Source organism: Sorex fumeus, unplaced genomic scaffold (assembly GCF_029834395.1).
Source record: "Sorex fumeus unplaced genomic scaffold, SorFum_2.1 ptg000030l, whole genome shotgun sequence".
NCBI lineage: Eukaryota > Metazoa > Chordata > Mammalia > Eulipotyphla > Soricidae > Sorex > Sorex fumeus.
In genome coordinates, this window is record NW_026606087.1 from 20,557,955 (window position 1) to 20,702,133 (window position 144,179).

Genomic DNA, 144,179 nt, shown 5'->3' on the forward strand with positions numbered 1-144,179 from the left:
TTAAAATTCCCTTGGCAGTCTTCAAGGAAATAAAATAAACACCACTAAAATTTTCATGAAAACAGAACTCCCTAAATAACCAAAGGAATTTTGAAAAAGAATTGGGAGAGATTATGTTTCTTGACTTTAAACTCTATCATATAAAGCTATAGTACTCAAAACACTGTGGTACTCAGGTACTCAGCTAGAAGCAGATTCTTTAGACCAGTGGAACAGAAGTGAGATTCTAGAAGTAAATCATATTCTATTAATGTAAAGCAGTTTATCAATCTTCTTCTAACTGTAGCCCCCTTTCAACCTTGTTTCCTTCTCGTGGTCTGTCAGTTGTATTGACTAGCCCACTAGACTCATGCTGTGATCTCTCCCCACCAAACTACAAGATTTTTCACCTGTGGCTCCCCTGAAATATTATTCTGGGGACTCATGGGTGTCCATATGGCCTCAGCTTGAAAAATACGTAAAGGAAGAAAGTCCAGAGAAACAAAGTGGATCAGACTTTATTAGAATCTGGGAAGGAAGGTGGATGGGATGTTACAGCATTGGATACAAAATGTTACTTCAGGTTGGTGAAAATTTTTGAAAATGCATAGTGGTGATTAATTGTACAACACTGTACATATGAATAATGCCAATTAATGGTACGTTTTATTTTATTTTGGTTTTTGGGCCATACCTAGTGATGCTCAGGGGTTACTCGTGGCTCCGCACTTAGGAACTACACCTGGTGGTGCTCAAAGGACCATATGGGATGCTAGGGATTGAACTCAAATTGCAACATGCAAGGAAAACATTTATTAGGGAAATGAAAATCAAAATGACAATAAGAGAGCACCTGAAACAAATGAGTCTGGCCTATATAGAAAAAGGCCTGGAGGGGCCAGAGATGTAGAACATGGTAAGGTGCATGAGGCTGCCTGTGTTTGATCCTCAGCACTCCGTATAGTCCCTGAGACCCACCAGGAGTGAATCCTGAGCACAGAGCCAGGAGTAGGTCCTGAACACTGCCAGGTGTGGCCCAAAATCAGAAACAAAAACATTAAAAAAAGATCTGGGAACAACCAATGTTAACAGGAATCGGTGAAGAAGGAATCCTCATTCACTTCATGGGGATATAATCTGGCTCAGTCTACAGGATAAACAGTAGAGACTTCTCAAAAAATTGAAAATAGAACTACCATATGTTCTAGTAATTCCACTCCTTGGCATCTCTCCCAAGAACACAAAATCACTTAACTGAAAAATTATGCACACCTATGTTCATCAGCCAAGACCTGGAAACAACTTTAAGTTCCCAACAACAGAGGAATGGATAAAGACACTGTGGTGATGGAGAGAGAATACAGCGGTTAGGGCACTTGCCTTGCACATGGCTGACCCTAGTATAGCTGGCAGTGCTTACACTCCCCAGAGTACTGCCAGGAGCCCAGAGTACAACTGGATGTGGCCCAGCCCTCTTCCTCAAATAAGACTCTACAAATAAGTATCTTTTGTGCGGAGGTAGGTATGCCTATGTCGTAAGAGTAGGATGAGCTGCTATTTTTTGTGTGTGTGGGATCATACAAAGCAGTTCTTTTGGTATGCTCAATGGTCCTTACCTGCTATGCTGATGGAGCATGCAGTGCTGGGGATTGAACCCTGGAATTGATTTCTCAGGTCCTGGATAAGGTTCTCTAGGGTCGACTCATTCTTACAGAAGAAAATGCAATTTTGGAAACACTGGGGAATATGTAGTAAAAGCAGCATGGTTAAGGCAACTTGGCTGTCGAGGACAAAATAGTTAGGAGGAAAGGGAGGTGTGTGGTAGATTATAGGCAGTTAATGACAGAGCATCAAGTTTATTTAAGATCTTGTTAGAAATACTGGATCTTGGGTCCAACCAGACCTATGCAAACCAAATTTGAATTTTAGTTACATCTTCAGCTGGTTCCTATTAAAGTTTAAGAGTCACTACAGGCCTAGGGCTGACTCAGGAACCAAGCTGTTGAAGTTTAAGTCTTGGCTTTACTTAGAATGTGTGACTTTGGTCAAACCCCTTAGCTCCATTCTATGCTTCATTTTCCTAATTTATAATTTGGGCTACTACTTCATAAGTAATTCTTTGCACTATGTGAAATGCTCAGAGTAAGCCTGAGGATCTCTCTTGATTCATGCTACTTTTTATGGTTAGGCTTGTTTTATAAGCAGCTCGTCCTTTCCATTTTTTAATTACCTTTTCATTTATGGTTGTGATAAGGACAAAAGCTGGAAGACCTGGGCTTATAGAGCCGAGCTCTCTTTAATATGCAGGTTTGTGAAATCGGTTGAATTCTTGAATGTTTTTCTCACTGGCAATAAGGGAGACTATCTGCCTCACTGCTTTGCTGTGAGACATCAGAAAAAGTATGTTGAACTAAAGAGCAATTAAAAATTTCTTCTGTAAAGGTTGGAGAGATAGTAGGGATAAAGGGAGCATATCTTTGAGACCCAGGTTTGAATCTTTGACACCGCATATGAGCCCTGAGCATGGAGCCAGGAATAGCTCCGAGCACCTCCAACATTTCATCTACCATGCAAAATTTCTTAATTCGTTAGAATACAGGCAATACCCTTAGTGGGAAAGAAATGGAAGAAAACACATTGGAAGATCAGGGTGGGAGTGCCTGGAGATTATGTACTCCTTTTACAATTTACTGTAGATGTGGGTTTGAGTTTTAATAATAATTTCCCTGTACCTCAAAGTGTTTTTCAGCTAATGGGCAAACAGTATAGGAAATTTTAATGCTGCTATTTTCTTTTTTAATACTATAGCTCCACTGAATAGAACGTAGAGTTTCACATATTTGTATAGTGTACCACACTTCAAAAATCCCTTAAGTTGTGTATCACAACATTCACTTTTCTAGGGTACTATTAACCTCTTCTCTCTCTCTGTTTTTGGGTGACATTGGTGGTGCTCAGGTCTTACTCCTGGTGAGGCTGGGGTGCCAAGGATCAAACCCAAATTGGCCACATGCAAGGATGTACATCCTGTACTCTCCTTTCCACCCTCATATTAACCTCTTTACGCAATTTTAATACCAAAAAGTTCCCCTCTGAAACGTTCATAAGCATATGAAAAGATGCTCATCATCATTACCATGGAAATAAAAATTAAAACTACAAAGAGGTGGGGGCTGGAGAGATAGCACAGTGGGTAGGGTGTTTGCCTCGCATGCGGCCCACCCGAGTTCGATTCCCAGCATCCCATATGGTCCCTTGAGCACCGCCAGGAGTAATTCCTGAGTGCATGAGCCAGGAGTAACCCCTGTGCATCGCCAGGTGTGACCTGAAAAGCAAAAAAATAAATAAATAAATAACTACAAAGAGGTACCACCTGCAATGGCTCACATCAAAAACTAAAAACCAAAACAAACAAACAAAAAGAAAATCAACAACACACAAAAAACAAAACAAAAATCAAAGTTGAGAGGGTGCTGAGAAAAGGATCCCTCAGATAACTGTGGGAGGATTTCAAATGGGAGCAGCTGTTTTGGAAAAAGCTAGACAAAGCTACCACAGGACCCCCAAAACACCCACTTCAAGGAAGAATATGAAAACACGAACACAAAAATGTTAGGTCATCACCAATGTCTACTGCAGTATTTTAGGCAATATTTAAAATACGAAAACAAGGAAGTACTCCTTAACAGATGACTAGATAAAGGTTGAAAAACATGCCGACAAGATTCTAGTCAGCAACATAAATAAATTAAAAATTTTTTGTTATGGGTCTCATCAGTCTGGTAAACATGACTTCCAAGGTGGCTCCATCTCAGAGGGCGGTAGGGCTGTCTCTGAAAGAGAGAAGCCTGAAGAGGATCACTATGGCAGAGCACAATCTACAGAACAGCTGGCAGCCTTGAAGGAACACCATGAAGAGGTGCCTGTTCATGAGAGGGAAATTGAGTGTCTGCAGAAAGAAACAAGACCCACCCCTTAAAGCCACACAATGACGATGAAGGTGAGGTGCACAGTTCCCTGTAGAATGGCTGCAAATCACTGCCCCCTTTCTGTGTAGAAGTTCTGATTTAACTTCTCATATAGATGTGTGCTACTGATAAACTAATAAATCAGCACCAGCGAGGAAAAAAAAAATCTACGAAGCCAAATGGAAGGAGCACAAAGGGGATTATACGAAGTCAGAGGTCAAAGTATTTTTGGGAGACTTCACTCACATGCGTCATTTGAAGAAAGACAGAAAACAAATAGATGAATGAAAAGCCAAAAAAACCGAGTAGCCAAGGCGACGTGAAGGGAAATGGCTGGGGAGCGGAGAGCAAAGGTGAGTAATGACAAAAGGGGCAAAAACGTGCCAGAGTCACAAAATTAATATGCAGCAAAATTAAAGGCAGGACTCAAATTCAAGGGCAGACATCTAACTCGCAATATTCGCCTCGGGTGTGGGAGGCCCTGGAGGTTTTCCGCAAAAACAAACAAAACACACACACACACACCCGCGAAAACAAAACAAAAAAAAAAAACACTCCCCCCACCCCGATAAAAAACAAGAGCCAAGAACAAGACAAATAAAAAATACAGGATTCCAACTGTTTCTCTCCGTTGTCCTCATTCGGAAGCCCTACCCCGTGCTAGCCAAAGTCCTTGTGAGAGAGGGACACAAGAACACAACGTGGTTCCGTCTTCTACGCGGGAGACGTAGGGCCGTGTGGCCTCGGCTTGAAATTAAAAAAAAAAAATCAATTCTACGATGCGTGTAATCGAATTCAAAGGGATCGAGGACTTGCGGGTCCTCCTGAAACGGACACTGATGACTTGCGTGTCCTCCTGAAACGGACACTGATGACTTGCGTGTCCTCCTGAAACGGACACTGATGACTTGCGGGTCCTCCTGAAACGGACACTGATGACTTGCGGGTCCCCCTGAAACGGACACTGATGACTTGCGGGTCCTCCAAAACAAAACCCCCCTCCTTCTGACTGGAATGATCTCAACCAGGTTTCATTTCCCAAGAACGTTATCAGGGAAGGCGCTGAAGCTTGCTCCAGCCGTCCACCAACAAACCCCAGACCCGGCGCTTTTCTCCTCAGCCAAAGCGTCCGGGGTCCACACCGAACAAAGGCGGCGGCGGCGACGGCGTCGTGAGGGGGTGTGGGGGGGAGAGGCAGCGCGTCGCGCGAGCTCTCGCTACAAACCCTCCCGCCCCACCCCCCAAACCTGCCTGACAGGCGCGCTGAGAGATCAGCTCTCGTTCCCGCGTTACCACGTGGAGACCCCACGTCAAGGACCCCCGCCCCCCGCCCCCCGCGAGCCCTTTCTCTACTTGCAACACCCCGCTCGGGCGACCGAGGCGTCCACCAGGTCGGTCCGTCCTCCTTCCACAAGCCGTTGGAGGCGGCCGGGAGCCCTCGCACGGGTCTCGCTCGTTCCCGAGACCCTGAGGAATCGACCCGATGCTTCCTCAGCTCTTCCAACGCCCCTCAGGCAGGCGCCGCGCTGCTTCTCCCACCGCCCCCGCCGGCACCGAGAGAAAAAGGTCGCCGCCGAGCCACCGCGCCAGCCGCCGGCCGCCATCTTGGCCCGTGACGCGCGGACGCGGACGCCGCGCGCCCGCGGGCCGCGCCGCCGATTGGCCGGTGGCGGGTGGGCGGGGCCGGGCGCGCGCCGCCGATTGGCCGGTGGCGGGTGGGCGGGGCCGGGCGCGCGCAGCCGATTGGCCGGAGGTCGACAGCCAGGCGAGGCGCGCGAAGCCCGAGAAGGAGGGTTTGCCGGCGGCCCGGAAACTACCGTCCCAGCGTCCCTTGCGCGCGCGACGGCGGCGCCCGGAGAAAGCGGCCGCTGCCTCGGACCACAAGTCCCGGCGCGCCCCGCGACGCCTCGCCCCTCGCCTTTCCTTCCCGAACGCCGAGACACGGACGGGGGTGGGGGGACGATGGCGGCCGCGGGCTGCCCGCGGCCCGAAAGGCGGGAAAGGCGGACTACAGCTCCCGGCCGGCCGCGCGCGCCCGCGCCTGCGCCCTGCGCGCTGCCGCCATCTTGCCCCTTCTGAGGCACCGCAAACAAACCCAATTCCTGGTGTCCCCCTAGTCGTGGCGGAGGAGCCTTTTAGATGAGCCCCGAAAGGCCGGGCAGGTGGGTGACCCTCGGGCCGGCTGGCGGGGGGCGCTGGCAGTGGCGGGCGGGGCGAGGCGCTGCCCGGGGACGGGACGGGCGTCCCTCGGCGCCGCGGGAGCGGGGGCGCCCAGCCCCTTCCTCCGTTGTCTGCTAACGGGACCGTGGGGGGCTGCCCGGGGTGGGCCGAGCGCGGGACCCGGCGCACCCGGGTGTGCCGCTGTGGCGCTGTCCGCGCGCCGCCTCCTCTCGGTCTCCCCGCTGTCGGCGCCGCCGGGAGGGCGCGCGGGGCGGCGGGGCTGCGGGGCTGCGGGGCGGCTCTTGTTGTGGTGCGGCCGGCGAGCGTGCGCGCGGGGCGGGGGCGGGGCGGCCGGGTCCCCCCCGAGCGAGCGAGCGGGCGAGCGGGCGAGCGCCCGGGGCCGAGGGGCTCGGCCGGCGGGGACGCGGCGGGATGCTGTGACGTGGTGCGGGCTCGGCGGCGAGCGGGGCGGGGGGCGGGGACTGGCGTCGGACGGGCCGCCCGGCCGGCCGGAGCGGGGCGGCGCGGCGCGGCGTCCTGGGGCTCGGCCCCCTCTCCCCCGCTCCCCCCACCCCTTTCCTTTATGTCATTCTGCCGGCGCGCGCGGGCCGCCGCTCCTCCGGGCCGCCCGGCTGCAGGGACGCCGGCAAGGGGCGGGCTGGGGAGGGCGCGTCGGAGCCCGCCGCCCGCGCCCCGTTGCGGGATGCCCGCGCCCGGCTCGCGGCGGCGGCGGCGGCGGCGGCGCTCGGCTTCCGCCCCCGGGGCGCCCGCTGCTCCGCGCCCCGAGCCCTGGCGCGCGCTCCTCCATTCATTCCGCGCTCGGAGCGCATCCGGGCGGCCGCGGGGCCACGGGGGGCCGAGCAGGTATTGTGTCCCCTCGCTGGCCGCTGGCTGGCCGGCGCGGGTGGGTTGGGTGTCTCCCTCCCATCGCTGGCGCCGGGACGCCCTCTCTCCTTTTCCCCGAGGGGAGTCCCCGGCAGAGGGGCCCGGACGGAGGAGGGAAGTAGGACGGTTGCAGGACAGACCGGGCCGAGTTCCTCACTGGTGATGCTGTAGACTGGAGGAGAAAGTTCTCTGCTTTGGTCGTATTATTAACCCGCGTTAACTCATGTAAAGCTCGCTTTCCGTCGTTGATCTCATGTGACTCTTATTTTTTTTTTTTAATTTTTATTTTATTTTTTTTGGTTTTGGGGCCACACCTAGCTGGCAATGCCCAGGGGTTACTCCTGGCTCTGCACTCGGGAATCACTCCTGGTGGTGCTCGGGGGACCATATGGGGTGCCGGGGATCGAACCCAGGTCGGCCGCGTGCAAGGAAAACGCCCTACCCGCTGTGCTATCGCTCCAGCCCCTCATGTGACTCTTACGAGGGAAAGGCCACAAGAATTCAAGGAACACCCAGGGTCGCCCAGGTAGGAAGCAGCACCAATGTGTTCAACCCCCATCCGCCACTTTGCTAAGAACGTCACCTCTGGTGTTCTTCAGCCCTCCTCCTGAACTGGTAGTTCCTCTGTTTTTCGGATGTGTGAAACTTTGCGCCGACCAGTTTACCCCGAATCACACGTCCTACTGTAATTTGAAGACGGGAACTAGAACCTGAGCACCTGATTCCAAGTCTTGAGTTCTCTCTACTGTGCTCGCCTTGACTAGTCAGCTCCCAACTGGGAGCAGTTGCGAGAAGTTGGACGGATGGGGTGGTGAAGTGAGATGGGAGATGGTCTTATTAATGGACCGACTTGTCAGTGGGCGGGTCTCCGGGTGACTGGCCTTTCGAATGTCCATTGGTAATTTGATTTTCTGGTTTTGTTCTGGTAGGGAAGACAAGCTCTTTGGGGCTACCAAAACGAAGCAGCAATGCCTGTTGTGTGGCCAACCCTTTTGGATCTCAGCAGGGATGAATGCAAAAGGATTCTCCGAAAATTGGGTATGATTTTTATGTGATATCGTTTGCCTCTGTTCATTTTCTCTTTCGGTTGGCTCTTTGCATCGATACCGTTGCTCATGCTGACGTGGAAATTCTTTATAGATACACTTTCCTCTGTGTGTCACTGGTATTTCCCCAGTGCCTAACAGTAGGCTATGTTTAGTGTTTTATAAATAAACGGGTGTCTGAATAATAATAAGCAAGCCCGTGTTCTCCCTCGAACATGTATCTCTCTTACTTGTCTCTGTGTTTCATCGCTCGCCTGTTTCCACTCTGGAGAAGCCTGTGTTCTCTCTCAAACATGTACGTACTTCTCCCTTTCTCTCCTCTCACGTTTTTCTAAATAAGTTTCAATAAAAACTTTCTTGCTTCACACACAAAAATAATAGCAGCAGCTTGCTTGTGTGTGTTTTGGTCATACTGTGAGGTGCTCAGGACTTGCTCCTGTCTCTTCAAGGATGATTCCTGGTGGTTGGGGAACTGTATATAGCCACAAGCCAAGGGTGCAAGACGAGTACCCAGCCCTCCGTACTATCTCCTGGGCCCCTACTAAGAAGGGGTTCTGGGCGCTTCTGAGTTTTTCATATGCAGGATCTCTTTCAGTCCTTACCTCACTCAAACTGAAAAGAAAGAAGGGTTATTACTGGTTTTTTTTTTTTTTTTTTTTGGTCTACATTTTACAGATGACAGATCTGAAGCTTAGAACTCAGGGTAATGCCATGGTGTTAGAATTTCAACCCAGGAAATAGAACTCTAGTCTCATTTGACTCGATGAATTAATGAATACATTTGGGACCACACTCAGCGGTACTTGGGTGTACTGCTTCTCCTTGCAGGTACTGGAGGAAACGTGCTGGGGATCAGATGTGGGTCTCCCGCATGCAAAGAACTCTCAGTCGTTTGAGTTGCCTGTCCATTTCTTCTTTCCTCTCAACTCCCCTCTTCTCCCTTCCCTTCCCCTCCCCTCCTCCTCCCTTCCTCCAGCCTCACTTTAGTGTGCTTTAACTTTCATAAATAATTGCGTTGTATGTCTGAATTCTGAGTTAATAAAACCTATTCCAGTTTTGCTAGAATATATTTTGCTGTCAGCAATAAATTACCTTTCTGCTTGTTAGAAGTTATTTAGTGCTTCTTTCCCTCTAGGGCAGCCTTTCTCAACCTAGCAGTTAGGGAGTGGACTAAGCCCTAATGCTAAGGCCTACATTCTGTGTAATGAACTAACTTCTTAGGGATCTAGAATGTTACTATTTATGTAACTGTCCTTGAGGAAATTAACAAAAAGACTTACTTAAATTTTCTGGGCTGGGAAGATAGTATATATACTCTGCATCTGGGAGACCCAAGTTTGATCCCCGGAATCACTTGGTCCTGAGCATTGCCAGGCCCTGAGAGTTACTAGATATGTCCCCAACCCCCAACCCCTTCCTTTTAAAGTTTTTGTTTTCTGTGGTTCTATTGAGGACCCTTGGTTGAGAAATTTTGCCTTAGACTATAAGGTGCCAAAAAGGAGTCTGTTGCCTAATGTACAACCATATTCTCGAATTAGCTCATAGTAGGTCCTTTGTAAGTAAAAAAAATTGTTTGAAAAAGAATGTAAAATGTTTTGGCAAGATATATAAATCACTGCAGTACCTATAGTTGTTTTGTTTTGATTTTGGATCACGTCTGGCTGTGCTCAGGCCTTACTCTTGGTTCTTTGCTCAGGGATTGCTCCTGGCTGTGCACTGGATGTGTCACGTGCACAACAAGCACCTGTACCCCCTTCTATCTCTTTGACCCACCTCTATTTTTTTAATTATTTTTGTTTTGGAGGACCATACCCTGCAGTGCTAAGGGGTCAATCCTGCCTCTGAGTTCAGGGATCACTTCTCCTGGACTTGGGGGACTGTATGGGATACCAGTGATCAAAACTGGATCAGCTGCACGCAAGGCAAACACGTTACTTGCTGTACTAGCATCACTCTGGCCCCAGCGCCTCTGATTTTTAAAGGGGGAAGTATGGGCTTTGAATCCAGACAGACTTGGGTCTTTCTCTTACTAATATTGGTCTTACTAATATGTCAACTAAATAATTGACATATTATTTAAATTCACTGAATCATTAACACTTATAAATTAAGCATAACATTTGCCTCATCACTTTGTCATGTGGATTAACTTTATAAGAAGGCCTATCACATGGCCTGATATTTGAGTGTATAATGTTTCTAAGTAGTTGCTTTCAGATATTAATTTAGCTTTTCTTCAAAGGAAGTCTTGGGAATTCCTCTGTAAATCAGAAACTGAGGTGCCTAAGCTCAGCTTGCTAATAGCACTGCCTTTTGTTATTTTCCCTCCAAGCCACTGTGAGAATTTCTTATTTTATTTATTTATCTTCATATGGACATAATGTGTTTCCATAGTGTGGTCTTTAGATATCAGTTTGTGCTGAAGCAAACCAGACTTCTTAGATAAATAGATGATTCCGGGTTTGAGGTAATAAATTTATTAGATGGTGTGAAATATCTTGTCATCTCAAAAAGCAAAAAAGCCTCACAATAGATATAGGAATCAATTGAAAGACCCCATTCACCCAACACACACACACACACACACACACACACACACACACAGATTCTTTAAATCCAAAGATTATCTGAGCATCAAAAAAAAAAGTACAGTGGTAAGATTTTCTTATTTTAAACTGCTTAGTCTAGAGAGGGTTTCTTTTTGAATGTGTTGTTAATTTCTTTATTATTTTTTAAATAATTTGTCAAACTTATATCCAAATGTTACTAATAGTTTGAAAATGATCTTCTATATTACATGCAATTGCTGTAATTGGTAGCTTTAGTTAAAAATTAGGTTTATATTTATTTCATAACTGGTGTGATTGCAGAGGAACATACTGCATATACAATAGGTTTCTGATACAGTAGGTTTCTGATTTGGGGGGTTTTTGATCAAGAGATTATTTTTACATATAAAATAGTAATCTATTTTTGGTGACTTTTGGGCCATGCTGGATATGCACAGGGCTTCCTCTTGGCTCTGCACTCAGGAATCACTCCTGGTGGTGCTCAGGGACCATACGGGATGCTGGGGATCCCTGGGTGGGCTGCTTGCAAGGCAAACACCTTAACTGCTATACTATTGCTTCAGTCCCTAAAAAGTCACGATCACTATCCTCCCATTGATCATCTATTTGCTCCAGCGGGCCCAGTAACGTCTCCATCGTGAGACTTGTTGTTACTGTGTTTGGCATATCGAATACGTCACCAGGAGCTTGCCAGGCTCTGCCGTGCGGGCGAGATACTCTCGGTAGCTTGCTGGGCTCTCCGAGAGGGGCGGAGGAATTGAACTCCGGTCGGCCATGTTGGCTGTGTGCAAGGCAAACGCTCTACCTGCTGTGCTATCACTCCAGCCCACTTCTCGCATTCTTTCCCTAAAAAGTAATCTTTAATTTTAAGTTAATTCCTAATTTTACTCATAAATGTGTTGATAATCTTGCTGGGGAGATGATTTACAGTAGAAACCAGCCTTCTTAAGGGGTAATATAGTAAATGGCCCTTCACTTTGAAAGGTGTGCCTCAGTTTTGATTTGCAGAAAGACATCTTTCCCACCCACTGGTTTTATTGTCACAACAATGAAATCTTTACATTACTTTAGACTCTCTCTAGGCCCTAAGGAAGGTTAAAGAAGGTACTATATTTAAGAATTATCCTAAAATATTTGAAGAATTAGCTTTATCCCTTTAAAAAAAAAGGTTATCAGTCATATAAAAGTTAAACATCATTTAATGTAAGATACCAAACATTTAAAATAATCAGGACAGATAATTTTCCTATCATATACTAAACCATTATATAAATTGTGAATTATATTTGCTTTCCTCCTGTCTCTCCTAAACACTTTTTTGAAAAAAAATTCCTAAACTATAATCTAGCATTGGACTTTATGAACTGTAGTATAATTGAATGGCTGATTTAAATGAAATGGGTTAAGATCTTTATTAAAGTGGTTTGGTAAGTTTTGTTTTTAGCAGGGCTGGAGCGATAGCACAGCAGGTAGGGCGTTTTTCTTGCATGCGGATGACCCGGGTTTGATTCCCAGCATCCCATATGGTCTCCAAGCACTGCCAGGAGTAATTCCTGAGTGCATGAGCCAGGAGTAACCTCTGGGCATCACGAGGTGTGACCCAAAAAGCCAAGAAAAAACGTTTTGTTTTCTGCAGTGTTTGCATGTTTATTTCATTATTCTTATGTGTCATTAGAGTTAGTCCTAAAAACGAATGCCACCAAAAATAGTACCAGAGCTGGATAGTACGGGGCTTAAGCTGTATGTCTTGCATGGTCCTGGGTATCACATATTGTCGCTTAAGCACTGTACCAAGTAATCCTGGCGTATAGAGTCAGGAGTAATCCTTGAGCACAGCTGACCCGAAAACCAAAACCAAAAAACAAACAAAAAACCTAATGGGGACTGTGGAGATAGTTAGTTCAATGTGTCAAGTGCTTGCCTTATGGGACACTCAGTTTCGATCTTTGGTTTCCTGGTGCACTTCCAGGAGTAAATATAAAACCTGTCTTCTTTCCTTCTATCCCTGAATATATAGCTGGGATAAGTCCTGAGTTCTGCTGGGTTGGTCCAGCAACAACCCCATGAAACAAATTGCAAACAAAACTTAATGCCAGGGGCCAAAGAGTTAGTAGAAAGGTTAAGTCTTGTGCCTTACATCTGGCCATTCGCCTAGTTCTGTTCTTGGCACTATGTGGTCCCCTAAGCATTGCAGCCCTAGAGGTTCCCACCCCATCCCCAGTGCTATTGAATGCAGCCTTAGAGATACTTGAGTACTGCAGGCCTTGTTGATTGAAAATTGTTGGTGTGTGGGGTCACCCAGACAGACCTTCTGAGTAACATTTGGGAGGGCCTCCCAACCCCCAAACAAAAAGCCCCCAGAATTTAAGTTTGATATATGTCAGGCTCTAAGAATACTATCAGTATAGAAATCAAGTGTGATGGTGATTGGGAAATTAGTAAAGATTCTTTACTGTGAGTTAATTTCTGGAGATTGTGGTTCTGTGATAACTGTTTTGATTCTCAGCTTTGTAGGAGGTAACCTTTTTTAATGCATTATTTTGTAGTTCTACTTGGAATGGGACTTGATTATAAAATTTTATTAAAAAAAATTTTTTTTAGTGGGTTTGAGACCACACCCAACTGGGCTCAGTGGCAGCCTGGAATGAGACTTGAAATATCAAAATCCTTTGTCACATTTCTTTACTCAGTTTTACTATTTTTGGAAAGAGTCTTGGGCTCCATTAATTCATAGGCCAAGACCTTTTTTTTTTTTTCCCTTAAACCATTTCTGTGCCCTGACCATTTCTTTTTTTGGTATTCCCAATCTCCTAAACATCATATAAACTGCAAAACCTGACTTCTTTTCTTCTGTTTTCCTTTCCATAATCAATTACTGAGTCTGAACAGAGAAAAATATCTTAGGAACTAGAGGTTTTCTTAGTTTGGTTGCAAAGTACTTTTCCTTTTTTTTTTTTTTTTTTGTGGGGAAAGGATACCTTCCAAGCTCAGGACGGCCTAGGGGCCACTTCTGCAATTCTTGGTCAACGAGACCTGGCATTTCAGTGTTGGATCCCAAGCATTCAGCTCGGTACTATGTGGGCCCTGTGTGCTGGGACCGCCAGGGACACTCAGGTGGTGCTTGATGCCTCCAGGGTTGCACCCAATGATGCCTTGGAGACATGTAGTGCTGGGATTGAATCGGAATTGATTTCATGTAATACCTGTACCCTAATCTCTCTACCATCTCCCTAGCCACTATTTTTCCTTTTTATATATTTTTTTGGTTTGTGGGCCACATCTGGTGATATTCAGGGCTTACTCTTGGCTCTGCTTTCGGGGATCACTTCTTATGGGCTCCACAAACTTTATGGGGTGGAGGGAAATCAACCAGGGTCAGCCGCATTCAAGGCAGGCACCTTACCCACTTTACTATTTCTCCAGCCCCTATTTTTTTTTCATTTTTATTCTTCCCTGTATCCTTACATATATCCTTTATTGGAATTCAGTCATGTTGAAAATCAGCACTTTGTGTATATGATCACTCCAATGCCTTGTAGTTAATGTTTGGTTAATAGTTTGGTTTGAATTGGTATTGGTAATTGTTCAAGTTCAGGCATATGTTATTCCCGCAGTACAAAACTTTAAATTTCTTTTGGCCACACTCAGCAGTGCTCTGGCCTTATTCCTGGCTCTGCACTCAGGGATCACTTCTGATGGGCTTGGGGAACCATATGGGGTGCCAGGGATTGAATTTGGGATGGCCATATGCAAGGCAAACACCCTACCCGCTGTACTGTTGCTTCAGCACTCCTGTCTTCCTCCCAACCCCCAACTCCCATCCCCCAGTATAAAACTTTTAAAGAGGTCTTTGACTGTTTGATACTTCTAGGAAATATTATCTATTCTTTCACTTTATTTTCCTTCACATTTGCATCCCCCCCACCTATATAGAGCAAGGGAAAATCTTTTATATTTAATCTTTCTGATTGAAACTTATGCTTCCAGACTAATGTGTACTTTTTCCTGTATCTTGTTTTTTTATTTTTGCTTTTTGGGTCACAACCGGTGATGCACAGGGGTTACTCCTGGCTCTGCACTCAGGAGTTACTCCTGGCGGTGCTCAGGGGACCATAATGGATGCTGGGAATCGAACTCGGGTCGGCCGCGTGCAAGGCAAACGCCCTCCCCGCTGTGCTATCACTCCAGCCCCTTTCCTGTATCTTTACCACTACAAACTTTAGCATAATTGTCTGTTAACTTGTTATTTTTTTAACCACCTGCGATTTACAAAGTTGTTCTAATACAGTTGTTTCAAGCATTTAATGTTCCAACACCAATACCACCAATATGTCCTTTCTTCCATTGATGTACCCAGTTTCCCACCTACCAACCTAACCGGGCCCCTTAGCAGGCTCAAACAAATTTGCTTCATATTGCTTATTAAAACAAAAAGGAAAATGGAATTATCAAAAAAATCAATAAAAATCAATTTATAATAATTGTTATATTTCACAATGGTGTTACTAAAGTCTTTGAGGAGTTCCTGAGCTGATTGGTGCTAGTTGAGCCTTCTGTGTGATAACTAGTTTCACTGTAGCTCTGTTTCAAAGTTGAGTACTTTTGAGGGCAGGGTTTCGTATACTAGTTGTTATAGTTAATAGAACTCAGAACTCATTATTGATTTGATGAATAAATTATTCCATAAATGTGACACGAATATTTACAACGCAGTGAGTTCTTGCTCATCCCTAGTCCTTTCTGAACTCTACCTTGGGTCCTGATAAAAACTTCAATAGATTTCCTGGAATTTAGAATTTACTTCACTACTCCAGCGCCCAAGAGTTTTGTTCATAGAGACTCCATTAAACATCTACATAGTATTCAGCACTGATTGAACTTGGAGGTTGTTTACACATAGGGCAAGATAAAAATTGTCAGTTGGGTAATTTCTACTTAATGCAGTCACCTCACTCTTTTTTCTTTTTTCTTTTTCTTTCTTTTTTTTTGCTATGGGACCTGTGAATAGTATGAACCAAATGAGACTACTATTGTATTTTTAGTTTAGTATTAGCAGAGATAATATATGCCTTCATTATTTAGATAACATTGAGTCAGATATTGGCAAATAGCAAATATTGGTAGCAACTTGAATTGAGTTGGAAGATAGCTCATTTGGACAATTATTTTCCATTTTATTTGCTCAGATGTACCTGTCTCAAAGAGTACAGGGCTCGGGTCATAAAAAGTCTATGGAATCATATGGTCCGGCCTTCTTACATGGTAGGAAAGACCATGTGTATTTCTCATTAGCTGCCTGCAGCCCATCTGCCTGTATGATACGGCCTACGAATGGTGTTATAAATATTCAGATGGCCCTTGGCAGAAAAAAAGGTTCCATACCCTAGTTTAATAATAATGTTTTAGGGCCAGAGTGGTGGAACAGTGGTTAGGGTATTTTCTGTGCTCATGTATGACCCAGAGTTCTTTAGGAGTGATCCTTGAGCTTAGAACCAGGAGTAATCTCAGCACTGCTGGGTGTGGCTCCAAAACAAAAATCGTACTATTTTATTATTTTTTGTGATTCTATGAATTGCTTGTTTTTTTTTTTTGTTGTTGTTTGTTTGTTTTTTGGGCCACACCTGGTGAGGATTGGAGGGCCATATGTAGTGCTGGGGATCAAACCCAGGTTGGCCAATGCAAGGCAAATGCCTTCCCCTCCGTATTCTCACTCTAACTCTAAATTACTGGTTTTGCTTGAGCTCCCATGTAGTTGTATTCATCTGGTAGCTTATCTGATCTGCCTGGCCTTTCTCTTTGGTTTTTTCGTAACTGGATGTTCTCAGGATTCCAGGACGGTAAGACCTTAATGAACTTAATGTGCTAAATGAACTTCTATTGGGCATCAAACATGTTCATGTTCCATAGACCAAAGGAAATTACATGCTGAGTCCCCTAGTTAGCGTAAGAGGGAACTATACACTGAGTGGCAAACTTGGAAGCTGTTGATGAATTTTGTCTTTGTTCCTCCCCCACTTTATTTAAACACTGGTTTGCAAAGCTGTTCATGATGGTTTCTTACAGGCATTTAATATTCCAACACCAATCTTACCGTCACTCTTACCTTCCCTCCATCATTGTTTTCATTTTCTCAACCACCTCTCAAGCCTGCCCCTATAGCAGACTGGCAGTTTATTTTACATTGCTTGTTATCAATAAGTGGCTAACATATTTCCATAGAAGGAAATTTGTGAAAATTGTTGTGGGATGTGACGTCTCATCATGGGGACATTATTTCATGTCAGGTTTTACTAAGCTGTTGTTGCAATTAACCTTTCTGTGTTAATGTTTTTGTTAGTAGAGATTGTTTGGCTTCTGTGTTACATCCCATCCTGCCTGGTGCACTACTAGTGGAATGTCAGTGCTGTAGAGTTTGAGTTAACTGGGCAGTTAAATATTTAGTGGGCATAGCTGCTGGGTCTTCCAGAAGTATGGAGAGGTTGGGGGAGGTTGCCTTACTCTGATTCTGAGGAATGCCTGGAGGTTTTTATTATTATTATTATTATTATTATTTGCTTTTTGGGTCACACCTGGCGATGCACAGGGGCTACTCCTGGCTCTGCATTCAGGAGTTACTCCTGGCAGTGCTCAGGGGACCGTATGGGATGCTGGGACTCGAACCCGGGTCGGCCGCGTGCAAGGCAACCGCCCTACCCGCTGTGCTATTGCTTCGGCCCCTGCCTGGAGTTTTTAGCCACAAAGATTAGTGTGCCTGAAGTTTTTGGTAGATTAGGTTCTCTGTGGCACTTAGTCATAAAGTGGTGAGGTCTGGCCTGGGGTTATGGTGGTGGCTTTGGGGTATGGGACCTGCTCCTGGGGCTTTGTTTGGGTGGGAACTGGCACGCCCTACTATTGAGGAATTTTTTAAATTTTATATTTTAATACTCAGTGCTAGTTGTTGCTTTGGAAAGATAATGAAATGACGTTGTCTGGCATGAGGGTTTTGGCATTTTGGTGCTTGTAAGAACATTCTGTGCTCTTTAATCTACCTTAGTCAGCCAAACCATAGTCTGGTTTTTGTAGATGCAGAGAAGTTCTTAGATTTGAAAGTACCTTCAAAGTCAATTCTAAGTGAAGAGGTACAGCGATGAGAAAGTACTCATCCAATATCACATAACTAGGAAGTGGCAGTGCTGGAATACTAATACTAATAATTATTATTCTTCTGGGTTTTTTTTGGGGGGGGGGCGGCACACCTTGTATAGCTCAGGGCATACTCATGGGTCTGCTCAGGTCATCCAGACAGCAGTTGGGAAACTGTGCTAAGGATTGAACTGGAGTTGATTGCATGCAAGCCAAGCACACAAGAGATAGCCTGAACTATCTCCAGCCCACTAAGAAATTATTTTAGGGAAGAGTTAGTGAAGATCCCTTTAACAGTGCTAAAAATATCTCCTATTAGCCTTATTGCATTATTTGTAGCCTGTTATCAATTTTTGGTAGCATCTGCATTTTTATTAAAAAAATGCTTATTTTTTATTGGGCAGCACCAAATGGTGCTCAGGGACTACTCTCCACTCTGTGATACCTTTGGGTGCTGGTGACTGAACCCAGGCCTCTGTATGCAAAGCATGCACTCAGTTCATTTTACTACTCCATCCCTGACTTAAAAAAGCTTTTTGGGGATTTTGGGCCATTTCTAGTGGTGCTAAGGGACTATTCCTGGGTTTGTGCTCAGGAGTGACGCTTCTGGTGTTTGGGGACCATAGGTGGTTCTGGGGAAAGAACTCGTGTTGGCTGCATGCAAGACATAAACTTACCTCCTTGTGCTATTTCTGAGGCCCTGAGTTAAATGTGTTTTAGTAATGGGCTGGAGATACAGTACAGTGGGTAGGTTTATTGCCTTGCCAGTGGCCGACCTGAATTTGATCCCAAACACCACATATGGTCCACCAATTATCCCCTCTGATCTCTGAGTACAGAGTCAAGAGTAAGCCCTGAGCACTTCTGGGTGTTAGCTAACCTGCAAAAAACCAAAAAAACAAAAACAAACCCCAAACAAAAACTTTTTGATGATAATTGCGTGATTAAAAAAAAATTATCAGGGGGGCTGGAGCAATAGCACAACAGGTAGGGCGTTTGCCTTGCATGCGGCCAACCCGGGTTCGATTCCCAGCATCCCATATGGTCCCCTGAGCACTGCCAGGGGTAATTCCTGAGCGCAGAGCCAGGAGTAACCCCTGTGCATTGCTGGGTGTGACCCAAAAAGCAAAAAAGAAAAAAAAATTACCAGTAGATTTTTCTAATTAAATATTTTATATACATGATTTTTGTAAGGCGATGGCAATGAAATTATAAAGCCACTTAGTAATCTATGTTAATAGATAAAATTTTTAAGAAGAATTAGAAATGTATTTGTTTATTGATTTTTAGATTTCTTGCTTTGAACTTTCCCTATGTGTAATTTTAATATTAAAATATTAAGTGTTAATCTTGATAAAACTTTCTTCTTCTAGAATTGGAGGCATATGCTGGAGTTATCAGTGCACTTAGGGCACAGGGCGATCTCACCAAGGAAAAGAAAGATCTTCTTGGAGAACTCTCAAAAGTTCTTAGGTAAATTATGCTTATGAGATGTGACTCTAGAAAATTTATTTTGAAGAGTTTTAATACTTTTTATTCCCAAGTGGAATATAGAGGTGTTGGAAGTTTTGGGGCTTAGAGGTTCCATCTGGGTTGTATGCATTGTTACAGAAAATTATGTAATTTATCAATTCTGTAGTCAGCTTGGTTTAGGTTTGAAGCATCTGGGAAGATAAAGGTATTTTTTTGTTTTCTTTTTTGGGTGGGGGCTGTGGTTGGTTTTTGATTTGTTTTGTTTTGGAGCTTCCTCTGGTGGTGTGCAGAGGCTACTCCTGGCTCAGTGCTTGAGATTTGCTACCCCTAGTGCTAGGGGATAGTGCAGTGCTGGAGATTGAACCTAGGCCTCCTACATGCCAAATATGTGCTGAGCTTGTTGAACTGTTTTTCTAGTTCCAAGGAGATATTTTTGACATGGGTGAAGGAAAAAGCTGTCATCAATTGGATATATAGAGTGTCATATATATGTGGGAAGAAGATATTAGGAAGTTGCTTTAAGAATAGAAATGGATATTGGTTATATCATCGTAGTCTTCAATTTTATTGCTTCAACTTCTTACTAGATTTACTAGAGTGGTAATCGAATTTATTGAAAAAGAGGTTCTTGTATACTTTGCTGTTCTCTTCTAACACCTTTAACTTTCTCAGAGAAGGTTTTTATTTTATTCCTTTATTATTCTTTGTTTTTTTGCCACACCTGACGGTACTCTCTGGGCTTACTCCTGGCTCTGTGTTCAGGGATCACGCCTGGTGGGGTGGTTGGAGGGGGGGTTGCATATTTTGGTGCCAGGGATTGAACCTGGGTCGGCTGTGTACAAGAAGGCAATTGTCCAGCCAGCTGTACTCTTGCTCTGGTCCTCTGTTTTAACTGAAGTTTTCTTTCTGCATTCAGATTATTTGTCTTGTACTTTTTTGCCGAGGGAGTGGGGATGGGGTGGGGACACATCCAGCATGTTCAAAGACTGCTTTGGATCACTCCCTCCTATGCTCAGAGGACATGAAAGTGCTGGGGATTGAACCCTGAGGCTCTTGCTTGCAACTCATTCATTCCAACCCTTTCAACTATCTCCCTGGCCCTGTCCTGCTTCTTAAAACTGAAAATAAGGAAGGGGCATTTCTTAAATTTAAGTGTGTAATTGGCAGAATAATCAATAACCCGAGTTCAACTATTATATGTATTTGTTCATATTTTCTTATAAATTCTGCTTTCTTATTTTAGTCCAGAGTATGTTTAACCTAAACATTAAAGTTGGCATTTATTAAGTAATTATGAATCTAATGGATATAGTTATTTTTTGTTCTTTAGTATTTACATGTTTTTATTCAGAATCCGTACAACACATTTTTATCATGATGGTAACATGATAAAATGTAGAAGACACAAAACTCAAGTGTTGAGTAATAAAGGAATAATATTCCCGTGTCAAATTTTATGGCATATAACCACAGGAAACAGATTATCTTATCACTTTGATTTCCTTATTATATTCACGGAACATAAAATTCTGAACTCTTAAGCTTTATAAAAGACCTTAGATGACTTTCTGCCAAGTGCCAATCCTCTTGTCATTATGATTTGGGGTGAGTTATTAGCTGATTGCATATGTAGATAAAGAGAAGCTTTTGCTAATTTTGACATGGTTCAACATGTCAGTTTTGGAAGTAATGACTTGGTATCATGCTGAATTTGTCTACATGTGATTTCTAATTTCCAGTTAATTCTCTCTGCAGTTACATAGAATCAGATGACTCCTTTCCTGTGATCTTAAAGTATTTGAAGACATATATTAGACTCTTCACAAATCATTCTTGCTTCGTCTCCCCACGGCCCCCCAAGCAAAATGTTGACTTAAATATAGAAATGAGTATAGAAAAGAGCTGCCTGCTTGGCAGAGTTCTATAATGGCTATTTTTTTTCATAGCATCTCAACAGAACGCCACCGGGCTGAAGTTCGGAGAGCAGTAAACGATGAACGGTTAACAACAATTGCACATAAGTAAGCCATTAGTCATACCACCCCTGACTTTTTTTAAAATTAAGTAGTATAATACAGTTTTGAAACAATCTACCTATTGTATAGCAGATTCCTGAGTTGTTTTTTTCTTTTTTAAGCTTACTAGCAGTATCTCAATACTCAGGGATCCTGGCCATGGAGATGTTTACTATTTATTTAGTTGGTTATACTTTTGCATTTGGTCAGGAGAACTTTACATATTCAGGTAGAATCCTGTTACTTTGTAATCTCTGTATAAAGGCCAGCATAGCAAAGTTCAATAATAAAGTAGCTGCTTTTGGAATTTGACAGCTCCTTAGATATTCTTTGTAATGGTATTTGATATATTATTGCTTTCTAAATAGGTATAAAAATTTTGATAACTAATATTTCATGTATTTTGAAATACAGAAAAAATTGTCATGTATGTTTTCTGTTTTTTAAAAAATATGAATGAAATATATACTTGATAATAAAAATTTTAAAGATTATTATCAAATTGTTTGCAGAGCATTATAATTATTTGATAGATGGGGTGAAGGGTGGTGGAAGACTCAGGATCTAGCATTAATAGAGTGTGGATGGAGAGAGTGCCTCCAAAATAATAGAACGGAACTTAAAATCTCTGTTAAGTGTTAATGCAAGATAGGAGCACTTCATAGGATAAGGCATGTCTTAGCCTAAATCATTTGCTTTAAAATATTTATATTTCATATGAAATAGGAAAATATCATTGTCTTTAGAGAATGTGATAAATAGGGCATTTAAATCAGTTGGCAGTGTTTGAATTAGTGCCCAAAATGTTCACTCGTTTTGCCTAACTTGTAAAACGGGTGCTACCTTTTTTACCTGAAGAGTTAGAAAGTTTAGTTGTTTTCAGTTTCAGATCCTTTAGTGATAGGTATATAACCAAGCCAACAGTTGAAGCAAGCATTCAGAGATTCTGTTCCTTTTTAAAATTTGCTATAAACTTTTATATTGTGGTAATCTAAAAATATAGCTGAACTTAGAGTCTTATCTGAGAACTGGTGGTTGGAAACTTACTAGTTAATAAAGTAGTAAAAATAGCATACATTCAGAGGCATTTAGAGATCATATTAGTACCTTAAAAGAATTGGAGTAATATTGTGGGGCAGTTAGATATAAGTTGATGCATCAGTTTCATACTTAAAGGATAACATTTATTTAGTTTCCTTTTCCTTTTTTCCCCTTTAAAGAATGAATTTATCCTTATATTTGGGTGAAAGACCAAGTTACAGGTATGCAAATAGGTTATTATTTTTTCAGGCCTTTTTATTTATTTCAAAATTGAAGCTCTCAATTATTCAGGGGCACATATTCTACTTGTGAATTAACCGTGCCCCTTGCTTTTCCTTCTTTTCCCTTCTTCCCTTCCTAATACTGCCCACCCTTTAGCCATTTTGCTGCTTGGGAGTACCTCTAGATGGAGGGTGGGAAGGGAGAGGAGGGGAAATTTTAATTAGTTATTTCACTACTTGATAGTTATATTGGAAAAGTTTTGTTGGAAGAATTTACAAGTATTTGCCAAAGTCATTTTTTGGGTTAATTTGTACATTTCTTTAATCTGTTTGGCCTCTCCCTTTCCCTCCTCATTATTAGCATGGATAATTGAGAGTTGGCTTTTATCTGCCTGTTTCCTTTTTCTTTTTTCTGAATTCTTTACTACATTAATTTTTTGAAGAATTTTACCTCAGTGTATAATTTGAAACTTTTTGGATTTTTTTTCCATACTCCTTCCAGTTTTAATGTTTTATATTGTGGTTTTAGTTTGTTCAGATGTTATGTTTACTTGAGCCCAAAGGGCTAGTGAGTAGGAAAAAATGAGGAAAGCAGAGATCACTTCCCAGTCTCTTGCCCTCTTTCTCCCAGAAGTAGCAACCAAACCTCTCATCTCAAAGATCGTTGATAGGAGGGCTTCATATTGTGAGCTTGTGAAAACAGCAGCCCCAGCCGAGGAGGAATGCATATGAATTGACCGTGTTCCCTTTCTCCTCTCCCTTCCCTCCCCCACTCAAAACTGCTGCTTAGGCCAGAAGGAATGTGGTTGAAAGGTGAAGAAAGCCAAGAAGATTGAGCACAAAGAGGTGGAAACAAAAGGAGCGGACTATTTAGGATCAAAGAAAAGGCTGCTTGAGGCTTTGAAGCTTTACATGTGTTCATTATTTGACTCCAGACTTTTTATTGTTTGATTGATTCAGTTTTGAAATTTAGCAGAATATTGCAGTATTAAAACCTGGAATGTTAAGAAGGCTTCAGGATCTTTAATTGGGCTGCTCTCACACTATCACTAGAGTACAGAGAAAGTAGATATCTGGAATTACTGTTCTCTTAATCCCTTCCCCTTCAGCCAAAATAGGACGCCTTGCTGTGTGAGTTTCTGTGTGAGAATAAGGATTTCTTGCTGCTTCCCTGCAAGCTGCCTCTGAGGGCCTTGGGGTGGTTTCATTAGTATCATATTTCTCTGGAAAGGGGCTGAAGCAGGGTTTCCACGCTCCCTTGCTGTACTCAGTATAGAAAGTCATTCATATATTATTTTAACTTAGGCATTCCATGAAAGCACTGAAATGTTTCCAACATTCTGCAAAGTTTAAGTTAGATGATTCTATCTAATAATGCATTATCCATGTCCTTATTTGTAAGTAAATACATTTTTTTTTCTTTTTGGGTCACACCTAGCGATGCTCAGGGGTTACTCCTGGCTCTGCACTCAGGAATTACTCCTGGTGGTGCTTGGGGGACCATAAGGGATGCTGAGACTTGAATCTGCCCTACCCATAGTGCTATCGCTCCAGCCCCGTAAAAAAATTTTTTTTGATTAAATTCTAAGATGATTATAATTTTCCATTCAGAAAAGTTTGGAACACATTTGCAGGAGTAGAAATTTGGATTTTAGGTCTTTCTGAAAGTTGCAGTTGTGTCTTTTACACTGCAAATTGTTTTTTTAATAGCATTATTCGTGTGTTTCAGAAGGTTAATTTTCCATAGTTTTTCCCACCATTTAAACAATGCACCAGGTAAGTGTAGAAAGCACTTTATTTGTCTTGTAAGCTCACCAAGGAAATTTATTAGTTTAATAAAATGATAGCAAAATAGGAATAAGCCAGTTGAACAGCCCTTTCTGTCTCTCTTGTTTGAATCATTCTCTTTTACAGAACTAGTTTCAGCTTGGAGACTTGAGCATAACAATTTTAGGAGGATATCAGGGTTTTAGGAACTCTCCTTTTCTTATCTTAAATAAGATTGTTAAACCAACAGGAAATTGGTAGATTTTCCACAGTAACCCAGTGGATTAACTCTAGAAATTCCTTTCCGAACCAACTGTAATTCCATCTTGAGGTGTAATTTATTTGTTCCATTTATTGAAAGTTGGTAGTAATTAGTGTCAAAGTAGTATAAATTAGAGCAGACTTAAAATACATTTGAAAACTTATACTTTCTACTTAAATGATGTAATGAATAATTTCAGTTGCATGATATTGAAGAAATTATTAGATAACTGACTGAAGGCAAATTAGTGACCCTCAGTCACTCAGTTTTCCCCATCTATAAATTGGAGTCGATTTTACCAATTTCATATGATTGTTAAGACAGTAGTGAGTTATTAGACCTACAATGCTTGATATATAGTGGATGCCTAATTGATGTTAACTATTATTACCATCATTAACATTAGTTCATCGTCTATTAAAAAGGACTCACATCTGTTTACTAAATCTGAAAAGTCAGCCAACCTCCAAAGATACAAAGTCTCAAACTCTAGGTTTAGTTTTAGAATTACGGCCTTTGGAAAATGTTCAGAAATATTTCTGATTTTGTGAATAAATTGATTCTGGGTCTTTCGTGTATGTTTGGGGAGAGGGGAGAGAGGAATGGGAGAGGAACTGTCTTGGACCCAGCCCAAGTCTCCATTATGCTTTTGTTCCACCACTGAGCGACATCCCAGACCCTGCTTCTGGCTGAATTTTAAACCTTATCAGTGTTTATCATTGGTCCGGAGGAGAGAGCGATACACTTATTTTTGTGAAGCCAAGTCAAGAGAAGTAGCCCCTCCATATATCATCCTCTGGATTTCTGAGATACATTAGCTTAACTTTAAAGTAGCAAAACAGAATAGTATCTGCTTAGGAGAAGAGTAGATTCAAATCCTTAAGAGTAGAAAGTAGTATAAATATAGAGTGGCACATTTCTTCCATTGTCCTTGTATTTGATCTTTATTTACAGGAAGGATGATGTAACACATGTTAATGACACATGAAGTGATCTGTTCAGTTTTTTTCTGTCTCTCCTACCTAGTCTCCCTCGTTTACTGCCTCAGTTTCCCTTGTTTGAAAGCCTTAGAACTTCTGGCCATGCAGGCAGTTAGATCATGTTATTAGATAATGTTCAATGAATTCCAAACTTAATTATTTCAGAAAACCTGATTTTTAAAACTTTGAGTACTTCTTTACCTTTTTTTTTCCTTTGGTTTTGTTTTGGGGCTACACCGGCAGTGCTCAGGGGTTACCCCTGGCTCTGAGCTCAGAGATCACTCCTGGTCATGCTCGGGGGAGCATATGGTGTGCCGAGGGTTGAACCTGGATTGGCCACTTGCAAGGCAGGCACCCTATCCACTGTACATCCACTCTGGCCCCTCTTTCTTCTTTGGCAACAAAATTGGGTCCTATAAGTATAATTATTGGTTTCATTATCAATAACACCGAATTTAAACAAATGGATTGTGTGTTGGTTTTTACATAGAAAGCATAGAAACAAATTTCAATTATCTTCCTTACAAGATTCAGATGATAATCTAATAAGCATATGAACCTTAATGTAAGAACCTAAGTGTATGTGATCTTCCTGACTTTTAATTATCCATCATTTTGATCTTGCTTGCTTAAAATAAAACCTCTTCTGTATACTAAGAATGCTTTTATGATTAAAAAGTTATATGTATTTTATAAAATATATTTGATTCATTTTCAGTGGTTGAGAACCCTTGTAGCAGCATTTTCTTTTTTGTTTAGTATGTCTGGACCTAATAGCTCCTCAGAATGGTCCATTGAAGGTCGCCGATTGGTGCCACTGATGCCCCGGCTGGTTCCCCAAACTGCCTTCACTGTAACAGCTAATGCTGTTGCCAATGCAGCTATCCAGCACAATGCATCTCTTCCAGTGCCTGCAGAAACAGGAAGCAAGGAAGGTGAGTAGGAAAATACTCTTGTGTGAAAAAAATACTCTTCCCGGATTCTTAAGTTACCTTGTATTTTATATATTTTTTTAAGAGTTCAGAACTTGCAAAATAACAATGACCAACTCATATTTTAGGCTCAGCCTAAATGGTATCTTCCTTTTGTTCCAAGAGTGAAGTACAGTAATCACAAATTTGTAAAAGACCCTTGTGGAATGAATTTTTGACATCAGTTTATCTTCGAAGTGGACGGACGCCTTTGTGGGGGACTTGGAAAATAAGGGGACAGAAGCCACGTAGCTATGGGAGAAAGACGCTGAACTGGTGCTTTAGGAAATAAAGCTCTCTATCTTCTGGAATCTGTGGCATATGCTTCCTCTCTAGTCAATGTCCTGAATTCTTTAGGGATTGCTTGGCAGATGGAGAGGTTTTTTTTAATTTATTGTACTAATTGACCCATGGTTTAAGAATTCTTGAATTCTCCTGAGACTACCAAAGAGTAATTTTAAATTTGAGCACGTTTTTTGGATGGACTGTAATAGCTTAGTTTGATGTTACATAAAAATGATAGAAAATAATGCAGTTGTCAGGCTCCACTCTCAAGGGGATTGTCTTTTCTCGCCTATCAGTGGGCTCTCCTCACAGTGAGGTACTCTTTAATTATGCATGCTAGGGTTTGTTTTAGACCACAGGAAGCAGTATTTTGAGATAGAGGTTTCAGTGTATATATTTATTCTCCACTGAGGTTTTGTTTATTGTGACAGTGGCATTTTCCTTCTCATTTTTACCATTTCTATCCGTCAGTTTTCTGATAGAGTGGGAAGAATATGGATTTTCAGTAGTCAGGATCTGTGCCTGAAATCTAGTTTGCCATTTCCTATTGCTCTGTGACGTCCAGCAAGTCTCTTAGCTTCTGTGAAAAACTGTGAATTTAGTTGTTCATGTTTAAAATGTGGATGTGATATTGTGAGAATTAGTGATTATATATGCAAAGAATTTGGCATAGTTTATGGAATTCAGTAAAAAATGATGCTAGTAGCCTCATGGCATCTTGTTACTCCATCTTTGAAATATGATGTTGTCTTTACTTTGGTTGAGTTATTTTTGTAGTGCTTGGATGGCTGGTGACTAATGAGTTAATTTATAATAAAGGGGTCTTGCCTTGGTTCTCTCCAGTCACCAGTTGGAATCTCTGTGGTTAGCGAAAAATTATCCCCCATTCCATCACTAGTGTTGTTACCATCAAAAAGATATGTAAGTTTATTTGTTGTCCAACTGCTGTTACTAATGAAAAATGACTTTCATTTTTCTCAGTATGTTTTTAGGCTTGATTTCTTTGTAATTGCTCCTTTGGCAATGTCACCTGTATACAGCTGTTAAAAATTTTGGGGAAAACCCAATTAAGTGATGATTTTCAGGAATATTTATTAATAATGTTTAATCTGTGGACCTAGTACAGGCCTCTAGTTTCTGGTTATGTGATAATGTTAAAATTGGTCTTCAGTAGGCCAGGGAGATAGCTCAAAGGGCTCAAGTGCATAGTTTGCATGCTGAGTCCCAGGTTCAAGCCCTGGCACCTCATGGTCCCCGACCACCACTGGGAGTGACCTCCAAACAATAAACTGGGAGTAGTCCCTGAGCATCACTGGGTATGGCCCCAAAACAAAACAAAAATTGGTCTGCAGTAAAATAATTTTTCTGTATGCGTGGACAGTTTTGGTGAAAGTTAACAGCAAACTTTTTTATCGTTCCTTCAGTAGTGGTTTGCTATTCCTACACAAGTACCACGTCAACCCCAACCTCTACCCCTGTTCCAAGTGGCAGCATAGCAACGGTTAAGTCTCCAAGACCTGCCAGTCCTGCCTCCAATGTAGTTGTCTTACCAAGTGGAAGTACTGTTTATGTCAAAAGTAAGTGATATTCTCAGTGTTTTCAGGGCCATCTTGGCTAAATGCTGAAGTTTTTTGGCTCTGATTAGATTTGCCTCACCTGATTAAATCATTGGTTCACTGGCTATTAGTAGTGGTTAGCTTTTGAAGGTTCTAAAGAAATCCTTTCTTTACATGTGATTAGGTATATATTGCTTTTTAATCAGTTCTGGGGTTTGAGAAATTACTTCTTTTTTTCCCCTGGGAAATTTTCCTTGAACAGTACTGTCCTTCAAATTTTCACTTATTTTATCATGTATTAGAAATGTGAACAGAAATGGAAGGAATTGTGCTTATTTTGATTTATTCGCTGCTTCCTCTACTAATTGTAATCTTATGAATGTTTTCTTAAATATTTTACACAGTATATCTTCTGTTAGATTCAGTGAAGCGTTCTTAGTAGTTCATCTTCTGTATACCTAGTTGACTAACTTTTTGAAGTTTATTTGCAGTTCTTAACCTCTGATTCTACACTGTGAAATCTACTCTTTTTTTTTTTTTTTTGAAAAGCAGTGTAGCATTCAATGATCCTTCTTTTAGGTGACTTCAAGCTACCAGAACAGGCCCCTCCCACTTTCTTAATCTTCTCAGCTCTTCTGCTGAAGAATTTGTCTTTCACGATGACAGGCTGCTTCGGGAGCTTTCCCTTCCCGAGAACTTTGTAGTAGCCTGATCGCACCACATCAATGATAGGAGCTGCTCCAGTCTTGTTTTTGGCAGCATTAACCCGTGTCTGCTCACTGACCAAGGTTCACAGTTTGTCAAGATTGATAGTTGGGCTGAAGCTTTAAGTGATAATGTCTCAATACCCACTTTCCCAAAGTAACCTGGATGGTATTTGTCAAAGTTGATCCTGTGGTGATGCATGCCACCAGTGTTATCCTGACCTCCAGGGTGCTTCCGGTGCTTGCCGATGCAGCCGTGGCCGTGGCTCATGTGGCCCCTGATTTTTCGGGTCTTCCTCAGTCTTGACGGCATGTTGGCCGGCGAGACGAAAAAGCATGTGAAATCTACTCTTGGTGTCCAGTTCAGTTTCTTTTCTTTGTTTTTTTTTTTTAGGTCTAATATGACTGTATTGTTTTGCTTTTGATATCAGCTAGAGAATATTAATATTTGATTTTTAATATTTTTCAGTACAGTTATAAACTTGTTATCTTTGCAACCTTAGTGATGGAGTTTGTTGTTTTAGACAAGGATGATTTTCGGTCATCAGTCTTATTTAAATTAGAATCTAAATTAGGATCTAAAAGCTGAATATGTGAGGGAGATATATTTTATTCTCAATTCCATGAGTCATGCTGTATACTTTTAAAATCTCTGCTCTGTAGAAATTTCCTGTTTTGCTAAGTTTTATGCTTGTCACTTCATTTTTAAAAAGCTGATTCAAATAGATCAGAAAATGGATACATAAAGAAAAAAACTAAGACTCTGCAACTAATTTCTACCTGATTCCTATAGATTCGGCTAGGTGGTCTTTTAAAGTAACTAAAAGAGATTCATTTACTGACTTATAAAAAACATTGAAAGTGAGCCTGAAGTATTACATAATGGTTTGAAGTATAGGAAATTTGTTGCTTTACTCTCAGAAGTTACACATACAACATTAGTTTGGGTTATAATCGTTCATTCCCCTAACTTTGTACATGAAGCGCTTGGTACCAGAGGACAAACACAGTAAGAAGACAGTAATTATTGCCCTTGGGAAACAGCCTTAATAACGGGAGACTGTAGCTTAGAGCTACAGTCTCATTGTCATGGGGTAAGTGATACTGAAGAGAATGAACACAGTGTTTAATAAGCTCAGAGGAGGTATGAATTATCTTTGCTTAGAGGATGAAGGAAACCTTTATTGAAGAGGTAGAATCTTTCAGGATGATAATTGCAGAATAACGAAGTAGTTTTTAATGGGAGGAAGTATTCCTCAAAGAATAACAGTACGTGGGGAGTCCGGATGGATAGAATGTGATTAATGACTCTGGAGAACAGGGAATAGACCTGTATGAGGCATACAGGGTTGGATGGAACAGTGTATTGTATACCTGTGTGATACGGGATAATGACGTAATGCTGCCTCGCATAGGGAGCTAACTACGAAAAGATGTGAGGCAGGGTATTGGCATGACTATATGTGTGTGATTTTATAACTGATTATTGGGTGGTGGGTAAAATAGAAATGGAAAGATTAGACGTATGGATGCCTTTTAAGAAGTTGTTACTGAAAAAGAGGCAGGAGGTAAGAAGGCATGACTGGCTGTTACGTTAATGAAAGAAAAGAAGGCATTAAGAGATAACTTCTGAAGATAGGATTGGTGTAGGCTGAGGTGCAATGTGGCTGATGACACAAAGATTTTTAAAATAAGGTAGCAAATGCAAGGTTAGAGTGGTATAAATATAGCAATATTGTCATTGGTTTTCAGGTGTTAGCTGTTCAGATGAAGATGAAAAACCCAGAAAACGAAGGAGAACAAACTCTTCTAGTTCCTCCCCTGTTGTCTTAAAGGAAGTTCCAAAGGCTGTTGTTCCCGTCTCAAAGACGATCACTGTGCCTGTGAGTGGCAGTCCCAAGATGAGCAACATCATGCAGAGTATTGCCAACTCCTTACCACCCCACATGTCTCCTGTGAAAATAACCTTCACCAAACCATCAACACAGACAACAAACACAACAACACAGAAGGTATGTGATAGAGGGAGTCCCTGCCTGCCACTTGCTGTTTTTTTTCTCGTTTAATCATTATGATTCAGATCTAATAAAAATGTAGTGAGTGCTTACTATGTGCTTGGCATAATGCTGGGAATGTTCACATCTCTTCAACTGTACACAGAAAACTTTGGGAATAACTATTATTTTGCCTTTAGTAGGTGAGGCTCAGAAGCCTTGCCTTTCAAAAGAACACAGATCTACTTCTCAGACTTTTGTTCTATGTTATAATTGGGGAGAAATTGTAAATATAAAATAAACGTTAAACCTCTATTTAGATAAGTTTACTCAGTTTTTACTTTGCTATAGTAATTTTCTATTGTTTCACAGAAGAAATGGAAGGATATGGTTCACTGAATAATTGTCTTAATTTTTTTCTAATTTGTATCCTGGCATTAATTCATCTTTAAACTTTTCTTTCAGTATGTTCAAATCAACAGCATTCTGTCAATTTTATGTTATTAGAATCCTCTAACTCCCAGTACTAATCTGTGTGCTGGTGGCAATCAAAACTTGTTGCATATCTGTGTTTTTTTGATCTCATTGTCATCATTTTGATCTTCCAACTTCTTGATTTTATTTACTCATTTGCTGGAGCACATTCTCTACTAGCTTCTTGGGGGAAGGGTAGGTAAAAAAACTACATTTTTTGATGGGCTATGTTCCCGTTTTCGTTTAAATAAAATATTCTAGGTTAGAAGTCATTGTCCCTGGAAATTTTAAGGTACTGAGTTTCTGAGTTCCAGTATTGCATTTGAGAAGCTGAGTGCCATATTCACTTCAGATGCTGTTTTCTTTTTGAGAACTGTTAGTAACTCTCAGAATTCTGAAATGTCAAGGTAATTTTCCTTGCTGAGTGGGGAGTCTTGATTTTATCCGTTAAATTGCATATTTGATGACCCCTTTCATTCTACTGTCATTTCTTTCAATTCTGAAAAATTTCTTGAATTATTTGACTTTTTTCTGTCTTGCCTTTTGGAATCACCTATTATTCAGGTTATTGATTTTGGTTTTTGAACCTTTTATTATATCCATTTTTTAAATTTGTGTTTTCTTTTTTCTATAGTGTTTATTTATTTATTTTGGTTTTTGAGGAACACCTGTGGTGCTCAGCATTTACTCCTGGCTTTGGTGCTCAGGGATCACTCCTGAAGGGTCTGGGAGACATATGGAGTGACGGGAATCAAACCTGGTTGGCCACATGCTAGGCAGTTCCCCTTTTCACTGTATTCTCTATCTGTCCCCATATAACGTAATATTTAAAATTCTGAATTTTGAAAATAGGCTCTGTGGATTCCCACCCTAGTTTTTCCAGTTACTGTGTGACTATAGGAAAGATAAATTCTGTACATGGGGGCTGGAGCGATAGTGTAGTGATTAGGGCGTTTGCCTTGCACACAGCCGACCCGGGTTCCATTCCCAGCATCCCACATGGTCCCCCGAGCACCACCAGGAGTAATTCCTGAGTGCATGAGCCAGGCATCCCGTGCGGTCCCCTGAGCACTGCCAGAAGTAATTTCTGAGCATCACTGGGTGTGATCCAAAAAGCCCAAAAAAAAAAAAATTCTGGACAGGAACTTTCTCATTTGGAAAATAGAGAAAGTGTATCTATTTTACACTGAATATAAATAAGCAAAATTAGAATAAAGCCTAGTACATAGTAAATATAAAAATAATTTTTTTCTCTACTACTATAGAATTAGTTTTGATCTTAAATTTTTAGACACTTTCTTATTTCTACTTTCTTATTCTCTAAAGTTTTCTTTAAAATAGCACCCTGCTTTTTTTTATATATATAAAATCATGTTTTCCTGATATTTATGATTTATTTTTAAATGGTTTCTTTTGTTCCTGTGAGTTCTTTGGAAGCTCTTTGTTTATGTCTCCTTCATTTCGGTGTTTCCTTAAAATGCCTTCTGTCTGCTTATATATGAAAATGGCCACTAAAAGGCTGACAGAAAGCTCTCTGTGCATTGGGTCATGTTGATTGGTGACTTTCTGTGGTTGACCTGACTGGATTGTTTGGTTGAGAGACACACACTACCCATCCTCCTCTACGTTTAGGAGTTGTCACATGCAGTAGAACTCTCTGAGAAGAATCTCTATCCTTTGCCTAAGAACTTATTTTCCCAGTACTTTAGAAATAAGTTGAGGGGGAGGACTGGATAGTCTCACCATTCAGTTTATCAACTTTCCTTAATCTCTCTGTTTTCAGAGTAGCATTCAGAATTCTCAATCTGATATCATCAGATTCCTTTCGATTCAGTTTCTCTCAGAGATTAAATTTGAAGTCATCCTTCATGGGGGAAGATAATGAGAGTCTGAATAGTTCTTAAATGGTTTTCCTTTCTCTTGTCCTACTTTGACTCTCACTTCACAAGTATTTAGTTCTCTGAATTACTTTTCCCTTGGATTTTTTCTCTCTGGGGCTCTCTGATGGTCGTGTTTTCTGTTCTTTTTTGCCATCTGTGTTTTTACTTTCTTGACTGTGCTGGTTGATTACTACTGTCTGTTTTCCAGTTTCCTAAAACTTTAATTTGTATTCTTCTTATTTTGAATTTAAGAATTTTTATACTTCTTTCCCTTTAAAATAATCCCAACTCCCCATACAAATTTGGATTTGGGGGCAGGAGTAGAGGTAAATTCTTGTATTAAAGATCCTTGTTTAACATTAAGTCTTCAGGCCCATAATTTTTGTTTTTTTTTTGTCTTGGGGGCTGTTATCCAGTGGAACTTGGGGGCTTCTCCTGGCTTAGTGCTCAGGGATTGAACCCAGGGCTTCTGTAGGCAAAATATGTGCTCCAGCACGCCATGATAATTTTTATTTAAAGAACTTTTATTTAAAGAAATTCCTTGGGTTTCTTGGAAAGATCTTATTACATAATGAAATAAAAGCTACTGTTCTCTTTATTATCAAGTGATCATAGTTGATGTAAGACTATTTTGTAAATCTGTTTTTGTTCTGGGGAGGGCCCTTATGGTATAGTGTTACAATCAAAAACGGGTCCCCCCCCCCCCCAGTCAATGAGGTCTCTGTTGGAACTATAATTCTTCAGAGTGTAGTGGAGATAGATTTGTTTTTCTCTTTACCCATCTGTGGGCTAACAGTTTTGCCAACCTTTTTTCCCCCTTTATTTTGTTTTGGGGCCGTATCTCCTGTATTCAGGATTTACTCCTGGTTTTGTGCATAGTTATAAATCCTGGTGGCATTCCAGGAACTGTATATGCTGCCCAGGATTTGAACTGGGCGTGGCTGTTTGCAAAGCAAGCATCTTAAATCTTGTACCATCTCTCCAGCCCAGAAATGCCAATCTGAAAAGATTATTGTGAGGATTAAATGAGATTGAATATTTTCAAATAAGGTCTGGAAGAAAATAATAATAATAAATCTAGCTGCCTTACCTGTGTTGCAAACCTTAATGCCAAAAAAGAAAGAGAAAGAAGAAAAGTGTCTATTGTAGAGGCAGACTGGGATGGGGCAAGGGTTGGGGGTGGGGGTGGGAGGGAAACTGGGGACATTGGTGGTGGGAAATCTACACTGGTAGTGGGATAGGTGTTGAAACATTGTGTGACTGAAGCCCAGTCGTAAACAACTCTGTATCTCGTGGTGATTTAATTAAGTATATATATTATAACCCCATTTGCATTGGGAAAGCAGTGCTGTATTCATTTGTTACTGAAAGTGAGCTTTTTCAAATAAATGAATTGAACATATAATTGTAACTCACCCTTTGGGTGCCTTTTTAAGTGTTTAACTGAACATAGTTTTGACTTTTGTTTATCGGTTTTGGGGCCACATCTGATGGTGCTCAGGGATCACTCCTAGTAATCTCAGGGGACCAGATGTGGTGCCTGGGATCAAACCTGGGTCAGCTGTGTATAAGGCAAGTGCCTGGCCACAGGTTTTGCATTTGTATTTGGTGACTTCAAGATAATCTTTCTGAATAATACTTAATTTTGGGGGGATTGGGTATATACCCATCCAGCTTTGCTCATGGCTTAATCCTGACTCTGTGCTCAGGGTTTATTGCTAATGATCCTCAAGGTATCATATGAGGTGCCAGGGATTGAATTTGTATCAGACATGTGACAGCAAGCACCTTATCTGTAGTACTCTCTTCGAATAATACACACCCTCTGAATAGTACATTTTCCTGAAAGGAGAGGTTGGTTTGACATTCAAGTTCTACTTCAGAGTTGCGCCTGGTGGTGTTCATGGAAACACATGGTGCCATGGGTTGAATCTGGGGCTCTCATATGTAAAGAAGGTGCTTGGTCCTTTGAGTTATCTCCTCAGCCCTTGAATAATGCTTTTCATACATCATAAGATAGGTCTAACACATATATTTCATGCCAGAGAGCTAGTACACTAGGTAAGACGCTTACTTTGCATGTGGATACTCAGGTCTGATCCCTGGCATCAACATACAGTTCCCAAAGCACAACCAGGAGTAATCTCTGAGAACAGAGCCAGGATTAAGTCCCGAGCACCATCAGTTATGTCCACTAAACTGGAAACAAAACAAACACCTCAAACCAACCGAACCAAAAAACAACAACAAAACAAAAAACCCTTATATTTTCACATAACATAGTTTGATTTTTTTTTTTTTGGCTAGTCATTTTATAGGTACTATCAGCATGCTGTGCTCTCTTAAGTTCTTTAAGTCTGCTTATTGTAATCTTTTTTTTTTTTTTTTGTGGGGAGGGGTGGGCACAGCTGTGCGCATGGCTTACTCTTGGCTCTGCACTCCGGGATCTCTCCATATGTGGTTCCCAGCAAGTGCCTTCTTTATCTGCTGCTCTATTGTCTAGCCCTCCTTGTAATTTTTTAGCTGCTTTCTCTGCAAGAGCTTACTTTATTAGTAACTTTTTCTCTTTTCCTTATTTCTCATCGACTCTTTTAATTTGATATTTGAGAAATATTGGAGCGATAGCACAGCGGTAGGGTGTTTGCCTTGCGTGCAACCAGCCTGGCCGAGCCGGGTTCGATTCTTCTGTTCCTCTTGGAGAACTCGGCAAGCTACCGAGAGTATTGCCCGCACGGCAAAGCCTGGCAAGCTACCCGTGACGTATTCGATATGCCAAACACAGTAACAACAAGTCTCACAATGGAGACATTACTGGGCCCGCTTGAGCAAAATCGATGAGCAACGGGAGGACAGTGTTTGTTGTTTGCATTGTAGCAAAGTTACGGTAAAAGAGTACCTACCTCTCATTCATCTCCTGTTTTATTTTTTTCTTATAACTCAATTAATACCACATTGCATATTTCTTTCTTCTTTCCCTCCTATACTGCCAACTTGCTAAGAGCAGAAATTTTGTCATTTTCATCTTTGTATTCCCTAGTGTTAAGAACAGTGGTTGGAATATAGTAAGGTGCTATTTAATATTTATTGAATGAATGAATCAATTAATAAAATTATTTGGTTCCAGTACTGACTTTGACATCTTCATAGACCGTACATTTCCAAATAAAACAGATTATAATAGAATTTATTTCCCAGAGTTAATCAGGATAATCAGAAGAGGTGATTTATGGAAAGTGTTTATTCCATGCGTATGATAAGTGCTCAAGAAATGTCACCTAACATTATCCTCTTTTCAAAATTTCTTACTAGATTTTTATAAAAATTCCTGGGGCCAGAGACTGAGTATAGAAGGCATGTGACTGACCCTGATTTAATCCCCAGCATCACATATGGTCCCCTGAGTACTGCTGGGTGTGGCCCCAGAAACGAAAAAAGAAAAAATGAACTGAAGTTGGTGGTCTCGTTTAATTCATTGGCTTTATCAATATTTTTGCTTTTTTCTTCTGCTTCACTTGCAGATAGATGGTTGAGGTTGTAAAGCTTGTCATTCTTGGTATGAGACTATATATTTTCATAGTCATGTATGAACCGTTTACCTTGAGATTGTAAGCGCAGAGCTTTAAATTTGTTCTTCTGTGTTTTAAAAAGCAGAAAGCAAAATTCACTTAAAATAAAAATAAAACTCATTTATTTCACAACTTTTATTATCTATGATGTTCTACATGTAAAATATACTAATCTTTTACTTAGTGTGTACTCAGCTTTATTGTTTTTTGGACCAGCTGAGTATGGGTAGGACCAATAGATAATTCTGTGGGATTTTTGTTTGCTTTTTATTTTCCATGTGCTGGGTAATTGAATTTTTCAGAAGATATCTGTAAGGCTGTTGCATTCAACTAGGGTTTCTCTAAATTCTTTGTAAGTCAACTTAATAATAACTATTTGAGGTAAAGTGATGTTTACATTAAGTGTGATTATTTATGAGTTAGTGCTGTTGATTCAAATTCAAGTAGGTCATATATTTTCAGGGTATAAAAATTTCCACCTGTGTTAATGTGGTGCCTTCATTTTACGTATAACATTGGTACAGCACTTATATAAACAGAGCAACAGAATATAGCTTTATGCTTCATGTGCTTGATTGATATTTTTCATTTTATCCTTAGGGTGCAAGTCCCAGCACTCTTAAGGCGTTTTTGTGAGTGCTAGAAGGTCAGTAATTTGAATTATGGCCTGAATAAACACTGTTTGGTTCACTTGGTTTTAAAATCCCTTTATTTGCCCTGTTGTAATAAGTTACTTTAAAGTACAAGTAAATTTTCTTCAAGGTGGATCTCTAATTATGGATAATCTTTTCAGATGAAAAGTCAAACTTGTGGACTGAAATTTCAAAAATATATCATTTGTATCTTAAGCCTAAGACATGCTTTTAAATACCCTGTCTTTATTTCACTGAAATTTTGTTGTCTGAATGTGAGACATCAATATGCACGCTTAATACTGAAATGGCAAATACTCAACACAGACTTCCCTTCTGTAACCCATGACAGACATGGTTTATTAACTGTGGGATACTTTCCTACCAAGCCTTAGTGAGTCCTCATCTGCACTGCAGAGTCCTTGTAAATACTGTGCTCCAGAAAGCTACTATTGTTAGTTTGGAATTGGCACATGAGAAACCTAACTACCAATCTAAGTGATTTGGCTATGGAATAGCTGTGAGTTCCTTGAAATCTCAAATATCAGAATTTGGAAAAAATGACTTTTTTTAAAATAAAATGAACTAAAATAGTGCACTAAAATATATTTATAGACTGGTTTCATTATAAAGGCTTTGTGGAAGCCTTTAAACATTTATTAAGTGGTAATAATCAGCTACTAATCAGTACCATTTATTGACCAACGTATATTGACCACCTGCTATGTGCCTAGCACTGTTAGATGCTTCACATCATTCTCATTTAATTCTTGTAATGGTTTGCAAGGTAGATATTATTATCCCCATTTTATAGATAAAAATAAATTCCTCGGAGGGATTTTAGTTTGTTTTGGGGCCTGCCATTAGTCAGTGGCAGAAACAGGATCTAAGCACTGTTTCATTTGCCTTCGATTTCTGGTCTTTTTACCTAATTGGTCTACTTGGTGTATATGGTGGTTGGTTTTCTTTTTCTTTTTCTCTTTCTTTTTTTCTCTCTCTCTCTTTCTTTCTCTCTCTCTTTCTTTCTTTTTTTCTTTCTTTCGTCAGTGCCATATAGATATTTCCTTTATCATAAATAGAAATCTGCTGTCAAGTCTATTGATGCATTTGCTGGTCAAGGCTTGTTTCTCCCTCTTGACTTCTCAAATAATTAAACTTCTTAAAGTCATGAACATGGTCTTACAGTTTCTAATTTTTTATAATACTGAAAATTTATTATAGCAGTGATATTGTCAAAACTTCTTTGAGACATAGGTACCGAATACAGGCATAGTCAATAAATTTTGACTAGCTTATTTAACTTCAGGCTTTTAGGATTGATGCAAAAGTAGAAAAAAAAATTTCTCCCCTAAATTTAGATTCTTTTCAAAATATATCCTGTTCTATGTAGGTATAGGTAATTTTGTTGAAAGAGGGGGGAAAAATACTCATCTCTTATTATACTCACCCCAGATCAAAATTACATCAGATTTAGAAATGATATTTTGTTTCCAGCTATAAAATGGGGATAATAGTATTTGTGGCATAGGATCGTTCAGAGAATCAAATTAGTGCGCATTCGCGTTAGGATTTGCTTCTGTCCTTTTCTTATTTCCATATACCGAGTCCTCTTATTTCTCAAAATAACCTGCATCTGATCTCTTCTTTTATTTCCCTACTAACACTCTAATCCAGGGCAGCGTTGTCATTTCTTACCTGTTTGCAGCAATAGTTTGTTTACTGCTCTCACTCTTTATAGTCACGCCTCTTACCACATAAGAAGCTAGAGTGATCTTTTAAAATGTAAGCCAGATTTTGTTCTTTCTCTAATTTTAATTCTCACATGACTTTCTACTTAATATAGAATCTAAAGTTTCTACTTTAGCTTACAGATTGGATTTGGCTTTGCTTTCTTTTATAATCCCCCTCTTTTTTCCTCTCTCTTTTTTTTTTTGTGGCTATCCTGGCTTTCGTATTAAAGATCTATCCCACCTTCGCTTCATCCTGCTCTCCTCTCTCTGAACTTCTTTGACCTTAATCTTCAGTTTTTTAGCCATACTGGCTAACGTGAAGGTTTCGTTCACTGTTTGGGGTGGGATTCCCCCCAACCGCCCCATTCTTTGTATCAACCTCTGAACAAATCCTTGTGGTTTTACTTTTGAATACGTTTAGTGCATTCTCTTTTTCCTGCCTACTGAATTTTTTTTTTGGTCACTATTGTCTCTGCTTGGTTTGCTGTGAGAGCTCTTCCTGTTTTACACTCTGGGCCCTGTTATGCTTTTCACCTACTTTGATAAAGTAATGCTTTTTAAAAAATATTTTATCTAGATTTCAGATTTATAGAAGAATGTTAGATTTATAAAAACAATTGATAGTATTACAGAGTTGATGAAATACTCTGTATTGAGTTTCCCCTTATTGACATTTTAACATTATTATTGACATTATTATTAAAAAATTTAAAAAAATACATGAATCAGTTAGTGAAGCAGTACTAATAACTAAAGTTCATGATATACTCTAACTTCTTCAGAATTTACTATTGTCTTTTCTGTTCTAGGATACCAGTTTATATTATTGTCATGTCTGATTATGCTCCCCTTGACCATGAAAGTTTCTCAGACTTTATTTGTCTTTGATGACCTTGCCAGTTCTGAGGAGAACTAACTAGTCATGTATTTTGTAGGATGTCCCACTATTGGAATTTGTCTGATGTTTTTCTCTTGGTTAAACTTGAGCTTTGAATTCCTGGAGGAATAGCAATGAAGCTTTGTGATAAATGGCATAGAGAGAAAGTGCCCTTTTCATCGTATTATAGCAAGGGTCGTATATACTATCAATATGATCTTATGTCTTCTAATCCTCCATTGCTCTGCTGAATCTGTCTCTTACAACCGTTATCATTGTAATCATGCTCGTTAGATCTTAGCAGTTCCTTGAACATACCAGGCTTGTTTCTACCTCAGAAGTAGACGCTTGTTTGTATTTGTTGCTCTTTGTGCCACTGGATGCTCTTGATCTCGGTAGCAACACCGTTCACACATCTACTTCTAGTTCCTGTTCAAGTTGTGTCTTGTCAGAGCTCTTCATTGAGTACTATATAAAAAAATCATTTAGTTTTCCCATTATCCTTTATTTCCTTCCTTGCTTTATTGTCTCTTCCATTTATCTTCACATGGTTTATTTTTTTTAATTTATTGTTTCTCTTTTCTGCTAGAAGATGACTCCTTGAAAATATGAACTCTGCTTTGTTCATAGATTCCCCAGCATCTAGAACCATGCCTGGCACATAGTAGATGCTCAACAAATATTTATAAATGATTAATTATCCATATTACTTTGTAGAAAAATCGTGCCATGTTATACTCCCTAGGCAGTATATTGAAATGCTTATTACTTCACTAAACCTTGTTCAGTGTTGAATAATATCTTTAAAGATAGTTGATTGGAAAATAATTTCTTTTACATTGGTTTTGATGATTACAAGTAAAAAAATGTTTACATGTATTCTCAGTTGTGTATTCCTCTTTGCAAATTGTTTTTTTCATGTTTTATAAGCTAATTTTGAATGATCTATGAAGTTGTTAGTCCTGAAATATCCCTGGCGAGTAGTTACATGTAAATAACCTATTTTTTCTTCCCTAGGTTATTATAGTGACCACATCACCAAGCTCAACCTTCGTGCCCAACATTCTCTCCAAATCCCATAACTATGCAGCAGTTACTAAGCTTGTACCAACATCAGTCATTGCTTCCACAACCCAGAAGCCACCAGTGGTTATAACTGCTTCACAGTCCTCTTTGGTCAGTAGTTGCAGCAGTGGCAGCAGCAGTTCTACACCATCACCTATTCCCAATACAGTTGCAGTCACAGCTGTCGTATCTTCCACACCATCCGTGGTCATGTCCACAGTAGCACAAGGTGAGTGGTGCAGTGATTCAGGTAATTCTGTTCCTGTAGTGAGTGGGAATTTTAAAGGAAACTTCTCTGTTTGTTTGTTTTTGCCTTGTGTCCACAGTTAAATGGTCTCCATAGTTAGATCAGTACCACTCTCTCCTCTATTTTGAGAAGGACACTAGTAGTTGGATTGCTCCTTTTGCTTTAATAAGCTTATCTCAGGGTTTCTGTTGGATAGTGCCTAGTCACAAGCAATTGCCAGTTACCAAATGTAGGCTAAATATTCTTAAAAAGAAATTTAAAATAAGATACACATGTGTTAGCGTGGTTAAATTTACTAATGAAAAGTTTAAAACGTTCTACTATAAGTTTTTTTTTTTTGGCTGCAATGTTCAGGGGTTACTCCTGGCTCTGCACTCAGGAATTACTCCTGGCGGTGCTCAGGGGACCATATGGGATGCCGCGGATCGAACCCGGGTCGACCGCATGCAAGGCAAACATGCTACCCTCTGCATTATCGCTCCAGCCCCACTATAAGTTCTTAATCTAAGAAACATTAAAACTTATAAGAGTAAGTTGTCTAATGATAAGAAGTAGAGGAAAGAGAATGATTTCAAGGACTTGCCATCTGCCCTTTTTACATTTCCTGTAAGTTTTTCTGTAGTGCTGAATGATGAGAGAGAGAGGTTGAACTGATGGACAGCTACTTAATAGCAGAAGGAGAAATATGGAAACTTTAGTTCTTGTTATTTTATATCAGTTTAGTGCTTATTCGTGTCCTTGTTTCTTCTATATTAGTGGCAAATAGAACGTGATCAGAAATACTCCCTTTATAGTTAAATCTTAAGATAGGACTAGGGGTGCTCGAAATGTGGCTCAGTGACAGAGCGCTTGCCTTGCATGTGTAAGCTTCTGACTTCAGTTTCTGACAGTGTGCATCCACGCACATACATATAAGATAGGGATCAGAGGAAAGAGTTTGTAGTATGTATTGTATAATTTGCTCAGTATTAAATTTGGCTTAAATTGATTGGACCTACCTTCCTTCCTTCCTTCCTTCCTTCCTTCCTTCCTTCCTTCCTCTCTCTCTCTCTCTCTCTCTCTCTCTCTCTCTCTCTCTCTTTTGCTTCTTGCGTCACACCCGGCAATGCTCAGGGCTGGCTCTTTACTTAGCAGTTACTCCTGGCAGTGCTCACGGGACCATATGGGATGCTGGGAATTGAACCTGGGTGGGCCGCTTGCAAGGCAAACACCCTACCCACTGTGCTATTGCTCCAGCCCCTCTCTTTTAATTTGTTTTGTGTATTTATATGAGAGAAATATATGCTGTCATTCACTTCATGACTTTTGTTTAGTATAGTGTAACTTCTTTGTATCCCATTTATTTCTCAGATAAGTCCTATTGTTATTATATTTTCTTTTTGCTGATAGAAATTTTCTTTTTATACTTTTGTGGACCCATGAATTACGGACTACTCTGTTAGTCCTCTTTATTTTCCAGCATCAAGCCACTTCAACTTGTTGAAGTGTTAAGTTACATGTTGTTTCCAATTTAGTTGTACAGCCTAAGACACCTCTTTTGTACACTATTTTTTTAGACTGTGGTCCTGGATGGGGTGCCTCTTCTCCAGTTTCCTAATGAAATCCTCCAATCATTCTAGTTCAAGTGTGGTTCTCATTTAGCATCCAAAATTTAAAATCCTAAAATTATGAATGGATCAGATAATTTTATTTGTGTATTTGGGGGTCTCCCAGTCAGTGCACGGGAGACCAGATTGAGGGTACAAGACCTAGTGCTGCTGGGCGGGCTACTAGGACTGTAACCCAGTGTTGCTTCATCAGGAATTGAACATCTGCATGCCAGGCACATTCTCCAGACATCTCTCTGAACCTAGGTTAAATAATTTTAAGAGAACCAACATATTCCTATGCTTTACCTTAAATAAAGTATTTAATTCCATCCTAGCAGGAATCAGTATAGGCTCTTAAGGAATAATTAAACAAATATGAAAGGTTAGACCCAGAGAATGTAACTTTTCAAGGTTTCTTCTCCTCTTTGAAATTCTTCAGGAGTATTTTTGCAACAGTGTGATTTTAGTAATTATTTCCTGTAATGTGTAATTTTCAAGGTGTTGAGTGTGGGAAGGTATAAAATACCCTTAATATTTAATAATTTGAATGTTATTTTGAATTGTTTTGTGTGTCTGGGGGGTAGGGGCATACCTGGCTGTGCTCAGAGCTTACTCCTGATTCTGTGCTTAGGTATTACTTCTGGAGGGTTTCAGGGGATTGATCATATGGGGTGTTGATGATTGAACCCAGGTTAGCTACATGTAGTACAAGCTGTAGCTACCCACTGTACTATTTATTTGGCCCTTCAGTTTCTCTTTATTATTGCAGCAGTCTTTAAAAAGTTAAAATATTAAATTAGGTACCAGATTCTCTGTTAGGATTATTCATTTGTAGTTATTAATAGTTTGATTGTAGTATTGAGTTATATTATGTTTTCAGATGAACAGTCTGAGAGACAGTCTGAGAGAAGTAAGCTCTTAAATTTACGCATCTTTTAATTAAATTTCTTTTTGGGTGAGAGCTACTCTTAGCTCATTGTCTGGGGTCCACCTCTAGCATTTCTCAGAGAAATTTTTGATGCCTAGGGTAGAGCCCAAGCCTCTGGAGTGCAAAGCACGTGCTCTAGCCCTTTAGCCTTCTTCCCATTCCTGTCATTTTTGGGGGGCCACATATGGCTATGCCCAGAGTTTACGCCCGACTCTGTACTTAAGAATCAGTGTTCAGGGGCACCATAAATGGTACCGCATGCAAAGCAATACCTTACCTACTCTACTCTTGCTTCTGCCCAATAGTATCTTTTAACTCTTCACTTAGGGAGTTGATTTTTATTTTTCCCCAGTATGAGAGCAAGATGCCTCCCTTATAGAGTTTGAGAATTAGATAGAATTAGATATTAGATAATTAGAATTAGATATCAAGTATGTATTATATCTGATATTTATGAGGCATTTATAAATTAGTTTTTGTTGGTTTATAAAGTTTTATTTATTATAACAACTAGAGTAACTGTCATTATGTCTGCTGTTTTATTTTGCAATATTTTACAGGTGTATCCACATCTGCAATCAAAATGGCATCAACCAGACTTCCATCCCCCAAAAGCTTAGTTGGTGCTCCAACGCAGATTCTTGCACAGTTTCCTAAACAGCATCAACAGTCTCCTAAGCAGCAGTTACAAGTGCAGCAGCAGACACAGCAGCAGGTGGCCCAGCCTTCTCCTGTCTCTCATCAGCAGCAGCCTCAGCAATCTCCTTTGCCTCCGGGTATCAAACCTACCATTCAAATCAAACAGGAATCAGGTAACTGGAAAATGTTTTTGAGATTTCTCCCCAGTCACTGATTTGTGAAGACTTAATGATATATGTAGATTTCTTTCTGTATACAGTTTCTTCTAACACCTGAGTTAGTGTTGTTACTGTTGTTTTAAAAGAAATTGTCCTGGGGCCAGAGTGATGGTACAGTGGATGAAGTGCTTTCCTTGCACTCCGCTGATCTGGGTTCTATCCCATATGCTTCTCTGAGCCAGAAGTGATTCCTGAGTGCAGAGCCAGGAGTAACTCCTGAGCATCACTGGGTGTGACCCCCAAACAAACAATAAATACATTTGAATTACGGCAACGTGATTTATAGTTTTTCTTAGTTGAGTTTCAGACATGGAGTGTTCCAGCATCAATCCCGTCACCAGTGTCACCATCTCTCTACTAACATCCTCAGTTTTCCTCCTCCCTTTTCCTACCAGCCGGCCTCCTTGACAGACACATTTTCAAGTTTGGTTGTTGCAGTTTGGATCTCCTGCTTTCGGTTTTGTTGGTTCTGTGGTATATAATCCTGAGTTTTAATTAAAAGTATATTTTGAGATTTTTTTCTATTAGGAATATTTACGAAGAGGGAATTGGAGTTTGTGAATAGAGAAGCAAAAATCACAGCAGGAAGAGATTTGTTTATTCATGTAGCAGGAGAGATAAACCTATCAAAACCCTAATTTCTCTAAATGTTATTTTTATTGTAAGCCTTAAAATTTCTCAGTTGCCAACACTGTTTTTAGAAATCTGCTTTTGTGGTGAACTGTTACAGAATCCCAATAATAGGGTTGGATTGCTTGCTAATGCACATTTCGGTGAAATCCTATTTATCAATTTTCCTCTTTTGAGGTAATTTTTTTTATATCAAGATGAAGAAATTCAGCTAGTTAAAAACTATAGTACATTATGATTAATAATGTACTATAATTATTAATTATTAAGTAGAGACTTAAATGTCTCTACTTAATTTTCAGTTAACTTTTATGCAAGATGTGATGTTTAAGTTCAGGTTTATTATTTTTGTCATATAGCTCTTAAATAGCTGTATTACCATTTGTTGAAAAGATTGCCAATTGAATTGCTTTGGGGTTTTTGTCAAAACTCATTTAGAGCATGTTGTATGGGTCCTTTTCTAGGTACTCCATTATTTCATTGAGCTGCATGTTTATCGCATGGGCAGCATCACACTATTACACTCTTGATTACAGGAGCTACATAGGAAAGTCTAGCATTGACTAGAGTGATAACCTTCCACTTTTTTCTTCTGTTTCAAATTTATTCAAATTTATTTTAGCTATTTCAGTTTTATTGCTTTTACGTGTGTATGTGTGAACAATTTTGTTTGAGTACTAATATGTTTTTTGGATTTTTCTAGCAATACACTGAAACGTAAAATAGTTTGGAGAAGAATTGACGTCTTTTTTTTGTTTTTGTTTTTGCCTTTTGGGTCACACCCAGCGAAGCACAGGAGTTACTCCTGGCTCATGCACTCAGGAATTACCCCTGGCAGTGCCTGGGGGACCATATGGGATGCTGGGAATCGAACCCAGGTCAGCCATGTGCAAGGCAAACGCCCTACCCGCTATGATATCACTCCAGCCCAAGAATTGACGTCTTGTTGAGACTTCTAGTCCATGAATCTTTCCATTTTTTATTGATAATCTTTGTTTTATCAGTGTTTCACCATTCAGCACACAAATTCTTTACACATTATAATGGATTTATGTATACTTAAGAATGTCATTTTCTTGAATTGAATTTAGTGTGATTTTAATTTCGAATACCCTCTGTTCACTTTTGGCATACAGAAATGATGTTGATGTTGTTAAGCTTTTACCTTGCTGAACTAATTTGTTCTGGGAGTGTTTTCTAGAATACGTAGATTCCTTTTGGTTTCCTTTGTCTATAGTTGTGTCATTTATAATTTTCTTAAATTTCTAAAAAAAAAGGTAATTCTTCCTTTTCAGTTGTTATGTTCAATAGGAGGAGTTAGCCATCCTTGTCTTATTCTCAAACTTGACAAAATACTCAGTTAATCATTAAGTATGGTATCAGTTATCTTTTTGTTCTGTTTTTAGGCCTCTCCTGATCCTCTCATCTCCCTGTTCAGTACTTGGGGTCACTCGTGGCAGAGGTCTGGGACCCTGCTATGTCAAAGGATCAAACCCAGATCCCCTGCATGCAGAACATGTATTCCTGCCCATTGAACTGTCAGGCCCACTTAAATTTTTGTAGCTGCTTTTTATGAAGTTGGCAAGCCTATAATGAAGTTGGGCTGTATTATTGCTCCTACCTCTTTTTTTTGTTTGTTTATTTTCATTTAATCTACTAAATCTTTTTTGTTTGTTGTAAATTTTATTTTCGTTATTGTTTCCTTCTGCTTGTTTGGGTTAATTTGATATTTTTGTTTTTTGAGGTGGGAACTTAAATTATTCAGTTGACACTTTTTCCTAAATATTTATCATTTATATCTCTATCCTTATACATGACTTTCTCTTAAAACTCTCTTAGATATATCCCTTTTATTTGACAGACATTTCGTTTCCATTTATTTTGTTTTTAAATTTTCTTTGGCACTTTGTGTTTATCCTGTTGATGCTTAATTTTACTCTTTGTTTTGGGGCCACCTCCCGTAAATCTCAGAGGCTACATTTGTCTCTGTGCTCAGGAACTCAGGAATCACACCTGGCTCTGTGGCAGGGGCCACTAGGTGCTTAGGGGACCATATATGGTGCCTGGATTCAAATCAGGTTGAATCTATGCTAGGCATATTTTTTTTTTTTTTTTTTTTTTTGCTTTTTGGGTCGCACCCAATGATGCTCAGGGGTTACTCCTGGCTTTGCACTCAGGAATCACTCCTGGCAGTGCTTGGGGGACCATATGGGATGCTGGGAATCGAACCTAGGTCGGCAACATGCCAGGCAAACGCCCTACCCGCTGTGCTATTGCTCCAGCCCCTAGGGAAATGTTTTAACCTTTATATGTGAACTTTATACGTGGGTCAGGCCTTGACCTAGAGATTATTTAGAACAGTATTATTTACTTATTTAATTTTCATAAAGTTGTTTACAATAATTTATTGCATTCAGTATTCCAACACCAAGTCTACCACCATTAAACCTTTCCACTACCATTATTTCAAATTTTCCCAACCACAACCCAAGCCTGCCCCAATAGCAGGCCATAAATAAATTTATTTTTTATTTCTTGTTATGAATAATTTGCTAAAATGATCAAAAAAGGTTTACGTAGAATAAAGTGTAAAGATTTTTGTATCTCATCCTGGAGCCATTAGGCCTTTGTATGGGATTACTAACATGTTGTTACAGGTTGAGCCTTGTATGCTAATATTTTTTAGTTGAGAATGGTTGTCTACTTCTTTACATCCCATCCAATGTGGTGTGTTCCTTCTGGTACATCAGTGGTATAGAGTATGAGCTTTAGGATTCTAATTTTATTTTTTCAATTTTTTTAATGAATCACCATGAGATACTGTTACAGATTTACAAACTTTTGTGATTACGTTTCAGTCATACAATAATCGAGTACCCATCCCTCCACCAGTGCCCATTCTCTACCACCAGTGTTCCTAGTATCCCTCTTGCCAACCTCCCTATCCCCGTCTCCCTCCACCCCACCCCTCCACCCACCAGCAGGCACATCCCTTTTATTTTTTTATTTATTTATTTATTTTATTTTTTTGCTTTTTGGGTCACACCCGGCAATGCACGGGGCCATTCCTGGCTCTGCACTCAGGAATTACTCCTGGCGGCGCTCAGGGGACCATATGGGATGCTGGGAATCGAACTCAGGTCGGCCGCGTGCAAGGCAAACGCCCTACCCACTGTGCTATTGCTCCAGCCCCCAAGCACATCCCTTTTAATCTCTCTCTTCTTTTGGGTGTTATAGTTCGCAATACGGGTAATATAGTGGCCATCATGTTTGGTCCATAGTCTACTTTCAGCACGCATCTCCCATCCTCAGTGAGCCCTCCGAGCATCATTTACTTGGTTGTCCATTCTCTGTCTCAGCTGCCTTTTCCCCCAGCATGTGAGACTGGCTTCCAAGCCATGGACGATAGGATTCTAAAATTTTAAATAAGGTATAGCTGGAGTTGAATTTTTAACTAGTTGGTGACTTTGGCATCTGGCGGCATCTTTGCAGCTTGTTTTTCTTTGCCGAGATTTGTGAGTCTCTGGATCATGGCTGGCTAATGAGCTTATATTGCTGCAGAAGCAAGAACTATATTTAGTTTATAAGAGATTGGAGACTTTTTTTTTAATGGTCTTTCAGCTTTTAGTTTCTAGCTTGATTCTGTTATGCTCAGAGAACATATCATCATTCTACTTTTTGTTTTGTTTTAATTTGTTAAGTTTATTTTATGGCTCAGTATGTTTTACTTTGGTGAATGGTTCATGGCACATAAAAAAATGCCTATTCTGTCGTTGCTAACTAAGTATTTTCTCTTTCTATATATACATGTATCAGTTAGATCATGTTGGTTGGTTGTATTGTTCAGTTTCTGTCCTAGTAAGTTTTATTAGTTGGTTAAGTTTTATTAGTTGGTTAGAATAGGATGTTAAAGCACTCAGCCATAATTATTGAACTTAAGTACCTCAAAACTTTTGAAACATTTTGATGCATATCTTGTATGGATTGGTTCACGTTGTGTTGTCTCTTTTACATATTGTATCTTTCCTCATTCCTTTACTCTCAGTCACCTACCTTTATTGTATTAATTCTTCTAATCTTTTCCTTTAAAATGTAGGGTCTGAGGAGACAACACCAGTATTAATAGGTACCAAACCCCGGTTCAGTCCTGGGTTTGAGCCCCCACCATGCAGTACTGCTGGGAATAACCCTAGGGGCCTTCAAATACTGCTGGATGTGTCTGGGTGCCCTCAAGCACTGGTGGGATGGTGTTGGAACCCCAGACCCCCTGAGCACTGCTTGTGAGCCCCAGAATAAATAAAAATAAATAAATAAATAAATAATGTGGCATTGTAGACTGTCCTCCCTTTCATCGATTTGCTCGAGTGGGCACCAGTAATGCCTCAACAAATTGAGACTTGTTGTTACTGTTTTTGGCATATCGAATATGTCACGGGTAGCTTGCCAGGCTTTGCCATGCGAGTGAGATACTCTTGGTAGCTTGCTGAGCTCTCCGAGAGGGGCGGAGGAATCGAATTCGGTTCAGCTGCATTGCTCCAGCCTAAATAAATAAATAATGTATTTAGATCATTTACGTTTCTTTGGGTTTTACTTGAAAACCTTTCCTCCTTCCTTTCCAATCATCATTCTGGTGTGTAGTAGTAAGCAGGAATGACACACATGCCCAGCTTTGTGCTTGTACATTTATATGTGGATTTATTGGAGTTGCACATCAAAATATGTGCTTTGATTTGACTTTGGTGCTTACCAGAGGTTGCTATTCTTTAATTATGCTTGTGTGCATGCTTGCTGGACACCACACTCTGGTTACAGTGCTAACACACATTTTGCTAACACATCTTGCATTGTTGTAATATTTGACATAATGGCTTGCCTCGACTGATTGTGGTGCTCTTGCAGGTTCTCACCAAGGCTGAACTTCCTGGCCATGGTGCTGCTCCCCAATGAGTAATACTAGGGGTTGTTTCAGTTGTGCTCACAGTACCTTACTGTGGATCAACTGGAGACCATTTCCCTGTTTTCCCGGGTTGACCTCATGCAAAAGCAAGCAGCCTAGACACTGTATTATCTCTCCAACTATATATTTTATGCTTTTCGTTACGTTCATTTCTAGGAGTAATTTTTTTTCTTTTTGAATGCACAGGGGCTATTCCGGGTTCATATACTCAGGAATTACTCCTGGCGGTGCTCAGGGGACCATATGGGATGCTGGGAATCGAATCCGGGTTAGCTGTGTGCAAGGCAAATGCCCTACCCGCTATGCTATCTCTCCAGCTCCTCTAGGAGTAATTGAAATAGAATTGTTATTACATTTCCCAAAAATGTTTATTGTTAATTTGTATTGTAGTTTGTTTTTCATTTTCTGTGCACTGGTTTTGTGCCATTTTTCTTATTTTTCAGTTTTATTAATTTTTAAATTTTGTTTCTTTTTTTTTTGGGCCACATCCAGCTCTACTTAGGGCTTACTCCTGGCTCTGCTCTCAGAGATCACAACTGGTAGTGCTTGGGGGACCATATAGGATGCCAGGGATTGAACCTGGGTTGACTGCGTGCAAGGCGAATGCCTTACCTGTAGCTCCAGCCCCAGTTTTAATAATTTTTAATGTTTTTTCAGAATTTTCCCTATAAAAGATGATAACCTCTACAAATAGAGATAATTTCTCATAATACAAACTAGATGTTTTTTATTTTTCTTGCTTAATTTTTATGGTTAGAACTTCTAATTCGTTATTCGATTGCCTCGAGCAGGCCCTAGTAACGTCTCTTTCATCCTAGCCCTGAGATTATATTCAAGGCTATTTAGGAGAATGAGACCCATCATTAGAACTTCTAATAAAATTTTTAATACAGCAGCAAGAGTGAACATCTTTTCTTGTTCCTTCTTTCATAGACCTTATTTTAGTTCAGAGTCTGTAAGATACCCTGAGAGCAACAAATTCTCTCTGCTGTTGTTTATATGATAAAGAATTTATTTTGCCTTCATATTTGAAAGATCACTGCTGGGTATTGGATTTCTGGTTGACAGTTTTTTTTTTCTTTTGACTACTTCAGATACTTTTTCCTACTCTCTGCTATTACTTTGTTTTCTGCTAATAAGTTTTTGTTTTTGTGCCGTATCTGACTGTGCTCGGGACTTAACTCCTGGTGGTATCGGGACCATGTGGGGTGCCTGTGCCTAGTGATTGAACCCTTATGGCCACGTGCAAGGCACATATCTTACCTAATGTACTATCTTTTTGGCCCCTGGAATTATAATTTTTAAAATTCATATTTATATTTGTTCCAGGTATTATGATTTGGTGTTTTTATATATGAGTACCCCAATAAGTTTGTAGCTACAAAGTTTTTTTTGGAGGGGGGTCACACCTGGCAATGCACAGGGGTTATTCCTGGCTCTGCACTCAGGAGTTACTCCTGGCTGTGCTCAGGGGACCATATGGGATGCTGGGAATCGAACTTGGGTCGGCCGCGTGCAAGGCAAACGTCCTACTCGCTGTGCTATTGCTCCAGCTCCCAAAGGTGTTTTTCCCCCCCTCCTTATTTGAGAATTTTTTAGAGAAATGAGCTCTGAATATATCAGAATTATCTTTATTTTAAAATGGTTGTAACATTCTTGAAGTTATATTGACTCTTTTTGGGGCATGGGACACGTCTAGTGGTGCTCATAGTTTCCTCCTGACTCTATGCTCAGGGATCACTCCTGGTGGGCTCATGGGACCATATGGGGTGATTGTCCATCTGCAGTGCTAGCACCTTAACCCCTTTTCTATTTCTCCACCATTGGACCTCTTTTTTTTATTTGCAAACTTTTTTTAAATTTTATTTTTTAATTTTTTTTATTGAATCACCATGAGCTATACTTACAAAGCTTTCATGTTTGAGTCATACAATGCTTGAACACCCATCCATCCACCAGTGTACATTTTCCACCACCAATGTCCCCAGTGTCTCTACCTCCCCCCCCCCCCCCACGTCCCACCTCTCCCCCTACCTCTATGGCAGACAATTTCCCTCTTACTCTCTCTCTACTTATGGGCATTATGGTTTGCAGTACAGATCACAGGCCATCATGTTTGTGGACATTTGTTTTTTAGTGAAGAGGGGGAAACTTTTTAACATTTTATTTTATGAGATCTAGGGGTAACTCTTTTCCTTTCATCTCAGTATTTCCATAGACTAGTTTGTTAGTCTGTAAAAGTTTGGGTTATTCGGGCTAGAAATACAGTACAGAGGTTAAGGTGCATGTCTTGTCTGTGTTAGACCCCACTTTGATCCCAAGCAGTACATGGTTCTCCCAAACATAGCAGGGTGTGCTCTGGAGATCCCTGAATGCTGCTGGAGTAGACTCGGTGATCCCCAGCTTGCCTTGCCTTAGTAGCATTGTATCCCTGTTTCATGTTGGAACATAGTCCTGGTTTGTTATCACCAGCTGGGGCCCTTGACTTCCTGAATATATGAGTATATGCTACTTGTGACAACCCTTGGTCCCCTCAAAACAAGGGTCAGTGGCTAATTTAGTGTGAAATAAAGTTTTATATGACATCATAGACAAAAGAAAAAAATTCAGTTTTCCCCCCAAATTTGTTAATACTATCTATAATGTTTTTGTTTTTAAATTTTTTTTTTCTTTTTGGTCAGACCCAGCAATGCACAGGGGTTACTCCTGGCTCTGAACTCAGGAATTACTCCTTGAGGTGCTCAGGGGACCATATAGGATGCTGGGAATCGAATCCGGGTCGACCACGTGCAAGGCAAACGCCCTACCCTCTGTGCTATCGCTCTAGCCCCACTTTTTTCTTTTTTTAAAAATAATGTGTTCTCGAATAAAAAACTAAGAAAGATAGAAATATGAGAAATCAAAATGTAAAGGGTTTCACTAATATGAAAAGTTTTTCTTAAGACAAGGCTGAGTAAACGTGTGTAAATACTGCCCCCTTGGGTTGGGTATACGACATATTTTCCAAATAAAATTTGGAAATTGTTGGAATTTATCTTTTTTTTTTTTTACAGGTGTTAAAATCATCACACAACAAGTTCAACCAAGTAAAATCTTACCTAAACCCGTGACAGCAACTCTGCCCACCAGTAGTAATTCCCCCATTATGGTGGTTAGCAGTAATGGTGCGATTATGACAACTAAACTTGTAACCACTCCTACTGGTAAGTTTTCCTGAGCATCTATCCATCCAGTCATCACTTACCCATTGAGTGGGTATCACTTGTACCTCAAAGTACTTGACTCTGGGGATATAGCTTAGACTGTTGTTCAGAAGTGTCTTTCTTGACTCCCTCTCTACAACCAATCCTGACATTTTCTTGATTATAATGATTTTCTGTTTTGTAGCATATACTATCATTTTAAATTTCTTAGTTGCTTGTTGACTTGTTTAATGTTCACTAAATTAGAGAATAAGCTTAGTGCTGATAAGGTGCTGTGTTAATTTTAGTTTATACATGTAGAATTGGTCTTATAGGTTCAAATCTTATGATTTGTTGAATGTGAATACCATTCTACCCAAAAGCATCTCACTCTGATGATGTAAAAAGTCTTGTTACTGGGCTGAAGCCCTATTACAGCCTTGAACACAGCCAGCCCGGGTTCAATCATGGCACCACATATGTTCCCCTGAGCCCATCAGAAGTGATCCCTGAGTACAGAGCCAGGAGTTAGCCCTGAGCACTACAGGGTTGACTGTGGCCCAATTAAAGTCTATGTTTCATAATAGTGTAGTAAATATTACTCAGACTGAGGAATAATTTAACATTTTTCCCTGATGGAGTAAGTAATCAGCCTATACGCAAGGAAATGATAGTGTAGAACATTTTCAATAATACCTTGTGTATTTGAATTAGTTAATATGTCTCAGAATCTTTTCCTCTATTTAATTGTAATTATTATACTTAGACTTTAATATTTCTGTACTAAGTAAAATTCAGAATGTACAGTCCCAGCGGAATGCCTAATAGCTAGTAACATAATTAACCATTGCCACTATTTTATGATGATACTAACTTTAATGTTTTTTGTTTTCTGGAGCCTTACCTGGCAGTGTGACTTACTCCTGGCTCTGAGGTTACTTCGCAGTGCTTGGGGAACTGTTTGGTTAGTGCTGGGGATTGAACCCAGGTTAGCTGTATGCAAAGAGAGCACCCTACCTGCTGCACTCTCTCTGGCCTTGCCATTATTTTAAATGTAAAACTTTTCTTTATGCACACATTCGACTTATTTTCATGTGGGTTTTAATATTTCTGTTTTCAGTGACAAACGATTAGCATATTGATAATTGTGTTTCAGTTTATGTTAATCAAACTACATTCGGGTCTGAGCCACCCATGGTACGTATCAGTATCAGTGTGTTAAGCAACTTATCGAACGTCACACAATCGAGAATCAGAATTGGGATTTGAACACAGATCTGTTTAACTCTAAATTCGTTTTATTTTCCTGGTATGCATAATATAGGACTGGAGTGATAGTACAGCGGATAGGGCACTTGCCTTGCACACGGCCGACCCAGGTTTGATTCCTCCGTCCTTCTTGGAGAGCCCAGCGAGCTACCGAGAGTATCCCTCCTGCACAGCAGAGCCTAGCAAACTCCCCATGGCGTATTCGATATGCCAAAAACAGTAACAAAACAAATCTTACAATGGAGACGTTACTGGTGCCCACTCAAGCAAATTGGTGAACAATGGGAAGACAGTGCTGCAGTGCACAATATGAATGCTCACTATTTTTCAAGAATATAGCTTATGGCATTAACTACATTCACATTGTTTTGAAACCATTGACACGATCTGACTTCAGAACTTTTTCATCTTTCCCATCCAAAACTGTAGCCATTAAACAATAATTATGTTCTCATCATCTGTAGGTACTAGCAAGCACCTTATTACTTTGTCTTTAGGCAAAATACGTATCTTGAAAGTCGTTATTTCTGGGCTGTTAGACTGTTAGAGTCTATATATGACTGACCCTGGTTCAAACCCCCTCAGTCAGGAGTGATTCTGAGCACAGAACCAGAAGTAAGCCCTGAACATTGCTGGGTGTGGCCCAAACCCCTCCACAATATAATAAAATGTGTTGCTCATATATTAAATCTATCATATTTCTCCTCCTCAAACTTTTTTCATTTGATACAAAGCTAGTGCTATATTTTTTACAGTCATGCACATATAAATGTTATTCACCTTTATAAAGGTAAATAACTTCTAAAAGGATTTTGAGGGAGGGGCTTATTCAAAGTAGTTACAACTGTGACCTCAACTGGATTATCATGAAAATTTTTTTTTCCACTTGGACAAAGTGTTGTTTAAGTCCGCTTTTTCCAAAACTTAATAATTCTTTTGTATAGTATTTGAATTAAACACACTTGTATGAGACTATAACAACCTCATCTGGTTTTTAATTCCTATTTTTGGGGGGAAGAAAAGACATAACAGTATTATAGAAGAATGTGAAATATTTAGAGAGACTTGAAGAAAAAATGTTCTAAAGGTCATGTAAAGTTGAGTGAACATGTATATAATCAACTTTTTTGGCTAAAAAAATATGTTCCTGGCAGCTCATGACAGTTTCAACTTTCATCTCTAGTGAAATGATAGAATAACTCTTGAAAAAAAGACAGATATATTTGAGGAGTATCAGAGGTATAGAAAAGTAAAAGCTTATAAATAGGCAAACAATATGGCTGTATTTACCAAGTATCAACATTGAATTTTACACTGAGACACCATAAAACAGATGTAGAGACCTTAAAATCTACAACTTAAACCTAAAAAGCTCTGGCCAGGAAAGATGATTAAATTCTTAAAACTAAGTTGAAGAAGGGTAGTAAAATTATTTATACAAAATTATTTATACTTTTTTTTGCAATAATAATTTGATGCAACACATCACAAAATTTTATGTTAAATTTAATTCAGATTGACTTGGCTATACTTCTTGCTATGGGCATTGAAAACTAGCTATAAACTGTTAATGTTGTAACACCTTGAAATTCCATTTTTAAGTTACAGCAAGGCAGATTACATTCAAGTGTAAAATATAAATTGTCGCTCTTCCATAAGTTAATGATAATGTTTCTTTTGGCTTTTCTCTTTTATAGGCACACAGGCAACGTATACACGGCCCACCGTGAGCCCATCCATAGGCCGAATGGCTGCAACCCCTGGAGCTGCAACCTATGTGAAAACGACCAGTGGGAGCATCATTACCGTAGTGCCCAAGTCATTAGCTACCTTGGGGGGCAAGATAATTAGCAGTAATATAGTTTCTGGTAGGTATATTGGGAATAGTCACAGTTCTTCCACAGCCCTGGGCTCTTCTGTGGTTTAAAAATGCTGTTCAGTGAAAATGCTGTTCTTATAGTAAAAATACTGTTCTTCAGTAAGAATCTAGGACTTCATTTCTCTGGCCCATTTTTAATCAAAATGGAAAAATTGTACCTCAGTTTTGCATGGACGGTTTAATTTACAAAGCATTCTCTTGTTAACCCATTCTTGTTAATCCATTCTGACGTTGGAACTCTTAGTTGGTATCATCCCCATTTCTAGTTTGTCACAGACAGATGAGGTTTTAGGGAATTTAAATTCAGTAGGTGAGGACCTGTCCATCCAGTACCACACAAGCTGGGAAAAGTAAAATGTATTCGTTTAAATAGATTTGAGTACCCCATCTCGCAGTTTTAATTACTGATGTCACTTTAGCTTACTGAAACATAAGTTAAATATTTGGGGCTTGGAGTGGTAGTACAGTGGGTAGGGCAGTTGCCTCTCATGTGGCCCATCCAGGTTCCATCTCTGGCATCTCATATTGTCCTCTAACCCTGCCAGGATTGATGATCCCTGAGTGCAGAGCCAGGGCCTCCAAACAAACAGAGAAACAAGCAGTAAATATTTTTATTTACTTTTGACCATTATTTGTTAATCTTTAAAAGTAACTTAGCAAGATCATTAACTCTTGGTGGAATTTTGAAACCTTACCAGTTTTTATTGGTTTATTAATTCCTACAGTATTTGGATTGTGGCTCATGAAGTTGTTAACTTGGCATTCATTTTCATTGATATTATTTTTTAATTAAAATGATGTAAATAATATCTGATTTAGCAAGCTCTCCGGACTTTTAATTGTGTATGATTTTTGTAGTCTAGCCATACTTTGTATGCCCCAGGTGAGTTCTTCAAACATTTCAAATCCATGATTGAAGTTCCTGGCAGTAATGTGATGTTGCTGATAACTCGGAATTAAAAAAAAAAAAAGCAAAGCAGGGCATGGTGTTGGCATAAAACCCTATATTTAAAACTGTTAATTTTGGCAGTACTTATAAGTGTAAATGAGAAAATTCAACGTTTGCCAAACTGAGGAGGAATGGAATCATCATACTTCAGCTATTAAGAGGGTTATTTCAAGTAACACATTTAAAACTCAAACTATAACCTATTACTAGGCTATCTTTAAATAGTGTAGAGCACCTAAACAATTTTAAAAAAGTGATAATATTTTTCAATGATAGTTTTTTTTTTACTTATATATGCATTCATAATGCCAATAACAGATTAATACTCAGAAGTCATGGTGCCTTTGTTTTTAGGCCTTCTGTATGATTTTGCGCTTCATATCATGTTAGAATAATCAATATAAATAAGAACACTTTGCTAGATGCAAAGAGATGGTTAAAATATAAGCTGTGCACAGTTGCAATATTGCAGCCCATGAGGTTTATATGAGGCGATGTTATTGCTGATTGAAAATATATGCCATATGTAGGTTTGTATTTAAATGCAAAACAGCTGATGGTGAGTTACGATTTCTAGTCTGTGAATGTACCTGAAAAGGATTTACAGAGCAGCAGGGTAACTTAATGCAATGTAACCCAACAGTATTTGTTTTAGGGAACTTTTTTTGCCTCTACCTGTTTCTCGTTTGACACATTCTAAAGAACCTTTATTGCTCTGAACTGATTTTTATGTTGCACATCAGTATTCTTCCACTTAAAAAAAAATTATTGTTGTTTTGTTTGTGCTCAGGACTTATTCCCAGCTCTGCTTACAGTTCAATCCTGATGGTACTTGGGGGTCTTTATGCAGTGTCGGGAATCAACTCTGGGTTGGTTTTGTGCAAGGCAAGCACTGTAGACCCTATCCTGGGAGGCAGCTCACCCTGCCCAGCCCGGAGATAGTGTTCTCTGCCCAAGACAGTTCTCCTCAAGAGTTTTTGTTATTCCACTGGTATCATTGGTTAGTAGATTAGTAATTTTCCACTCTCATTGTCTATTCATAGTAAACTAGGAAGCCCAGGAGGATGCATTAGGCATTTTTTTGTTTGCCTTTGTCCACAAAGGATTCTAGAACTCCCCCCACCCCAACTACACTAACTACAATCGTACCCCCCCAAAATATAGGAAATTAAAAAAACAAGCAAACATGTCAATAGCTAGCTCTAAGAATATAAACACTTGCTTTTTAAAAAAAAAAAAATGTTACTTTCCCCTCCATGTGGGAAATTTGAAACATAAAAGAATATTAAAAACCTATCTTTTTTAATTAATTAATTTTTTTATTAGTGAATCACCCTGAGGTACAGTTACAGGCTTACAAACTTCCGTGCTTGCGTTTCAGTCATACAATGATCAAGTACCCATACTTCCACCAGTGCCCATTTCCCAGCAACAATGGTACCAGCGTCCCTCCCACCACCACCACCCCGTTCCCTCCACCCTATTCCGCCTCTGTGGCAGGGCATTCCCTCTTTCTCGCTTTCTCTCTCTCTTTCTGGGTGTTGTGGTTAAAAACCTGTCTTTTTTCCCCATACAGAGAAATATGTCAAAATTTAAGTGCTTAGGGGCCATTTCTGGCTTTTGCTCAAGAGTAACTGCTGTCAGACTTGGGGGGGGGGGAGTCAAATTCCACTTGGCTGTATGCAAGGGCAAGCGTCTGACCCCTTATACTATGTCTCTTGTCCTCTTGAGTGTATGTGTGTGTACACAGATTGAATCCTTTAAAGGTAGACTTTTATTTTCTGCACCATGATTGATAGAAATGGTAGGAATTCATGCATAAATCCTTTAGCACCACACACTTCCCCAGAGTACCCACTTCCCTCCATCACTGTCCCAGTCCTATTCCGTGCACCCTCTACTCAGTCCCTGCCCCCCCACCCCCCCAGGCTGCCCCACTATAATAAGCTTCCTACTGAAGATGCGTTTTCAGTTTCTGTTGCCTCTGACTATTATTTCCTTATTGTGTCTTATACCTCACACAGGAGAGAGAGAGAGAGAGCATTCTTTATCTGTCCCTCTCCTAATTTCAGTCAACACGATACTCTTCAGATCCATCCACATAGCAAATCCAAAATTTCATCTTTTCTTTTAGCCACATACTATTGTGTATATAAAAGTAGATGCCAAAAAGTAGAATTTCTGGTTCATATGGAAGCTCAATTCATAGTTTTTGGAGAGTGTTGATATAGTTTTCCCAAAAGGTTGGACCAATTGACATTCCCGCCAGCATTGAGTGAAGGGTCCTTTTTCTCCACATCTTCATTAACACTGCTTGTTTTTATTCTTGTTTTTATTCACTGCTTGTGATGTATCCCAATCTCATTGGTGTGAGGTGATATCTCATTCTTGTTTTGAGTTATATATCTCTGATGATAAGTGAAGCATAACATTTTTTCATGTGCTCTTTGGCCATCTGTGTATGTTCTTTGCAGAAGTTTCTGCTCATTTGCCCTGTTTTTTTTTTATATAGGTCTGGTTGGTTTTTTCTTGTCAATTTCTTTCAGTGCTTTATACATCTTGGATATTAATCCTTTATCAGATGAGTGGTAGGCAGATATTCTCTTTCAGTATGGTGTGTTTTTATTCTCATCCTCATTTTTGCAGTGCATAAACTTTTTAGTTTGATATTGTCACATATGTTTATCTTTGCTTCAGTTTGCATGGGCAGTGGTATTGAATCACTGAAGATACCTCTTGCTTCAGTGTCGTGAAGTGTTTTTTTACTTGATGTGATTTCTGAAATCAGGTATGGTCTTGAGGTCCTTAATCTGTTTTAAATGGATTTTGTGCATGGTGTAAGAAAGGGGTCTGAATTCATTTTTTTATATGAGACTGACCAATTATTTCAACATCATGTTGAGACTTTATTTTCTCCACTTCATAATCTTTGCTCCTTTGCCAAAAATTAGCTGTTCGTATACATAAGGATCTATTTCAGGGCTCTAAGTTCTATTCCACTGGTCTGAGAGTCTGTCCTTATTCCAGTAACACACCATTTTGATTATTAAAGCTTTATAGTGCAGTTTAAAATTGGGGAAAGAGAAGCTTTTCTTCTTTTTCCCTAAGGTTGCTTTGCCTATTCTGGGGTTTTTATCAATCCATATGAATTTCAGCAACATTTGATCTATGTCTTTGAAAGATGTCACGGTTTTGTTTTGTTGGAGTGGGGAGACTGCATTGAATCTATTAGGACAGGATTGTCATTTAGACTCTATTATTCATTCCAGTCCGTGAACAGGGGATGCTCCTCCATTTCTTTGTATCTTCTTTTAGTAGTGGTTTAAAGGTTTGTGTCTTCTTTGTTGTTGTTGAGGTGATTCTCAGGTACCTGATTTTCTGAGGCATAATTGTGAATGTTTACATATAGAAATGCCATGAATTTTGTGTATTGATTTTTAAAGCCTGCCACTCTGTCAGTTTATTGTTTCTGAGTTTTTTGTTTTTTTGTTTTGTAGAGCCTTTAGGGTTCTCTAATTATAGTATCATATTATCTGCAAATAGTCATATTTTGACTTTTCTAATCTGGATGCTCTTGTCATCTCTGTCTTGCCTAAGTGCTATGGCAAAGACTTTTAGTACATTGCCGAATAGTAGTGGTGAGAGTGGGCAACCTGGTCTTGTGTCTGGTCTTAGAAGAAAGGCTTTTTGTGTTTCATCATTAAGTATGGTGTTGCTGTAAGTTTGTGGTAAATGGTTTTAACTATGTTGAGGAAAGTTCCTTCAACCCCCATTTTATTGAGGATTTTTAATCATGAATGGGTGTTAGATCTTGTCAAGTGTTTTCTCTGCTTTATATGATCTTACGATTTTTATTTTTTCTTGATAAGGTGTATTATGTTGATTGACTTAAGCATATTAAACTATGCTTGCATCCCTGAGATGATGATATCTGATCTTTTTGATGTACTGTTGAATTTGGTTTGTTGATTTTTTGTTGAATCTTTGCATCTATCTTCATCAGGGATATAGACTTTAGTTTTCTATTTTGCTGATGTCTCTATCTGCCTTTGGTATTAGGATAATGTTTGCCTCACAGAAACTAGGAAGATTCCTATTCTTCAACTTTGTGAAAGAGTCTTAAAAAGGATAGGAAGCAGGTCTTTAAAAGATTTAGAAGAACTCACTATTAAACCCATCTGGACATAGGACTTTATTTTTGGGGAGACTTTTGATTACTGTTTCACTTTCCTTGGCAGTAATAATTGGCCTCTTCAGGTGCTCTTTTTCCTCTTGATTCTTTCTTGGAAGACTATATTAAGAGTCCAAAACTATCCATTTCTTCTAGGTTCTCCAGTTTGACAGCATGGCATAAAGATTTTTATAGTATTCATTGATGGTCTTTTGGCATCTTTTCTCATGTGTCCCCTTTAATTTCTGATTTGGTTTATTAGAGTTTTCCTCTCTTTATTTGTGAGCCTTGTTAATGATTTCTGAATTTTGTTTATTTTTTAAAACCAAAACAAAAAAAATCTTTTGGTTTCATTGATCTTTTGACTTGTTTTCTAGTGTCCAGTTTTTAATTTCTGCTCGAAGTTTAATAATTTCCATCCTTCTACTTGCTTTAGGCTCCCTTTGCTGGGTCTTTTCCCAGCTGCTTCAGCCATTTAATGTTAGGTTGTTTATGGGCCTTTTCTTGCTTCCTAATGAATGCTTCCATTGCTATGAACTTCCCTTTTAATACCACTTCTGCTGTTTCCATATGTTCTGTTGACTTACATCTTCATTCTCATTTATTTCTAGGAATCTTTTGATTTCCTCATTGACCCTCTGATTGTTCAGTAATGACCTGTTTAATTTCCAAGTTTTGAGTTTCTCCCTCATATCTGTTCATGACTAATTTCTATTTTCAAGGTATCGTGATCTGAGAGGATAGTTGATACAGTTTCTTTCTTGTTGATTTTATGAAGATGTTTTGTGACCCATTATATGGTGTCTTAAAGAATGTTCCATGTGCATTGAAGAATGGGTGCTCAGCTTTTCCGGGGGGGGGGTGGTGGGGCAAAGGGCTGAGTGTGTGTGTGCGCGCACGCTAGGCCCATTTCTTACTTCAGTGGTGATAGCAGATTATTAAAGTCTCCTACTGCTTTTGTATTAAAGCCAATATCCTCCTTAATAATGGTTTTATTAAGTGGACCCTCTCTAGGAGCATATATATTTAGGAATGCGGATTCATAATGTATTGACTTCTTGATCATTTAGAAATGATCATCCCTGTTGTTTGTGGCTTCTTAAAATTGAAGCCCGGCAAGCTACCGAGAGTATATATTCAATATGCCAAACACAGTAACAACAAGTCTCAAAATGGAGATGTTGCCGGGCCCGCTCGAGCAAATCGATGAACAACGGGAGGACAGTGGACAGTGTTGTCTAACTATAGCCACCATAGCTTTTTAAAGGGAATTGTTTGGCAGTAAGATTGTTTTCTGGCCTTTGACTTTGTTTACCTTGTATGTTCAGGTGTGTCTTGTAGACAGCAGAAAAAGTTGAGTTCAGTTTTCTGATCCATTCTGCCACTCTTGATTGGTGAATTCAGTACATTGACAATGAATGAGGTTACTGAAATGCAGGAGTTTATTGTCGTTATTTTGTAGAAGTTATGCATGATTGTGAATTTCATCTTGCTTTTAAAAGAAGCTCCTTTAATGATTCTTGCAAGCACCCTATGTGCTGTACTGTCTTGCTCCAGCCCCTAAGTAAAAAGTATTCTTGGGGAGGTGTTCATTTCACTCAGCTTTTTCACTACATCCCACCATTCTCATTTGACCTGCAGAGTTTCATTCATGAAACTATGACTCTTAGGGATTTTCTTTGTTTGTGGGCTCCTTCTCCCATCTTGCTGCTTGTAATATTCTGTCTTGTTTCGGCTTTTGTCCTTCTGATTAGGTTTTGTCTTGAAATTTTTATGTTTGGACTTATTATGGACTGGACCTCTTGGGTCTCTTGTTCTACCCACCCCCCAATTTAGTCACTATGAATTACGAGTTTTTTTATGATTGGGTTTCAGGCATACAGTGTTTCAACACCAGTGTTCTCTTTCCCTCCACGAGTGTCCCCAGTTTCTTTGGACCTCTTGAATCTGAGTACATGCGCTCCTGAACTCTGGAAATTCTTATCAGTCAGTATTTTCATTGGCTAATAGTTTTTCATCTTTCCTGCTCCTCAGGGACTCCCAGGAGTCTTACATTGTTTTTCATGATTGCTAGTGTGCCATTTATTTCTTTTCAGACACTGATTTTTCTTTTTACTTTTTTAAATTTACATTAAAAAATTTCATTATTATTATTTTTGAATCACCATGAGATACAAAGTTAAAAAGCTGTTCATGATCGGGTTTCAGTCATACAGTATTCCAACACCCATCACTCCACTACGCTTACTCCTGAATCTACAGTAAGGGGTTACTCCTAGTGAACTCTGGGGATCATTTGTGGTGCTGGGTCACCTCTGTGCAAGGCAAACTCCCTACCTGCTCTACTGTTGCTTCAGCCCATTTATCTATTTATTTAATAAGTTTATTTATTTTTGCTTTTTGAGTCACACCTAGCGATGCTCAGGGGTTACTCCCAGCTCTGTACTCAGGAATTACTCCTGGTAGTGCTCGGGACCATAGGGGATGCTGGGGATTGAACCCGGGTCGGCTACACGCAAGGCAAACATTCTCCCCTCTATGCTGTCGCTCCAGCCCTGCTTCAGCCCTTTTATATTTTAATGGACACATACACACACACCCTCATTTTGTAAAAATAATAGACTTGTCTCATAAATTGACATTCCTCTCTAAAGGAAAGAGGCCACACCAGTGATACTCGGGGGTACTCCTGGCTCTGCACTCAGGAATAAATTCTGGTGGTACTCAGGGAACCATATGGGATACCTGGGATTGAACCCAGGTTGACCATAAGCAAGACAAACACCCTCTCGACTATATTATTGCTCTACCTCCCCCCCCCCTTAAATCAGTTTTTTAAGCTTGTTTGTTTTGATAGGGACCGTCAGAGCTACTTGCATGTTAGAGGTGCTTGAAATTGGCAGATAATGTGGGAAGCCAAAAGGAATCTGTCTAATGACATTAACATTTTGAAAGAAGACATGTTGGTGACAAATTGAGTTCATTGGCGTACTTAAACGGAAGAGCTATCGCAGCTATCCACCATCACAGGGGAAAAATATGGTTCTGGGAAATGAGGACTGAAGACATGGTTTGAGTCAAATAGTTACACCAGAATTTCCAAGCTGGAATGGTTTAGAATATATAGGAGACATTTGATACATAAATAGATTTGGTAGGTAAAAGAGAATAGATTGTGGAAGGATATAAGGGAGAAGACAAGATAATATTATTTGGATCAGCAGTTGTAAATTTCCTTAGTTGATCTTCATAGTTAAAAATGAAAGGTTTCTCATAGATAAGTTATATGTCAGAGACCCATCCTGAGACGATTTAGAGTGCGTATATAATCTGATTTTATTTATTTAATTTTCTGTAGAGTTTCTTATTGCTCTAATCACAGTATTACAGTTCTGGGTTTAGGAAAAATGCTTGTTATGGATTAAAAAAATTCTGACTTCTTTCAGGTTACTAGTCAGAGAAGAAATTGATGGGGAAATCTATAGTGGGTTTTTTGTTGTTATTGTTTTGGTTTTGATTTTTTGGGCCACACCCGGCAGTGCTGAGGGCTTCTTACTCCTGGCTCAGTGCTCAAGGTCACTCCTGGTGGTGCTTGGGAGGACCATATGCCATGCCAAGGATCAAATCAAGGTTGGCAACATGCAAGACAAATGCCTTCATTGCTTCTCCAGACCCAAATGTAAATGCTTAATTGTTTTTGCTTGGTTTTGGTATTTTGAGCCTCTCCAGGCTGTGTTCAGGTCTGTCTTCTGGGTCTGTGCTCAGGGATCATACCTGATTGTGCTCAGGGAAAAATATGGTTCTGAGAATAGAACCTAGGTTGGCCATGTGTAAGGGAAGTGCCTTGCCAACTCTACTATTTCTCTGGCCCTTAATAGTGAGTTTGATGTGAAGGCCCTCAGATTCCAAAAAGATGGCTGCTATAAAAACAATTTTTTTATTATTAGCTCCTAGGATAATTTAAAATTCTATGCTTTTATTTTCATCCTCATTATCTTTCTTCATGAAATGCCACCTAGGAAGGACATTGACTACATAATCATGTACAATATAAATAGAAATGACTAAGTATCACTAGTCCTTAACTCAGGCCTTCTTTTCTTTCCTCTTCTCTAAGGAACAACTACTAAAATCACTACAATCCCAATGACTTCCAAGCCCAATGTGATTGTTGTGCAGAAGACTACAGGGAAAGGAACCACCATTCAGGGCCTTCCTGGCAAAAACGTTGTCACAACTTTGCTGAATGCTGGGGTAAGTAAGAGCTTGAACCACAGATTTAGACATCCATTGAGGACTTTAAATACTAGCTTATACATATATTTGCCTAAGGACTTCAGAATCCCACAGTGTCTAAAATGACTTGATTTACAACTACTATGATGTAGTTATTGTTAAAAACACCAACTGATGCCATTTTTCAAAGTTCTTAAGTATGTTGCTTGTACCAACTTGCTTTTCACCGATTTTCAGTTGATCCGTTTGATTCAGCTGAAGTATTCTTCCTTTGTTAAGAGAACACTGATTCCTGCTGATGGCCAATAGATATTAGTCTAGTATTTGGCCTAGTCTGGAAAAAGAGAAACGCTTTTGATTAAGATTAAATCAATTGAGTAATTTGTTACTTTCATTTTTTTCAATTTTTGCTTTCAGCTCATGAAAAGAAATCAGTAAATATTTATGGTTCTGAAGGCAGTTCTTAAGAGATTTGGAGTTATACAGACTTAGAGTTTGACTCTTAAGTGTCATAGTTTTCCTTTGGCTAATTTATTCATCCTTTCATCCTTGATTTCTTCATTGTACATAGGGATGTAGAGCTTTCCTGGTGAGTTTGTTCAGTAACTGGTAGCTATTTTGAAAGTGGTTAGAACAATCCCTGCCACACTGAAATTACTCAGTGTATTTTCCCCCTAATTATTATACTTTGTGCTAAATTTTTTTTTTGTAAAGTCTGCATTGCTTAACTGTAAGATGGAATGGCTTTATATTACTTATCAGAACTGGCATGACAGTTTTTACATTGTTAGTAGGAGTCAGTATTAGAGGTTTGTTTTATTTTTTTTTAAATTTTTAAAAATATTTTATATATTATTTTGCTTTTTGGGTCACACCTGGCGATGCCCAAGGGTTAATTCTGGCTCTGTACTCAGGAATTAGTCCTGGCATTGCTCAGGGAACCATATAGGATACTGAGGATCAAATGCAGGTTGGCCATGTGCAAGGCAAACGCTCTACCTGCTGTACTATCAATACAGCCCTATTTGTTGCGGGTAGGGGCATTTGCCTTGCATGTGGCCCATGTGGCCGACCCGAGTTCGATTCCTCCGCCCCTCTCGGAGAGCCCGACAAACTACTGAGAGTAGCGCGCCCGCACAGCAAAGCCTGGCAAGCTACCCGTGACGTATTCGATATGCCAAACACAGTAACAACAAGCCTCACGATGGAGACGTTACTGGGCTTGTTCGAGCAAATCGATGAACAGCGGGAGGACAGTGCAGTGCTAATCTCATAGGATAACAGGTTGTTCTTAAGTCTGAGTTTTCATGGTAAACCAGAAATGAAGCAATGATTAGAATTTAGATTTTTAGAATCCTAAATAGTCTTGTTTGTAATTTCATAGAATTTGATATGTGATATTCTATTCACATAAATCCAAGAGTCACATGTGAATCTGCTTGATTTTTTTAAATAGTAATACCTTGACACAGGAACTGATAATAAAACAAGCAGCATGACAGCGTATAAGATCATCCTCTTCATCACATGTGAACATGCACCTGTACTCCTGTGCCCCTGTGTATACCCTCATATTAAACTCATCAGAAGACCACACCGATCTGTGCTTAGGGGTTACTCCTGGCTTTGTGCTCAGAGATCATTCCTGATAGTGCTCAGGGAATCGCATGTAATGTCAGGATCAAACCCAGATTAGTTGTATGCAAGGCATGTGTCCTCCCACTGTGTACTATCACTGTGGCATCTCATCAGAACTTTTTCTTGGGGGTTAGGGGGAACATCGCATGCCTGGCCAGTGCTCAGAGCTCTTAAGTTCAGGGGTCACTTCTGGGCACTATACATGGTGATCAAACCAGCCAGCCGGATGCAAGGCAAGTAAGTACCTTAACCCCTGTACTATCTCTCCAGCCCCCATCAGACAACATTTTTATAAAAGTTGCCTGCTGATTGGTTTTGATCAGCTATGACTAGTTCATTATACTATTCAACATTGAATAGTAACTCAGCTTGGCTTTTTGAGGTATTTGATAGCTTGCCAACTTGCAACTGAAGCAGCTCTTTTTTGAACAAATTAAATCTTTTATCAGAGATGCTGCTTTGAAAGTGTGTGTATTAAATAAGCTGCCATACAATTAGCAGGTGCTTCATGTTTTCCTTAGATAATTAGAGCAGAGAGTTGACCATGTGGTTTTTGTAGTTATACTTAGCTCTAAATTCAAGGTGAATTTACCTCTTTTGTCAACTCATCAAGGCGTTTTGTTTTTATTGGTTATTACATTTAGATGTCCACATGCCTCGATAATGGTACTACTAAAGAAAATTGATAGAATGAAAAATTTTGGATTCTTTGTAGTTTTGTGAAATTTTTGTTTGTTTTTGTTTGGGGCCACACTCAGCTGTGCTTAGGGCTTACTCCTGGCTCTGTGCCCAGGGATTACTCTTGGTGGGATTCAGGGGACTATGTTGAGTGCCAGGGATTGAACCAGAGTTGGCTCTAAGGCATGTGCCTTGCCATCTGTACTCTCTCTAACCCTGGATTTTTTTTCTTTTTGGGTCACACCCAGCGATGCTCGGGGGTTATTCCTGGCTCTGCACTTAGGAATTATTCCTGGTGGTGCTTGGGGGACCATATGGGATGCTGGAGATTGAACCCAGGTCGGCCGCATGCAAGGCAAACGCACTACCTGCTGTGCTATCACTCCGGCCCCTAACCCTGGATTTTAATTTATAAAATGTTGGTATATAAAATCCACTGTATTTGAATTTCATTTCAATTCAAGTATTAACTATACAAATGACCAGAAAACAGTACATAGAAATAAAGCAGATGAAAAAGGTGAAAAATTAATGGGTTTAAGTTATCTAGTTAATAGCCAGAGTGATATTAGTAATGTATGTATAATAAAACATGGTAAATGCCATAAATGTTTTCTTTCTTTTTTTGTTTTGTTTTGTTTTCTGGGTCACATTGCTCAGGGGCTTCTCCTGGCTCTGGACTCAGGAAATACTCTTGGGGGTGCTGGATCAGCTGCATGCAAGGTAGTATACCCTACCTGCTGTAGACTACTGCTCCAGCCCCATAAATATTTTTGTAATTATCATGTAACCCAGAAAAAATAACTACATTGATTTCATCTCTGTTTATACTTTATCACATGGATGTTCTGCCGTATATTCTTAGAATTTCATATTTTGAAAACATAGGAAATTTGCCTTATATTTGTTAACTATTGGTAACTATATTAGCAAGGTAATTTTTTAATTACATAAATGGTCATTATTGAAATTGAAAAAATGTAGGAGGGCAAACATGTAGCCCTGTTTTAACATATATTCTAGAATTTTTTTCTTTTGGTATAGGTATTTCATGATGGGACAATATAAGTATTACAGGTAGTAATTTTTTTAATTTGCTCATTAGCAAATGCATTTTGGACAGAAATTTTGTCATGACATGATCATTGCAACAAGGCAAATCTACTTGATAGTGTACTCTTCCTTTCATCCTACTTGATAGTCTACTCTTCCTCTCATCCTGGTAAAACCTTTATTAGTTTTTAGTCAATAAGTAGTTTATTTTATCATGTGCTAGAGTGATAGCACAACGGGTAGGGCATTTGTCTTGCATGCAGCCAACCCAGCCGACCAGAATTTGATTCCTCCGCCTTCGATTCCTCCGCCCATCTCGGAGAGCCCGGCAAACTACCGAGAATATTCAGCCCGCACGTCAAAGCCTGGCAAGCTCCCCATGACGTATTTGATAGGCCAAACACAGTAACAAGTCTCACAATGTTACTGGGCCCGCTCGAGCAAATCGATGAACAACGGGAAGACGGTGACAGTGATTTTATCATGTATGTGCATATAAATTCCTTCAATAGTCACTGACTTCAATTTAGGGAGAAAAGACTATACAAACAGTGCCAACTGGAGCAAAGCCAGCGATCATCACTGCTACAAGACCCATCACCAAAATGATTGTAACCCAACCAAAAGGAATAGGCTCCACAGTTCAGCCAGCAGCGAAGATCATCCCAACAAAAATTGTTTATGGCCAGCAAGGTAAAACACAGGTATGCTTTGAAATATGGTGATTTTCCCCCTTAGCTTTGTGTGTGTGAATGTGTTTGCTTTATTGGACACTGAACCCAACGCCGTGCACATTTGAAACATGCATTCTACCACCATTGTCAGGTTTGGTTGAGAAATGCTATTTTAGAACATTTTGTAAAGGTTATCACAGCAGGTAGGGCGTTTGCCTTGCACGCAGCCAACATGGCTGACCAGAGTTCGATTCCTCCGCCCTTCTCAGAGAGCCCGGCAAGCTACCGAGTGTATCTTGCCTGCACGGCAGAGCCTGGCAAGCTACCCGGGACATATTCGATATGCCAAACACAATAACAAGTCTCACAATGTTACTGGGCCCGCTCAAGCAAATTGATGAAAAACGGGATGACAGTGACCACATTATTGTACTTAAAAATGAATAGTTTTGGGGGCTGGAGCAATAGCGCAGCAGGTAGGGCATTTGCCTTGCACACGGCTAACCCATGTTCAATTTCCAGCATCCCATATGGTTCCCTGAGCACCGCCAGGAGTAATTCCTGAGTGCATGAGCCAGGAGGAACCTCTGCATTGCCGGGTGTGACCCGAAGAACCAAAAAAAAAGAATAGTTTTCTGAATCTCCTCAGAACATAGTTATACATATGTATATGTACATACACATACATATATACATACATAACACTATACATACCTGCTTACAAAATTTTAAAAAAAGTTTTTACTTTGGGCCACATTCAGCAGTGTTCAGGGGCTACTCCCTATTCAGTGCTCAGAATTGATTTTGGCAGTTGTTGTCAGGGATCGTACTAGGGTCTCCTATATACAAGCTGTGTGTTCAGCCCTTGAACTATCTCTCTGGCCCCTAGTTTACATATTTAAACAAGTTTCTGATTAGAAAAAAATCCAAATCGCCTTTAATTTTCTCTTAGAACAGTTTCATTTCATCAAACAAATCACAGTGTCATTGATATTCTCATTTTTGAATTCTTGGAAATGGGTGACTTCAAGCGTCTTTAAAAGGTTTAGAGCGATACGTATGAGAGGGTCAAAAACTATGACACATCGCATCTTTGTTTCCTGCACCCTGATTGAGGTCAACTCCTAGGATTTATATTTTGAACTGGAGCGATTCAGTTAGCAATTTTTTTCCGAGTTTCACTGGTTTTAGTGTTTGTGGTTCTAACTTTCAGAGGAGTCGATCCTACTACATTTTTCGTATTGCTTTTAATAGATTTTGTTTCTCTAGCTTTTCAAAGAAGAGGTAAGTCTCAAAGATCAGATGTGCACAAATATCAATTGGGAGCTTCATTTTGCTGCTAATGAAAAGTCAACTAAAGAACAGTGACTTTTGGGGGCCTTTTGGGAGGGAGACACACCCAACAGTGCTCAGGGCTTACTTCTGGCTCTGCGCTTGAAAGAATAAGTACTCTAATCTTTCGTGGCTGTGCTTAGGCGCCCTTTATGGGATGCCGGGGATTGAACCTGGGTTGGCAGCGTACAAGGCAAGTGCCCTACCAGCTTTACTCTGGCCCCAAGAACAATGACTGAAGTAAACTAGGGTTTTCTTTTCATTACGTTAAGGGAGGAAATCTTATACTTGTTGTTCGGTCTCAAAAATTCTGTGGGGAAACTAGGCATCTAGTGTCTTTCTGTTTGAACCCCTTCTCACCAAAAACTAAAATAAAAGCACTGAACATGGCTTGATTAAAATTTGTTTCTAGATTGAGTTAGTATTTGATGATGTGCCCAAAACTTAATAAATACAGTATTGTTTTCCCATATCAGGAAAGTATTGAAAGAATAAGTATTCTAAACTAGATTTATTTTCTTTATTCCTTCTAGGTTCTTATTAAACCTAAACCAGTTACATTTCAAGCAACAGTTGTTAGTGAACAAACAAGGCAGCTGGTCACAGAAACGTTACAACAGGCTTCGAGGGTTTCAGAGGCTGGTAATTCGTCTATTCAGGAGGGAAAGGAAGAACCACAGAATTATACAGATAGTAGTTCCTCTTCTGCTGAATCTTCCCAAAGCTCCCAAGGTAAAATTCATTTTACTTATGTATTATTTAATGACTGTGAATACAGCTCCCTAGTTCCAAAAGAGAAGTTGCCTCTAGGATTTTCAAGCAAGTATGCTTTGATTTGTCAGTTCTTTTGATTTTTTTTTTTGTTTTGTTTTGCATGTTGAAACTTCAGTGAGATGAAATTTTCCTTTTGGTATTGCTTATTATCTTTTCTTCATGGCATATGCTCATAAAATAACTGGTAAACTCTAGAGATGATTTTGATGTGTATAGGTATTACCAAACTGGTTAGAGCTTGTGTTTGCTTTGGGTAAGTAGAAGAATGCCAGGAAGAAAGATATACCTTTGAAACAGATACTGCTGAACTTTGAGAAAAACAAGGTGGACAAGGTGGACAATTAGTATCATCTAATTAAGCTAACCGAACTATATGTTGCCATTTCCATGGGAGTATTTCCATTTAGCTTAATTATCAGCAACACTCCTTTTTGCTTTCAGTAGTATCCCTAGTTTGTATGATAATTGTATACTTACCCTATTTGTAAGAAAAATGCTATGAAGCCAGACCCCATATTACTATCTTAATTATGTTGTTCTTGTAGGGAGTCTATTGAAATAAAGTTTGTAACCTACCATCCGGTACTTAAGTTTCTGTTAACCTTCACTCCTGTTATTGGTAGGTGATGTGCTTATACCATGGTTTATACTCTGATACAACTAAGCAAAATTAAGTCTATCTTCCCTTGATCATTTCTCCCTCTATTCTTTCTCTGCCTCCCCTCCATCATTTTTGAGTACTTTTTTTAGCATCTCCACTTTCTTAGTACAGATTTTTTATACTAGCCCTTGATGATTTTAGCTCTTCAGTGAAGGCTTCCCTGATTAGTCTGACATGGTCCAAATACTGTTTATTACATTAATTCAATTTCACAATTCTGTATTGCTTAATGATATGTACTAAATCAGTGTTTCTTGGAGGTGAGTGATACTGCCCTTTTCTCCCTAGACACTGAAATAATCCATGGGGGTCAGTAATAGTCTGGGGGTATTTGGGGTGGGTGGGGTGGGGTGTGCTTTCTGTTTGTTAGCTTAAAGAAAATGGATTTCTAGTGAGTAAGTTTTCTTTTTAAAACCTGGCAGTAGGCCAAATAAATTTGGGGACCTTGTACTGGATCCTATAATGGTTGAATAAAATACAATTCTTGAGCTCTAGGAGCTTAAAGTCCAGTATAGGAGATGTAAAAGGTACATTTGTAACCCCAATATAAGAATTTCTTAAAATATTTTTTATTAATGAATCACCATGGGGTACAGTTACCGACTTATAAACTTTTGTTCTTGAGTTTCAGTCATACAATGATAGAGTACTCTTCCCTCTAGTGCCCATTCTCCACCACAAATGATCCCAGTATACCTCCCATCACCCCCATCCCATCACACCCCTCCCCCCACCCCGCCTCTGTGGCAGGGCATTCCCTTTTGTTCTCTCTTTCCTTTTGGGTATTGTGGTTTGCAATAGAGGTTGGTACCCCTATATAAGAATTTTATTATTTAATTATTATTTTTTGCTTGTTTTTGTTTTGGGGCCGTGCTCAGAGATTCTCAGAGATTCACTCCTGGCAGTACTCAGGGGACCGTTTGGGATGCTGGGGATCGAACCTAGGTTGGCTATGTGCAAGGCAAGCGCCCTACCCATTGTACTATCTCTTCAATCCCAAGAATTTTATTATGATTAAGCAAGAGACCGCCAAAGGTAGACAGTTAACCTCCAGGGAGGCTAAAGGGCTTCAAGAAGGAAGTACCACTGGAAATGATCCTTGAAAACTTAACACCTAAAAATAAATCTAAATGTTTTGAACAGTGTGGCACTTATTTTACAAAATGAATAGTATTCTTCAGTACATCATTCAGTGAAATGATATTTTGTGCCAGTTTGCTTAGATTCACTTTTATCAGAGTATATTGGTTTTTAAGCCAGTTTATCTGCTAGTTGCATTAGAGTGGTGCTCAGCCTTTACATAGGTCCTTTGAACTTACTGATTATATATTTGTAAATTTTGTTCTGAGTTCAACACACCAGCTAATTTTTTTTTCTCTAAGCCTGCAGTTAATTGAGTAATACTGACTTTCCTTTTTTTCCCCCTTGAGAATTCTTTTCATAACAGACAGGTAGAAGGTTTAACTCCTCAGATATTACTGAAAGGAGGACATGAACAATAGGTGCCTCTATATAATCATGGGTTGTACTTTGAAAATAGCTGCTATAAGCACCAATCATTTTCTAAACCTGCCATTTCAGTTGATGAATCTTCAGTTCTTGTTGTAAGAAGAGGTCAAAGTTCGGCTATTTTTAGGAGTGAGGGGATATTTTGCTCTTTGATTGGGTATACATATTTTTATCTACTTTTATTTATTCATTCTGTATTTTCATCGCATCTAACTTTTAAAAATATTTGTATCAAAAATTTCAGTTCAGAATAGACTTACCTAATACAGTTGACTCTAAAGACCTTATTTTGCTCAGGGCTTACGACTGACTGCGCTCAGGGATCACTCCTGGCAGTAAAGCCCATTTTTGTAATCTGCACTTGGTCCTTCCCTGATATTTTTGCATGGCTCCTTGGTACATTTCACAGCCAAGAGCTGGGAATCATGTGATTAAAGAGAAAAGGATAAAGAATTTGGACTCAGTGTAAGATAATGCAAGTTTACAAAGAATATGTTTCTAGAAATGTGACCCTTCGTCATGTCTTCCCTTTATGTTATTTGAATTTTTAGCTTTGTTTTGTTTTGGGGCCACACCTGACGTAGCTCAGGACTTACCACTGGGTCTGTGCTCAGGGATCCTTCCTGGCAGGAGTCGGAGACCATCTTGCGATGCTGGGGATCGAACCCGGGTCAGCTGCATGCAAGGCAAGAGCCCTGCCTGCTGTGTTGTGCCTCTAGCCTTAACTTCTGCCCTTAGGAGAAAGAAAATTTGTAATAAAGTAATTGCAAACTTAGAAAAAAGTTTCAGGAAGAATAAAAAGAATTTTATACGTGTGTTTTACCTAGATTCACAGCTTCTTTAATTTTGCCCTAATTGCTTTTTGTGGATTCTCTTTCTGACCTTTGAATTCCCTTACTGTGTATGTTTATGACTTTCATGTTTCTTAACCATTTGAATGCAAGCTGTAATTACCACGTAATTAAATCCTAAATGCTTACCATTCTTTTGTCTGTCTGTCTTAATGTTGTCTTCATAACTTAAATATAACTAGTAAAATCAAGAATTTAACATAATACTACAATCTGCAGTTCATTCAAATGTTTCAGCTGTTCAGTAATGTTCTTTGTAGTTTTCGTCTCCTTTATACAGTTTACTTTAGAGTATGTATTGCCTTTAGCTGCGTTTGTCAGTTTTGTATTTTTCGTTAACTTGGGATCATATAGTAGCCTTTCTTTGTTTCACTTACTTTAAGGAATATTCCATAATTTGGTTTTATCTAATGTTTACTCATGAATAGATTCAGTGAGAATTCCACAGGTAGAAGTTGTGTAGTTTTTATTTTATCTGGACAATATATCATGTGATTTTATATATATGTGTGTGCATATATATATATCTCACATATTTGCCCCAGTGTTGATGTTAATGTTGATTACTTGGCTAAAGGCTTGATTTTCATATTACGATGTTACCATATTTCCCTTTGAGACTAATAGTAATTGTGGGAGAAGTACCTTTGAGACTTTATAAATGTTTCTCATCAAACGACAGTATTAATCTATTTTATGATTATTACTGATATGCTTGATTATTGTTATTATACCATAGAAATAAATTTTTTTTTCTTGACTTTAGATCTTTTTTTTTCTTTTTTTTGGCAATGTTCCATATACAAGTTCTGGAATAAGATCTTTTATGCCAAGGGAATATATAGATTTATTTGTTTTTTTATTTTCGGGTCACACCCAGAAATGCACAGGGGTTACTCCTAGCTTTGCACTCAGGAATTATTTCTGGAGGTGCTCAGGGGACCATATGGAATGCTGGGAATCGAACCCGGGTCGGCCACATGCAAGGCAAACTCCCTCCTCTCTGTGCCATCGCTCCAGCCCTGTTATTTTTTTTTTTTGTTTGGGGGGACTATACCATGTGGTACTCAGGGCTTATTTGTGGTTCTGTACTCAGGGATCACTCCTGGTGAGGGTCAGGGGATCACGTGGGGTTCTGGAGATTGAACCCAGGTTGGTGATATGCAAGGCAAGCGCCCTGTCTCGTCAGCTACCCTGCCCAAGGAATGTATAGATTCTACTTGTGGCTTCTGAACTTCCGCCCTCATACCTCATCTCCACGGAACAGTAGTATAGGCTTTGTACCTATTCCCCAGTTGTTTCCTCAGGGCTTAGAAGGGTTCCCTGTCTTCACCTTGTTGTGATACTTTCCTTGGTCACTCTGATTATTACTGATAGTAATATCAGTAATAATATTACTGTATTATTACTGGCAGTTTGTCATTCTTTCTACAATCTGTTGCTAAAGTTGTTTTGCACTGCCAGTTATTTTATCATTAGTCATGTTCACGGTCACGGTCCTCCTGTTCATCGATTTGCTCGAGCGGGCCCATCTCGCCCGCACAGCAGAGCCTGGCAAGCTACCCGTGACGTATTCAATATGCCAAACACAGTAACAACTAGTCTCATGATGGAGACGTGACTGGGCCCGCTCGAGCAAATTTGTCATGTTATTTAGTATTTTTTTGATTTGTACATTAAAATTTTCATTTCAATAGGATAAGAACTTCTTAAAGGCAAGGTTTATATTTATCTTACACATTCAATATTTAGCCAAGAAGTTAGTGGGCACACAGTAAAATTTTCATTACTGTGATATAAGGTAAAGCTTGAGCCATATAAAACATTTTTGTTGCCTCATTTCAAAGTGTTAATTCTGGGATTTTCCCTAACCTTGTGGGTGGACCTTTTGAGTGTATAGCCTGGACACTTTTACATATTGATAACTTGGTCACCAACCCTAATGAAACAATGCTAAACTTTCTTGGTCAATAAATGAAGATGGGGCCATATGCCTAACCGGATCTTTTTTCCCTCCTTTTTAATTTGGGATCTGGGTTAGTGTCAATGTGCTTCAGATTAATAAAGTGTTATGTGTTTTTTGGTTTTGGGGTTTTGTTTTGTTTGATTTTTTTTGGCCACACCCTTTGGTGTTCAGTACCTACTCCTGGCTCTGTGCTCAGGGATCACTCTTGTCAGTGCTCAGGGGACCATATGGTGTCCCGGGGATTAAACCCAGGTCAGCCACATGTAAGGTAAGCACTTAACACCATGTATTATTGTCCTGAACCCTCAGGGTTTTCTTATTTAATATTCTACTTCTATCCAAAAGACTGTAAATTGGGAGAAAATGAGAAGATTAAAACTAAGCATAGGGATTTGAGAAGAAACCAGACATAGACAAATAGAAAAGCGTGTTCAGTAAAGACAGCACTTTAGAAAATCTTGTTAGGTCGTTTTGAAAGTGGGACATAAATTCACATAAGCAAAATGCAACTTTTTAGGAACTTTCAAAACTATTTTGTGTTTATATATTGTGAAAGATTTAGAGTAGACTATGTAACGTACAGTTCCCCCAAGTTTTTCATGGTTGTAGCCTTCTTTTACAGAACATTTTGAGGAATTAATGTTCCCTGCAACAGTTTGGGTTATTCTCCCTTGGCAGCTTAGGTATTCTAAAAGCCTTGGGCTTTATGACAGAGTGAAGGATAGTACATACCACATCACAGAAAAGCTATAGACATCTTGGATTTAGTTAACAGGAGATGATTTAGATGGTTTAAACATAAGGAATTTATTTTATGTGAAGGAACAGTTGGTCAAAAGGATATTTTTCATGACGAGAAGATGAAGGTTGGGTTGGGAGGATATGTTAAGCTGTCATCAGTTATCTTGAGTAATGCAGCATGGAAAATAAAAGAATTGGTCTTTTTTTAGATATATGGATGGAAATGTTCCATGTAAGAACATTTTCTAGTGTTTTTTGTAGAGGTGGGAGGAAACTGTCTTAAAAAGTTGTGAGTTCTTTGATGCTAGAGTTTCTGTACTGTAGGATTCCAAATGTCACATGAAGCATATGTTGGTTCTTATTTACTCATTGTGTTATACAGAATTTAAATTTAAGAGAATTGGTAATCTGAGGAATCATTCTGGGATGATTTGGGATCACTTTCATGTTGTCTCAATCTTGGCGCTTTTGACCCCAGCATTAGACTTGCATAGGCAGTATATCTACTCTAAGCACATGCCAGAGTAAAGGAAAGAAAATCACCCATAGGATGATTTTTACATCTTTGTTTCACATAGCTGTTGGAGGATTGCTGCATGTAGTCTTAGATACTCAGCTCCAGAGTATGGGCAAAGTGACCCTTTTGGCCCTGCACATGATATTGTTTTGGCCGTTACGTTTTTTAGGCTCTCCTATGTGAAAATTTATTTACCTTCCCTCTCTACAACGCCAACCCTGCTTTCTCCTGGATGTTCTATGTATTTTATGCAGTTGGATTTTAGAGCCATCCTTTGACTTAAGGTCCTTTTACCTAACCAAGCAGTACATCATCTTGGGAATTTCTTCTTTCTTTCTTTCATTTTCTTTTTTTCCTTTTTGGGTCACACCTGGCGATGCACAGGGGTTACTCCTGGCTCTGCACTCAGGAGTTAGTTCTGGCGGTGCTCAGGGGACCATATGGGATGCTGGGAATCTGGGAATCGAACCTGGGTCGGTCGCATGCAAGGCAAACGCCCTACCCGCTGTGCTATCTCTCCAGCCCCTCTTTTATTTTTTTCACCTTAAGAATGTTTTATATTTTAGAAATTAGGTTATGTAAAAAGAATGATTCCTCAGATTACCAATTTTCTTAAATTTAAATTCCGTATAACAGAATGAGTAAATAAAAACCATCATATGTTTCATTATAGTATTTGATAGTGTTTGGGTGTGTGTGTGAAAGAGTGGAAATACAGATTGTTAATGGTGATTTAAAACTCCTTCTATATATTGATTTTGTTATTTGGGAGAAGCTGTTTTGAAGAATCACTCTCCTATCCCTACCCTTTTGGACAACTAATTGCTTTTCCAAAATGTAAGGTTTATAGAAGAATGAATTATTTTTATTCGTGTTTGGGGTGGAGGGGGAGTACGTTCTTTTTGGTATGGCGTTTGCTTGACTGGCCGAGCTGGGTTCAAGTCCTCCGCCCCTCTTGGAGAGTATCTCGCCCGCACAGCAAAGCCTGGCAAGATGCCTGTGACATATTCAATATGCTAAACACAGTAACAAGAAGTCTCACAGTGGAGACGTTACTGGACCCACTCGCAAATTGATGAACAACGGGAGGACAGTGCTACAGACAGTGCGACAGTGCTTTTACTCACCATTCCACTTTAAAGCAGTCTGTACTTTCCATGTGTATGTCTTTATTTGCCTGTATTGTTTGATTTTACTCCCAAAATACAAAGCTGTGAGTGTATCTTAGTTGTCTCCTCCATTATTACCAAGATTTGATAATAATGGACATGCCTTTATATACTATATAATTTCCTCTATAGTATCTTGAACAGAGGAGTTTAGGAACTTAAAACAGTTTAGTCTAATTTATGGAAAAGTCAGTAAATAATTTGTTGCTTGATATGATGCACTTTTTTTAGCATTTTTATGGATATCTGTTCTTGTAACTATAAACCTTGATTAGGGCTGTCTATAATATCTGCATAGCATGAGTAATTAGCCTTGAATTGTGAATGTAATTTTTTTAAAACTGACAGGAAGCCTTAGAACTACTCTCCTTCTGGCCACTACAATTACAAAACATTTCTTTTATAATTTGTAAAGATTTTTTACTCATTCATTTCATTATATTCTTGGGAACTCTGAGGTAAAAAGATAAATTCATTGTTACAGTTTAAAAATCATAAAACTAAGACCCAAAGAATTAAATTACTAATAATTGATAAAGCAGGTACTCTACTGCATAAGATTTTGAACTCCAAGAGTTATACATGTCATATATTATTTCTTTTAAATCACTAATTTATTCTCAGTGGACAGAATTTTCTTTCAGTAATTTATCTGTCCAGTTAGTGTTGACTGAATGCTCAGGTTATAATGCAGACTACATTTTCAGATGTATTGGGGAAAATAAGACTCCTATAGCATTTTGGTTTTATGTACAAGTGTGCACCCATCTTCAGAATTGCACATTTATTTATTATAACAATGATCACATTAAAATTGTCATTTTAAGTTGTCATTGTACATGTCTGTCTCCTCAACCAGATTGTGTGCTTCTTGGCCATCCTTTGATTATTCTCTGGGTTCCTTTATAACCTCATTGTCAAATATATACTCTCAAACATAGCTGCCTAGCTGGTTGAGTCAAGAAATGGATTGATAAGTGAATAAAAATGAAAACGTCATTATCCCCTCTGGGGGCCTACAATCTTCTTGGGGAGATAAAGTATGATGTTTATAATAAACAAAAATGAGTTAATAGACATTGTTTTATTTTATTTTGTTTTTAAGAGAAACTTTGTTTATAGGGTTTGTTTTTTTTTTTTAACTAATACAAAACAGATTCCCAGCCTGTAGTTCATGTAATTGCTTCCCGGCGTCAGGATTGGTCAGAGCATGAGATTGCAATGGAGACTAGCCCCACCATAATTTATCAGGATGTATCCAGTGAATCACAATCAGCTACTTCAACAATCAAAGCTCTATTAGAACTCCAGCAGACAACAGGTATGAATTCACATGCTCAGTTGAATGAAGCATGTTTTCTCTAGAGTTGGGTTGTGCAAGATACTACCACTGTTATTTTTCTTATCATTTGAATACTTTTCTCCTCTGGACTTGTCTATAATCATTGGTGTATTTTACTTAGTTACGAATTCATCAAGCTGTGTATAGGAATACTAAAGAATTGATAGAAAGGAGGAAAAAGTAAGAGCTCCTTCCCCTGTCTCTTATATAAAATGAACAGTCCTTTGTCACCAAAAAGGACTAAATCTGCTACTTTCAAGCAGAAGAATGATGCAGTAGTGTTGCCAGTTCCCTTGAAGAATCCTACTGGGAGTTTTGGGGTGATGGTTCAAAGGACTGAAGTTCATGCTCTGTATGACAGAGCTCCAGGTTTAATCCCTGGCCCTGTATTTTCCTCCAAGCTCTGTTGGGCATGACCCCCAAGCACTCCACTGGGAGTATCCCCCAACCACCTGTGGGTGTGGCCCCTGCCTCTTCCACCCAAAGAATACTTGGTGGCAGATTGAAGGGCCCCTGCCGTCCTCCTTAATGTTGGCAGGCTTGCTTTATAATCATAAAACACCATACTTATTTCTTGTTAGCGTTCTGGTTTATTTTAATTTTATTGTTTTATTTCTTGGTATAGTTTGACCATTTGCGTTTCCATGCAAAGCTGTTCTCATTTAACAAGACCCTTATCAATATTCATCTTCAATAAATGCTAAGCAAAACCTGTATGTTATATTGACTTTTCTATTATAATAGGTCAGAGATTTTCAGAGCTTTTAAAGGACCTTAGCAATAATCTCATCAAACTTTTTCATTTTGTGGATGAGTAAGAAAATCTAGAGAGGTTACCCAGTTAGTTAATTAGGGAGACTTTGTCTTTTGATTCTGTCAGTGTTCCTTTAACTTGTGGGGTGACTGTTTTTTGTTTTTGTTTTGCTTTCTTTGGTAAAATGTTATTGTAATTACATTTTATACTTGGTATGAATAATCTGAATGGACTTAAGTTTCATTGGACTTAATTATCATTTGTTGTAATATCCACTTTATCCCAGGAATACTAGCGCTTAATTCTTTAATTTTCTATTAGTATTACTTTTGGCCTTAAATATTTTCTCAGCTTCTTGTCTTTGACATACTTAGCCATTTCTCCTAATTACTGATAGAGTGTGTAGAAAATCTTCAGGTAGAAAGTAAACAGAAAGTCAGTCTACCAGCAGATGCCATTTTTGGTGCCATTTTTGGTTTTGGGGTGGTTATTGGTTTGGCTTTTGTGCCATACCTGGTGGCGTTCAGGTACTACTCCCCGCTCCGTGCCTTGGGGATTGCTCTCATTGGCTCTCAAGGGGAACCTGTTGCAAGGCATGTGCTCAGCCCCTTGAGCCATCTCCCTATCTCCCCAGAAACCATTCTTGATTCCTGATTATAATACGTTTTTATAGCTAAGAGGCCTTTTTCCCTAACACTGAACTTTAAAAAAAAAATTGAGACATTAGCACCTTTCTTTGGAGATTATCTTGTATTTTTAATAGCCTAGACTGGTCACTGTGCCCTATTTTGGGTAGATGTTGCTGTAGAGCAAATCATGCTGTGTGCATACTATATATTCCCCCTTTGTTTTCAGCTTGGTGAGCTCAAAAATACAGGAACAACCTTGAAGAAGGGTAAAAGAAAGCTCCTAAGGGAAATGTGGGGTACAAGGAAAAGAAGCAGTTGTTTGAAAATAGGGGCACATTTAGTCAGATTGCTAGGCAGCTGGGTACAGTTGTTCAAGTCAGACACCTCTCTGCCATACGTAGCAGTCTGCTTTGCGTTTCAGCTCACTTTCTCCTACTCAGTGCAAGAGGTGGCACACCAGAGGTCTGGTTCATACTCCCATGGACTGCCCTGGCTTTTGGTACTCATTTGTGATAAAAGTTAACTTTTCCCCTGACTTTTTTATACAGTAAAGGAAAAATTGGAATCTAAACCAAGACAACCCACTATTGACTTGAGTCAAATGGCAGTGCCTATTCAGATGACCCAGGAAAAGAGACATTCTCCTGAGAGTCCATCAATTGCTGTGGTAGAGTCAGAACTAGTTGCTGAGTACATCACTACTGGTAGGTGTCCTCTTAAAAAAAGTAGTATTACTGTAGGAGAGCTGCCTTTCTGGATTTCATAGGGTGGTTGCTTGGGGGAGAATATATTTTTATATTTCTTAATTGTTTCCAATTTGCTTTGTGAGCAAACGTATGTACATTGACCTTGAGATTAAAACCCTGTCTTTAGTGACATGGGGAGGGCTATCAATAGATTGTTGCAAAGTCTGCAAGTAGTTGAAAATTGTAATTTGGCCATAAACATCATCTGTAAAAACACGGAGGGTAACAGTGGTAGTGAAAGGATGAAATATATTTATACATTTTTTAAACAATATATAGCATCAGTAACAATAACATGACATTGGTGCACAGTTACCCCACCTTTACCACCACCAAAAAAGATCAAATATATTTTATCTAAGAATAAAACATTTTTAGGCATCTGAATTTTTTATTTTGGAGGAGAGAAAGTGGGTCAGGAAAAAAAGAAAATATAAAACAGCCCCCTTTTCATAAAAAGTGCTAAATCTCTAAATACATGGGACTTCAGATGAAAAATTTAATTAGTTTCTGTTTAAAATCTAAATGTGATCTGGCATAAAACACTAGTGAGATTTTTTGCATGGAGAGCAGGAAAGATAATATTCTATTTCTTATACTTTGTGTTCAGACTGTACCTTGATAATAAAGGACGCTTATTATTAGATAATAATGTCTGTTTTCGACACTTCATTATTTCAGGATTTGAAGTAGTTTTGAGAGTAGTAATATGAATCATTAGGGGTCAGGAGAGATAAGAGATAGTAAATAAAGGATGCTTATCTGAAGTTTTCTTAAGCAGCGATTAAAAGAAAACAAATTCCAGATATTTAAAGAATTAACTGCCAAACCAGAAAATAGAAGCTGAAGAAGTAATGTCGCAGTTAGGGAACATGTCTGGCATGTATGGAACCTTGGTTTGATCTCTGGCTCCCTGAACATCCGCTGAGCACCACCGGGTATGGATCTGGTGGCCTCTGAGCGTCTGAGGGGGTGACCATAGTTGTCCTCAGTACCCCAGGGCCTGAGCCCCACTAAATCTCCGGGGCCCTTCCACGGAATTGTCAGGCCCACCCAGTTGGCTGAGAATTGCTAGGAGTGGCTCCTGGATCTCCTGAGTAGCTCTTGGGAGCCACAAATAAACATCCTCACCCATGCAAAAAAAAAAAAATCTAAGAAATTCTTTGGTATCATCTGTTAGGAGAGAATCGTAATTAAGACTAATGTGTTTAAAATGCCTAAAAGGAAACATTCACTTCAAGTTACAGAAAGCTGTGTCTTTCTTTAGAGATACCTAGCAGAAAGCTCTAAGTAAAGCAGAAGGCAAATACTGGGAAAATATTGTGCTACGGTTGTAGCGTCTGGTGACAGATAGAGTATCATATGGTAAACAGATGACAAGACCTATGATTTCTTCCTTACTTATCCTTTTCAGAACGCACTGATGAGGGGACAGAGGTTGCTTTTCCCCTTCTAGGTAAGTGGTGTGCATCCATTTGTAATCTAACTCAGGTAAAAGATTATTGTTTGAGTGGGAGCCACTTAAACGGATGCGCTCTACTCTGATCTGGTAGAGGAAATGGTAAGCTCCATCCAGTGAAAGGGAGAGAGCCTTTTCTTTGAAAATAATGGAATTCTTTTTCAGCGATAAATAAGCAGTATGACATTGGGGGGGTTGTGAAAAGTGGGGGCTGGGAACAGTTCTTGAAGTAGATTAAGTGGCTGGTTTTGGTGTGTATGTGGCCTGATTAAGGTCACTTCAGCTATTTTCTGAGTGTTTACTTTGTGACCTCCATAATCTCCCATCATATCCTTTGCCTTGTTGAACATTTTTGTTTGCTTTTTGTTCTTTTTTTACTTCTAAGTCCGCTTCCTGACCCTGGCATGTTCTATTATCCTGCAGTGCATATTAGTGCTCCCTACCTTTCCTGCTTCCTGGGGAATTACTATAACAATATTTATGTGTTTTAAATAAGGATTATTTTTAAATGATTTTAGTTGATCTTTTGTTAAATCCTGTTTTGTTTTGTTTTGGTTTTTTGACCCCACCTGGTAGTGCTCAGTGTTTACTCCTAGCTCTGTGCTCAGGGATCACTCTTTGGCGGTGTTTGGGGTATCATATTGGGTACTGGGAATTGAATTCAGGTTGGCTGCGTGCAGGACAGTATTGTCATGTCACTCCAGCCCTTACTAAAAATATTTTAATGTAATAATTATGAAGGTCAGTATGGGCAGCATAAAATGTTTTATGGTTTGATAGCTTCATCAGAAATTTTTTTTTCTTTTTTTTTTTCTTGGGTCACACCCGGTGATGCACAGGGGTTACTCCTGGCTCTGTACTCAGGAATTACCCCTGTCGGTATTCAGGGGATCATATGGGATTCTGGGAATGGAACCTGGGTCGGCCACATACAAGGCAAACACCCTACCCGCTGTGCTATTGCTCCAGCCCCAGAAATTATTTTTAATACCATTTCTGATGTATCTATCAATAAAAACTTCACTAATCTGTTAAATTAGTTCTAGTATTAGTAGGAATTACTTTTGTTTTCTCCTACTCAGACATACTGATTTTTAGCCTTTTTTGTTTTAATAATAAACCCTGATTCCTTTTATTTCTTTTTTTTTAGTTCCTTGAACATATCTGGAAAATTTTAATCAATCATAACTTATATAAATAAAGCATACTATGAAATTCATTAAGATACCATAACACATTTATAAAAATATTGCTGGATGACACTGCCTATAATCTCATAAAACATGTAGGTAAATGAATAGCAATAATAGAAAAGTGTATTTAACAGATAGAATGTGTAGATGACTTATATGTTACTAGCCAGAGTTAAAATTCTATACTTAAGGTACAGAAGTGGCACTTTCACATTGATTTCTCTAGTGATCGTTTTACCCATGGGCCTCCCACAATGATTCATCTAAGTGTGGGATCACTACTATTTGAAATTGTACGTCAAGCTGTACAAACATTAGAAACTCGGATATTGAGAAAGTTTTGGAATTCTCAAAATCTGTAATATTACACATTTTTTTGGTACTCTGTGTGTTACTGATTTTACAAGTTGCTTTTCCAGTAAGCATCAGCATTTTTGAAACTCTGTAGAATGTGGGGTAAATGGTTATGCTGTTTACAAGTTTAAAATTTAGGTGGGTAAGAGATGTGTCTTTGTAGATGGTTTTATTTAGATACACATAAAGGTAACTATAAATGTGTAATTTACCCCATGGGATCTTTGTAGTAAGAGTAAATTATTGGTTGTTTCCCCATGCTATACTCTCATCCTTTTGTGTCAGATAAGCTAAATTTGAGAGGATGAACGCATTTTATTTTGTTGATTTATATTTTAGTGCTTAGCAAAGGATCATTTTTGACCTATTACTTTATCCAATCCTTTCTCGGTAGAAAGAAATTTTTATAAAATTTTTTAAAACCACCAAGCATCCAAGAATATCTAGGTTTTAATGGTTAACTGCCATCTTCAAATTCACAAAGCTGGTGGCTGACACGGTGGGAGAGTCCGGCGTGACCTTCGACCCAGGTCTCTTTTTCTGAAGTTACCATCTTTTTGCAGGGTGGGGGGCACGGCCCGCAGTGCTGGAGCCTGCTTTCCCAGCTCTCTGTTTGGGAGTTGCTCTGAGCATTTCGTGAGGATGGTTCAGTACATGCCCTCAGCCTGTTGAATTCAACAGCGCTCTCTCCACTGTTCCCTCTGCAGTATCCTCTGGGTCTGTCCTATCTCTAGGAACTGTTAAACTGTGAGATAATAGTCCCTTTTTATATAAACAAGTGAATGCTTCTGGGGATTATTTTGCATATGGAGCTGGGTTCAAGAGGGAAAGAACTTACTGTGCTGGAAGGCATTATCTGGAATTTGATTATGGAAACCTGATGTTTATTTTGTGACTTTTTGGGGGTCAGGATGGTTGGAGAAAGTATAGTTCATAGGAGGATATAACTTTAAGGAATTTGTTCCTCATTTTTGATTTCTTTACAATGCTTCCCTGTGTAATTCTCACTTTATCCTTCAGATCACGGTTATTCCCATTTTACAGAGGAAGCAGAATCTCAGCTGTAACCAGTTTTCTCAGAGTCCTAGATCATAGGTCTAGATGAGCCGACTCTGACCGCTCGCCTCTAAGTTCACAGCCCCACACTTGGTCTCTGTGATCCAGTCGGACAGACCTTTGTGTACAGTGACTGCTGGTCACAGATGCTCTAGTGACTTCTGGAGAAATCTTACCACCTCCTCTATTTTCAGTCAGCCATCGCTCCCAGCCCCAACAGCCCTCGCAGCCCCAGCGGACCCTTCTCCAACATGTGGCTCAGTCACAAACTGCAACACAGACATCAGTGGTGGTGAAGTCTATACCAGCATCTTCCTCTGGAGCAATCACCCATATTATGCAACAGGTTATATCTCCTTTTTCTTTTTAATTTCTTCTACTGCCTCTTTTTGGAATAAGGTTTAGCTTATTCCTATTAGAAAAGTGGAAATAATCAAATTAAAGGGTGTTTGAATAGTTCTTAAAGGGTGTTTGTATAGTTCTTTCATCTATAGGGAGCAAGTTTGTAGGACATGAAATTCATCTTAGCAGAGGAAATGATTAAGAAATACCATTCTTCATTATTCCATGAATTCTTGCTATTTCAGAAGGATAGGATTTATCTAGATGAAAAAGAAGAGGATTTATCTAGATGAATCAGTGACATCAGATTTGTTTACTATTTTTTGTGTTTTACTATGGGAGAATTTATCTCTAAGGTAAAAATTTTAAATGAAATAGAAGTTGTTTTGTCTATTTTTTGAAGTTGGTTTTGGGATTTTTATTTTTGGTTTGTTTTTAAAATACTCCTGGGAACATTATGAATAAGTAAATATTTGAATTATTTTACTGTACGTCACCAGTTAAGTAATGGGGAAAAGAAAAAGTCAAGTTGATTTTTTTTCTTTTTTGTGAGATACTGTGTTATGAGTTAATACATTAACTTATTTAGTTTTCACAATTGGGCGTATTATCGCTCTTAAAGATGAGGAAACTCATTCTTTCAGATAGCATTCTTTCTTTCTAGATAGCAAAACCAGGATTTAAACCCAGAGCATCCTGCCTCTGTTATAAAATAATCACTGTCACTGCCCTCCTGTTGTTCGTCTTCCATTTTGAGACTTGTTTCTGTGTTTGGCATATTGAATACGCCACGGGTAGCTTGCCAGGCTTTGCCTTACGGGCAGAATATTCTCGGTAGCTTGCCAGGCTCTCTGAGGGGGCGGAGGAATAGAACCCGGGTCAGCTTCATGCAAGGCAAACATCCTACCGGCTGTGCTGTCACTCCAGCCCAATATCACTATCACTGTCCTCCTGTTGTTCATTGATTTGCTCGAGCGGGCCCAGTAATGTCTCCATTGTGAGACTTGTTGTTTCTGTGTTTGGCATATTGAATATGCCACGGGTAGTTTGCCAGGCTCTGCTGTGTGGGCGAGATACTCTCGGTAGCTTACCGGGCTCTCCGAGAGGGGAGGAAGAATCGAACTCGGGTCGGCCATGTTGGCTGCATGCAAGGCAAATGCCCTACCTGCTGTGCTATCACTCCAGCCCACGGCCCAGTAGAAAGTAATATAAAATAAAAAATAATGTTATAAAATGATGGGCTGGAGCAATAGCACAGTGGTAGGGCGTTTGCCTTGCACGCAGCCAACATGGCTGACCCGAGTTCGATTCCTCCGCCCCTCTCGGAGAGCCTGGTAAGCTACCGAGAGTATCTCGCCCACACAGCAGAGCCTGGCAAGCTACCCAGGACGTATTCGATATGCCAAACACAGTAACAACAAAGTCTCCAATGGAGACGTTACTGGGCCCGCTCGAGCAAATCGATGAACAATGGGAGAACAGTGACTAGTTATAAAATGATAACATTCAACATTACTTAATAGTCACGTAAATCACCAACCACTCAACTTGTAGCAGGTCATCCCAATTTCAGAGAAATTACTTGAAAGACAATAGAAAAAAATTTTAATAAAGAACTTGGGTGTGTGAAGTCTTATTATATGACAGAGGAAGGTTTCGTTGAATCTCAGAGATTTCAAAGTTTAGAGGTGTAGTATATGTCAAGGCAGTGAAAAGGGTGGTAGATACTGTGTCACTGAGAGGGGGCAGGGCCGGGGGGGAGTCAAGTGACCAGAAATTATGCTGGTTATCAGATTGGAATCTGCCTGACATTGATTTCTCAAGACACGTAGAGGAGATCATATAAATTGGCCCCAATTATGTCACCCAAGACCATTGCCTCGTCGAAACACTTAAGTAACCCCCTCTGGTGACTTCCTTCCATCCACAGGAGTGCTCTGGTCCCATCCCAGGTCTCTTGCCTTCCTGGCAGGTGGGTTTCTGGGAAGCTATTGCCTTGGGTGTGGAATCCGACCTGCCACTTGAAGCAGAGTCCCCTTTGCAGGGATTGGGATGGGCATGGTCTTAACACACAGGCTTCTTCTAGACTGGTGAGGTTACCACCTCTCAGGGGAGCACTGTAGCTGTCCATGGGGGCAGTAGAAGCCTTGTGTGCAATTAGGAGGTTGCTTCCTGTCTGTTGACTTAAAAGAAGAAAGATTTCCAGGGGTGACAATGAATATTTTCTGAAAAGTGGATGGTAAGCCAAGTAAGTTTGAGAGCCTATTTTTCTAGGCAGTGTTGGCCATGTACATGACTAAAGTGGGCTTTCTTTTCTCTGCATGTTATTCCTTGGTTCCTGTATTCTTTCTGTGGGTGGCTTAGCATCTCTGGTGATCCATACTGGGAAGTGTTTCCTGAGCCAGGGAGCCTTTTCTTCTTTATTTCACTAGGCTGTAATTATAGGACAATCTTAATATTTTTTAACTGAAAGTTCTAGGTTGTTTAGAACTTTTCATATAGAAGTATACTGACAGTTTTGAGAACTCTTAATGTTTGAGAGTTAAATTTTGTATATTTTTTAAAGTCTTTATTGTTTTGGGGGTATAACACTCATCAGTGCTCAGGGCTTACTGCTGTCAGGGCACAGGGGACTAAATGGGGTACTAGAATAAAACCCAGGTCAGCCACATGCACATCCAGTGTACTACCTGCTCTACTACCCTTCTAGCTCCCAAAAGTTTAAATTATTTTGAGAACCTTTTGTTGTTGTGTTTGGACTGACTCCTGGCTCTGTGCTCATGGATTGATCACTCCTGGCAGGATTCTGGGGACCGTATGGGATCAAATCCAGACTGGCTGCATGCAAGATAAGCAAGCACCCTGCCCACTGTACTATTTCTTCAGCCCTATTTGGAGAACTTTATTTTAATGCTCCCTTTAGGTTTGGAAATCTTGGGACCTGTTTGCCCTTTTAGACTCTTCAGAAAATGATGAAATGAATTTCATTATTAAGTCTTTCCAATTTGAGGTAATTAGAGCAAGTTAGGTGTTATTCGTACTTCATGCTTACTTTGTGCCTTTTTCACTCAGGCATTAAGCAGTCACACTGCTTTTACCAAACACAGCGAGGAACTTGGAACTGAGGAGGGCGAGGTTGAAGAGATGGACACTTTAGACCCTCAGACAGGTCTGTTTTACCGATCTGCCCTGACCCAGTCAGCTAAGCAGCAGAAACTTAGCCAGCCTCAGCTGGAACAGACTCAGCTGCAAGTGAAAACTCTGCAGTGCTTCCAGACTAAACAGAAGCAGACCATCCACCTGCAGGCAGACCAGCTCCAGCACAAACTCCCGCAAATGCCCCAGCTTTCCATCAGGCATCAAAAACTCACCCCTCTCCAGCAAGAACAAGCACAGTCCAAGTCAGATGTACAGCACACACAGCATCCCATGGTGGCCACAGACAGGCAGCTTCCTACCTTAATGGCACAGCCCCCGCAAACTGTAGTACAGGTGCTCGCAGTGAAAACCACGCAGCAGCTCCCCAAACTGCAACAGGCTCCGAACCAACCAAAAATCTACGTGCAGCCCCAAACCCCCCAGAGCCAAATGCCGCTCTCAGCCTCGTCAGAGAAACAGCCGGCAAGCCAGGTAATGAAATACTGATAGCATGCAAAGTTACACTTCCCTGTTTATGGAGAAAATGAGAACATCACAACTGTATCGTGATGAGTAGTGCTTTCTCCTGGCAAGAGGAAACCAAAAGCCTCATTACACTGGTGTTACTTGCAACCCCCATCAGAAGGTTGGCATTAGGAAAGAAATGTATGCTTCAATATTGGGAGATTTTCTAGGCAGTTTTTATTTTATTCTTATTTTTAATTTTTTTTTAATTAAGTCACTGTGAGATACAGTTACAAAGCTTTCATGTTTGAGTTTTCAGCCATACAGTGATCCAACATCCATCCCTCTACCAGTGTACATTTTCCACCACCAGTGTCCCCAGTATTCCTCACCCACCCTCCAGAGCCCACCCCGCCCCCTGCTTCTATGGCAGATAATTTCCCCCTTACTCTCTACTTTTGGGCATTATGGTTTGCAGTACAGACACTGAGAGGCCATCATGTTTGGTCCTTTCAGCACACATCTCCCATCCTGAGCAATCCCTCCAACCATCATTGACTTAGTGATCCTGTCTCTATTTCTGTGACAGTAGGATATCCTAAGTAAACTACAATCTTTTAAGGAGCTTCATTAAATATCTTCCCTTATAGTTTCTATCTTCACACAGAGAATACATTTATCTTCTAGATTTATTTTCTAGACTGCAAAGGAATTTTCTGTGGATATTCAAAAGAAAATTATACTAGGGAACCCAGTATGTTGGAGTGATATATATGTACAGGTGTATATTCTAAATACATATAGACTATGTATATGTTTGTACAAATGTCTTTTGATGCAAGAGATTGAAAAAAATTCTATCTTTTAAAAAGCTTGAGATTATGTGAAATAACTTGAGAGGGGTTGAAGGTAGTGTATTGTGTGGGGATATATATTACCAAAGGAAAACAAGACTGCTGTGAGTTTTTTATTCTTCTGTGAATCATGGCTGACTGAACAAAGGTTCTTTCAGCTTTTCCTTTTTACCTACATTTTTTTTTAAGAAACCATATATATTCAACCTTATTAGAAAGCGATCTGTAAAATGTCTTATAAACTGCACAAACGTTTCTTTTGCCATATTGTCTGGATTATTTGATAGGTTTTCTCAAAGAGATGTAGCTGTAACACACATAATCCCAATTTATTTTCAGGTGGAGCAGCCAATTATAACCCAAGGATCCTCTGTTACAAAGATAACTTTTGAGGGGCGTCAGCCTCCCACAGTTACAAAGATAACTGGTGGCAGTTCTGTGCCTAAGCTGACATCACCAGTTACAAGCATATCTCCCATTCAGGCCTCGGAGAAGACAGCTGTATCAGACATTTTGAAAATGTCTTTGATGGAAGCTCAGATTGACACAAATGTAGAGCATATGGTAGTGGACCCCCCAAAGAAGGCTCTTGCCGCTGGTATGCTCACTGGTGAAACAGGATCATTACCTTCTACCCACGTGGTGGTAACAGGGATGACGAATTCAACTTCCCAGCAACAGAAATGTAGAGAGTCCTGTTCAAGTCCATCTGCTGTTGGTCCTTCCCTAACGACAAGGAAAATCGATGTACCAGGAGTGCCTACATCAGGCCAGTTCATGCGTATTCAGAATATAGGCCAAAAGAAAGCTGAAGAGAGCCCAGCAGAAATTATCATCCAGGTAAGAATTTGGAAGGAATATGAGAAATTTTGGGCATTTGAGGTTGGTTGTGGGTTTGGTGTGTGTTTGTGTATCACGAAAAGAGTCAAATCATCATAGCCAAAAGACACCATCTCTGAGATGTCATTTGGCAAGTTTGATGTCATCTCTATTACAAATATGCAAATTTATATTTGTTTCCTAGAAGAGCATTCTGGAGAATTAGTGACTGATGTTATATAGCACATGTTAGAGGATGATACCATCAGCCCCAAGTCCATATGTCAGCTTTATTTGTAGATGCAAACCATACTTGCCCATGTTAATTGAGCAGATACACTCAAAGAATCAGCAGCTTCCTGGTGTGAAGGTTTAGGTTCTCCAATCTTGGTTCATAAACTCCTAAAATATAATTTTCATCTGCCAGTTCACAAACAGGTGTGAATCTGCAGGTATAAAGAGGTTAAAACCTGGTGGTCTGGATTTTTTTTTTGGGGGGGGGTCTGGATTCTTAACATAAATTTAGTATAATGTCACCTGGAAGTTCATGTGGTAAAACTTTTCCATTCCCATGCTGCCAAGCATGAGAGAACACACATTGACCACTATTAATCCAAATAGTTTTGGGAAATGCTTAAAGGCAGGTAGAAATGACCATTAAATTATTCAGATAATGTTTTTACTCATAAAATCAAATATTTAATGTATTCAATAATCTTCGACAGGGTATTTTCTTTGTTTTGGTTTTTTTGGGGGGAAGGGTTGGTTTTTCTACTGGAAGTAGTAGCAATATAGTTATAATAGGTGTTAATCTACTGGTATTTTGTTGTTGTTGTTGTTAAAATATTATTGGGCCCGAGCGATAGTACAACCTGTAAGGTGCTTGCCTTGTATGTGGCTTATCTGGTTTCAATCCTGGCATCCAATACGGTCACCACTAGGAGTAATTCCTGAGTGCAGAGCCAGGAGTAACCCCTGAGCATTGCTGGGCGTGGCCCCCTGCCAAAAAGAGATAGTCCATTACTCTCATGTTCATAGGTTGCTGCTGTGAGATCCAACAAGTAACATTTTTTGAACTACCGAAGGGTTGCCAAAGGGCTCAATCACATTATGGTTTCAGCAAATTAGTCATTCATCTTGCAGATAAAAATGAGTGAAATTTGACATTTACCTTTGAATGTGCTCAATGATAAAATGTCCTTCAAAGTCTGCTGCTTGAATCAAATATAGACTTCATTTGCCTTCATTAAAACTCCATTTGAGTTGCACATGACTTGCATTTTACTCCAGACATTAACTGACAAGGTAGCTCTAAGTCATTTACCCTCTTGATTTCCTTATCTGTAAAATGGGATGATACGTACCTCAGTGCCTCGTTAGAGGGATTTTCCAGCTGTTACATGAAGTCACCATACCCAGTGCCCAGTGTCTAATAGCTGTTCAGTAAGTGTTTCTTGCTTCTGTGATTTTGTTGGCTGTGACCCTGTGTCGCCTTTTCTTCCTGTAAACTCTCTCCTGCATTTTCTCCTTCAGGCCATTCCCCAGTATGCTATTCCCTGTCATGCCAGCTCCAACGTGGTCGTCGAGCCCAGTGGGCTCCTCGAGCTGAACAACTTCACCAGCCAGCAGTTGGATGACGATGAGACGGCCATGGAGCAGGACATAGACAGTAGCACAGAGGATGGAACTGAGCCCAGCCCCTCTCAGAGTTCTGCTGAACGGTCCTAGTGTTTGGGGCACGCAGGAGTGCACTTTAAAACCGACTTGGTTACCAAGTGTCCAGGGGAGCCCTTGTTTTTTGGTATCTCTAGAGAGCACTTTGCCCATGCTTATGTTGTGGACCCCGAAACAGCAGTGTTTCAACAATTGCTGCAGGAGCAGCATTTTAAAATTAGATAAAACTCACAGGGGAATGTACTTCTTTTATATATAAAAAAGAAAAAATGGAAAAAAAAAACCAAAACAGAGAGATGCACATCTGTAGTGACATGTAAGACCTGAAATTCTTTCTCGGACCATGGCCAACGGAAAAGTTTGTCTTGCAGTGGAAAGGGACTTTTCCTGTGAATGTTCCTCATCTGGTTTCTACTAAGCAAAGCACCATCCAGAAGGAGAATGTGAATGGTTTGTGTTTTGAAATGGTGTGTCAGGAACTGTTTTGTTTTGTTTTGTTTTGTTTTGTTTTAATTGTATATGTTTTTGCAGATTCTTGGAAGTGTTGAGTTGGATAGCATTTTACATTTAACATTTGCTCAAGTCATAGTTTATGAAAATAACTAGAATAATACTGGCATTAAAGAATCCTTGTTGGATAGTGGAAATCAGACCCCTAATCAGTGGGAAGTGCTTTTTGGGTGGTTTGTACATTCTCACCAATTATATGCTAATTTATTGTGTTGTCCTCCCTTTTGTGCTTATGGCAGCATATTTGCCTTCTATTTATTTAAATGTAAACCTTTCAAACCGGCCATATTCCTTATAACAGACTTCCTTAAACCAGAATTTCCTCCCCTACCCACCTCCTTTCATCTCCCTCTCCTTTAAGATAACTTATTAAAAAAAGTTTCCTTGTGAAGTAAAGAAGAAACATTTTCTCATCCAGAGGAAAAGTTTCAGTTATGTTCAGGAAAACAAACTATACATATAATGCTATCTCAACATTAAAATTGCACATACACATTGGACTGAGGCTTTTAAATAAGGCTTTCCATGCTTTTGTTTAACCACCCTTTGAAATATATATATATATAAAGTTCATTTACAATTCTAAATGTTTTTAAGCAATCTACCGTAAGACACAGTTTGTTTAAGCAATATGTTTGGATCTTGTGATCATTGTCTCTCACAAGCAGTAAGGTAAGAGGGTGGGAGGGTCAGAGTCAGTTTCGACAGGTTGTGGCAAAGGAAACTATACTTCTCATTTTTTAAAAATGTAAATATAAAGGTTTTTAACGGTTTTATATAGATTTCATTATAAATAAGCATTTTAAGACTGACAAATGTTGAACTGTAGATACATATATCAGCATAACTGCCCAATTTTTTGGTGCTGAAGTACTGTAAGTAGAATTCATCCACAGCCTCCTAATTTTTGCATCTATATCTGGAAAAAAACTGTGATATTATAGTTAATAAACTCCCACTAGAGTGACACTGAAGATTTAAACACAAGCATTGATCTAGTAGGTAATAATGACTTACCCATAGATGGAGCTGTTGGATATTATTTTATTGTACAAATTCATGTTTAAAAGACTTTGTGACTCTGTTTCTAGTTAACTAATTTTTTAATCTCGGGTCATAAACTTCTTTCAACATCGGATTGCATTATGAATTCTCACCAAAAAGATACACTTGCGAATATGCATCTTAGATACCATTGATACCAATTAGGGGCCAAGAACCCTTAAGCCAGTCCATGTATCCCAGGTTAAGCCCTCTGTTATGGTCAATCCATTACTTACAAATGTAAGTTTTTATAAAATAAAATATCTTTTAAATATTTGTGGATCAGGTCACATGAGCGAACTTGAATAAAGTTACTATGTTTTATTTCTACCTATTCTAGCAGCATGGCATACCTGTGTTCCTTTGAGAATCAAACCTTAACATTTCAGCAGTTGGAATAGCAAATAAGACTTCTATAGTCTACATTTAAAAATCAACATTTAAAAATGCGTTAGATGAGAGTTAATTTCAGGCGGAGGGGGAGGATTTGGGACCACACCAAAAGTGGTCAGGGGCTTACTCCTGGCTGTGCATTTGAAAAATACAAGGCAAATTCTATGAAATTACTAGAATTCCAACAATCAGTCACACACATACACACCTTGGGTTTAAAGTAATTGTGATAGATGCTTTGTATTATAGATGTTGTTTTGTTTTTTGGGGGGTAGGAGGGTTGGATGGTTGGACCACATTCAGTGGTGCTCTGGTAATTCTTGATGGTACCTCTGTAATGCTGGGAATTAAAACCAAGACAGCCGCATGCAAGACAGGCGCCTTACTGTACTGTCTCTCAAGTCCTAATGGTTTTTTCCTTAGTGATATTAGTTTCAAAGAGAACATAAACTGTTTGATTTATTCAACAAATACTAGTTAAGCATTTTTATATCTGATTACATTATGAATTTTCACCAAAAAGATATAATTGCCAATATGCATCTTAGATACCATTGATATCATCTTAAGGACCATGAACCTCTAAATCTGTCCGTTTATTCCAGTTAAGTCCTCTGTTACGGTCAATCCATTATTTACAAATGTAAGCGTTTTTTTTTTTTTTTAATTAAAAAATTTTCCCCTTACACTTCATATAAACACTGTAGTTTACAAAGTTGTTCATGATAATTTGTTACAGGCATTAAATATTCCAACACCAATCCCACCACCACAAATACAGTTTTTATAAAATAAAATATTTTTAAATATTTGTGGGACACTTCACAAGAGCAGGTTTTATTCTGAACACCCAGGACACCGTTGTGAATAAAAAAAAAGTATTTTAAAATTCTACCCTTAACAGTTTACAGCAGGGTTTCCTATTGATGAAATAAATGTGAGGGCTGAAAAAAGGACTGAAAACAAGAATGGCATTTCTCTAAGTGGATGGATGATGTTGCCATGTATAGATCTCCAGCATTCAGGAAGTGAAATCTTGGCGTTAGATCTACTCATACATACTTCATGTATTTGAGTCTATAAATTAAATATAATTTTAAGTCATGCCAGGCATAGACATTTAGAAAGTGCAAGGCAAATGCTACAAAATCATTAGAATTCTAACAGTGATTCTCCCCCGCCCTCCCCCCCCAAAACCCTCTGGTTTAATTTTGATAGCTGCTTTGTACTATAGATTGTCTTTTGGGGAGGTGTCAGGGTGGTGCGGGGCGGGGGCATTACTGGCATGGTTGGACCCCACCCAGTGGTGCTCAGGCGATTCTTGGCTCTATGCTCAGGAGGATCACCTTGCAGTCTCAGGGGACTATGTGGTGTCAGGGACTTGAACCAGGGTCTCAGCTGTTACAGATACATGCAAGGCAAGTGTCTTTCCTCCTGTACCATCTAAATGATATAAATAAATATAAACAATAAGTATCTCTGCACAGGTGTGTTTTATGTGAATTCTGAGAATTTAAAAATATTAACAGCTCTTCGAGGTTAATTTATTTGCCGTACAATTCACCTCTACAAAGCATTCAGTTTGGTGATTTTTCATTTCTGTATAGAGTTGGGCAACTTGATCACTTGACATCTCGTTACTCATTGATTTGCTGGAGCGGGTGCCAGTTACGTCTCCATTCATCACTGTTGCGTGCTAGTGTAGCCCAATGGCGTCTGCTCGTTCTAGGAACACGAAGAGCCTCAAACTGATCACTCAGGGTCTTGACGAAGTCTGACCATCTCGTAGGTGGGCAGCCATACAATCTTTTGACGTCCTGTGGAATCTAGTTGGTAATGGCTCTAGTCCAGCGGTCATCTTCAAATCTGATTACGTGTCCAACCCATATGGTTTTCGACGCCTTGGCAAATGAGACAGCGTCCCTGATTCTTGATCCTCAACAGAGGTCAGAACTCCAGATTCTTTCATTTGAGTGACACATGATACTCCAAGCATAGCTCTTTCGATTTCTTTTTTGGGTGACCTGAATAGCGTTCTCATCCTGTTTTCGTAGGGCCCAGGTCTCTGAGGCGTATGTTAATGCAGGAAGAACAGTGGAATTGAGAAGATGCACCCGGAGCCAGAGGTTCTTTGTCCTCTTAGCGATTTCTTCGATGCTCTTGAAGGCGTTCCAAGCCGCTTTCTTCCTTCTTCACAACTCAGGTGCCAGGTCGTTTGTCATGTTGACTTCTTGACCTGGGTACACATAACTGTTGCATTTGGATATGTTCATTCCGTTGAGAGTGAATGGAACATCAGGAACGAGACTGTTTCTCATAAACATGGTCTTCGTCAGATTCAGCTGTATTCCAACCTTTCCACACTCACGAAGTCGGCCAGCATTTGTGTCACTTGGCTAATGTTTGGTGTTATGAGAATGATGTCATCAGATGTCATGAGCAAAGCAGAGGTGGTATAGTTGCTGACCATCTGTCTTCACTCCCATTCCTTCCCATTCCAGTTGTCTCATGACATTCTCGAGGGTGGCATCGTAGAGTTTCAGTAAAATGGTATCACCCTGCCAAACCCCTCTTGACATGGATGATCACTTCCTTGTAGAATGGTGAGATCCTGGTAGTGAACCTGTACTACAGCTCTCAGAGGACCCTGATGTATTGAGTTTGAACACCCTGTTTGTCTAGGGCTTTGATGACCGCTTCCATCTCAACAGAATCAAAGACCTTTAAATTAATAAACGTTAGACAGAGCGGCATCTTGAACTCCCGAGAAACCTCATTGAGCTTGGTTATCGTGTGGATATGGTCAATCAGTCCTTTTTGGAACCCGGCTTGCTCGCCTGGTTGTCCTTCATCTAGTGTTCTGCCAGTCCTGTTCAGGATGATTCAAGTGAACAGCTTGTAGACGACAGACAACAGGCAGATCAGGCGATAGTTGCCAATGTTGTGAATGTCTCCCTTCTTGTACAATTGTACAGTCCTGCTGGTTTTCCATTGGGACGGAACCTTGCATTCAGACAGGTAGCGTGTGAAGAGCCGAGCCAGTGTATTGATGAATACCGATGGCAGATTCTTCAAGTGTTTGGGTCTGACCTTGTCTGGGCTAGATGCTATTCGCTTCTTTACGAACAAAATGGCATGTCGGATTTCGGAAGGGAGAACTTTGGGAATGTCATATCCATCCTGCGGAATTTGGTATGTGGGCAGGTGGACGTGGCTATCGGAGAGATCCGAGTAGAAGTCATGGATATCTCCATTGCCCTTCTGGAAGATGTGATAGATCCATCAGGACGTCGGAGGGCAGTCATCTTGGTCTTGTAGTTGGCAAAGGACAGGCGGGCGTACAGAGTTGAGCAACTTTTCAATACAATTTTAAGAACCTTTGCATAACTCCCAAATGAAGCCATTTACCATTTCACTCTCAGTCTGAATCCATCAGTAACCCCACCTCAACCTTACGGAACTACTTTTTCTCTGTGTGTTGGACCGTTTTGCACATTTCATATAAGTGGGGTTAGATAGTGCAGTCTTTAGTGCAGAGTGCTTTGTAATATTCTGATTACCACTTTTTGCCTCATGAATACTGCTGGTATGGTTTCTGTTGTTGTTTTGTTGTTGTTGTTTTCATTTCACTTGCATATATAACCTAAGTGTTCAATTGACAGATCAAAGGTAACTGGATTTAACCTTTTGAGAACCTGCCAAGTTGTGTTACATAGTGACTGCATGTTTTATTTGCTCACCAATAGTTTTGAAGAGTTCCAGTTTCTCTGCATACTTGCCAGCTCTTGCGTTTATCTTTTTAATCTTTTTAGTTACAACTATCCCAATGTGTGAAGTGGTACTGATTTAATGTGCTTCTGATTTACCTTTGACTGATGACAAACTTTTTTTTTCAGCATATTTATTGACTGTCTTTTGGAGAAACTGTTGAGGCCTTTTGTACATTTAAAGTTAAAGTACTTCCTTTTCTTTTTTTTTTTTTTCAATTGAGAACCTTTGAAGCACAGGGCATACTAATACTGTTCAGAGAAAAGTAATCTGTAATCTGGTAATACATCACCCTTAAGCCCTTCAACCTGCTCTAGTTCTTACTCTCCAAACTAACAGCTCACTTAGCATTCTTAAACTGTATAGTGATTTATGGATGAAAGTGCTCTGAAGACCTGATGAATGGTGCTTATTTAAAAAAAAATGCTGGGTGCTGGAAAGATTATACAGCAGGTAGAGCGATTACCTTGCACATGACCACCTCACTTCAATCCCCAGCATCCATTTGGTCCCCTGAGCTCCGCCAGGAGTGATTCCCCAGCACTGCCAGTGTGACCCAAAAGCAAAACAATAGGCACAGAGTTTGGTACTTTATTATTTCATTCTAGTATTTGTTCTACTCCACCTTGTACCTCCTATATAATAGAGAACTTTATTAAAGGAGACATTCAGGGAGAATCTTAGAAATTTGTGTGATCGTTTATATCTCTGAATTGCTACCTCCCCCCGATTATGTCGTTTTTGTGTATAGAACATGTAATTTTTCTCTAACCAAAAAGACACCTTTGCAGCTCAGGAATAGTTTCTAGTATTCCTAACTGATAAAGGAAATAATCCCTTGATTGAGTGAGCTGTCTTTGTGGCGGACAATGCAAGAAGCAAAAGTTACTTGATTCTCATTTTATAAAGGATGCCTTTTATGTGAGGACATAGTCCCTCAGTCCAAGTGCTCATGCTCTTTCCAGCAGCCAGTAAGCAGAACAGACACTGCAGGGCTTCTCACAGCCAACAAAGCCACAGTCTTGCAACTTCAACCTCTGAGCTGGCCCTGTCAAGGAGGATACATTTCCAGCAGAGTAAACTATATCCCTGTACATCTGTGGTTGGGTAACTGTATAAATGTGTAGGTGTGGATAGGAAAAAACTGTATATAAGTGTGTCTCTGCAATTCGAACCTGTACTATTCAAGGGTCCCCGTCTTAGTGTGGCTGTTCATGTCTTGGTGTGGATCTCCTTCACTTGCTCTTACCCAGGGTTCACTGAGCTTTTGAATAAGTGCATTCATGTATCTGGCGAGTTGTCAGTTATTTAAATATTCTTGGTGCAGTCTTCTGGGGCATTTATAGCATATGGATGTATTTGTCTTCTGGTTTCTCACAGATCCCTCAGATTCTGTTGCATTTCTTTGTTCTTTATGCTCCTTGGAGTAGATATTTCAAATTATTGGATGCTTGGATTCATTGGTTCTATCTTCTGCATGCTCAGATTTGCTGTTGAACCACTCTAGAGAATTGTATCATATTAATTTAATCTCTCCTCATTTCCACCACTCCTTGGCAACTCCAATTTTCTCTGCTTTTATGAATTTGCCTTTTTAATATTCTACATGTATTTGTATTTCTGTGCATGGCTTACTTAATGTACTATTATGTCCTTCCAGTTCATCCATATTGTTGGATATCACAAGACTTGGTTCTTTTTAAAGGTTGGATCATACTCTATTTCGTTCACATTTTAATCTACTCATGAGATTGAGGGGCACTTAGCTTGTTTTCTTCTCTGGGACTTAGTGACTAATACTGCAGGTATTTCCTTAAGATACTGACTTCATTCTCTTTGGTGATATACTTACAAAAGGCATTTCTCTAGTTGCTTTGGGTATGCTTATAGTTCTATTCTTGGGAGTTCTATTTTTTCTTCTTTTTTTTGAGGAACCTCTTCTGTTTTCTATGAAGTTTTCATTTCAGTAAAATATTTTACCTCCAGTATTTATGACTCCTTAAATTTTATATTTATTGACTTTAGCATTTTGTTGATAACATCACTCTTCTTTCCTTTATGTTATTCCTTATCTATTGAATGTACTTAAGAGTGTTACTTTAAAGTTTTCTGTAGTTAGCCTGATGTATGGGTTTTCTTGGGAACTATTTAGAGTCAACTTCAGAAGAACTTTGTTCTTCTGAATGGGACATACTCTCCTTTTATATATCTACTTTGTGTATCTTCTTGTTGTTGAAAAGTGAGCATTTAAATATGATGTGGGTATGGGCAATCAGATTTTCTTGTGTCCCAGGTGTGTGTGTGTGTGTGTGTGTGTGTGTGTGTGTGTGTGTGTGTGTACACTCATGGGTGCAGTTGTTTGTTTTGTTAAAGTCTGTAGTGGTCCATTTGTCTAGTAACTTTTTTTTAAGCATAATTCAGTGAGTTGCAGTAAAGAGGAGCAAAGAAATGGAGCAGTTGGGGAAAGCACATGGGGATGAGAGAGATAAAAAAGAATTTAACAAACTGGTATTATTTATGGGATAGGTCCCACAGAGAGAAGGGAGTTCCATGTGTAGGGTAGAGGCATGTTGGTGCACTGTTCTTCACTCGTGTGGAGCACGAGGCTGGAAGGGACAGAACTGGTGGGGTTACTTGGTTCACCCCTGACAACGAGAGAAGCCCTGCAGAGATGGAAGCTGGGCGGTGAGTAGAAGCATTTGCTTTATCACTCTGCTGGGTCTCAAATCCCTATATACATCTCGTCCTGAGCTACACCCTTTGCAACAGCCCTGGCCGAATTCCCTTTAAGCACTTCGGCCACAACTTCTCCCCAAATAAAAGAAGAAAACCACTTTTTTTTTTTTAATTAATTCATTCTGCTGCATTGCGTACCTCTGTGTGGCTTCCCCGTCCAAGCTGAAGGGAAATAAAAGGTAAGGTTGGGGGTTAGGGTAGAGGCCTCCAGAAAAAGGCAGCGTAGGGCTGAGATTAAAAGATGGTAGGCATCTCTTCTGGGCTGGGAGGTGGGGTAATGAAATCAGCAGAGATTTCCAACATGAGATGAGAGCCTGGGCTTTGGAGGAGAGCCCATCATCCAGAGGCTGCTAAACACCCAGAGGCCAACACAGTAAAGAGTTAGGATCCACAGAGTTTACCATTATTCTAAAGGGTTACTCCTCCCCTAACATTAGATTGCCCATGACCAACCTGAGTTTGATCTCTGCATCCCATATGGTCGTCTGATCCCTGCCAAGAGTAATCCCTGAGTGCAGAGCCGGGAGTAAGCACTTTGGGTGTGGGAAAAAAGCCAAAAATCTCTATGACTCTTTGGTATCTCATTAATGGCTCCCAATTTTCGCTTCACAAAAGTTTTGCTCTCAGGGTTGACTTTGCCCACGTCATCAGAACAGGCCCTGGTAGAGAGGCACCAGGAGCTCTGGCTGCAGCTTCCCTCCATCTCCACAATGGCAGACTGGTCCAGAGCTCAGCTTCCAAGCACACAGGCGCTTATTTAAAATGCGTGAGGCTTGGGGGGGTTGGTGCCGTCAACAGGTCAACCTGTAACTGCGTGGCAAGTACATCAGCAGCCTGATGGTGCCTCCAGGCTTCCTGACACCCCAAAACTGCCGCTGTGCCTTTGGCTGGACCCCAACAACTTGGGACCAAATTTACCAAGAAATTAAAAGGCTAAAACTTAGGTATGTGGGAACCATGCCCACAAGCCACCTCAGGATCAGCTATACTAGCTCATTTATTAGCCTTATTTCAGAGGCCCATAGATAAATCTCGAAAGAGATCAAAAGCCACAGTTAATCTCAGACCCGCGCATGATGGAACAGACTGGGGGCAAATCAGAGGGGGGCAGGTTGGCCTGTTCCTGCCCAAGCAGAGCCCACAGCAGCCGCTTGCTTCCAAAGTTGCTGCCGTATCCCTGACTTGACTCTGTCTCAGGTCAGGCCTCACCAAGGTACAATCTGCTGAATATTTGGGTATGTGGGTTGTGTGACTGAAATCTCAGGATTTCATGGAGTTGGGGTAGGCTACCTCCCCCCCCCCCCACTTCCCAATACACATGGAAGCACTTTCATCACCACGAACCAACTCCAGCGCCACCCTGCCACCCTGTAAGCTATTACTGGCCTTGCTTCAGAGACCCATAAATAAATCTCGAAAAAGATCAAAAGCCAGAGACAGCAGCAAGTCCCGGAAGACACCACAGAGCCAGAGATCTCTCCGGGCCCCATACTGCGCTGATTTCACCAGGGACCCCAGGTAGAGCAGATGCAGTCTCCCCGCCTACTCCAGATGGAATCACGATGACCAAGAGCTGCCACAAGCAAGGCCCAGGTACGCGGGTTCCAGGACTAAAGTTTCCAAGCTGCATGGCAGCAGAGGTGACAGACTTTCCCTCACTGGCTCCCCACCCACTCGTTGGCCTTGCTGTTACACCCACAATGTGCCTCTGAGCGCCGTCTTAGTGCATCAACGGCACAGGTCCAGAGACGCCCAGTTGAACCCCACAGTGGATTAGTGCCCTACAGAAATGTCTCTGGAACCAAACCATCTACAATCTATTATCCCAGAAGCGTGGTACCCATGATATTAAAAAATGAGCAAGGGACAATAGATGATCTAGAATTTGCCCCTGGCAGGCAGGTTTAAATGGTATTGGAAAATTTGAGCAAAACGTAATGCCCAAAAGTAGAGAGTATTGGGGAAATTGTCTGCCCTGGAGGCAGGGTGAGGACTGGGGTGGGGTGAGGGGAATATACTGGGGACACTGGTGGTGGAAAGTGCACTGGTGGAGGGATGGGTGTTGGATCATTGTACGGCCGAATCTCGAACGTGAAAGCTTTGTAACTCTCACAGTAAGTCAATTTAAAAAAAAAAAAAAAGCAGTGTTGGAGTTCATGCCCAATTCAATCATCTAAATCAATGGCTGAATAAATAGCAGTACTCCTACATTTAGAAAAACTAAATAAAATGCATGAGGGTGTTACTGGGGGGAAAAAAAACCTTATTTCTGATTGTTTTTTTTTTTGATGAGGATGTTATTGTGCAGCCACTATGGGCCCAGGGGACTGTGCCCATCTCTGCTGTCATTTGTTCTGTCTCTTCAAAGTGCAGGAAAACCTTACATGGTGATTTTAGAATCTTATTTAGAACTCTCAGGGAATGAGTCATTTTGAACTGACGACTCTTCCGGATTACTACAGTTTAAATAAATGAAGCAACAGGACATCATTGTTGCTATTAATTTGAGCCATTTTAGCTAATAAATTTCATAAGCATCCCACTTTCAGGAACCTAACAACAATCCAATTTCCCAACCGGAGGCATGGCCATAGGGAGGTAGAGCCTGGCTAAAGAGATAGGGGGCCAGACAGGGTACTCAGACTCAGTCTCTCCCTGGAGCTGGTCCAGACTAGAGCAAGGGTTGAAAGAAGAAGCAGCTGAGCCACCCCATAAGCCAGAGGATGAGGAAGAAAGGAGGTAGGCTCTGGCCTCCACGCAGGGCTGGAGAGACAAGATGTCCAGTACACAGCCACAGAGGCCAGAGCTTGTATCAGTGGCAGATTCCAATCTGGTAGGCTGGTGAGCAACTCTGGGCTGGGAATTGAGTTCCGCGTATCATTTATTTTCTGGGTTGAGGCTTGACCGTCCTCTGTGCTTAGTCCTGGCTCTGTGCTCAGGATTTACTCCTGGTGGTGCTGGGGGTCAATCCCAGGTTGGTTGCATGCAAGGCAAATGCCATCCTGCTGTACTCAGACTCTGGCCTAAGTTTCAAATTTTAAATAAGATTTTAGACCCTGCCAGGCATGTTGAACACAGACCACACTTTCTCCCTAGTCCAGTTAACCTCTTAATCATCCCTTGTGACCTTCTGTCGGTAGTGGGGAAGGTTGTATTTAGTGACTGCAGTGCATCTTACAAAAGCACAGGTGATCTCGTGGCAGTGATCCCCTGAGCACAGTGTACAGAGCTGTAGGGTGGCCTCTGTCCTCCCTGTTTTTCCCAACAGTCCCACGAGGGCACTTGGCACCTTTTGCCACAGTTCTGACATCACACAGTGGACCAAGGGCCGAGCCAGCACTCTGGCAGCATGCTGCCTCGCTGGTATCTGCAGCCGCCTGAGGGGGTGGGGTGCTGTGGGGACATGGCTCATGCCACACGTGTCCCAGCATTCAGCTGAAAACTGGATGAATGGCTGGAGCAATGGGGATCTCGCATTCCAGACCTTGACAGAACACAGTATTTCTCCACGTAGACAATGCCTCCCTCCTGTCAGAGGGACGAAACACTGGAATCACCAGCGTACACAGTGACCCCTCAGAGCATAGGCTAAAATGCTTCTGGTGCCACCAATGATCTCGGTAAAAACCTCCCATTTCAGGACAGTCTGACAACACTGTCCACCTGAGGACCATTCTAGGGTCACCAGGACATGCTCTGCTGCGTGTAGGCACTGGAGTGTGAGGAAATGAGCCTCCAGTCAAAGGCTGAAGGATGCTGAAGAAATAACACCATGAAAGCTCCCGCGCTTCATCTGAGGTAACTCAGAGGCAGTCCCCACATGGACACTTGCTTGATGGTGCTGCCTCTAGCTTCTGCCTTACTTTCTCTACTGAACCTTAATGTGCTTCCTCGACTCTTAAGTGAATGACAGACACACAACTCCTTGTTCAGAGTCTGCCTGGGAAAACCCACATGAAGACACTTCCTCCAGCACACACACCTGACTGTCATCTAGTCAAAATAGAAAAACATCTCCAAGTAGTTAGAGATAATACAGTAGGCAGGGTGATTGCCTTGCAGGTGGCTGACCCAGGTTCAATCCCGGGCATCTAATATGATTCCCCAGGTCCTTCCAAGAGTGACTCCTGAGCATAGATCCCTGTGGCCATCTGAAGAGAAAGAAAGTGAGAGAAAAGGAAAGAAGGAAGGGAGAGGAAGGAAGGAAGGAAGGAAGGAAGGAAGGGAGAGGCACCTCCCCTAAAACCTGGATTGCATCATTATCCTCTCTCTCCCCCTCCCTCCCCGTACTCACTCTCTCTTTCTCTCTCTCTCTCTCTCTCTCTCTCTCTCTCTCTCTCTCCCTCTCTCTCTCCCTTCTTCCCTCCCTTCTCTCCCCATCTCAATCTCTAACTAGTTCCTTCGAACTAGCAGTCATGCCTCAATATGATTCTTTAGACAGTGGTCTGATTCTGACCAATATGGAATAATGACTAGATGTTCTCCAATAACATCCCCCCCCCCCCAAAAAAAAAAAACGTAGAAAGCAATGGTTTTCAAGATGCTGAACATCAATCAACAGTGAAGGGCCATTCTTGATAAGTAGAAACAAACCCAGGAGACACATCCGACCTTAGCATAGGGAAAACTCAGGCAGGGCCTGAGTTGAAAAGACTAAGCTAAGCCTAGAGAGACAGAGGCCCATAGAATGGGCAGGATGAAGCGCTGCCCGGAGAGCACATCCCGAGCCTGCCCTCGAGCCCTACAGGTCTCCCTGCGAGTCCCACAGAACTGACTTGTGTTTGTAGGAGAAAACTACCCAAGACTCGGGAAAAAACTCCTTCCCCGCCACCCCCACAAGATTAGCTCCATCAGGGCTGGCATCCACACAGCTCAAGAATGTCTCTTCCCACCAGCGGCCCGTCTGGAAAACTTGATATTTCATAACACTGCGGTAGAGTACTCAGAAGAGTGTTGCCTTTAAGTGGTGAGAAATAATAAACTGTAGACTCAAGACTGCTCTTGCCTGGAAAATCTTAAAAGAACTATCTTAGGGCTGGAGAGAGAGAGGGAGGACAGGAGTTAAGGTAATCCCTTTGAGTACTGTCAGCTGGGTTAATCCAACGTCTGAATGTGGCCCTGGTGGCCCCGGAGAGAGTGCAAATCCTAACCACTAGACCACCATGGAGGTTGCTGGTGGCCCCTGAGCACTTCCAGGGTGGCCGAGGTGACCCCTAAGTAGCACTGCATCCTCAAGGCCCTTGGTTGAACTGCCAGCCTGAGCATCCCTGGGAGGAGGCCCTGGCCGTCCTGAGCACTGAAATGAGATCCTCCCCCCCCCCACTCACACACTCCAAATAAAATAAGAAATGCCACCCAGAGTTCCAACTGTTTCTTAGTAGTTTAAGTATTATCTTACAAGTTTTGAGATTATTTATAGCAAGACCTTAATAGGAGCAATGGGATGGTCAAGGGGAATATGTAAGGTAAAAGGTAAAGGCCCTCCCGTTGATCGTCGATTTGCTCGAGCGGGCCCAGTAACGTCTCCATTGGAGACTTTGTTGTTACTGTGTCTGGCATATCGAATACTCTCGGTAGCTTGCCGGGCTCTCCGAGAGGGGCGGAGGAATCGAACTTGGGTCGGCCATGTTGGCCGCTTGTAAGGCGATCGCCCTACCCGCTGTGCTATCATAATTGTTAGCACTCAATAAGTGTAAAAAAGTAGGAAAAACACAACCAATGACAAAGAGCATGAGGCTGGAGAGACAGTCCAGAGAGTGGGTAGGGCACTTGCCTTGCTCATGGGCAGCTCAAGTTCAATTCCAGCGCCCCATATGGTCCCCCAAGCCCTAACAGGAGTGATCATTAAATACAGATCCAGGATTAAGCCCTGAGCAATGCCAAGAGTGCCCCAAAACAAACAAACAAAAATTATACAAAAAAAGAGTGCAGGATTGGGGCTAGAGCCATAGTACAGCAGGTAGGCGCTTGCTTTGCAGGCAGCTGACCTGAGTTCAATCCCCGGAATCCCATCTAATTCCCTGAGCACCACCAGGAGTGATTCCTGAGTTGCAGAGCCAGCAGTAGCCCCTGAGTATCAATGGGTCTGTCCCCCCCTCCAAAAAAAAAAAAAACAGCAAGATTGCCAGGATGTGACTCAGCAACAGAGAACTTTGCCTGCTTGTGTAAAGTTCTGAGTTCAATCCCCAGCACCGCTGAAATAAATAGCAAAATCAAACTACAATTAATCTTTCTTAAGAGACTGTCAATGTCCTCCCGTTGTTCATCGATTTGCTCGATCGGGCCCAGTAACATTGTGAGACTTGTTGTTACTGTGTTTGGCATATCCAATAGGCCATGGGGAGCTTGCCAGGCTCTGCCGTGTGGGCGAGATACTCTTGGTAGCTTGCCGGGTTCTCCGAGAGGGGCGAAGGAATCGAACTCAGGTCGGCCAGGTTGGCCGCATGCAAGGCAAATGCCTTACCCGCTGTGCTATCGATAATTAAGAATAATTATTATTAAAATTATTTTCTAAAAACTCTTTTGTAACATTTATTTTTACTGAGGTAATGTTGATTTATAAGAGTGTAGACATTTATGTTTGAGGGGTACAATGTTCCTACACCACGTCCACCATTGGAGTGCGGGTCCACTGGACACTGTGTCAACCCTGTCTCCTATTCCTTGGCAACCTCAGTCTAAGGGTTTACTTATTTTCATCAGCCATTGTCCATTTCTTTGCATTGTTTCTTTTTATGGCACATATTGGTGTGATGATCTGGTATGTGCCTTTCTCTCTCTGACTTATTTTGCTTATACAGCACTCTCCAGTTGCCCCTTGTTGTCAAAAAAAGACTCTCTCTCTCTTTTATTTTTATTAGTGAAACACCATGAGGTACAGTTGTAGACTTACAAACTTTCGTGTTGGGTTTCAGTTATACAGTGATCGAGTACCCATCCCTCCACCAGTGCCCATTCTCCACCACCAGTGATCCCGGTAGCCCTCCCACCCCTCACCCCATCTCCCCCACCGCATCCCGACTCTGTTGCAGGGCATTCCCTTTTGATCTCTCTTTCCTTTAGGGTGTTGTAGTTTGCAATAGAGATATTGAGTAGCCATCGTGTTCGGTCTATAGTCTACTTTCAGCACGCATCTTGCATCCTGAGCGAGTCCTCCAAACATCCTTTACTTGGTGTTCCCTTCTCTATTTGAGCTGCCCAAAAAATGACTTTCTCTTTCCTTACAGCTGAGGAAAACAACTTTTCTAAAAGTAGGATTCATGGTTTATCAGATAAGGGTATTAAGCATCTGTTATAACTTAATTTTTGTATATATTAAAATATTAAATGGAGACATGCAATGTAGTTTAAAAGACCCAAATTGAATTTCAGGAGGCAAAAGCTATAAAGTCTGAGCTCTCATCTATCAGTATCAAATGATATTAACAACAGATTAAGCATCTCAGAAGAAAGATTGGTGCATTTACTGAGGGTAACGGACATTACCCAAAGTGAAACACAGAGTAAGATACAGATTAAATAAACAGACCATCACTTATCTGTAGGGCAACTTCAGGTGATCTAATCAGAGGCTTACCCAGAATGCTGAGGGAAATAAGATGGGAAGAAAGACAAGAGAACCTAAAAATGACAAAAATTTCCTTTCATTACTTAGTTTTTCACTGATCTATTTATTTTTGGCTTGGGGCCACACCCAACTGTGCTCACTCCTGGCTCAGTGCTCAGGGGACCCTATGTGGTTCCGAGGAACCAACCAGGCTTGGATGCACCCACGGCTGTGCCTTACCCCTCTCTTATCTCTCCAGTCTCCATTACTAACTTTCCGGTTTTTTGATTTTGGGACCACACTCAGCAGTGCTCAGGTACCGTTCCTAGCACTGTGTTTTGGGGGGATGACTTCCTGCTGGCACTTGTGTCAGGGATTAACACAGGTCTCTTGCATGCACCCCAGCCTACTGAGCTCGTTGCTGGCCTTGCTCAATTGTATCCGTCTTATGAAAATATGCACCTGAACACATCCTGCTTATTGGCACACTTGTCTGTTCCCCTGCCCTGGACTATGATGTCAGCTTGTTGAGGGAAAAGGTTCTTGATCTTAAACCTGCTACATCCACCATGCATCAGAGTGCTTGGCACATGGTTGTTGACTGAATATGAGTTATCCAGGTCAGGGAGAGTTGCTCAAAGACTGTGCTGGTGGTCAAGATAGTCTGCATGGTGCAGACTTGACTTATCTCTTTCTTTTTTGGGGGGGGGCTCACACCCAGCGATGCACAGGGGTTACTCCTGGCTTTGCACTCAGGATTTACTCCTGGTGATGCTCAGGGGACCATGTGGGATGCTGGGAATCGAACCTGGGTCAGCCATGTGCAAGGCGAATGTCCTACCTGCTGTACTATCGCTCTAGCCCCTTGACTGCTTTCTGAGTCTGCAGACTGAGCACCTAGGGCAAGGCAAGTGCTAGAGGAACAGATTCTTTTTTTTTTTTTATTAGTGAAGCACCATGAGGTACAGTTGTAGATTTACAAATCCTTGTGCCTGAGTTTCGGTCATACAATGATCAAATACCCATCCCTCCACCAGTGCCCATTTCCCCCCACCCCCCCTCCCACCCTGCCTCTGTGGCAGGGCATTCCCCCCTGTTCTCTCTCTCCTTTTGGGTGTTGTGGTCTGCAAAAGAGGCATTGAGTGGCAATCATGTTCAGTCCATAGTCTACTTTCAACATGCATTTCCCCTCCTGGGAGGATCCTCCAAACACCTTTTATTTGGTGAGGAACAGATTCTTTTACACTCTTCTCATTTTACTTTTTAGGGGAACACGTACACGGGAAAGTGTATAAGACACACAAGTTGAAAGAATAAAGTTAAATAAGACAGCTATGTAATCACCCAGATGAAGAAGTAAGACATTCAGGATTGAGAAGTTGTGGTACACATACACAATGGAATACTATGCAGCTCTGAGAAAGATCAAAGCCCTGTTATGTGCAGCAACATGGATGGAACTAGACTATATCTTGCTGAATGAATTCAGTCAGAAGGACAGGGATAGATACAGAGTGATCTCTCATGTGTGGACTTAAAGATACATACCCGGGCAGCAACAAAGGACCAAAGCCAACATAAAGGGAGTATGGCTCCACACAAATGAGTTGGAGGTGGGGGGTTGAGAGGGAGGGATGTTGGGATCCTGGTGAAGGTTGTGGCATTAGAGTTATGTGCATTAGAAACCAATATTAATACTATTGTAAACCAGAGAATCTCAATAAATAAAAAGCAATTTTTTAAAACTAGGACATTCATAACCATTTGCTTTGACACTCAAGATAACCATTCACTCTCCCAAGTTTTTGCTCTAATCACACCTTTATTTTACTGTATCACTGTCATCCTGTTGTTCCTCGATTGCCTTGAGCTGGCCCCTGTAACGTCTCCTTCGTCCTAGCCCTGAGATTTTAAAAAGTGCCATATTGAGGCTCTTTCACGGTCAGGAGAATGAGACCCACCATTGTTACTGGTTTTCGGTATATTGAATATGCCATGGGGAGTTTGCCAGACTCTGCCGTGTGGGCGGGATAGTTTTGGTAGCCTGCCAGGTTCTCCAGAGTAAGAACTAGATAAAAAGATGTCGTACGGCCGCATTTGCTTCCAGGAGCAGGGTTTTATAGTCTCTGGGTCTCCTGCCTCCACGCTTGGCTGTCCTCACTGGGGCCCTTTGGAGGAGGGTGGGTTGAGTTTCCCTCCATACCCTGAGCAGAGCCCCGGCAGCTGAAGACCTCCAGTTCCAGGCACAGCCATGCTTAAGACCACTTTCCACATGTTTGGACGAGCCTCACGCATGAAGGAACCGGCCGAGGAACCCAGGCGTGCGGGACCCGGCCCGTAGATCTCCAAGCCTGCTCAGATTGGGACTGGGGCCTCCTCCACCCAGATCACCCATCTTTCAGTATGTAGGCGTTACACCCACCAACTGCCCCCCCCCCCGGCGCCGTGTAATCCCATCAACAGCCAAGACCCAGAGACTATAAAACCCTGCTCCCAGAAGAGAACAACTCAGTCTCCTGCCTCTGTGCCTGGCTGTCCTCACCGGGGCCCCTTGGAGGAGGATGGGTTGAGTTTCCCTCCCCACCCTGAGCAGAGCCCCGGCAGCTGAAGACCTCCTGTTCCAGCCACAGCCATGCTTAAGGTCACTCTCCACACACCTTTATTTAAGTCATATTATTGAAACAAAAGAAGGGCTAGAGAGATAGTATTGCAGGTAAGCATTTGCCTCACATGTGACCGATCCAAATTCGATCCCTGGCATCTCATGTGGTTCCTGACCACTGCCAGGAGTGATTCCTGAGTGCAGAGCCAGGAATTAACCTTGAGCATTGTTGGGTGTGGCACAAAGCCAAAAGAAAAAAACAAAAGGAGAAGGTGTGGGGGCAAAGATAGTTCAACAGGGACCAGAGAGATAGTACACTGTGTAGAGCACTTGCTTTGCATGTGACCAACCTGGGTACGAACCGGGTACGATTCCCAACATCCCATATGGCCCCCTGAGCACTGCCAGGAGTGATTCCTGAGTGCAGAGCCAGGAGTAAGCCCTGAGCATTGCTAGATGTGACCCAAAACAAACAAAAAGAGATTCTCAACACCACATTGACCCCATGGCACCATTACAAGTGACCAAGTGACCACCACCTACTCCAATTTGTAGCTAGGAGTAACGCCTGAGTGAGTGTAAAATTGTTATTATTATTTTTAGTTTATCATGGTCAGAGGAGAGCCCGGCAAGCTACCGAGAGTATTCGATATGCCAGACACAGTAACAACAAAGTCTCCAATTGGAGACGTTACTGGGCCCGCTCGAGCAAATCGACGATCAACGGGAGGGCCTTTACCTTTACCTTTACCTTTACCATGGTCAGAGAGATATCTCAAACAATTGAGTGCATGCTTTGCATGATGGTGGCCTGAGTTTGATCCTTAGCACCAAATGATCCCCAAGCACTGCTGGGAGCAACCCCTAATCTCTGATGCAGGAGCAGTTCATTACCCCTGAGGTTGCTCCCCAAAAAACCAAAAGAATCACGGAAAAGGAAGTTTATCATGTATGTGAATCACTATATATAATTTTTATTTTTTTGAATTTTGTATAAAGAAGTTACATTTAACGTAATTCTTCCTTGAGTTTCTTCTTTCACTCTACCATTAGGTTGGAAAACTATTTCTGCATTGAAATATCTGTGGATGTGTTTGTTATTAACATTTTTACAATATTCCATTGAATTGTATCAGTTTACTTTTAAGTTCACTGTAGGTGAATGGATTTTAATTTTTTGTAGACTAGAAATATTTATGTATGTGTCTAAACTTCTTCAGGACTAGGATATTATCATCTGTCATCTGTCTTTTCTTCCTCCTCTCTCTAATCTATTCTGGACCATTAATAAAATAAAAATACAATATTTTAAAATACCAACCATTTCCTTAAATGGTTGATTAATTTACAACCTCACCAACATAGTACACTCCCTATCTTTTTGCTTGTTGTTCTGGGGCCACACCTGGTGCTACTCCTGGTCCTGGGCTCAGGGTCCCTCCTGGACGTGCTCAGGGCACAATATGCAGTGCTAGGAATCAAAACTTGGGCTAGACAGGTACAGAGCAAGAAGCTTACCTACCCCCTGTACGATCTCCTTGGCCCTATGTACTCTTATCCAGTAATAAAGTGATAACTATACTCTTATTTTTTTGCAATCTGAATAATTTTTTAAAAATAATTTTTTGAATCACTTTAGGTCCATAAGAAAGTTGTAAGGATGGTACAGGAAGTCCTATATGTTCTTCACCCAGTTTCCCGTATGGTCAACATTTTACCTTACTTTGAATTACCCTACATTTGTTCCAACAGAGACACCAACTCTGGCACATTCCTAGTTAATTCAGGTACATGCTTTGATTTTTACTAGTTTCCACTCATACTCTTCTGTCCAGGGCCCCTTGCCAAATCCACTTTTCACTTCATTATCATAGCTCTCCTGTCTTCCCTTGTTGATGGCAGTCACTTGTCTTTCCTAGGTGGACAGCTTGGGAGGGGAATACTGGTCAGGTTTTCTGAAGAATGCCCTTCCCTTTGAATGACACGATGCCTCCTTCATACTGGGGAGTAGGGCTTGGGATGTGTGGTGGGGGGAGTAAGAAGACCATCCAGGTGATGCCCTCGTCTCACCAATTATAGTGGTAGTACTAAATAGGCCCTTGGCCTCAAGGGCCCAAGGATTTGCTGCTGCTTAAGTAATGACTGGGGGGACTATGAGGTGCTGAGAATTGAACCCAACCCTATGCCCTAACCTCTATAGCCAGCTCCCAGCCTCTCAATGATAATGTCTTCTTGAATTTTTTTTTTTTTGCTTTTTTGGGCTACACCCGGCGATGCTCAGGGGTTTCTCCTGGCTCTGCATTCAGGAGTTACTCCTGGCGCTGCTCAGGGGACCATATGGGATGCTGGGAATCAAACCCGGGTCGGCCGCGTGCAAGGCAAACGCCCTACCCGCTGTGCTATCTCTCCAGCCCCAATCTTCTTGAAATTTTTTAGTTTGGTTTTGGGCCATACCCTGTTATGCTAAGGATTTGCTCCTGCCTCTGTGCTCAGGAATTACTCCTGGTGGGGCTCAGGAGGCCGTATGGGATGCTGGAGTTCGAACCAGGTCAGCCTTGTGCAAGGCAAACGCCCTACCTGCTATACTATCACTCTGGCTTATCTTCTTGAAATTTTTTCAGATCACATTAGTTTACACGACTATATCTTTTTTGCTTTTGTTTTGTTTTTGAGCCACACCCAGCTGTGCTCAGGGTTTGCTCCTGGCTCTGCACTCCTAGAATCTACTCCTGGTGGGGCTCAGGGGACCCTATGGGATACTGGGGATCAAACCTGGGTCAGCCATGAGCAAGGATAACTCCCTCCCCACTCTACTGTCGCTACAGCCCACTAGAGATACAATTTCCTGCCTCTTCAGTTACCACGCCACCTTAGTGCTGACCAACCTCCAGCAGAGTGCACTGACCCTCCCCTTCTTTCCCTGCCCCCCCCCCCCCATCATCACCACTCTGCACCTGAGCCGAGGACTTGCTTCCCTTTGGTCTGATTTGTCCCCTTGTTTTGCTTCTTTATGTCCCTGAATATGCAAGACCTCTGATTGTTTGTCTTTCTGTCTTTGGTTTATTTTACTTGGCACGACTCCTCAAGATCTATCCATGTTGCTGCAAAAGGCAAGATTTCATTTTTCCTCATGGCCGAGGAGCATTCCCTTATATGTTACTGCATCTTTGGGTGCTACGGGAGATTGGGGTTTGGGCCACACCCAGCAATGCTCAGGGGTTTCCTCTGGCTCTGCACTCAGGAATCACTCTTGGTGGGGCTCAGGGGACTATATGGGATGCCAGGAATCAAATCCAGGTTGGCCATATGCAAGGCAAGTGCCCTACTTGCTATATACAACTTCCGGACCCTCTTACTGAATCTTTATCATCAGTCAGCTGACAGGTGCATGGGTTGTTTGCAGATTGTGGCTATTGTCAATAATGTTGCAATAAACAAAGGCATGCGCACATCTTTTTGGATTAATGGAATTTTGTGGGTTTTTTTTTGTTGTTGTTATTTGGCCTGCTAGTGCTCAGGGTTTCCTTCTAGTGTTGCTCAGATGACCATATGCAGTGCTAGGCATAGAATCCAATGTGCAATGGCAAACACTCTAACCTCCAATTGCTCCAGCCCCAAGTTATTTTTATTTATTTATTTATTTACTTATTTATTTATTTGGAATAGCTCAGAGGTTATTCCCAGCTCTGTGCTCAGGAATTACTCCTGGCAGTGCTTGGAGGACCATATGGCATGCCAGGGACAAGTTGTGAGCAGAAAAATGTCCTTCCCATGTAATTGGTCTGGTCTCTTGTTTGTTTTTAATGCTGTTAAAACATTCATTTTCAGAGATGCCTCCAGACCCTGTGCCAGGCTGAGTCTCATATCCAGGGTACCCCAGAGGGGCAAGTAAGCCCACCACCCAACCAGACAGAGTCCTGGCAGCTGAAAACCTCCATAATCCAATAGCTGCTGTGCTCACAGCTGGACTCCACAGACTTGGAATCTGTTGAAAAACTCAGGTACGTGGGTTTTGTGAGTGAAATCTCCAGGCTCTCATGAAGTCAGGGATGGGCAACCCCCGCCATCTCCCTGTTCTTCTGGAAGCCCCAAGGTCATGCCCACAAACTGTCTGTGGCGCCATATAAGCTCATTAATGGCCGTGATCCAGAGACTCACAAACAAATCTCAAACGAGAGCAACAAGCTGTAGAGATGCTTCTGGACCCCAAAGTCACTATCCAGTTAAAAGTTTAACTACAGCCTTATCACCCCATTCAAAATTTTAGAATTCCTGGAGCACAACATCTCAAGCTCTACATCACTACTGTACTAAGATTTGCATACCACATTGGATGGGACGTAAAGAAGAAGGCAACAAATCGCGATTAAAAAATATTAGCACATAAGGCTCAACCTATAACCTGTTAGTAATATCTTACACAAGGGCCTAATGACTCCAGGGTGGGATACAACTATCTTCACACACTTTCTTCTCAGGAAATCTTTTTTGATCATTTTTTGCTATTTATTCATAACAAGCAATGCAAAATAAATTATTTAGGGCCTGCTATTTGGGCAGGCTTGGTGGTTGGTGGGAAAATTGGAAATGATGGTGGTGGGAAGGTGGGATGGTGGTGAGATTGGTGTTGGAATACTGAATGTAATAAATCACCATGAACACTGTAGCATTGTAGGATTGTCCTGTTGTTCATCAATTTGCTCGAGCAGGCTCCAGTAATGTCTCCACTGTGAGACTTGTTGTTACTGATTTGGCATATCGAATATGCCACAGGGAGCTTACCAGGTACTGTCGTGCAGGCAGGATACTCTCGGTAGCTTGCCGGGCTCTCTGAGAGGGAGGGAGGAATCGAACCCAGGTTGGCCACGTGCAAGACAAATGCCCTACTTGTTGTGCTATTGCTCCAGCCCAACCATGAACAGCTTTATAAACATAAAATTTTAAAAGAACATTAATTTTGATAGTGGAGCATAAGTAAATCCCTAGAGGTTCTGCTCTGTAAAGAGATACCCCTATTTTGACATAAAGTAACAAAATAGGAGATTAATACCCAAGAATAGCCGAGACCAGTACCAGGAGGATTACTCCATGGCTTAGAGGCCAGCGGGGCATTCTAGGGGAAAGGACAGCTCAGATAGAGAAGGGAGCACCAAATAAAGGGTGTTGGGAGGATCCTCCCAGGATGGGAGATGCATGTTGAAAGTAGACTATGGACTGAACATGATTGCCACTCAATGCCTCTTTTGCAGACCACAACACCCAAACGGAGAGAGAGAACACAGGGGATTGTCCTGCCACAGAGGCAGGGGGGGATGGGGGGATGGGGGTGGGAGGGATATTATCCATGGTGGTGAAAAACGGGCACTGGTGGAGGGATGGGTATCTGATCATTGTATAATCGAAACCCAAGCACAAACATTTGTAAGTCTACAACTGTACCTCATGGTGTTTCACTAATAAAAAAAATTAGATGCCCCTATTTCAATCAAGTAATGAGGAACTGAACAAGGACCCATTTCTTTTTTGGGGGGGGCGGGGGTTTGGGTCATCCGGCGATACTCAGGGGTTACTCCTGGCTCGTGCACTCAGGAATCACTCCTGGCGGTGCTCAGGGCACCATATGGGATGCTGGGAATCGAACCCGGGTTGGCCGTGTGCAAGGCAAACATCCTACCCGCTGTGCTACCACTCCAGCCCCAGGCCCCATTTCTTACCCCAGACAGAGAACCCCCTTCCCACCAGTGTTGTCCCTGAATTTTGGTTGCCTCCAAATGCAATGATCAAATAATCTTTTACCCCTAGAAAAGAAAGAAAGAAAGAAAGGCCCTCCCATTGATCATCCATTTGCTCGAGCGGGCCCAGTAACGTCTCCATTGGAGACTTTGTTGTTACTGTGTCTGGCATATCGAATACGTCACGGGGAGCTTGCCAGGCTCTGCCGTGCGGGCGAGATACTCTCGGTAGCTTGCCGGGCTCTCTGAGAGGGGTGGAGGAATCGAACTCGGGTCAGCCATGTTGGCTGCGTGCAAGGCAAACGCCCTACCGCTGTGCTATCGCTCCAGCCCACGGCTGTAATTTTTTTTTTTTTTAACCCCTAGAGTAAACTCAAAATGGTTGGCTCAGGCGTTTCAGACTCTGCTTGGGCTCTCCACTCTTTGAAACCTCAGGTAAATCATGAGAGTAGTAAAGCCGCAGCGGATGAGAACCTGGCCGCCCCTGAAGAGCTGTTTGGCGTCTCTGCAGAGAATATTTGTGAAGCTGTGCAGCTGAGCCCTTGGCATGGCTGCAGTGGTGGGGTGTGGGGGCTGCTGACCCACACCCCTGTGGGGCTTCTGCAGGACGGGGACTCGGTCTCCTTCACGCTTACACTGGGGTCAGGTTTGGCAGGGAGCAAGGCCTTGTAGGTGATGCCCGCCTCCTGAGGGTGCCCAGGAGTTTTCAGCTGCAGGGGCTGGTGATTCCATAAATTTCAGCTGCTTGGCTTGCCTCTTCTGGGAGATTTTAGTCAGGAATCGGTCAAGCAGGACTGGAATGTGAGTCCACATGGTGGCAGCTGTAGGCAAAGGGATGTTCATTTCCACATTTTATTCTCCTAGCTCTTTAATCGATAACACAGCGGGTAGGGCGTTTGCCTAGCATGCGGTTAACTTGGGTTCGATTCCTCCATCCCTCTCAGAGAGCCAGGCAAGCTCCCCATGGCATATTCGATATGCCAAAAACAGTAACAACAAGTCTCACAATGGAGACGTTACTGGTGCCCGCTCGAGCAAATGGATGAACAACAGGAGAACAGTGCTACAGTGCTATAGTTCTTTGATCCTAAATTAACTATACATTTGTGTGGGGATTGTTTTGTGTGGGGATTGATTGCTCCGTCAGTTTGATTCCTTTGCTCTGTGGGTGGTTTTTGATTTGTTCTGTTTGGAGGTCACAGCCAGCTGTACTTGGGGCTTACTCCTGGCTGTATATTCAGGGTTCGCTCCTAGTGAAACTTGGGGGACCATGTCTAGTGCCAGGAATGGAACCTGGGTCGACCACATGCAGGACAAGCACCTACCTCCTGTACAATCACTCCGGCTCCATGTGAGACTTAGCAACTTGCTCCTTGGATTACTGTAGGTTTGTCTTATGGTTTGATTTCAGGGAGCGTGGCCCTTTCATTTCTCTTTTTTTTATATTTAGTATAGAAATATGGAAGCTGTAGGTATACGTGTGTGTGTGTGTGTGTGTGTGTGTGTGTGTGTGTGTGTGTGTGTGTAGTTCTACATGAATTTCAGTCATTTTTTTTCTATTTCCTTGAAGGATGTATTTGGGATTTGGATAAATAGAGTGTTGAAGCTGTGTAATGATTCTTGGTAAGATGAGCAACTCCCTGATATTGATTCTCTCAATTCATGAATAAGAGATAGATTTCTACCTCCTTGTGCCTTCTAAATAGCAGTAATTTAGAGATTTTGGTTTTGGTTTACGGGACGTGAACTCAGTGTTTCACACGTACAAGACAAACCTTCTGCAAACGAGCCACATCCTCAGCTCCTGACTTAGAGTTTTGGATGAAGTCTTTTACCTCTTTTGTTAGTTTCATTGCTAGGTACTCCATTCTTTTAGATGTAATCATAAATGGGATTGCTTTCTTTACTTTCTTGTCTTCTTCATAGCTTGCACATAGAAAAGCAACAGATTTGGGGGCCAGAAAGATAGTACAGTGGACAAGCTCTTCCCTTGCACATGGCTTTCCTGGGTTTGATACCTGATCATATACATACATGGGAATATGGTCCCCGAGCACTGCTAGGAGTGATACCTGAGCAAAAAGCTAGGAGTAATTGCTGATCATCGCCAGGTGTGGTTCCAAAACAAAAACAAAAATAACAAAAAGAGAGAGAAATGCAAGACTTTTGTATATCGATTATAGCCTGCCACTTCATTGTATAGGTTTGTTAATTTTATAGTTTTAAAGCTGAGCCCTTAGGATTTTTTTCTGTATGTAAGAATACCTACAAATAGAAATAACTTTACTTCTTTTGCAATTTAAATCACTTTTATTTCTTTTCCTTGCCCGAGTGCTTTGAGTAGTATTTTTAGTTCTATGTTGGATAATAAGCGGAAAGAGCAGACAGCCTTGTCTTGTGGTCTGATCTTAGGAGGGAAACTTTCTGTTTTCCACTACTGAGTATGATATTAGCTATGGGTTTGTTAGATGTGATCTTTACTTTGTTGAGAGATGTTCCTTCTATTCCAATTTTAATGAGTTTAATCTGTAAACATATTTTTAAAATTTTTTTGAAAATCTCTCTCTAGATATATTGATATGGTAGGATGATTTTTAAATTTTCCTTTTTCTGGAACTGACACATTATATAAATCTATTTGTATATGTTGAATTAACTTTGTACACGAGAATGAATTCAGCTTGGTTTTAATGGATGACATTGTTGAATTTGATTTGCTGATATTTTGTTAAGGATCTTTGCATCTGTGAGTGTCAGGGATACTGATCTGTAATTTCCTTTCTTGGTGATATCCCTAATCATTTTTTTTTAACACCAAGGTGATGTTGGCATCATACAATGTGTTTGGAAGAATTCCTCTCTCTTCAACATTTTTGAGGAATTTGAGAGGGATAGCTATTGAGTTATCATTGAAAATTTGGTAGAACACAATACATGATCTTGAATTTTTGTTTTTGTGGGGCCTTTTGGTCACTTTTCACTTTCTCTGTAGTTGATTTATTCTAATGTTCTATTTTCTCCTGGTTCAATCATGGAAGGTTGTAGAATTAGTAGTTTTTCCAATTTCTTACAAGTACTCCAAGTTAGAGGAATAAAGTTGTTCATAACAGTGTTTTATGATCCTTTTCTGTTATTGATGGTAGCGTCTTCCCTTTTATTTCTAATCTTATTGATTAGGGGTTTATTTTTCTCTCTCTCTTTCTCTCTCTCTCTTTCTCTCTCTTTGTGTGTGTGTGTGTGACACCAAGAGATGCACAGGGGTTACTCCTGGCTCTGCACTCAGAAATTACTACTGGTGGTGCTCGGGGGACCATAATGGATGCTGGGAATCGAACTCGGGTCGGCCGCGTGCAAGGCAAACGCCCTCCCTGCTATGCTATCCTTCCAACCCCTATTTCTCTCTTTTTGTTCCTTTGTGAGCTCAACTAAAGATTTGTCTATTTTGATTATCCTTCTGGAGAAATAGTTCTTGCTTCATTAATCTCTTTTACTGCCTTTGATTTCTTTGTCATCTAGGTATGCTCAAATTTTTATTATTTCCTCCCTACCGCTGACTTTAGATTTCATTTATTCTTCTTTTTCTAGTTCCTTTACATGTGTGATTAGATCGCCTACTTGAGATTTTTTTCCTTGTTTCCTGAAATAATCTTGTATTACTGTGAACTTCCCTCTTAGTACTGCTTTTGCTATGTCCCATATGTTCTGATAGTTCATGTCTTCATTGTTGTTTGTTTCAAGGAATTAAAAATTTTTTTTCTTATCCTCATCAACCCAATAGTTATTCAGTAGAATGTTGTTTACTCTCCATGTGTTTAGCATTTTTCCAATTTGCTTTTTATGAGCGATTTCTAATTTTGCAGCATTATGTTTTTGGGGGAGTTTTGTTTATTTGTTTGTTTGTATTTTAGGTCACATCCAGCAGTGCTCAGGGATTACTACAGGCTCTGTACTCAGGAATTACTCTTGCCAGTGCTCTGGGGACCATATGGGATGCTGGGGATCAAACCTGGGTTCACCACGTGCATGGCAAATGCCCTACCCATTGTACTATCACTTCAGCCCCTTTTATAGCATTATGATCTGTAAAGGTAATTGAAAAGATTTCCATTTTCAGAAATTATTGACTTTTTGGTGTGTGTACCAACATCTGTTCTGTCCTGGAGAATGTTCCATGTGCATCAGAGAAGAATGCAGTTTCAGCTTTGGGGTGTGGTGATTCCTGTAAATGTCTGTTAAACCCATCTGGTTCAACTGATTGTTTAAGGCTGTTGTTTCCTTGTTGGTTTTCTGTCTAGTTGATCTGTCCATTGGGAAGTGTGGGGTGTTATAGTTTTCAGCTGCTTTTGCACTCCTGTCAGTGTCTCTCTTCAGTTTGTCAATAATTACTATATATATTTTGGTGCTCTCTTGTTTACTGTGTTCATTTAATAAACATTGGGGCCTCTTGATAAATGATCCCTTAATGTCCGTCTCTGTCTCTTGTTTTCTTTTTCCTTGTATTGTAGTTCCTCTTACTTTTTTAGGCCACTATCTGCCTGCATGATTGTTTCCTGGTCCTTCCCCCCTTTTGTCAAATCAAATTGTTATATGCTGATATCATAACAATGTTAAAGGAAGGCAGGAGATTCATAAACACCCAATTATCATGCTTATAAGCCAGAAAAAGGTCTGTTTTGCAACCTTTCACCTTGAGCCTATGTTTATGATTGAGCTCAGTTATATCTCCGATAGACAACTGAAAGTCTTTTGATTGGTGAGTTCAAATCAATAACACTGAGCAGAATTACTGAAGTAAATGAATTTACTGTTATTTTTTTCTATATTAATTTGGAGTAGTAGTTTAGTATGTCTTTTTTGATTCTCATTCTCCTTCCTGTACTTTGATATCTGTCTTTTATGAATGATTAGGCCCCATTTGCCTTTTATTAATATTATCTAAGTATTTTTGTCTTCAGGTTAACGTGAAGTTTACACCTAAGGTTCTAAGCTTATAACCTACTTTAAATTAAAGCAAGTAATTCTCTTTTTGGGGGGTGGGGGGTAGGGAAGCACATCCAGTGATACTCAGAGCTTATCTCTGGCCTTGCACTCAGAGATAACTCCTGGCAGGCCTGGGGAGCAGAGGGGGTGTCGGGTATCTAACCTGGGTCAATTGCAAGCAAGGCAAGTGCCCAATAGGATTTCCTATCTCTCCAGTAAATCTTGAACTCTTTCTGAAAGATCCCAATATTACTCCCCTTCTCTTCCGCATTTTAGTTTTTTAAGTATCTTGTGACTTCGAAATGATCTTTGTTCCCTTTTATAGAACTCTCTTACATATTTTATTGGAAAGATGGTTTAATGGAGGTTAATCTATTTGTCCTTTATATGAAAAAATCTTTATTTCTCCTCAAATCTGAGCGATAACTTGTCTGGATAAAGTATTCTTGGAAGGCTTATCCATTCAGGATTTTGTAGAAATAGTGTAAATTCCATCTGACTGTAGTTTCTGTGAAGAAATCTGCTGCTAGTCTTCTGGGGATTCCCTTTATTGTGAATATTGACTCTTCTTTTGCTCTAAGAATTCTCCCTTTATCTTTACTATTGAATATTTTAGGGGCTGGAGCGATAGCACAGCTGGTAGGGCGTTCGCCTTGCACGCGGCCAACATGGCCCACCCGAGTTCGATTCCTCCGCCCCTCTCGGAGAGCCCGGCAAGCTACCGAGAGTATTCGATATGCCAGACACAGTAACAACAAAGTCTCCAATGGAGACGTTATTGGGCCCGCTCGAGCAAATCGATGATCAACGGGAGGGCCTTTACCTTTACCTTTACCTTTACCTTTATTGAGTATTTTAAGTAGACTGTGTCTTGGCACATGTCTGTTTGGGTTTATTTTACTGAAACTCTCAGGTTTCCTGGATCTAGATTTGTAACTCCTCCCTGAGCTTGGAGAAGTTCTAAGCTATGTTTATATACTAACTCATGACTGTACAAATACCTATAATCATCATATCTACCCATTTGTGTCCGTATGAAGCTGACTTGGAGTCTCTCTCAGTGCTGTGCTGCTCATTCTAACCTCCCTACCTTGCTTATCTATAACTTCTCCCCCAAGTAGTAAGAAATTTGGTGTCAACAATCCACTATGCATTTATTCATTCAACTTCATTATACATGCAGTATCTTCAGAGTTATTAACTCACGTCAGTATCCAGAAAGAACTCTACTAACTACAGTACTGAGCTGCTGTGGACTGAATGTCCACGTCTCTCTAGAATTCCATCCCAACACGATGGATTTGGAGATGGAACTTTGGGAGGTAATTAAGTCCTGAGAATGGAGTCCTCATGCATGCAAGAAAAAACACAAAACAGTTATCCCCTTCTCCCCACTGCCATGCAAGGACACAGCAGGAAGGACAGAGAGCATCTGCAAGCCAGGAGTTCACACCAAATCTGCTGGCATCTTGATATTGGACTGGAATCTCCCAACATGTGATAAACTGATGTTTGTTCTTTAAGTCAGTGGTAATTTGTTATAGCAGCCTGATTAGGACAAGTATAATTTTTTTTTCTTTAGCCTTATAGTTTCCAGTCAAATATTTTGTTCCATTTTTTTCAAGTCACTCGGGTCAGCTCCTTTTTCTCTATCCATTTCAAACAATATATTTGAAACAGATATAGATTATCCCCCCAAGGACTGCATATGTTAAGGTTCCTTTTGTACCATAAACTTAACATGGTTTTTTTGGTAACTTCATACTCGCATGCAGCAATCCAGGACCATTATTTATAACCACTTTCTCTTTCTCTGAATTCCTGGCACCGACTAATTTTTTTCCCATCTCAAAATACTTTCTTTTTCCAAAATATCATTTATAATACCTTCTTTGATCTGACTATCTTCATTTACCCAACACATTTGAGACTTACGCATATTTTTGCATGGATTTGAAGGTGGTTCTTTTTTATATCTAGATAACATTTTGTTGGGCCATGGTGTGATTTTAGTTTTATTTGTGAACGTGTCCAAGCTCTAACAAAACATGAATTCTGTGTTACCGAGAACGCGTTATGTAGATAAAGTATACATTTACAATTAGTTGACTTTAAAGGAAATGAGCCTGAGTACATGTGGGAGAGCTAGAAAGATAGTACGGGGGTAAGGCACTTGCCTTGTGTGTACTTGATCTTGGCTCAACCCCTGGCAACTCCAGGAATTACCCCTGAGCACAGAGCAAACCCTCAGCACCCCTGGCTATGGCTCAACAACCCCAAAAAACGTTTAGGGGCCTCATTAATTCAGTTGAAGGCCCTAAGAGTGAAAGCTGTCGTTTCATGAGGAAAAGAAGATTCTGCCTCAAAACTGCAGCATCAGCTCCTGATGGGGCGTCCGGCATGCCACACGCCCAGCAGGTTCCAGACTTGCCAGACATCAGAATCGCATAAACCAATTTCTTAAAGTCTCTTTCTCTCCACACAGTTATTATATGTAATGATATATAATGTGAGGAGATATTTTACATATATCCGTATATATGAACAGAGGTGATATATAATCCATTTGTTCCTATGTACTATGTAGATTAAAACTGAGTAATTGACTTATGGGACATATAAAGGTAAAGGTAAAGGTAAAGGTAAAGGTAAAGGCCCTCCCGTTGATCATCGATTTGCTCGAGCGGGCCCAGTAACGTCTCCATTGGAGACTTTGTTGTTACTGTGTCTGGCATATCGAATACTCTCGGTAGCTTGCCGGGCTCTCCGAGAGGGGTGGAGGAATCGAACTTGGGTCGGCCATGTTGGCCGCGTGCAAGGTAAACGCCCTACCCGTTGTGCTATTGCTCCAGCCGTATATATGAAAGCTCTATTCCATTTTTCTGCAGAACCTTATTACATATAGTTTGTTTTTCTGGTCACTTACTAGGTTTTGTGTGTGTGTGTGTGTGTGTGTGTGTGTGTGTGTGTGTGTGTGTATTTTGGGCCACATTTGGTGGTACTTGGGGATCATTCCAGGTGGTGCTCTGTGGGACCATGAAGTGATGGGGATAGAACCTGGGCTCCTTATTGATGTAGGCAGGTAAGTAGAAAAGGGCCTCCATGGCAATGAAATTTCTAGGAAGTAATAAACCAATAGCCCAAGTAATAAAACCAATAATCCTGAGGCTGCAAAAAGCTTACTTCTTGGACACAGGACCTAAGGCCTGATAAGACTTCATCTGGCACCAGAGACCAGGAGAAGCTCCAGCAGGAATAAAGGCCAGGAAAGAAATTTAAAAGAGGGCTATTAACCACTCCCAACTTCCCCCCTTGGGGTAATCACACTAGCAACCGACTCTTAGGTAGAAGCCCCAGGAGGGGCAGCTTGGGAAAAACCCTGCAAAAGCCAACTTGAGCAAAGGAAGGGCACGCATCTGCTGCCCCAGTCCATGGGCTGCTTGTGTCCACGCGGCCAAGCACAGGTGGTGCTCAAGCACGTGTGTTCATACATTGCCCACATCTTCCCTTTTGAAATGTGTACTGGGGCACTCTCTGGTTTTGGAGAAGCCCGTATTCTCTCTCATTCTCTCTCTCTCTCTCTCTCTCTCTCTCTCTCTCTCTCTCTCTCTCTCTCTCTCTCCCCCCTCCCTCCTTCGCTTTCCTCAAAAGCCTCCAAATAAAAACTTTTTACTGCTCATCTCCTATTGAAATTCTTTTCTTATCTTTTCTCTTTCTTTTTTTACATGTTGAGCCCTGTGTGCTAATATTTATTTATTTATTTATTTATTTATTTATTTGTGGATCGAGATCCAATGCCTTGTACCTTAACCTACTAAATGTGGTGTGCTACTTTTTGGTACATAAGTGGAATGGAGTATGAAATCTTGTATGGATGCATTTGCGTCAGGATTCTAAAATTTTAAGTAGGGCGATTAAACGGGAAATGATTTTAGGATTCAGAAGCATCCCTGCAGCTTGGGGCTCTCTTCCAAGATTTATTTGTGAGTCTCTGGGTCATGGCTGTTAATAAACTTATATGGCAGAGGGGGTAGTTCATGGGCATGGCCGCCAGGCTCCAGGAAATACAGAGGGTGGAGGGTTGTGGGGGGTCACCCATTCCCAACTTCATGAGACCAGAGATTTCAGTCACAAAAGCTGCACACCTGGGTTTTTCAGCAGATTCATTCTCATGCGTGAGGGACTTGTCCTGAGCCTGTGGAGATTGGCTGTGAGCCTGGTGGCGGTTGGGCTTTGGAGGTTTTCAGCTGCTGGGGCTCTATTGGGGCTGGTGCTGGGCTCACCCGCCCCTCTCCAGGGTCCCAGAAATGAAGCTCAGCCTGGCGTGGCATTTGGAGACATTTCTGCAGCTTGTGACTCTCTCCCGTTGTTCATCGATTTGCTCGAGTGGGCCCAGTAACGTCTCCATTGTGAGACTTGTTGTTACTGTGTTTGGCATATTGAATACATCACGGGTAGCTTGCCAGGCTTTGCTGTGCGGGCAAGATACTCTCAGTAGCTTGCCGGGCTCTCCAAGAGGGACGGAGGAATTGAATCCGGGTCGGCCACGTTGGCCGCATGCAAGGCAAACGCCCTACCCGCTGGGCTATGCTAGGCATAGCATAAATCTCTCACCAAGATTTATTTGTGAGTCTGAAATTCTTTTCTGAGATAAAGGCAAGGACCCAGATGGCCCGGGTAAGATCTTGGACTGGCTTTCCTTTCCTGCAAAGAGTAATTTTTCGTTCCAGCCTGACTCCAAGGCTCCTGGAGAAATTGGCTGGTGGGGATGAACTCCAGTGCTGAGAAGAACTAGTGGGGGTCAGGTGTGGGGCTGGCTGGCAGGTCTGTGCTCATGGTAGACTTCATCAGTCCTAGCCTTTTCAGCTGGCCCTGGGGTGGCAGAGGCTGATCAAGAGAAGTGGCCGCCTCCGTCTCTCCCCCGGGGACCTGCTGGCCTCACTATTGGAAGGCATGGCCTCCAATCTTGCCAGCCATCTCCCCAGCCCTGAAAGGCGTCTTAACATCTTAGTTGTTTCCTGTTGGGGCAATTGTGAGTTAAGTTACTATAAATGTTTATGTTCAAGATTTTGTGTTTACTTCAGTTCTCAGCTCACTGGAATGACTACACACCCAGAACTGTAGTTCTTCCAGTGGCGCTGATGTTTAATTTTATAAGAAAGCACGGATCTGAATTCTACTTTTATTGATTTATTTTTCATTATTGTGGTGTCATGGTTTACAATAGTGTTAATATTTATGCTACGGGCAGACACTGTTATTGTCCCACACCTACAACCTCAGCATTAATATCTCTCCACAAACTCCTTAAATCCACTCATTTGTCCTTCCTTCCCCACCCCCACACTCCTTACCCTGATCCTCACCCCCACATTAGTTTTACAGTCAGTCTAAGGGTTGGGTATCACTGGCGATTATTAATAGCCTTTACTGTTTCTTTATACTCCACATATGAACGAGATCATCCAGTGTTTGCCTTTCTTTTCACTTATTTCACTTAACATGGCACCTTCTGTTTTTATGCATATGATAGCAAAATGCAAGGTTTCCTCTCAGAGCTGAGTAGTATTCCATCCTATGCCTCATAGGTTCCTTATCCAATCATCTGTTATTGGGGATGCAGGTAATTCAGATCTTGGCTATAGTAAATAGCTCTGCACCAAACATAGGTCATACTAGGTGGCATATGAACATATATGTGCATGTATCTTTTTAATGGAGCGATATTGTGCTTTTGGAATAGAGGCCAAGGATTCAAACTACTGAACATATGAAAGTTCTTTCTTTCTTTCTTTCTTTCTTTCTTTCTTTCTTTCTTTCTTCTTTCTTTCTTTCTTTCTTTCTTTCTTTCTTTCTTTCTTTCTTTCCTTCTTTCTTTTGTGATGTCTCCTTATTGTTTTCTATAGAGTCTGAACCAGACGACATTTTCACCTACAGTGAATGAGGGTTCCTTTCAGTATGTTTGTTTTGGTTTGGGGACCAACAGTGCTCAGGGTTTACTTCTGGCTCTGTGCTCAGGAATCAATCCTGGCAGGGCTTGGGGGACCATATGTGGTGCCAAGGACTCAACCCAGGTCAGCTGCATGCAAGGCAAGCACCCTACCCACTGTACTATCTCTCTGGGCCCCGTAAGTTTCCTTTTCACATCTCTCCTTGCACTAATTGTTTCTGAACTTTTTTTTTCACTGTTTTCTTTCTTTGTGCTCTGAAACTGCTTCCACTCAGTGCTCAGGAGCTTCCCGGCAGTGCCTGGGGACTCTTTAGGGTGCTGTACCCCTGCCCCTCTACCCCAGGACCAGGCTGCAGGCAGGTCTGATGCTTTAGTGCTCAGGAGCAATTCTGGGACTCCTCATACAAAGCTTTGAGCCTTCTCTCTGGCCCTGGTTCTGGCCTTTTGATATAGGCTATCCTCACGGGTGTAAGGTTCTATCTCATTTTGATTTTTATTTCTTTAATAATTGGTGATGATGAACACTTTTTTCATATGCCTATAGGCCCTCTATGTCTTCTTTGTGAAAATGCTTGTTCAGTTTCACATCCTCCCCACTTTTTCGGGGGTGAGGGGGGCACAGCCAGCGGCACTTAGGGCTTACCTCTGGCTCTGAGCTCAAGCTTCACTCCTAGTGGTGCTGGGGTTCCCTGTTGGGTGCAGAGGATCAAATCTGGGCCAGCTGTGTGCAAGGCAAGCACCCCACCCGCTGTACTATTGCTCCAGTTCCCTCTTGTGTTATTATTAATAGTCCCCAGCTGCCTCCATCTCTCCCCTTCCTTCCCTCTGGGCTGCTTCCCTTCACTCCATTCTCAAGTTCCAAAAGCAAGATCTGATCTGGCAGGAAGGGAGACTTGCAAAGGAAAAAGGAGCATTGTTAGGGACTGGGTTAGGAGTAGCTCTTTTTTTTTTATGTTGTTGTTGTTTTTTGCAGGGGGCATGGGGCATGCCCAGCGGTTACTCCTAGCACTGTGCTCGGGGATCACTCTTGACAAGGCTCAGGGAACTCTGGGGTCCCGGGGATCGAACCCTGAACCCTGCCTGCTGTATGATTGCTCTGTCCCCCAGGACAAGCTCTTGAACTCACCTCTGCTAATCATCTGTGACCAGTCAGAGCTTGAAATGCCAGTGGTCTTTAAAATGGCATGCAGAGGACTGACTGAGCCTGCTGGGGGGCTCGGGAGAGCTGGGCCTTTCCCTTCGCTTCCCCGTTGCTGGACAACGGCCAGTGGTCTTGCCATCACATAGGAAGAATCTGGGGAGGCGGTGATCAGTTTGGCATTGAAGGAGAGAATAGAAGTGGACAGGGAAGGATGTGGATTCTGACAGCCTTAATGGACAGTTTGAAGGTCGCTTTTCTCTCCAGAGCTGAGTGAGGACTGGATTCTCCAGGACTTTATCTAGGTTCAGTATACCCCTCTGCCCCTACCCCAGACCCCAAGACAGCCGCAGAGGACTCCAGCTTCATCTAGGCCACGCTCTGCTTACCCCGCTAACCAGACTGCATTCACTGCTTCTGATGGGATGAGGCTGGGGCCCAGAGAGAGGGGTTGACAACCTACCCCCACATCACCCAACTGTGATGCATCAGAGCTTGGACCAGGGTGCAGGTGGGTCTGTCTCTGGCCTGAGGAATTCCTATCCTGTCACACAAACTCTCCCAAGCTCAGCTCCTTCCTGGCCCTGCCTTTTTGCTCCTGCTCAGGCCCGGCTGTGGCCCAGTCACGCTACCCTCTGTCTCTGGAGACACCTCTGCTGCCCTCAGAGATGAGAGCACACCCAATACTCCAGGCAGACAGCAAGGCCCGAGGCTTGCATCCAGGTATAAACTCACGGGGTGCCCACAGCCTGGGCTTCAGAGGTACTGCCCATCACTGCCCAGGATCGTGGGCACCAAGTGTCAGAGCAGATGTGCTGGCAGTGGCCCAGCGACCCGGCCCTGCGGGAGGAGTGGTGGGCTGAGGGGTGCATTGCAGTCTCTGCAGACAGGCCCGGCAGCCTGGGGACAGTGTCCACCTCTCGGGCTCCCAGGACAGAGCAGGGCCCTACAGCCAGCTGAGCAAGGGCTCTGGTTGAGTGTGTCCCAACTGTCCCCAACTCAGCTAGTCTCAGGGAACTGAGGAGAAATGGGGGCTCCAAGAGCACAGGGATATTGGCAGGCCAGGCCCAGTGTCTAGGCCGCTGCCTGCCTAGCTGGGGCTCCTCCTCACTTCAACCCTACAGTCCTGAGCCCCCCAGGGAAGGAAGCTGCCTGCAAGGGGACCATGAGAGGAGGCGGAAGTGACCGGCAACATTGCCTGGGCCAAGGGTGTGGACTGTCTTGTTTTCTGTGAGGAGCTGGGGTCTCTCCTCTCAGACCTGGCGTGCTTGGCTATAAAACAAAGGGTCCCCCCGAAGCAGTGCTCCACAGCCTCCCTGTGCTGGGACTTGATGGGGGCTAGTCTCAGCAGAACCGGAGTGCCTAGGCAGTGGGGGAGACTGGAGGGGTCTGAAGGCGTCCAGGTGGCGCCTCTTGCCCCCATCAGCTGTCCCAGTTTCCAGGGCAGCCCTTAAGTACCTGGAGCCTCTCCTTGGGGACGTTTCCCCCTCCTTTGGGTTCTCCCTTCCTTCTGTTCTTGCTTCAGGTTAAGAAATTCCTGGGCTGGAGTGATAGCACAGTGGGTAGGGCTTTTGCCTTCCACATGGCTGACCTGGGTTTGATTCCCAGCATCCCATATGGTCCTCTGAGCACCGCCAGGCGTAAGTCCTGAGTGAAGAGCCAGGAGTAACCCCTGAACATCGCCGGGTGTGACCCAAAAAAAGCAAAGAAGGAGGAGGAGGAGGAAGAGGAGGAGGAGGAAGAGGAGGAGGAGGAGGAGGAGGAGGAGGAAGAAGAGGAGGAGGAGGAGAAGGAGGAGGAGGAGGAGGAGGAAGAAGAAGTACCCCAGCCCCACTGAGAAATGGGGAGTTCCTTGAGCAGATGGGGGGGAGGATGAGAGCAGAGCACCTGGACTCTGCACCCTCTCTGCTCACACTGAGACGATCATGGCAGGGCCTTCCTGCTCCCCACCCAGCCCTCACCCCCTGCCATACCATAGGGGGGGAATGGCCGTCACTTGCCGGAGTGAGATTTATGCGGATGTCTCAGCGTTTTGTCAAGTAACTAAAGAGGGTGTGTCTCCCTCAGGAAGGAAGAAAACCAACATTTATTAAGGTCTATTGTGTGGCAGGTATACTGGCAGACATCACTTCCACCAGGACCTGGGAGAGCCTTCTCAGGGGAGGGTTTCAGTGAGGACACAAGTGCGCTCCCTGAGTGACCAAGTTATAGCAGGAAGGGTACCCCTGAGTGACTGAGGCATGATCAGGAAGTGTACCCTGAGTGACTGAGGTGATAGCATGAAGTGTATCTTGGAGTGACTGAAGTGATACCATGAATGTACCCCCAAGTGACTGAGGTGATAGCAGGACGTGTACCCCTGAGTGACTGAGGTGATAGCGTGTCATGTACCCTCAGTGATGTACCCTCAGAGATCTGCCTGGGGCCCTGACTTCAGAACAGAAAGAAAAAGGATGTTAGGGCTCCTGAGACCTTGTCCTGCTCACAGGGGCCCGCAGGCTGGACCTATTGGACTTTCTTCCTAGAGACTGTGAGATATAGGGAAAGAATGAGGCAAGTTTGGGGTCAGTCACATCAACTTTCCAGAAAAATCCAGTGTGGCCTTGGAGTGGAGACAGCAGGAAGAGTCTGACCAGATGTGTGGCGCCTGGTGGGTTTGGAGGCGCCGCCACCAAGTTTCTTTCACTTCTGAGGTGTTGAACTGACCAGCTGGGGGGCCCTCCTCCTGCTGGTCTCCTCAGCATCTTCACAGCCTAGACCCGAGTGTCCCTGAGCAAAACCCCCAGCAGGGGGCAGCACAGGCCTCAGTCTCCCCTGGGAGAGAGAAGACCCATGAAACCTCAGAAGGTTCCTTCCCCCTAAACCCCCTCAGTTTGAGTCAGTTCACAGCGCGGGGGGAGAATGGGGTGCTAAGCTGAAACCCGGGTTCAATAGCTGCCAGGACTTCGGGTCTGGGAGGGAGCGAGTCAGGGTCCAGCCCGGGTCAGCCTGTGTCTACAACCAGGAGCATCACCCGGCTGGCCTGGCTCAAAATAGCTGTCCAGACACAAGGAAATATTTTATCCTCCTCTGTTTTCCCACCCCAAAAGATAAACATTCCCAAATCTCAATGGGGCCAGGCTCCAAACGGGGAGAGAGGGGCCGTGAGCAGGCCGGGCCGCCCACTGAGAAGCCGCTCAACTGTCCTTTCAGCCTTCCCGGAGGGTCAGTCTGAGCGTGCCGACTCCCACGGCTTTCCCAGGGGTGACTGACTTTCTCTTCGTATCACCAGCCCTTTCCCAGAGGTCACTCCTCTGAGCCTTGGTGACGCTGATGGGACAGTCACTGGGGCGTGAGGGGATGGGGGAGCATGGGGCACCGACCTAGGCCTGGGAGGACAGCAGGCCGGGCTTCCTGCTCCCGAGGAACTCTTGGGAATGGAGAGAGGACACCAGTATTTTGGAGGGTGTCAGCTATGTACTGGCATGTCCGCAAACTTCATCCCTGCGGCCCTCACAACAAGCCTTGTGGGGAGATCTGAACGCTCTGCAGAGGGAGAAACAGAGCGGCGTGGGTAAGGCCTGCTCAAACCTCATGACTCGGTTTGACCTTTTTTGCCTCTAAGACTGCGCGTTCCATCCTGCTGGCACGCAGAGGCCCCTCAGGAGGACGGATGGTGGATTGCATGAGCCCAGACACTGGTGCACAGAACTTCCCTTCCTCCAAGAGCATTGCCTGCCCCAGGAGGAAGGAGTCCCGGGTTGAACGTGACCTTTCCAAAGCTACATTCATGCCCCAACCTTCACACCCGTGCGAGTGACCTTGATGAGAAAGTAGGTCTGCAGATGTAATCAGGTTTGGATGAAGTCATTCATTTGACTCTAAGTCAGCCTGGCTGGAGTCTTTATCAGAGGAGGAAAGACAGCAGAAGGTCCATAAGCAAAGGCTGGAGTTCTGCAGCCACCAACCAAGAACACCTGGGGCTTCCAGAAACTGTTTGAGGCATGAGAGAATCCTCCCAACTGGAGCAAGTGTGATTCTGCCAGCACTTCTAACCCCTTGGACTGTGAGGCAGTATAGTCGTTTCAAGCCTCCGTTTGTGGTACCCAGGCAACCCAAGGAAAACCAGAGCTCTGAGTGTGGCCTGCTTGCCTCAGGAAGAGGAAGCGGAGTCAGGCCCAGGGGAGCGAGCTCAGTTCTCTGTCTCCTGAGGGGAAACGCTTCCTTCTAGTCAGAGCCAAGCTTTGCTTCTGAGGAGGAAGGATGACCTTTGGAAGGAGATGCTGAGCCATTTGGCTTGATAATTTGGAATTCATAAATGTATGTAGAGTTGTAAATACAGGGGCATAGAAAGATTGGTACGCCTGGTAAAAAATCCGTTAGGTAACTTGTCAATCTTTTTACTGACTTGGGGTTTGTTTTTTCCTACTCTTTTAGGTTTATTTTCATGAACAAAGGTTCTTTTTGGCTTTTATTTTAGGAACTGTGGTTTACGGTACTGTTAATGGGAGGGTTTCCTACGCAACACCATCCCTCACTACATTCTCCCTCAGAAAGTCTACTTCCCTCCACCGTTATCCGAGGTGCTCCCCCATCCTAATCCCCCTTCTGTGGTGAGATTCCTACTAAAGACTAGTTCTTGACTTCTGTTGCCTTTGGGCAACTGTTATAGCCCTACTACTTTTTTTTTTTTAATATCCCACATACAAGAGATATCATGTCTGTCTCTCTCCTTCTGACGAAATTCTCTCAGCGTGACACTCTCCAGATCCATCCACACAGCAGCAAGTTTCATGATTTCATCTTTTCTGATAGCCAAGTAGTATTCCACTGTGTATACAGACTATGGTTTCTTCATCCAGTCCTCTGCTCATAGACACTTTTGGTTGTTTCCAAGTTTTAGTTTTTGCGAAGAGTGCCGCAATGAGCATGAGAGTGCAATGTGTTTCTGACTATTTTTTTTTTTGGTTCCTAGTGTAGATGCCAAAGAATGGGATTGATCGTTCATAGGGAAGCTCCATTCCTAGTTTTATGAGGAGTTTCTATATTGTTTTCCCAAAAAAGGTTGGACCCATCAACAGTTCCACCAACAGTAAATGAGGGTTCCTTTCCATGCCAGCATTGATTGTTTTTGTTCTCTGAGATGTGTGCCAGTCTCACTGGTGTGAGATGATATCTCGTTGTTTTGATTAGCATTTCCCTCATAATAAGTGATGTAGAGTCTTTTTTCACATACCCTTTGGCCATCTGTATGTCTTCTTTGAAGAAGTTTCTGTTCCACCCATTTTTTTTATTGTTTTTTTGTTGGTGGTTTTTTGTTTTTGTTTCTGTGTAAAGTTATATCAGAACTTTATATATTTGGGGCATTAACCCTTTGTCAGATGTACAGTATGAAACTATCTTCCCCCATTCTGTCAGTTATCTTTTTGTTCCGGTCCTCATTTCTTCTGCAATGCAAACGTTTCTTAGTTTCTTAGTTAGTTTATCTTTGTTTTAGATTGGGCAATGGTGTTGAGTCTTTGAAGAAACCTCTTGCTTCAATGCCATAGAGTGTTCTATGTTTTCCTTAATGTTATTTATGAATTCAGATCTGATATTGAGGTCTTTAATCCATTTTCATTTGCCTTATGTGCATCATGTTAGGTTGGGATCTGCATTCATTTTGAGGGCACACCTGATGATGCTCAGGGCATATTCCTGGCTCTGCACTCAGGAATTACTCCTGATGGTGCTCAAGGAACCATATGGGATTCCGGGGATTGAACCCCAGTCAGCTTCATGCAAGGTGAACACCCTACTCTACCTGCTGGCCCCTGTATTTATTTATTTATTTTTTGCACATGACTGACCAGTCATGCCGACACCATTTGTTGAAGAGATTTTCCTTGCTTACTTCTTTTTTTTTTTTTTTTTTGCTTTTTGGGTCACACCCAGCGATGCACAGAGGTTACTCCTGGTTCATGCACTCAGGTATTACTCCTGGCGGTGCTCAGGGGACCATATGGGGTGCTGGGAATCAAACCCGGGTTGGCCATGTGCAAGGCAAACGCCCCACCTGCTGTGCTATCACTCCAGCCCCTTACTTCATATTTTTGATCCTTTATCCAAGATCAGCTGTCCATATACCTGAGTCTCTGTCCTTGTGCTCTCAGTTCTATTCCATTGGTCTGAGGATCTGTCTTTTTTCCAGTACTACACTGTTTTTGTTTTTGTTTTCTATAACTATACTTTATAAAAGAGTTTGAAGTTGGAAAAAGAGAAGTCTCTCATCTTCTTGCCAGGCTCTGCCGTGTGGGCAAGATACTCTAGAATTCCTTGGCTATTTGGTGGGGAAGGAGTATTATTCCATATGAATTTCAAGAGTGTTTAATCTATGTCTTTAAAATACGTCACGGGTATTTTTATATTATTTTTGTATTGAATCTGTGTAATGTTCTGAGCAAGATTGTCATTTAGACAATGTTGATCCTTCCCATCCATGAACAAATGTGTTTTCACTTCCTTCTGTCATTTTTCTCCTTTTAGTAGTGATTTATAATTTTCTTTGTCCTTCTCCTCCTTTGTTAAGCTGATTCCTGAACAAAGGTTCTTAATTTTAACGTCAAATGTATATATATTTTCTTGGCCCTGAATTACAAAAATGAGAATGCCATGGAACAAAAAGTGGGTGGGGAGTAGGGATGGGGAGGTGGGCTGGCAAGACATAAGGGCACTGTACAGGAACTTCAGTTGTTTAGAGGTGAGGTAACTGTCACTGTCACTGTCCTCCCGTTGTTCAATGATTTTCTCGAGCAGGCCCAGTAATGTCTCCATTTTGAGACTTTGTTGTTATTGTGTTTGGCATATCAAATACGTCATGGGGAGCTTGCCAGGCTTTGCCGTTCGGGCAAGATACTTTTGGTAGCTTGCCAGGCTCTCCGAGAGGGGCAGAGGGATCGAACTAGGGTCGGCTGTGTTGGCTGCGTGCAAGGCAAATGCCCTACCCACTGTGCTAACTATATTCATCAAAACCATAAAAGTCAACACTGTTGTAAAATATGGTCCGAACTATAAATAATAATTTTTAAAACTTTAACAGGTTTGTTAAGGAGTTGGGTGGGAAAAGGGAGGGAACTTTGGGTCACTGGTGGAGAGGTACTGACGTGGTTGGTGGATTTAGAGTTGGAGCATTAAGTGTCTGAAACCCTGTAATTGAAAGTTTTGTATATCACAGTGCCAAAATAAAATAAATATTCTTTAAAAATACATCCATGTCCATCTCTATTTAATGCTCTGTGTGCTGTTGTCTGCTTTTTTAAGAAATTCTAGGTCATTCGGGAGTTTTTTTTTTTTTAAATTGAACATACCACCTACTCATGTGTCTTCAATTCATCTGAAATTTATTTTTTGTGTAGGCTAAGCTGCTCATTTTGTCTTAAGGCTATAGATAAGTGGGCCACGGGGATGGTACAAAAGGCCAGAGCAACGGCCCTGGGTTTGACCTCGGGGCAGCGCCATGTGTAGTCCTGGTGGCCCCTGGCACTGCTGGGGAGGCCCCGAAATACATTGGTAGGCAACAGGGCATCATTTCTGGGTCTGCCGTGCTCTCACTGTCTGCATCAATCTCTCACAGTCCTGATTGCTAGAGTATTATGGTCTTGATGTCCAGGGGCCATAAGATTCTCCTATCTTCATCTGTCCTTCACCCTTTTTATTGCGCCTATTATTGGTCATTACAAATTAACACGGTTCATTTATGTTTTTTTTTAAAAATACTAGTATCTTATTTGGGGGTCACTGTCCTCCCGTTGTTCATCGATTTTCTCGAGCGGGCCCAGTAACATCTCCATCGTGAGACTTTGTTGTTAGTGTGTTTGGCATATCGAATACATCACGGGTAGCTTGCCAGGCTTTGCCATGTGGGTGAGATACTCTTGGGAGCTTGCTGGACTCTCCGAGAGGGGCGGAGGAATCGAACTCGGGTCTGCCATGTTGGCTGCATGCAAGGCAAACGCCTTACCTACTGTGCTATCGCTCCAGCCCAGTATCTTAGTTATCAATTAAATAATTTAATTTCAAATTCGTATACCAGAGAGAAAGAGAGAGAAAGTTGGACAATTAAACATATACATATATATAATATGTTATATATATGTATATTTGATCTTTGGTGGTTCTCAGGGCTTACTCCTGACTCTGCACTCAAGAATCACTCCTGGCAGCAGGATTTGGGGGACCATATGAGGTGCCGGGAATTAAACCTGAAGCAGCACCATACGAGGCAAACTATTCTACCTGCTATGGCTCTAGTTTTTCTTTTCTTTTTTTTTTAACATTTTATTTGGAAATATATTATTTTAGAAATTCATAAACATGTAAAATCAGAATTAGTGGTTTAATTTTCTCACCTACTTTCAATAAATTCTGATTATTGGTTAACTACATTCCATTTAGATCACTTAACTCAAATTTTTTTTAAGTAGATGCCAAGTATCATATAATTCATATAATTTCATATACAAACATCTCAACAAATTTCTCCATGTGGTAAAGATTTTTATACCATGAATTTGTGATTTTTCTAATATAACTTAAAAAAATCCAGTGATTATCAATTTTTCTGCTTGTCTTCATATGTTCACATATACACATGTGTATAATATTTCCTTGAATAGAGATCTGCAATAAGATTGGGACATTGTCTTTGATTGTGTTTTTTATTAATTTTGTATTTTGGGCCACACCCGACTGTGTTCAGAGGTCACTCCTGGCTGGTGTGGGTCAGCCATCAGAACCACATGGGGGGCTGGGAATGGAACCCATCATTTACGCCAGCCCAGTGCCCTGCCTGCTGTGTATCTCTCTGGCCCTGATTGTGTTTCTTAGAAAGAATTTTTTCAATTGAATCATTTTAATTGAATCACTGAGGTATATAGCTACCAAGTCGTGAATGAGTTTCAGTCATGCAACATTCCAACACCAATCTGTTCACTAAAGCCCACTTCCCTCCACCCATGCTCCTAGTTGCCTTTCACCGCAGCAGCCTGCCTCTATGCTAGGCATTTTATGCCTCCTTTCAGCACTCCGTTCTCCCCCGGAGTGACCACTTTCACCCACCAATGTCCTACTGTTCCCTTCCATGACCTCCCCCAGCCTCCCAATGGCATGTTCCCTACTGAAAAGCAGTTCTCCTGCTCTTTGCTTCTGTTTTCTTTGAGCGTTCGTTGTTCCCCGAATGTTTCTCTATATTCTGCATATGAGAGAAATCCCTCTGTATCTGTTCCCCTCTCTCTGACTAACTCCACTCAACAGGACACTCTCCAGACCCACCCATGTAGCACCAAATCGTACGACTTCATCTTTTCTTTGCTGAGTAGTGTTCCATGTGTCCCGTAGTTCCTTGTTTCAGTCTGTGTTCTTGGACTTTGCTGAGTAGTGTTCCATGTGTCCCGTAGTTCCTTGATTCAGTCCCTGTTCTTGGGCGCTTGGGTCCTTCCCAGCCTTCTGGCTACTGTGAATAGCACTGCAGTGAACACGGGAGTGCGGGTGCCCTTTCTGCATTGTGTTTTTGGGCTTTGGGTGTATCTTCCAGGGACTGGAATTGCTGGGTTGTATGAAAGTTCAGTTCCTAGTTTTTGTTTGTTTGTTTGTCTGTTTGTTTGTTTGTTTGTTTGTAGCTCCTCACATGGCCCAGGAGGCCCAGGCCCCCCACCTGTGACTCTCAGCCAACCATGCTGGTAGCTCAGTACAGGACCCGGGATGCAGTGCTGCCGGCACCCTGCAGTGCCTGTAATTCCTGGGCCCCCAGCAGTTCCTGGGATCTCCAGGACCACATCTGGTGATGCACTGGAGCATCACTTGCTGGGAATTGAACCCAGGTCAGGCATATGCCTACCACTGTATTACCTCCCTGCCCATAATTTTTTCCTTTTACATTTTACTGGATAGGTCCACACGATAGCACAGCGGGTAGGGCGTTCACCTTACAAGCGGCCAACATGGCCGACCCGAGTTCGATTCCTCCGCCCCTCTCGGAGAGCCAGGCAAGCTACCGAGAGTATTCGATATGCCAGACACAGTAACAACAAAGTCTCCAATGGAGACGTTACTGGGCCCGCTCGAGCAAATCGACGATCAACGGGAGGGCCTTTACCTTTACCTTTTACATATACACATGTGTATAATATTTGCTTGAATAGAGATCTGCAATAAGATTGGGACATTGTCTTTGATTGTGTTTTTTATTAATTTTGTATTTTGGGCCACACCCGACTGTGTTCAGAGGTCACTCCTGGCTGGTGTGGGTCAGCCATCAGAACCACATGGGGGGCTGGGAATGGAACCCATCATTTACGCCAGCCCAGTGCCCTGCCTGCTGTGTATCTCTCTGGCCCTGATTGTGTTTCTTAGAAAGAATTTTTTCAATTGAATCATTTTAATTGAATCACTGAGGTATATAGCTAGCAAGTCGTGAATGAGTTTCAGTCATACAACATTCCAACACCAATCTGTTCACTAAAGCCCACTTCCCTCCACCCATGCTCCTAGTTGCCTTTCACCGCAGCAGCCTGCCTCTATGCTAGGCATTTTATGCCTCCTTTCAGCACTCCGTTCTCCCCCGGAGTGACCACTTTCACCCACCAATGTCCTACTGTTCCCTTCCATGACCTCCCCCAGCCTCCCAATGGCATGCTCCCTACTGAAAAGCAGTTCTCCTGCTCTTTGCTTCTGTTTTCTTTGAGCGTTCGTTGTTCCCCGAATGTTTCTCTATATTCTGCATATGAGACAAATCCCTCTGTATCTGTTCCCCTCTCTCTGACTAACTCCACTCAACAGGACACTCTCCAGACCCACCCATGTAGCACCAAATCGTACGACTTCATCTTTTCTTTGCTGAGTAGTGTTCCATGTGTCCCGTAGTTCCTTGTTTCAGTCTGTGTTCTTGGACTTTGCTGAGTAGTGTTCCATGTGTCCCGTAGTTCCTTGATTCAGTCCCTGTTCTTGGGCGCTTGGGTCCTTCCCAGCCTTTGGCTACTGTGAATAGCACTGCAGTGAACACAGGAGTGCGGGTGCCCTTTCTGCATTGTGTTTTTGGGCTTTGGGTGTATCTTCCAGGGACTGGAATTGCTGGGTTGTATGAAAGTTCAGTTCCTAGTTTTTGTTTGTTTGTTTTTCTGTCTGTTTGTTTGTTTGTAGCCCTTCACATGACCCAGGAGGCCCAGGCCCCCTACCTGTGACTCTCAGCCAACCATGCTGGTAGCTCAGTACAGGACCCAGGATGCAGTGCTGCCGGCACCCTGCAGTGCCTGTAATTCCTGGGCCCCCAGCAGTTCCTGGGATCTCCAGGACCACATCTGGTGATGCACTGGAGCATCACTTGCTGGGAATTGAACTCAGGTCAGGCATATGCCTACCACTGTATTACCTCCCTGCCCATAATTTTTTTCTTTTACATTTTACTGAAGCACCATGATTTGCAAAGTTATTTATAGTATTATCTTTGACATACAATGCTCCCTCACTGACCACAAGCGTCAACTTCTCTCCACCTGTAATAGCACATAATTCATTTACTCCTAAATGATGGGACACAATTAGTGTTTTCTATGTGCTTTTTTAAAAACTTCTTTATTGAATCACTGTGAGACAGCCTCTTACAAAGATGTTCATGATTAGATTTCAGTCATACAGTATTCCAATATCTATCCCTCCACCAGTGTACATTCCCCAGGACCAGTGTCCCCAGGTTCCTTCCTATCACTCCCCCCCCCCTCCCTGCCTGTCTCTATGGCAGGTACTTTTCTTCTCTCCCTCCCTCCCTCCCTCCCTCCCTCCCTCCCTCCCTCCCTCCCTCCCTCCCTCTCTCCCTCCCTCCATCCCTTCTTCTCTCTCTCTCTCTCTCTAGTTTGCTCTTGCTCTCACTCTATCTCCCCTTTTGCCTTCCCCTATTATTTTTTTCAGAATCACAAACTTATAGAAAACTTGCAAGTACATTGCAAAGACCTTGTCCCCTGAGCTTTTGAGTGTGACCAACTTAGTTGTCTTTTTGGTGTCCTTTGTCAAGTCAAGTGAAAGTCTCCAACTTTCACTTGACTTTTAAAGCCTTGCCTTAGTCTCTTGAAGTTATTTGGTAGGTCCCCTTCAGTGTGATGATCTGTCATGTCTCCTGGTTTCGAACCCTCAGCAGGAATCTTGCAGAGAGGGACCTATGATTTCCTCAGCCCAGCTTCCTGTGATGTTGCTTTTGGTCAGTTTTGTGACTGAAGATGATTCTGGTGATACCCATCTTCTCATGTGGAAGTTACTTATTTTTGGGGGGGGGGTTGTTGTTTGGTTTGGTTTTGGGGCCAGATCTGGCTGAGCTCAGGGATCACTCCTAGCTCTGTGATCAGGGATCACTCCTGGTGGTGCTTGGGGAATCATAGGGTATGCCAGGATAAAATTGGGTTGGATGTGTGCCAGGCAAATGCCCTATTTCCTGTACATCACTCCCCCAGAAGTTACTTTTTTCTATTTCTGTGATTTTCTATCAAGATACTTTGAAACTCTGTGAATATCTCATTCCTCCTCAAAATTTTCCATTTATTCATGTTTGTACCAGCATGCACGTAATAGATTCAAATCTCTTGCTATCATTATTTATTTCTGCTGTTCAAATTGTCTCCAGTTTGACCACTGGGAATCCCTTCAAGTCCCCATCATTCTTTGAATACTTCCTTATTTTCTGGCATAACAAGATGTTCCAGGCAAATTTGTACTTTTCCTGTCCCTCTCCTCCTGATCAGGCTTTCTCCAAGGAATTGCAAAATGGTCATTTTCTAATTATATTATTTCTTTGTTTATACACTAGAATTCCTTTTTCTTTCAAACAAAAAAACCCCAAGAAAAACAAAACATTTTTTTCATCAGTTTCACCAATTCATTCCTTGAGATACAATTTATTTTTCACATGTTTTGATGTTTGAACCACACCTAGCAGTGCTCAGAGGTCACTCCTGGCTGGGTGCTTGTGGCTTACCTCTTGGGACTCAAGGGGACCAAGGGGTACTGGGACTCAAATCAGGCCTCCTGCACCAAAACATATGTTCAGCCTATTGAACGATCCTTCTGGCTCTCAAGGTATAGTTTAAGTAGTCACTCAGGAAAGAGGATTCTTTCCCTTAAATTGCCAGTTTTCATTGGAAATAACTTGTTTTCTAGCATCCTTCAAAGGTGGTCCATAGGATATTCTTTAGTAATAATATGAATCAATTAATACTTGCACATTGCAATCTGTTATTATTCTGATTGATTTTCAAATGATCCAAAATTTGCTTA

At 41.4% G+C, this 144,179-nt stretch overlaps 1 protein-coding gene and 2 pseudogenes across 6 annotated transcripts; 1 reads left to right on the forward strand and 2 right to left on the reverse strand.

Annotated features, from left to right (window-relative positions):
* The first annotated feature begins 6,003 nt into the window (after positions 1-6,003).
* On the forward strand, positions 6,004-96,398 carry EMSY (EMSY transcriptional repressor, BRCA2 interacting). Of its 6 annotated transcripts, none has more exons than XM_056115907.1 (22): positions 6,004-6,109; positions 7,922-8,030; positions 19,104-19,203; positions 21,150-21,224; positions 22,439-22,480; positions 26,249-26,424; positions 28,170-28,322; positions 30,758-31,017; positions 41,176-41,452; positions 44,548-44,799; positions 53,485-53,634; positions 56,580-56,750; positions 65,999-66,135; positions 70,017-70,190; positions 72,026-72,224; positions 80,837-81,001; positions 82,954-83,109; positions 84,566-84,607; positions 87,408-87,559; positions 90,628-91,185; positions 92,352-92,852; positions 94,365-96,398. In XM_056115907.1, exons 2-22 carry the CDS (start codon positions 7,961-7,963, stop codon positions 94,557-94,559), a joined length of 4,005 nt encoding a protein of 1,334 aa, XP_055971882.1. In that variant the 5' UTR covers positions 6,004-6,109; positions 7,922-7,960; the 3' UTR covers positions 94,560-96,398. The 6 variants fall into 6 exon arrangements, with proteins under 6 accessions (XP_055971882.1, XP_055971883.1, XP_055971884.1 ...); XM_056115905.1 differs by lacking the exon at positions 22,439-22,480 and adding an exon at positions 7,311-7,518 and having other exon boundaries at positions 6,015-6,109; XM_056115906.1 differs by lacking the exon at positions 22,439-22,480 and adding an exon at positions 7,311-7,518 and having other exon boundaries at positions 6,015-6,109; positions 28,173-28,322.
* Positions 28,783-29,323, reverse strand: LOC130025376 (60S ribosomal protein L27a-like; annotated as a pseudogene).
* Positions 96,399-123,409: 27,011 nt separating the features above from the next.
* On the reverse strand, positions 123,410-123,504 carry LOC130025654 (uncharacterized; annotated as a pseudogene).
* Between the last annotated feature and the right edge of the window lie 20,675 nt (positions 123,505-144,179).

Excerpts from the sequence above, each read along its gene's own strand:
- EMSY (XM_056115905.1), top strand. The coding sequence starts at position 6,087 with ATGAGCCCCGAAAGGCCGGGCAG. Across the intron at positions 31,018-41,175 it reads CAAACACAACAACACAGAAG|GTTATTATAGTGACCACATC; the intron begins GTATGTGATAGA and ends TTTCTTCCCTAG. Across the intron at positions 92,853-94,364 it reads CAGCAGAAATTATCATCCAG|GCCATTCCCCAGTATGCTAT; the intron begins GTAAGAATTTGG and ends TTTCTCCTTCAG.